Consider the following 125,861-nt stretch of genomic DNA (forward strand, 5'->3'; position numbering starts at 1 on the left):
GCAGCCTGGACACTGTCCCCTCGTGGGTTAGCAGGCCACTCTGGCCAGGGCGAGCCTGGCTGAGTCTCAGAGAAGAGCTAAAACCCCAGAGAGTTTCTCTGAGGCCAAGAAGAGATAGGTTAAGGGGCATGGTCAATACCTTCCAGGGCTTCCAGAATGATTCTGAGGGCCCACCTCTAACAAGCAGATACCACCAGGCTTCAGTTTCATGGTGGAGCCTTGGAAATCCCTCCTTGATTTTTCCTTCCCAAAAGGCTTGGAGCCAGGCCATTGTGGGCTCAAATCCTGACCCTGCCCTCACGAGCTATGTGATGTTGGGAAGAGACTTGACACCTCTGAGCCTCAGCTTTCTCATCTGCAGAGTGGGGGTGATGACAGGATTGTATAAAGCTGCTGGATATGGAAAAAAGTGCACAGTGCAGTGCCTGGAATGTGGCACTTCAACTTGCTTATTGAACAGCAACTCAAAATACATTCACCACCACAAAAGTCTTCCTGTTGGAGTCCTTGTCCTGGATCCAGGAAGGGGCTCATGTCCTCCCACCTGGTGTCAGCTCAGTGAGCCAGGAGGTCCACCCATCACATCTTCCCTGCCCAGCGGATTCTGTCTGCTCTCTTTGGCCTCTGCTCTTGTTCCAGGACTGGGATACATTGGTCCCTCCTTCCACCTCCACACCACCGCCATGGGGGTCAGTCCCAAAACTAGTTGAGACCAAGGCTTCTGGGGTTAGGTCCTTGACCTGGGCTTGAGTCCTGTGTTTCTGTGAGCCGTCACCAAAAGGATGGGTGTAGAGCTTAGCATAATGTCTGCTGCAGAATAGCCGCTCACTAAATAGATGTGCTTGTTTTTATTGCCCTCCCCTGCAAGATGCAAATCCCCAGAAGGCAAGACTCATGTCTTATTTATCTCTGTATCCCCAGCAACTGGCATGGGATCTGGCCCATAGCTGAAGTTCAAGAGTTTTGTTTTTTGTTTTTTGTGTTTTTTTATGGAAGAATGATGAGTGGATGTGACTGAAAGAGAAGGAAAAAATATGTAAGAGCTGCCATTTAAGGGGTAATTAGGCAGTGACAGAGACAGGCAAAGTCCTGGGCAAAGAGATATCATTTAATCTTCACCCCAACCATGGAGACAGATTCTGTCTCCCTAGTTCATTGGCAAGGAAACTGGCTCAGAGCGGTGAAGACACCTGCCGGAATCCCACAGTGACAGCGCCAATATTGAGAGTTACTTCTCTCTGGTTACAAACCCCAGGCAATTTCCACTTACTACCCTACTTCCTAAAGGGGGGCAAGTCGGAATAAGAGCCAGCACTGGAAGGAAATAGTAACTGCATTTATTTAGAGTTTGCGAAAGTTGTCACATGCTTCATTTATCTCATTTAATCCTCACAAATGCTATATGTTCATTATATAGATGAGGAAACTGAGGCACAGGGAGTTTGGATAACTGCCAGCAGATACCCATCTCTTTATCACTGCATCAGCTGTTCTGCCCCCCAGATGCTGGTGGTACCTTATACAGCACAGAAGGACGACACTGGGTCTGAAAGTCAACAGCAATAGAAGCCAGGAGACACAAATGTCTCTCGGCATTTACAACTAGGGTATTAGGTGCCCAGGAAATGTTGCTGGATTCCTGTTATTAATAACATATTCTATTCTTGTAGATGCTATTTAAGAATATACTACAAACTCACATTGTCCCATCACTTTACAGTTTTCAGAGCACTTTTGCATGCACAACCAAGGTTTCCTTACTAAAGTCCTTCCAGATATGCAAGGCAGGGATTAGTATCACAACCTAACAAAGCAAATAGCTTCCAAGGCACTAGGCACATGTCCCCAAGGTCATGTAGCTCGGAAGTACGTTCTCTGGGTCCCGACCTGAAGTTTGCTGATTCCTGATCCGTGCTGTTTCTCATGCACTGGCAGCCTCCCTGAGGCCCTCTGTGGTGCAGCACAAGTGTCATTAAATAGGTTGATAGGAGTGCCAGCCCAGGGGGACAGGAAGAGAGGGGGACACTTAGGGAACTAAGAAGGGAGGCTCTGTTCTGCATTGTGGCAACAGGACGGGCCCAGACAGGACAGGACAGAACAGGACAAGACAGTCCAGGCCTCTCTGGGCCCCTCCTCCTGTCCCACAGCCACATGCCAGGCTGGCAGCCCAGAGGCTGGCACAAGATGGCGCCCTTGGCTAGGGAGCTGACGGGAGTGAGCCGGGCCAGGTGGGGCACTGTCAGGGCCCTGGACCAGGCAGCTTGCAGATTCTGCCCAGCCTCTGGGGAGGAGGGGCTGTGTTTCAGAAAGGCTCTTCCCAGCCTCCTCCACTGACATCCTGGGTCAGTCCACTCAAGCCCACAGACAATCAAGCCACATGGTTAATCAGGTGTTCATAGTTACAACCAGTCCCGTGTGTCCAAACACGAGTGAATACAGCTCTTAACCACTGTCCAGACCCCCAAATGAGGCCCCAGAAATGCAAAGCAGGGGGGTTTCAGCAGAGACCTTTCCAAAGTTTATTGAGCACTTCCAATGGGATAGGCACTCTGCTAAGTGCTTCCTCTGCAGGTAAGGTTGTCAGATTAAAAATACAGCACACCCAGCTAAATTTGAATTCCAGAGAAACAAGGAATTATTTGTTAGGGTAAGTATCTCCTACTTATCACATGGGGCATACTTATCCTCAAAAAGCATTCCTTGGCAATCCGGAATTCAGACAGAACTGAGCATCCTATATTTCTATTTGCCAACCCTATTATTTCATCCTTACAGTCACTGAGGAAAGAGATTCTGGAAGCATCTCCATGTTAACCTACCTGGTAATTGAGGTTCCAGGAGGCGAGGGAACTTGCTCACATGGCACAGCAGGAGAGCCGTGGGGCTGCAATTCCATTCTGGCTCAGCCCAGCGCCTGAATCTGCACCCCTACCCGTAGTTTCCTCTCTAATCAACATGAGGGGCAGTGGGAAAGGGGCCAAATTCCTCTGTTGTCTCCGGGACAGTTAAAATGGTCGCGGAAAGCATCAGATGTAAATACTGTCAATGTGAGAAAATAGAGATTCCGCAGTAAAATGAGAAAGGGTCTTATAAACCATCCAGAGGAGGCAATTCAGCCTCAGGGCTAAAAGGTGGTCTCTGGAAACAGGCTGTGGGGTAAAAGTGCAGCTCCGTCTGTCACTAGCTGGGAGATGTGGGGCAAATTATTGAACTTCTCTGTGCTTCAGTTTCCCCATTAAGAATAGGAGGAGGGAATTCCCATTGTGGCTCAGCGGATTAAGGACCCGACATAGTTTTTGTGAAGATGCAGGTTCCATCACTGGTCTCACTCAGTGGGTTAAGGATCCAGCGTTGCCATGGGCTGTGGTGCAGGTTGCAGATGCTCACATCTGGCGTTGCTGTGGCTGTGGCATAGGCTGGCAGCTACAGCTCCGATTCAACCCCTCTCCCAGGAACTTCCATATGCCACAGGTGCGGCCATAAAAAGAAAAAAAAAAAAGAAGAATATTAGGAAAATACTACCCACATGGAAGGGTTGTCATGAGGGTTAAATGAGGTGAACCACGTACAGCACTTAGAACAGTGCTGGGCACCTGCAAGCACCCAGAAATAGATTAGTTCTACTTCATGCAGAAAACCACCAAAGCCCAGAGAGGGAACAGCCTTGCTCAGGCCACACAGCAGGTGAGTGGCTAAGAGGTTTCTCAATCCCGAGTCTCCACACGGAAGGTTGTGTGGTCCATCTCAAAAGACAAAGAGAGAAAAATCAGCATCCCGGGCAGGCAAGAGCTCAGTTCTTAATCTTCTGGTCCCTGTTTTTCCCACAAGAGTTTGCACAAAGGAATCCTACTGCTTCTGGTCATTCACACAATTTAAATCTTCTGTTTCTTTGGGTTTTTCCCCTCCAGTGTAAATTCATTTGACTCCCTCCACAAAACATTTACTGGAGGGGGGCGGTGGGGGGCTGCCACACGCCAGACACTGTGTTTGGCACACAGGATTGAAAAGCAAGTAGAGGAGTTCCTGTTGTGGCTCAGCGGGTTAAGAATCTGACTAGGATCCACGAGGACGTGGGTTCGATCCGTGACCTTATTCAGTGCGTTGAGGATCTGGTGTTGCCATGAGCTGCAGCATAGGTCAAAGATGCCGCTTGGATCTGGCATTGCTGTGGCTGTGCTACAGACCGGCAGCTACGGCTCTCACTTGACTCAAGTAGATACCAAGAGACACTGGTGTGATCAGCACCAGGAGTGGGGAGCCCAGGACCTGTGGAAACCAGAGAAGGGACACCTGGCAAGCAGGTAGGAGGGACAGAGAGGCAAGTGGTAGTTGATTCAAGCCCCTGAAGAGATAGCTGGCTCATAAGAAGGGGGAGGAAAGGCCTACCAGGCTGAAGGAACAGCATGTACCAAAGCCTGGAGGCCAGACCCCAAAACATGCCATCCTCTGCAGAGCCCAAGAAACTGGGATTACATCCAGGTGAACCAAATGCTTTCCACAGTGCCCTGGCTAGGGCAGGGTCACAAGTACCTCCAGCTGGATGGCTGCCCTAAGATTAAGAAGCAGCCAAGTTAAAGATGTTCTCACGTCATCAAGAAACCACTGCTCACCCAAAACTGCCAAGCAGGATCCAAATCAATGGCCCTTAAGGTGAGACTCTGTCTTGGAGACAGGCTTGGATTTGCCCTTTGCGCTATTGTGAATATGAATTCATCCTCCACTGGGAAACCGAATCTGGAATGGAGGCCAGGTATCCCATTGCATCCCAGGAGTCACCAGAATAAAAGCTGGGTGCTGGCTGAAGGCAGGTCTTCAGCAAACCTCTACCTGTTTCATCTTGGCATGCTCAGTGCAGAAGAAGAAATCTAATTGCTACCTTTGAAGTCAGTGTGGCTACAGCCCCTGGGCTGGAGAGCTTCCTCCAGCTGGCTTTGTGCTCGCTTGGACCTTCCTCTGAATGCCATTACCACCAAGGTCATTGGCAGCACTGCATCTCTGGAGGGCCAGGGGTATTTGCTGGTTATTGGATGATATTTCTTCCAGGGTCCTAAGAGACCTCAATGGTGTGAATGCCAGGAAGTCTGAAATGCCTGCATTGCTAAAACCATTGACGTCATCTATGCTCAACAGCTCCTTCAGCTGCTGGTGCCTGCCCCTCTGCTACTGAGAGGCACCCCTGCCTCCACTCCCTTGGTGGATTTGAAGGCACCACAAGTGTGTAGTCAGGGTCTTCTAGAATCACCAGGGCCACCCCAACATCATTCCTGTGGGCTTGAGGTTTCATCTCTGGCAGCAAGCAGGCTACAGCCACGAGTCGAAAATGGCACAACCACCCAGTTGTCCAAGTCAAAACTATGGAGGTCATCTTTGGCTCCTGCCTGTCCCTCAGCACCCTCTCTCCACCCCTCTACCACCACCATAAGTCCTGGAACTATTTCCCTTCCAAGCCTCTCCCTGCCCACTTTCTCCACCACTCCTCACTACCACGCTGATCAAAGCCACCATTGTCCCAAGCCTGGGCACCATATTAGCTGCCTAACAGCCTTCCCAACAGCCTACAGTCTTATCCCTTAGTGATGTGTTTGCAGTTTTACCACTTGAGTGACCATTCTTCTTTTTTTTTTTTTCAGGGACTCACCTGCAGCATATGGAAGTTTCCAGGCTAAGGTTCAAATTGGAGCTACAGCCACAGGAACACCAGATCCAAGCTGTGTCCATTGCTCACAGCAAGGCTGGCTCCTTAACCCACTGAGTGGGGCCAGGGATCGAACCTGCCTCCTCATGGATACTAGTCGGGTTCATTACCACTGAGCCACAACGGGAACTTCCTGGGTGGTCTTTCTAGAATTAGAATGCTAGCTCCCTGTTTAACAGTGCCCCCATTCATTCATTCATTCATTCTGTCAGTCAGTTATTCACTTTTTCAATAAATACCATTTGGACTGCCACGGGCCAAACATTATCTATTATATCACTAGGGTTACATCGAGACAGACAAAGGCCCTGCCTGCACAGCATTTACCTTCTAATGTATGTGTACCGAGAACTATACAACTAAACATGTGAGAGATGTCAAGTTATAGGAAGTGTTGGGAAGAAAAATAAAGCAGAAAAGGAGATAAAGCGTGATGGAGGGAATGGCCGTTTTCTCTAGGGTGGTCAGGGAAGGCCCCCTCAGGGACGTTTGAGTGGAGACCCGAGGGAAGCAGGGGCTCAGGGCTATATAAGATGTGCCCTGGGAAAAGCCTGGTAAGAAAGTGTGACAACTTGAGGGCGAACTATCATAGTTACTGAAAAACAATATCCCACAGGAAACGGTACAACATTTTCTGAGTGTATAAAACTTAGGAGATGCTTGGAAAAGCATTGATGAGCTATATAACCTTCAGCAACGGACTCGCCCACTCTGTTACTGTTTTTTCATCTATGAAGTGGAGGTTCCATCATTAATACCTACTCACCAGGTTGCTGTAAAGATGAAATGAGTTAACGCATATAACGCGTTTTGGCCTGGCTCCTGGTGCGTGTCAGCTACACGCGGGATTGTCATCCTGATCACTTTTCAGTGGGCAGCAGCATCCCTTTGACATGGATGAAAAACATGCACATGCGCACACACAATTCAGCCCACGATGTTAGATGCTCACCGATTCCCCGGAGCCCGTCCAGGATGTGCCCTAGTGGTGGGGGAGGACCACATAGACTGAGCCCAGACCCACCCCCCCGACTCCAGATTCAACTAGAGAAGCTCCATGTTCACCCGTTTGACATATTTGCATATCGTATTTCTACATACGATTTCATTTGAAGAAAAGGCCTATTTTTTTTTTGTCTTTTGTCTTTTTGTTGTTGTTGTTGTTGTTGCTATTTCTTGGGCTGCTCCCGCGGCATACGGAGGTTCCCAGGCTAGGGGTCCAATCGGAGCTGTAGCCACCGGCCTAACGCCAGAGCCACAGCAAGGCGGAATCCAAGCCGCGTCTGCAACCTACACCACAGCTCACGGCAACGCCGGATCGTTAACCCACTGAGCAAGGGCAGGGACCGAACCCGCAACCTCATGGTTCCTAGTCGGATTCGTTAACCACTGCGCCACGACGGGAACTCCGAAAAGGCCTATTTTTAAAATATGAGAAATGCTCATTTTCCTCTCTCATTTTTCTAGATGAGGAAACTGAAGGTCAGAGAGGGGAAGACACACAGATAAATTAGGGGCAGAGTCAGGACTAGAATCCAGGTCTCTTGTCTCCTAGGTTAGTGGAAATATGAAAAGGAAACCGGCAGAGGCCACATTAGGTAAAAATGATCACACTGGATCAGGCTTAGCTCAGGGGATGAGAACATGTTTGGGAGACAGGCCTGGGTATGAATCCTGAATCGGCTACTTACTCACCTTGAGTAAGTTTCTTAACCTCTCCGACCATCAATTTCCTTGTCTCCAAAATGATGTAAAAAATACTGAGGTGTCTCAAAAGTCCTTTCTCATGAAAGGGCAGTGCTGAGTGTGGGATGGAAAAGGCAATTTATAGAAACATGTTTGACATCATGTTCAAATATGTCTTAAAGCCCTCCTGACCATGCATGTCTGTGTTTCTTCTGGATAAAAGCCTAAAGTGATAAGATAGTGAGCAAATCTCTAAGTCGAAGGCAATGAGTGCTTGATGTGCAAAGAGCATCAAGGGCCCTTGGGGAACAGGTAGGGGGAGAAGGGGGGTGTCTACAGGGCCTCTGCACCTGTTCCACTGTTACGGCAGCTGCCAGCAGCCCCGAGACCACAGTGTATCAGCTCCGGCGGCAGCCCTATGGCTGCAGTGTACCAGCTCCAGCAGCTCTTTTACAAGTGAGAAGCCAAGCGAGCACTCGGAGAGTTGGAGAACTCGGGTTTATTAGGTCAGCAGGCTCAGAGGAGATCACTCTCCAGAGTCTGAGCCCCAAAGTAGGGCTTCACAAGGCTTTTATGGGCTAGCTATTCTGGGTCCGTGCTTGGCGGACCAGAGTGAGGACAGGCAAGGCAGTAGATGCAGAAGCAAGTTTACAGAAGCAGATGCGTGGGGGACGGGTGGTTAGGGGCCGTTGGCCAGACTTTGCTTAGTCATCATTGGCCGGGGTCTCTCCTTTCTACCTTTTTATCGGGACATTTTCTCCTACACCACACAGTTGTGTCCTGTATGTCTCTCTCTGGAAACCTCTATCTGGCTTTGACAAGGTAATTCTATTGTTTCATCTATCACTCATAAACTACCATGCTCATGGGAAAGAAATTTTAAAGCACACTAATAATATCAACTTCATAAAATTGTTGTGAAGTTTGGAGAAGATAAGTGGATGTAACCAATTTCATTTTGTGCTTGGCATGGAGTAAACTTTTAATAAGTATATGACAATTTTATTTTGTTTGTTCATTTGTTTGTTTGTTTTTGGCCATGCTCATAGCATGTGAAAGTTCCCAGGCCAGGGATCAAACCCGCACTGCAGCAGTGATAATGCTGAATCCCTAACAACTAGGCCACCAGGGAACTCCGAAATATGCCAGTTTTAGAAATGTGAGAACACTGTCACCGTTGAAAGCAAAACCCCAAAATTATAAGGCACAATCTGTGTCATTTGCCATAGAATCTGCCAGCACTTGGCACAATACCTGGCATATAGTAGGAGCTCAATAAATTCTGGAAGAATGAATATACAGACAGGGTAGAAAGATGAACAGCAAAAGGTAGAAATGCTTACGGGGTTCATTATATAAAATCTACTGGACTCAACAGGACCATCATGGAGAAGTTTTTACAAAATGCTTGAGGAATTCCTCATTCATGCAGCCAATGCACATTCAATGAGCACTTTCTCTGTTCCAGGCACTGTTCCCAACATGAGGATAGAGCACAGAACAAAGGAGACAGGGTCTCCATTGTCATGGAGCTCACATTCTAGTGTAGGGTGACAGATAACAGACGAATAAACATAGAATATGATGTAATAATAGGAGCCGTGAAGAAAAATAAAGCAGAAGAAAGGATTTAGGGAGTAATGGAGATGCTGTTATAAACAGCGAAAGCCTCTCCAGAAAATGACATTTGAGCAGACATGTGAGTGAAGCCATGTGGATATCTGAGGGAAGAGCTTTCCACACTTGGAAACAGTTGAAAAGAGAACAAATGCATTTCATCCAGTACCTAGGCCTCATTTTCAATCGACTGAAACAAAATACTCTTTGTAGTGCATTGCCTGAAAGGTGGACAGCAATCTATTCCACATGAAAGGCAAACCTTTAGTTAATCTGTTTTTGTTGTTATTGAAATCTTAAGTACCTCCTTTATCACAGATGGCTCAAAACCTGCAGGGAAAGGGGTGCTTTAGAAGCACAGTTCCAAATGAAAAACAAAAAACCCCAGCAATGATAATGGCCTCACAAGAAATAACTTGAAATTGTGAGTGCGCTGCTTGATGAGATTAAACAGTTGGAGGCAAATGATGTAAACCCCAAAAAGGAAAATAGTCCTATGAATCATTACGCAAATCCCATGGTGAAGCACATCATACTCAGCAATTCTCTGTTTGGGGAATAGTTATCCATTCACTCAAGAAACATTATGGACCCCCCGATTATTTGTCAAACTGAGTGTTTCATGGTTTGAAAGATTACTTGAGCTCAGATCTAGCTTAAGGAGCTTCGATCTTGCCCCAGGTTGGTACATATTTATTATCTATTTCTATTTTATTATTATTTTATTTTTCAATTTAATCTTTTCTTCTAGTTCCAGTCTGTTCCCCTTTTCCTGTAGGTACTGTTCCCAGGTTCTCTGTCCATTTTACTTATATACGCATTTAGATAAACGACGCATGGTGTTGCTATGTGTGCATATTTAATGTACATAAGTGATATACTGCCATGTCTCGTCCTGCTTCTTTGAGATCTGTTCATGCTAATTAATGTAGATCTAGGGCTCTTTTTTTTGACCGTTGCATTATATTCCATCATTTACACATATTTTATTTCATAATTCCTTACAAAGGACATTTATTTCCAATCTGTTATTATAAACTAATGCCACAATAAACATCTTTGAATATGAATGTGTATATGAACTTCATGTACTTAAGCAAGAATTTCTCTGGGGTTTATACACAAGACAAGATATGCAGTATAAAGTGATATGCATTTTGTCCACATCACTAAATACCCCCAAATGGCTTTCCTAAATGACTGCACCAATTTTCACTCCCCCAGCAGTGCATAAAGTTGTATTTTTCCCACAACTTCGGCACTTTGATATTATCTCATATTTTTTCTTTGGGTGTGAAGTAGTATTCATTTCTCACTTTATTTTGCATTTCTCTGATTATTAATAAGCTTAAACATCTCTTTATCTGCTTATTAGCCATTCCGGTCTCTGGTTTCTTCTTTTGTGAACTTCTTGCCATATCATCTCCTTTTTACATTTTTATATAAAATTCTCCTCCTTTTTTTTCCTGTGTCATATTTTCAGATATTAATGTCTGCTATATATATTAAAAACAGGAGTTCCCGTCATGGTGCAGTGGTTAATGAATCCGACTAGGAACCATGAAGTTGTGGGTTAGATCCCTGGCCTTGCTCATTGGGTTAAGGATCCTAAGGGTTAAGGTGTTGCCGTGAGCTGTGGTGTAGGTTGCAGACACGGCTTGGATCCCACATTGCTGTGGCTCTGGCATAGACCGGTGGCTACAGCTCCAATTAGACGCCTAGCCTGGGAACCTCCATATGCTGCAGGAGCAGCCCTAGAAAAGGCAAAAAGACAAAAAAAAAAAATTTCTCCCAGTCTGTTAATTGCTAGTTAACTCTGTCTCTAGTGCTCAATTTTATTTCTTAATTCAAATAAACTATGATTTTAACTGGACACAAGGCTTCCTGGCATAAAGACTACATTTCCCAGCATACCTTGCAGTGTGACCATATGACTAAGCTCTGGCCAATATGATATAAGAGAAAGCATTATGTGAAATTTGCAGGAAATATTCTTAAAGAGAAAGAGCGCCATTCTTTTCTTTTCTCCTTCTCATCACTTGGAGTATTGGAGCCATATGCTGAGGATGAGAAAACCATGATAGAGGGACTGGGTCCCTGATGTCAGCCCTGGACTGCTTACTTCTAGACTGCTAGCTTTTTTCAGAGTTAAACCTAAATCTAACTGACATAAGCAAAAGTCTCATTAGAAGTACTCAAATCTATTTTCCCCTTTAAGAAATTCTTACCCATCCTAAAGTCACAGTGACATTTGCCTACATTTTTCCTGTAATCATTTTTACAAGTTTGCTTTTTCAAGTTAAGTTTTTAATCCATGGAGGTATTTTGACTCGTTTTATTTTAGGAGGCTACCTTCACTTTCTTCATATCATGACCCAGTTCTCCCACCATGACTTATTAAGCAGTAATTCATTCTTTCTCACTGATTTGTGATATCTCTGTTGTATACTGGGGTCCAAGTACTCCACTGAACAGTAGTGGTATTGGGAGGTATACATGTGGTTTCCACTATAATTGGAAATTACGGATTTTTAAAAATTAAATATCATATCTGCTATAAGTTTTTAAGTTTTGTTTTGTTTTGTCTTGTTTGCGTTTTAGGGCCTCAGCCATGGCATATGGAAGTTCCCAGGTTAGGGGTCAAATCAGAGCTATAGCTGCCGGCCTATGCCACAGCCACAGCGATGCCAGATCCAAGCTGTGTTTGTGACCTACACCACAGCTCATGGTGATGCCAGATCCTTAACCCCCTGAGCATGGCCAGGGATCAAACGTGCATCCTCATGGATACTAGTCAGATTCATTTTTGCTGAGCTGGAATGGAAACTCCCTGCTATAAATTTTTGATAGAGAATTTTTATCAGGTTAAGAAAGCTAGGAGTTCCTGTTGTGGCTCAGCAGAAACAAATCTGACTGGTATCCATGAGGATGCAGGTTCAATCCCTGGCCTCGCTCAGCGGGTTAAGGATCCAGCGTTGCTGTAAGCTGTGGTGTAGGTCACAGAAGCGGCTCAGATCCTGTGTTGCTGTGGTTGTGGCAGAGGCTGACAGCTGTAGCTCTGATTCAACCCCTAGCCTGGGAACCTCCATATGCTGAGGGTGTGGCCCTAAAAAGAAAAAGAAAGCTACTTTAATCACAAATAGATGTTTTCCTCTATCTATTGAAATACTGCATTTTTTTTCCTTTAATCTGAAACACCTTGACAGACTTATGTCATGCTAAATCATCTGTACATTCCTAAATTGAATCCTACCTGGGGTATTTTGAATCAGGGATTTTGCATCTATAATTGTAAGTAAAACTAGCCAGTAATTATTTTTTTCTCAGACAGTTCATATCTGTATATAATATCAGGGTTTAACTAGATTCATTATTTGGTTGGGCAGTTTTCCCTCCCCTCTTCTCTGGCAAAACTTATATAATGTATCTTAATATAGAAACAAGCTGTTCTTTAAAAGTTTGGTAGCATTTACCTATAAAACCATCCTGGTCTGCTGATTTTTTTATTGGAGGTGGGATTTGGGGTGGGGAAGGAATATGGCAGTGCTGCTTACTATAATGTTTTTCAACAGTGCACTTAATAGGCACTCCATAATTATTTATTGATGAATGAATATTGTACTTAAATATTTTTCTTCTGGTACCATTCTGGGCCTTTATTTTTCTAAGATCTTACACATTTTGCTTAGGTTTTCCATTTTCGGCATAAAGTTTTTCATAACAATAGCAGACACTGTTGACTGCCTCCCCAGCAGTCATTTCCCTATTTCTCCATTTTTCTCCACTCAGTCATGTACTTCAGGAAAACACCCTCCATCCCAGGCTTAGAGAGTGATTTGGACAGTGACTCAGATTTGGCCTATGCTAAGCATTACGGTTCCCTTTTCTTTGTTGGCTTAGGTATCAGTCTACAATGCAATGGGGCAGAAGAGTGTACAGTAGGGGATGAGGGGATTTGGGGAGAGATTTTTTTTTCTCTGACAAAATGGGAAACAAAGAAAGAAACATTCTGCCTATGAATGTAGTCGTGACAGTGGGAAGCCTGTAGCAGCTGCAGCTATCTGGTACCCAGGAGGGGAGTTAGTCTGTGGATGAGTCCGATGCACTGAGAATGGAAAAGTAGAAAGATGGGAAGAAACTTGACTTGTGAAAACTTAACTAAGGTGCAGTTAACCAGTCTGGGGCATCTTGTTATGTAAGATAATACATTTCTTATTTTAAAACCAGTTTAGATAGGTTTCTTTTTTATTCTTAGCAGCTCAAATGATCCTAATACAGCAAATATAATCAACAGGTTTTTTGAGTAGGTTTTTTAAAAAAAAATTAAATAATTAAAATAAAATTTCTATTTCAGCTGTGGCTCTGCTTATTTATTCCTTTTCATTATATATATTAGTTATTTTATTTTTGCCAAAGTTTGTCTATCTTAGTTATAGGGGGTTTTTTCCTTCAAAAACCAACTTTTAGTTCTGTTAATTGCCCCCTTCCCTCTCATTTCATTGATATTTGCCCTTCTATGTATTATTTCTTTTCTTCTTTGAGATTTACTCGTTTTTTTTAGACTCTTTAATATTTACCTTATTTTATTTGCACTTTCTCATTTTCTAAGAAATGTATTCAAAGCTATAATTTTCCTGCAAGAAATGCTTTAGCAACAGCTCACTGATTTTTATATATCTTTGTCTCTAATATTAATTTCCCTTGTTATATCATCTTAACTCCATGGGTTATAGGAGATATTATTTTAAATTGTCAGACATAGTTCACTTCTCCCTTTTGTTATTGGTTTCTGCTTCTATTGCATTTGATTTTGCTAACTGTACAATATGATATCAATTCTTAGGAATTTATTAATCATTCCTTTGTAGCTTAGTATGTGATCCATTTTTCCACGTTTCATGTGATTTTGAGAATAATTTGCCTTCTGGCTTTGTGGATACATTTATATATATTAGCTTAAGCTCATTAATTATTCAAAAGCTCTACATTTTTGCTTTTATTCTCTGCTGTATCAGTTTCTGAGAAGTATGTGTTAATACCTCCAACTACTGTTATAAATTCACAAGGCTTTGCTTTGAAGTACATCAGCTTAAAATATTTCCAAGTTATATTATGAGTGTATACATAGTTGTAATTGTTATGTCTCCTGAATATAAAGTTCTTTTTGAAAAAAAATTTTTAGGGCCACACCTGGGGCATATGGAAGTTCCCAGGGTGAATCAGAGCTGCAGTTACCAGCCTACACAGCCACAGCAATGCCAGATCCGACCCACATCTGTGACCTACACTGCAGCTTGCAGCAACACCAGATCCTTAACCCACTGAGTGAGGCCAGAGACTGAACCCACATCCTCATGGATACTAGTTGGGTTCTTAATCCACTAAGCCACAATGGGAACTCCTTCTATAAATTCTTTTTACTGATATCTTTGGCCCTTTTCATTTGTATTTGCTTGGTACGTATTTTTGTTGTTGTTGTTTGTTTGTTTTTAATTTGTTAAGTATATGCTTACATGACTCAAACTCAAAATGATGTTTAGTGTACAGTGAAGGAGTTCCCTGGCACAGCAGAAACAAATCCCACTAGGAACCATGAGGTGGTGGGTTCAATCCCTGGCCTCGCTCAGTGGGTTAAGAATCCAGCATTGCCATGAGCTGTGGTGTAGGTTGCAGACATGGCTCAGGTCCTGCATTACTGTAGCTGTGGCTGTGGCTGACGGCTGTAGCTCCAATTCAACCCCTGGCCTGGGAATCTCCATATGCCCTGGGTGCCGCCCTGAAGAGTGGGGGCGGGGGATATACAGTGAAGAGTTTTGTTGCTACCCAGTTTCCACCCACCCTGTGTCATTCATCATTTTTATTGCCTTGCAGCTGTAAATTCACTCTTCTTTATGTTGCTTTGTAATACTGGAACTAGACCCTGTCAATATTTTTTTCTTTGGCAGACAGCATAATGCAAGAACTTGTCAAGCAGAGGGTACTGAGGGAAACTGCAAGAGGAAGGGGCTTTTTTTTTTTTTTTTTTTTGCCACACCCACAGCATGCAGAAGTTCCCTGGGCCAGGGATCGAACCCATGCCACAGCTATAACCAGAGCCAGAGAAGTGACCCCACCATTACCTTAACCTGCTGAGCCATGAAGGGAATCTAGGGGCTTATCTTTTCATTTTCATGCTTTCCTTCCTAGCTTCTCTGTGAAAGGTGTGCAGGAAACCCAGTGGTGCACACACTTTTGCACCCCACAGCCTATAGCCATACCTTCTCCAATAAAGTATGGGTCTCAGCTTTGGGGTAAGGGGCTCTTCCAAGTTTGTTCTTCCTTGAGGGTATATGCCCTCAGTCTCAGAGGTAGCAGCTACTCCTTTGTGGTAGCCACTAGCTGGATGTGTCTACCTAGATTTATATATAAATTAATTAAAATAAAATCAATTAAAAAATTCAGGTTCTCAGTCATGCTCGCTACATCTCACATGTGGCTGGTGCCTAGTGCACTGGGCATTGCAGATACTGAACGTGTCCATCCCTGCAAAACCTTCTATTGGACAGTGCTGCTTTAGCGGCTTAGTTCTCTTAGGAGTTAATCTCTTTTATCAGTTAATAATTCTTTACATTGTACAAATTAATATTATACTAGTCACATTACTAGTTAATAATTCTTCATGTTACTTCCTATCCCAGTATCCCTGGTTTCTGTCTTCTGATTGGCCTGTGAATGATACACCCTCCATTTTTCATATGTCTCTTTTTAATGTTTTCATGCAAATGTAAGCAAATAAGCAAAAACAAATACATATTCTTATCTCTACCCCCTCAAACACACACACTTACTTACACAAAAATAACAAACTATGTATACAGAGCAGAAGTCTGACAAACTACTGCTCACAGGCCAAATCTCGCTCAATCTGTCCACACCCATATGTACTGTCTGACTGCTTTCATGCTACTATGGCAAGTTGAAAGCCAAGCAGTTGCAACAGAGATTTGCTTGGCCTGCAAAATCAAAAATATTTACTGTCTGGTCCTTTGAAAAAGGTTTGTTGATTCCTGTTCTACATCTTGCTTCTTTAATTTAGCAGCATATATTGGAGTTCTTTTCCTAAAAGGATATTAGCACTTCCTCACTCTCTTTTTTTTTTTTTTTTGGAAGCTGTGTAATATTCCATTGAATGGACATATCCCCAAATACTTTTTTTCCTTTGGTTTAAATTCCATTTTTTTCCTATCTCAAGGATTATTTCAGTGCATAACCTTGTATATGTATCACTTTGTACACAAGCAGGTATATATACAAAATAAATACCTGGAGGAAAACTCATTGTTAAATTTTGATAAAAATTGTTAATCTACATAGGGATTTACTAGTCTACATTCCAACTGGCAAAGGAGGCTGCCTGTTTACCATCTCATTGTCAGACTTTCAGAATTTTTCAAAATTTGGTAAGTTAAAAAAAGATATATCAGGGTAGTTTTAATTTTCATATTCATATGGTGAATGAACATATTTTTGAGGGTTTACACGTCATCTTTATGTCTTTTTATGTGTGTATGAACTGCCTCTTCATGTCTTTGCTCATTTTTCTTTGATTTTTACAAGACTTTTGGTCTTTTTTAAATGAATGTCTAGAAGCTCTTCATGTATTTGGGAAATTAGCCCTTTGCCTACAATATGTGTGGCAAATATATCCTTCCAGGTTGCCAAGTGTATTTAAACTTTATTTATTTTTTTAATTGGTTAAATTGATCAATCTTTTCTTTTTTGGTTTTTGAATTTTGAGTCAATGAGAAAGTCCTTCACCACCTCAAGGTTATAAAGAAATGTGCTCATTTTTCCCTAGCACTTTAATATCTACAGTTTTTTCGCTTTAGATCTTTGATCTATTTTTAGTTTAGCCTAGAATAACATGTGAGGTAAAGATAAAACTCCTTTTTCAAATGATTACCCAGTTATCCCCAAACCATTAACTATAAAATTTATCTTTACTCTCACACCTTTAGAATATATTAAATTTCTGTATGTATTTTGGTCTACTCTTGGACTTTCTATTTCATTCCATTGGTTTGTCTGTTTATGTGCTAATTATTCACTATTTTAACTGCTGAGGCTTTAGAATATAAATTAATATCTGGTAAGGCTGGTTCTCCTATGTTCTCTGTTGTTTACTTTTCCATTTGAACTTTATAACCAACTTCTCTAGTTGCAGGAAAAAAATGTTACTGTGTTTGCTGAGGATAACATTTTTATGATGTCCAGTCTTCTTGATATTTAAGAAATGATATATCTTTCCACTGAAGTTTTCTGTTGTGTTCTTCACCAATATTTTGTTTATATTTAAAATTTATTGATAATTTCTTTTTTGTTGCTATTACATACACAGTCTTTTTTTCTATTATCTTCTCTAACTGGTTTCTGTATAAAGTTTATACATTGGTGTATTAGAATTCTCCAGAGATTCAAATGATGCAATTGACAAGGGCTTAATCTCTAGCATATGCAAGCAACTTATACAACTCAACAGCAAAAAAGCCAACAACCCAATTGAAAAATGGGCAAAAGACCTGAATAGACATTTTTCCAAGGAAAATGTACAGATGGCCAACAAGCACATGAAAAAAATGCTCAACAGCACTGATTATTAGAGAAATGCAAATCAAAACTACCACAAGATACCACCTCACACCAGTCAGAATGGCCATCATTAATAAATCCACAAATAACAAATGCTGGAGGGGATGTGGAGAAAAGGGAACCCTCCTGCACTGTTGGTGGGAATGTAAGCTGGTATAACCAATATGGAGATACCTTAGAAATCTATACATAGAACTATCATATGACCCAGCAATCCCACTCTTGGGCATATATCCGGACAAAACTTTCCTTAAAAAAGACACATGCACCCACATGTTCATTGCAGTTCTATTCACAATAGCCAAGACGTGGAAACAATCCAAATGTCCATCGATGGACAATTGGATGAGGAAGATGTGGTATATATATACAATGGAATACTACTCAGCCATAAAAAGAACAAAATAATGCCATTTGCAGCAACATGTATGGAACTAGAGACTCTCATACTGAGTGAAGTAAGTCAGAAAGAGAAAGACAAATACCATATGGTATCACTTATATCTGGCATCGAATATTTGGCACAAATGAACCTTTTCACAGAAAAGAAAATCATGGACTTGGAGAATAGACTTGTGGTTGCCAAGGGGGAGGGAGTGGGGTAGTTGGGAAGCTTGGGGTTAATAGATACAAACTATTGCCTTTGGATTGGATTAGCAGTGAGATCCTGCTGTGTGGCACTGGGAACTATGTCCAGTCACTTATGATGGAGCATGATAATGTGAGAAAATAGAATGTGTACATGTATGCGTAACTGGGTCACCATGCTGTACAGTAGAAAAAAAATTATATTAAGGAAATAACTATTACAAATAATAACTACAAAAGAAAAAAAAGAAAAAAACAGGGAAAGAAAAAGAAAAGAATTCTCCAGAGAAACCAACTGGATACATACAGCTACAAAAGAGAAGATTTATTATGAGAATTGGCTCTTGCAATTACAAAGACTGAGATCTGCCATGACATGCCATCTGTAAGCTGAAAACCACGAAAGCAGATTGTATGATTCGGTTTGCATCCAGAGGGCTGAAAACCGGGGGAGCTGAGTTGGATCTCTCAGCCCAAGGCCTGGGGGCTTTCTCTTTTTACTGGTTTCTGTATAGTCATTTAATTCCAGCACCACCTTACCGTACCACCTTCTACTCCCTCTCCCTACCCCCACCATCTTTTTCTCTCTTCCTCTCATAATAGGTTATTCAGTTAATTCTTTAGGATTTTTTTTTTGCTTTTTTTTTTTTTTTTTTTTTTTGCTTTTTAGGGCCGCACCCACAGCATATGGAGATTCCCAGGCTAGGAGCCTAATCAAAGCTACAGCTGCTGGCCTACACCACAAATCACAGCAACACCGGATCCTGAACCTACTGAGTAAGGCCAGGGATTGAACTCACAACCTCATGGTTCCTAGTCAGATTCATTTCCACTGAGCCATGTCGAGAACTCTGAGGATTTTCTAGGCATTTAGTTCTATTATCTCTTTTTTCTCTTACCTGATTGTATTGAGTAATAGGTCCAACTTAATGTTAAAAAATAGTGGTGATAGTGGCCAGGCTTGCATTATTCCTAACTTTTAGAAGGAATGCACCAGACTTTCTCCATTAAGGAGATGCACCATGCTAATAGTTTTCCTCTTAAAAACCAATAAATTAGATTTTATGAAATTCAAAACTTCTTTTTTTTTTTTTTTTGTCTTTTTGACTTTTTCTATAGCTGCTCCCATGGCATATGGAGATTCCCAGGCTAGGGGTCGAATTGGAGCTGTAGCCACCGGCCTACACCAGAACCACAGCAACGCTGGATCCGAGCCACGTCTGCAACCTACACCACAGCTCACAGCAACACCAGATCCTTAACCCACTGAGCAAGGCCAGGGAATGAACCCGCAACCTCATGGTTCCTAGTCGGATTCGTTAACCACTGCGCCACGACGGGAACTCCAAAACTTCTGTTCTTTGAATGACTCCATCAAGAAAATGAAAAGGCAATGCTACGAACTGAAATATTCATGATACACATATCTGTAAAGGATTTATATCCAAAATATGTTTTAAAATTTTTACAACTCTAATATTAGGAAAAACAACCCATCCAAAAACAATGGTAAAATACTTCTCCCTCTCCCAAAATATTAATGGTCAATAAGCATGCAAAAGGAAATGCAAAAGAAAACCAAAATAAGACACTACATTACACCCATTAAAACTACTCCATTTAAAATAACTGACATTGCCAAATTTAATGAGGATGTAGAGTAACTAGAACTCTCATACACTGATGTCGGGACTGTAAATAATTCAACCTCTTTGGAGAACTGTTTGGTGGTTTCTTTCTTTCTTTAAGGGCTGCAATTGTGGTATATGGAAGTTCCCAGGCTAGGGGTCAAATTGGAGCTTCAGCTGCCAGCCTACACCACAGCCACAGCAACACCATATCCAAGCAGCATCTGTGACCTATGCCATAGCTCACGGCAACACAGAATCCTTAAGCCACTGAGTGAGGCCAGGGATCGAACCTGAATCCTCATGAATACTAGTCAGGTTCATAACTTGCTGAGTCACAAGGGGAACTCCCTGGTTTCTTATAGGGGTAAACAAATAGCTCCTGTATGACTCAGCCATCGCATTCCTAGGTGTTTACCCAACAGAAATGAAAACATATGTCCACACAAAGACTTTCACACAAATATTCATAGCAGGATTATTCATAATACCCCAAAGTTAGAAATACCCAAATTAAGAGGTAAATGAATACACAAATTGTGGTATGTCTATAACCATGGGCCCAGCAATGAAAAGGAATAAAGTACTGATAGATACAACTACATGAATGAAACTCAACCACATTATGCTGAGTAAAAGAAGCTGAACACAAAATACTATGTATTAGATAATTCCAATATGTGAAATTTGGAGTTCCTTGGTGGTTTAGCAGTTAAGAAGCTGGTATTGTCACTGCTGTGGCACAGGTTTGATCCCTGGCCCCAGAACTTCCACATGCTGTGGGTGTGGCCAAAAAAAATTTTAAGTCAATATATGAAACTCTGGAACAGACAAAATTTATCTATACTGACAGAAAGTAGATCAGTGGTTGCGGAGGGACTGAGAGGGAAAAGAGAAGTTGAGCTGGGGAGGGGCACAAGGGAACTTTTTCAGGGGATGAACATGTTCTAGAACTGGTTTATAGCCTGGAAGTCACCACTCCATTCCAACAATAAGTAAAAAGCTGAACAAATGGAAAACTTAATAACTCTGCTCAGATCGATCAGGAAAGTGAGGTCACAGGGCAAACTGCTATTCCCCAAACTGAAGCAATAGATAGGCTCATACAGAGACTCATACCTTACCTGAGTAGAAACCCACTAACAGAAAGCCCCATGGGAACAAGCATCAGGACAGGAAAACTAAACTGAAATTGATGGGTTGGTAGAGGCTAAGTGTGGACAATTCTGAGAATTAAAAACTCCAGAGGGACCCAGTTATGGGTGGGCAAGGGGCAGCAAAGGGAGAAACAACACACTTTTATGGGTTTTTTTCTCTTGGTGCTCTACTGGGTTCTTACAGTGAATATCAGAGAAAAATTCCCTGGTGCTTCTGGCAGGAGGAAGAGGAAAGGAACCATTTTGAAATATGCCAGAGCATTCAATTCTTCTTAAGAATAAAATCTTCCCTCATAGGAAACCGTTTAACCAGAGTCTAAGCTGCTGGGGATTTATCAGAGCCTAATAGACACAGGGGAAGGTAAATACCCAAATCTAGGCCACTCTAGTCATCCTGTCCCACCTAAGGGAGTTAGGAGGATGAAAAGCATAGGTGAAGTTCAAATTCCAGAGCCAAAGTCCTGCCAAAAAACTGAGACCTAATCATAGGACTACAAAACACCTTTCCCTCCTCCTCTACCTCATCACCCCATCACTAAAGGCCCATTTGCAGCAGTTCCCTTCCCTTCATAAACAAGGTCCACCTTTCAACAAAAAAATCACAAGGCATAACAAAAAGCAAAAAACACAATTAGAAGAGAAAACCTAGTATTAAAAACAGTTATAAATGACAGAGACATGGAAATTATCAGACTGAGAATTTGAAACAACTATGACTAATTTGCTAAGGGCTCATCGAATAAAGTAGGCAGCATTCAAGAACGGATGAGCAATGCAAACATAGAGATGGAAATTATAAGAAAGAACCCCCCAAATGCTAGAGATCAAAAGCAATGTAACAGAAAAGAGTGCCTTTGATATGGGTGTACTAGTTGACTGAACATGGCTGAGGAAAGAATTTCTGAGCTTGAGGTTATCTCAATAGAAACCTCCAAAACTGAAAAACAAAGAGAAAAAAATTGAAAAAAAAAATACTCAGAATAGCTAAGAACTGTTGGACAACCACAAAAGGAATAGCAGATATATAATGGACATGACAGAGGGAGAAGAAACAAAGAAAATAACAAAAGCAGAGTTCCCATCATGGCTCAGCAGTAACTAATTTGACTAGTATCCAGGAGGATACAGGCTCGATCCCTGGCCTCACTCAGTGGGTTAAGGATCCAGCATTGCTGTGAGCTGTGGTGTAGGTTGCAGATGCACCTCGGATCCTATGTTGCTGTGGCTGTGGCCGGCAGCTGTAGCTCTGATTTGACCCCTAGCCTGGGAATTTCCACATGCCATGGGTGCAGACCTAAAAAGACCAAAAAAAAAAAAAAAGTAACAAAAGCAATATTTGAAGCTATAACAAGATAATTTTCCTCTAGTTAATGGCAGACACCAAACCACAGACCCAGGAATATAAAAGAATGCCAAACATGATAAATACTTAAAAAAAAAAAAAACCTCACCTAGATATATTATACTCAAATTTCAGAAAATTAAAGATAAAGAAAAAAAATCTTGAAAATAAAAGGGAAAAAAAAATCCACCTTACTTACAGAGGAGCAAAGATAAGAAGTTCATCCGATTTCTCAGAAATCATGCAAGCAAGAAGAGAATGGAGCAAAATATTTAAAGTGTTAACAAAAGAAACTCACCAAGCTACAATTATATACTCTGCAAACTTATCCTTTGATAGTGAAGAAGAAATAAAGACTTTCTCAGACAAGTAAAAATTTTAAAAATTGGTTGTCAATAGACCTGCCTTGAAAGAAATGTTAAAATTTCTTTAGAGAGGAGGAAAATTACATAGGTTAAAAAAAATGGATGTAAATAAGAAAGAATGGGCATCAAAGAAGAAATAAGTAAAGATAAAATATAACAGATTCACTTTGCTGTACATCTGAAATTAACACAACATTGTAAGTCAACTATACACCAAAAAAAATTTTTTCTTGTCTTTTTAGGGCCACACCCACAGCATGTGGAGGTTCCCAGGCCAGGGGTCCAATCAGAGCTGATGCTGCCGGCCTACACCACAGCTCACTGCAATGCCGGATCCTTAACCCACTGAGCGAGGCCAGGGATCAAGCCTGCAACTTCATGGTTCCTAGTTGGATTCATTCCCGTTGCACCAAGATGGGAACTCCTATGCCAATAAAATTTTTTAAAACTTTCATTTTTCTTATTCATATTCAGCTAACAGGTAAGTTTATTCAAAATAATAATATTAAAAATGTGTTTGATTATATAAGTATACATAAATATATAGGTATACATGTATTTATGTATGCTTATATATAAATTAAATGAATGACAGTAATGATACAAGGAATAGGAAGGAATAAGTAAGATTATTTTGTTATTATAAGGTACTCACACTACCTGTTATTATAAGGTGAAGTGATATAGTATTATTTGAAAATGGACTTAGGTTAGTTATAAATGTATTTTGCAAAACTAAGGCAACCACTAAAAAGTAGAATAAGAAGTATAACTGATATGCTAAGAAAGATGAGAAAATAGAATAATATAAAACATTTGATTAAAACAACAAAAGAATGAAAAAGTGTAGAAGACAACATTAGAAACAAAGGAAAAGGACAACAAACAGAAAATAGTAACAAATATGAAAAATATTAATTCGACCACATAATAATCACTTTGACTATCAATGGTCTAAACGTGCCAATTAAAAGAAATCATAACTACATACCAAAGTCAGTTGTGTTTCTAAATACTAACAAGAAACTCTTCAAAAAGGAAATTAAGGAGTTTCTGTCATGGCGCAGCAGAAACGAATCTGACTAGGAACCATGAAGTTGTGGGTTCAATCCCTGGCCTTGCTCAGTGGGAGCTGTGAGCTGTGGTGTAGGTCGCAGATGTGGCTTGGATCTGGCGTTGCTGTGGCTCTGGTGTAGGCTGGCAGCTATAGCTCAGATTAGACCCCTAGCCTGGGAACCTCCATATGCCATGGGTGTGGCCCTAAAAGGACAAAAGACAAAAAAAAAGGAAAAAAAAAGGAAATTAAGAAAACAATCCCCCCCAAAAAGAAAACAATCCTATTTATAATAGCATCAAAAAGAATAAAATGCTCACATATAGAAGACACAAACAGCACGATCCTACTGTATAGCATAGGGAACTATATTCAACATCATGAGATAAACCATAATGGAAAGGAATGTTTTTAAAAAGAATGTTGGGTGTATATATATGTATATACATACATATATATATACATATATATATATACATGTATATATACATGTTATATATATATAACATTGATGTACAGCATAAATTAACGTAACATAATAAATCAACTTAAAAATTTTACAAAATAATAAAATAATAAAATATTTAAGAATGAATTTAATGAAGGGGATAAAAGACTTGTATACTAAAACCTATAAAACGTTGATGAAAGAAATTATAGCAAACACAAATAAATGGAACATCTTGTGTTCATGGATTAGAAGAACTAATACTGTTAAATTATCCATACTATTCAAGACAATCTGCAGATTCAATGCAATCCCTATGAAAACCCCAAAGGTGTCTTTTTTTTTTTCTCCAGAAATAGAAAAACCATCCTACAATTCATATGGAACCACAAAAGTACCCAAAAATTCAAAGTGATTTTGCACAAGAAGAACAAAACTGAAGGTATTACACTTCCCTATTTCAAAATACATTACAAAGCTATAGTAATCAAACAGTATGGTACTGGCATTTTTCAAAAGATATGCAGACAAATGAAGCAGAATTGAAAGCCCAGAAATGATAGCCTCTTCAATAAATGGCATTGGACAAATTGGATATTCACATGGAAAAGAATGAAATTGAATCCCATCTTATACCACATACAAAGAATTCTAAATGGATTCAAGACTTAAATATAAACCTGAAACCATAAACACCTAGGGAAAAAAAGCAAAACATAGGAAAGAAATCTTCTTGAAATCAGTCTCAGCAGTGATTTCTCAAATAGGACACCAAAAGCACAGACAACAAAAATGAAAGTACACATGTGGGAGTGCAGCTCTGCAGAGCTACAGAAAAAAACTAACAGAGTGAAAGCCTACCGAATAGGAAAACAGGGGCAGGGGAACACCGATTTTAAAATGAGGAAATATTTGCAAGCTGTGTATCTGATAAGGGATTAATATTTAAAATACATAAGGAACTCCTACTGTTTAACAGTAAAATAACAACAACAATAATAATAGTGGTAGTATAGCAGTCATCGTCATCATCTGATTTTAAAATGGGCAGAGGATATGAACAGGTATTTCTCTAAAGAAGATATAAAAATGGCCAACTGATACATGAAAAAGGTGCTCAACTTCACAAATCACAAGGGAAATGCAAATCTAAACCACAATGAAATATCACCTCACACCTCTTAGAATGGCTATTATAGAACAAAACCAAGAGATAACAAGTGTTGGCCAGGATGTGGAGAAAATGGAACCCCTGCGCATTCTTGGGAGGAATATAAATTGGTGAAGCCACAGAGGAAAAGAGTAGGGAAAAGGCACAAACTATGAGACAGTTGGAAGGTTAGTGATTTCCAGGGATTTGGGGACAGGGAGGCTGAATAAGCAGGACACAGGATTTTTAGAGCAGTGCAGCTACACTGCGTAATACTGTAATGGCGGATCTGTGTTACACCTTCGACCAAACCCAGAAAATGTACACCACCAAGAGTGAACCCTAATATAAACTAAGGACATTGGATGATAATGATCCGTTAGTGTAGGTACATCCATTGTAACAAATGCACCATTTTGGTGGGGGATGTTGATGGCAAGGGAGGCTATGCAGGAGCAGGGGCAGGGGAACACTGGGACTCTATGTACCTTCCTCTTAGTTTTGCTGTGAACCTAAATTTGCTCTAAAAAATAAAAATTCTTTATCTTGATGTACATGGTGGTTACACAGGTGTAAGCATTTCCCAAAATGCCACCCTAAATGAGTACATTCTCTTGGAGTGTTTTTGTTTTTGTTTTGTTTTGTTTTGTCTTTTTGCCTTTTCTTGGGCTGCTCCCGTGGCATATGGAGGTTCCCAGGCTAGGGGTCTAATCAGAGCTGTAGCCACCGGCCTAGGCCAGAGCCACAGCAACGCGGGATCCGAGCCGAGTCTGCAACCTACACCACAGCTCACAGCAACGCCAGATCCTTAACCCACTGAGCAAGGCCAGGGATCGAACCCGCAACCTCATGGTTCCTAGTCAGATTCCTTAACCACTGTGCCACGACAGGAACTCCAATGGAGTACATTTTCTTGTATGTAAATCTTATTTTAAAAAGTTGATTTGCAATGAAATGAAAGATTACACTGGCTTGCTGTCTGTAAAACAAAACAGAGGAAATTAAAAGAGGCTGCAGGCGGAGGATGTAATGCATAGGTGAGAGGTAAAAGTCATTTGGACTTTGGCCATGGAAATAGAGTATATTTAGAGGTAAAGTCAACAAGATTTGGTGACCAGTTGAGAGTAAGTGACAGAAGTGTCAAGGACAAGCCCCAGCTGTCTAACCTGAGCAATTTGGGAGACACTGGCAGGTGGGCTATTCTCTGTGAGCTGGGGAGCTGGAAGGGAGAAGCCGGCTTGTTGTTTTAGATTAGATGAATACAATGGACCTCTAAGCCATCTCCAAAGATGTCGAGTCTGGCCTTCTGAACACAACAGTTTTTTGTCCTGGGGGAAACTGAGGCAAGGGACTTATTCACCATATAAGATATTGGTAGGACCAGACCCCATAGAAGTCCTCTAGACTTTCACTGTCTGGAAGCCCCTATGGAGAGAAGCAGTCTCTCCCTTCTCCTGGTCTCTTGTCATCTCGCATGGATGAACAAGCTGACCTTTCTGAGTCATTCAGCAAATTCCAACAGCATCCTCATCTGAGATTCTTTGGTCTCCACTGGACAAGATCTGAAGACCAAGCTTCATTTGGATTGGAGAAAAGGGTAGTGAAATTCTAACACTTAGAAAGCTGGGAAAAAAGAATGCTAAGGCCCAGATACCTATTCTAGCAGATAAAAAGCATATGCTGAGCCTCTAGCAAACTTCACTTCTACAAATAACACCACCGCTTTGGGGAATGGCAGAGACATTTGACCAGGCAGCAGCTGTGCAGAGAGTGCTATTTAAAGACTCAGCTTTTGCAGCCCATGCGATTGGAAGGTGGAAAGAAGACAGCAAAGACTGAGGACAGAACCAGATTTGGGGAAAAACATCACCAGGTGTTTGGCTGCTGATATGAACCCTGAATATGTTAAATGAGCTCATTTTAATAAAATTATGTCTATCCATCTCTCTGAGTAAATTAAATGTGTTAATTCGTGGAAAGGACTTGGAACACTGTCCAGCTCATAGGGCTTATTGAAGGGAAACTGTCGTTATTACCATTATTATCTCTCCATCTACTCACCTACGTATATTTGCCCAGAGATGGAGAAATGCTCATCTATAATGATACGTTTCCACTAAGCTGTAGGATTCATAGTGTTTCTGTTTTTAACTCTCTTCTTTGTATTTTTCTGTAATCTTTGAATTCTTTATAATGAATGCATATATTCTGTAAAAACCGCCCATTATCATTCTAGGGGAGAAAAGTGAAGGCCCCAGAGTCAGACTTTCTAGGTTCAACTCCAGTGCCACTGATTAATAACTGTGTGACCTTAAGCAAACTATTTTTTCTCCTGTATAGAAGGAGGTAATAGTGTTACCCACCTCATTCAGTGGTTACAGGGATAAATGAGATAATCTAGGTAGCGCTTGGCATGGTCCCTGGCAGAGAGTAAGAGTGAGATAAGTAATGACTTATTACTAGCAGCAGAAATGGTCCTGGCTGTGTTATTTCCTAGTAGGGCAAGGAACATATTCTATTTACCTCAGTGCTCTTGGCATGTAGTAGTCACTCTGGAAACAGCTGGTAGTTTAGCTGAAGTCACCACAGACATCGACCTGGGAACATTCTCTGTCAAGGTAGAAAAAAGAGTGAGAAGACCTCAAGCACCTTCCCCTTCAGGATCAAGGATGAGGTCCTTCTGGTGACTGGAAAGAATAAGCTATTTCTCCAAAATTCTTGAGATTCTCCTAAGAAATGAGGTCCTTAGAGGGTCCACCATTGGTTCCTCTTTCCCTACATATTGGCCAGCCAGAAGTCAAGGTCACTGCTCTTCATCACCTTATGCTGTTCTTCGTGGACTGCAGGCAAGTTATTTACACAAGAGTTTCTAATAATGCAAAACCTCAAGTGAGCAACTACAGGGAAAGTGCAGCTATTTTCTACTGACTGTGTGTGAGTGTGTTGGGGAATGGCATTCTTTGTTACATCAAAAACAATCCTTCAGAAGGAAAGAGTCTCCTGTATTTTCTAAATACTCTACAAAAAAACACACATTCCTTTTAAAATATGAAATAAAAACTTAGAAAAACCATCTTTTTTTTTTCTTTTTCTTTTTCTTTTTGCCACACCCAGGGCATGCAGAAGTTCCTGGGCCAGGGATAGAACCCACGCCACAGCAGTGATAACACCAGACCCTTAACCTGATTAGCAACCAGGTAACTCCCAATTCTTTACAACCATAATCCCAGGCATTCAGTGTAGCCACATTTTTCCTGCTTTCTCCTTCTTGTACCAATAGGATGCTGTGTCTCATTACCTTAAAGAAGGAGGAGAGGAGTTCCCATCGTGGCTCAGTGGTTAACGAATCCCACTAGGAACCATGAGGTTGCGGGTTCAAGCCATGGCCTTGCTCAGTGGGTAAAGGATCCTGCTTTGCCATGAGCTGTGATGTAGGTCGCAGATGCGGCTCAGATTCCGTGTTGCTGTGGCTCTGGCGTAGGCGGGCAGCTACAGCTCTGATTAGACCCCTAGCCTGGGAACCTCCATACGCGTGGGAAGCAGCCCTAGAAAAGGCAAAAAGACAAAAAGACAAAAAAAAAAAAGAAGGAGGAGGAGAGATTGTGTCTGCACTTATTTCTGCTGTTTGAGAATGATAAGTCTCAAGCTGTCCACAATCACATATAGTACATTAGCAATAATAGTGCTCTTTTAAAATCCGCTGATTGGACAAATAGTTCTTGAGCACCTACTATACACCTACCAAGCACCATTCTATGTGTCTGTTTGTTAATTCTGGCAACCCTGTGTGGAGGGCTCCCACTAAAGGAGAACGCAGAGATGGCAGAAATGAGTGATTAGAGGACACAATAGCTATGGGTGTAACTCTAGTGACTACAAAAATGACTATCCCTTACAGCAAATCGGACTCTGAATGTGACAGTGTCATGTGAGTACAATAGTGAAAGTGACTAATTGGGCAGTAATAAGGACAGCTGTGTACCAATAGGGGCCTACCAATAGGGGCTTGACTATGTGGCAGTGGCAGTAGCTGAGTGACAATGATGGTGAAAGCAACTGAAAGAGTGACAGCTGGGCACACATTACAATTGCTATATTGTACAGAACTGTTTGAAGTTTGTCGGTCACGGAAAGGGGTCCCATACTGGACGGTGACAGTCAAGAATGATGAAATGGATGTCAGCGACAATGCAAATGGCAGTTTGCCCAGGAGATTGAATTTGTGATTAAAATGGTGGTAGAAGTCAGTCCGACAAGGAACATCTTTCAGAACGAATGAATACTGACACACTGGGGATGTAACCAAAGAGGGAACTCGGTCTAGTACTGACACAACTGGATTTGGGCGGCATAAATGACAGTGATAGAAAAGCTGGCTGCGCGACAGTGACAGAGTGACACCGAGAGGTCAGTGGGCCCGCAGATGTGAATTAATTTGTCCCATACTCTCTGGATATGACTTCATCTGTTTGTGTGAAGGTGGCAAGAGGAGCTACAAAGTGGAACTCACTGTGTGCCACATTGTGTGTGACAGGAATGCCCAGCAAAAGGAAAGTTATGAACGTTTTCACTCCCAACGTGCTAAATGCTAAAATTGCGAGAACGAGAGGCGGGATCAATATGCCTTCAAGACGCCACGATTGGTTCGCACCGATCTCTTAGCCAATTACGTCGGAGCCAAGCCTCTCCACCAATAAGAAGGCGTCTGGGGACGCGGCTCGGGTCGCGTCTCCGCCTTGCACGTGAACTTGTTTTGGAAAAACGGAAAGAAATCGTTTGTGCCTAATTCTCTGCCACTGTTTGAAATAAGATCTAATCTTTAGAGTTCTTCTGGCGAGGGATTGGTGGAAATCTACTAGAACTTTTCGAACAGAGTGTGGGGAGGGGAAGGCGTGGCTAAAGGTCAAAGGTCAGAGAAGGGGCTCGCAACCAGCTTACCCCAGCGTCCTAGCATTGGTGGACAGCGAGTGCGTGACGTAGGCCCCGCCCTGTAGACCTGCCCCCCAGCACGTGACCGTTGCTCGCGGGGCAGGCCGGGCCGTCCCCTCCCCGTTTATACCCGTTCTGCGCCGGCCTCAAAATGGCCGCCTTCTGGCGTATCTGGCGCTGTTGAATGGAAAAAGCTTTATTGTTCCCTTCGGGCAGGAGTGTTCGTGTCCTCTATGGCGCTGTCAATAAAGAACGGCAGTTTGAATCGGTGCTGAACAGGTAACCATAGAAACGGGGATGGGTCTCAGCACAGAGACCCCTTTTGCTGCTGAGCCCTGAGAGGCATGCCGAAAGAGGGGCGCGCCGAGACCCTTCCGCGAGGCAAACTTCGCTGTACTCTGCCGAGTCCCAGCCGTCTTACCCAGTCCCGGGACGTGGACCCCCGGGGCGGCCCCATCCCCGAGCGCAGGCTCCCGCAGGGAGAGGCCACGGGGTCCCGGCTGAGGTGCTCTGCGGGCCTGGTTCCCGCTTGGGGCCTGCTCTCTGCCAGGGACCTGTCCACGCCCCCCCATCGCCTTCTCCTTGGCGCGTTTAGAGGCCTTTCCTCGCAGCTGTTTCTTGCAATCTCACCCCCTTACGTCGCCGCCAAGTCCCTGCGCCCGGCCTTGGCAAATTATGGCCATGAGCCAAAATTGCCCCCCTCACTCCCCTCCCGTTTTTGTATGCTTGGAGCTAGGAAGGTTTTTACTTTCAACTTTTTTTTTTTCTTAATGGTTGGGGGAGAAGAATATTTCGCATAATTTGTGATTTACTTGAAATCAAATCCCGGTGTCCATAAATGAAGCTTTCTTGGAACCCAGCCGTGTTCATTGTTGATGTTTTGCCTGTGGCCGCTTTCCTGCTACAAGAGCGAAGTTGATTAGCTGTAACAGTATCGAATGGCTTTGACACCTTGATCCAGACAGCCGAAAATAGTTTTATCTGGCCTTTCTTGTATATGGAGGCTCCAGCTATAGGCACAAGTAGCCTGGGTCAGTGTTGTCCTCTGGTCCCTTCTCACTGTGTGGCAAACTCAAGTTAACAGTTGCCCTGTAAACCCAGAGCTTTTTAGTTGACAAAACATTGGCTTCCCTTATCTTTTCTAGTCTTGCTGATTTATTATTCAAAGTGGAATTGTTTCTCCTACGTTGAATAACGATAATACCATCCAACCAGCGACTACAGTAAGCCAGATGCTTATTTACATTCACACGCGGCCTTTTTTGTACCAGCAACTCTTTGTAAGTGCCCATGTGTCTATTTTGCTAAAGGGGAGGAAGGCCGGATTCGGAGAGACTTAAGCTATTTACTAGATTATAGGCCTGGCAAGTTGAGCTCTTCCCTGGGAGCCCGCTACCTGGGGACCCACATCATATAGCGGGAACTTCTTTCAGATCTCTCAACCTGGGGCTTTTGGTTCTTCTTTGGAATCGAATCCAAATCTTTGTATGCATTGTGGAGATTTAATTACAACCTCAAAATGAAAATTTTCTCTGCTTGGCTAAATCATCAAACTTCTGCCATATCCCACTGTCTAATTTAGAGGTTGTTCTTTTATAGCAGTTGTTCCCAAATCTAACTATTCATCACTAGTTTAACATATTTTCAGAGCACTCCATGATTTTGCATTTTGTTAATCATTGCATGCATTTGGTTAATCATTCAGTATTCATCAAGCACCTATGGATATACTTGCAATGACTCAAATCCCTGGAAATACAGTGGTGAACAAAATCAACATGATCTCTGCCCTTCCGTGGGATTTAGATTTTATAGGGGCTTGGACAGGTAAACAATTTCGTATAGAGCTATCATAGCATCATAATAATATAATTAGTAGTTAATATTTATTGAGTGATTGCCAAGGACTGCCCTGTGTGCTTCATTTCCATGACCTATCATTTAATCCTCACACCAATGCTGCGACCTAAGTAGTAGTAATATTCCCATTTTAAAGATGAGGAAACAGATGTCCAGGGTTACATAGCTAATGCATAAAGGAGCTGGGATCCAATCCTAAACTGATCACGCTCACCATCCTGTATTATTCCATCTGTTTGTTATCTTTCCTGCTTTCCTCAAGAGCAGAGACCACGCCTTAACTGTTCTTGTATCAGCTGCTAGCCAGTGCCCACAACCTGGCATTTGGTAGATAGTAAATAAATGCAGGCTATTCATTGAGCAAATATTTGAGGGCCAGCTGTGTACCGGGAACCCACACCTGTGCTAGGCCCCGTGTTTACCAGGGTGAAATGTGGCCTTAAAACCTAGGGTCTGGAGTTCCCATCATGACGCAGTGGTTAACGAATCCAACTAGGAACCATGAGGTTGCGGGTTCGGTCCCTGCCCTTGCTCAGTGGGTTAAGGATCCGGCGTTGCCATGAGCTGTGGTGTAGGTTGCAGACGCGGCTCGGATCGCGCGTTGCTGTGGCTCTGGCATAGGCCGGAGGCTACAGCTCTGATTAGACCCCTAGCCTGGGAACCTCCATATGCCGTGGGAGCGGCCCAAGAAATAGCAAAAAAAAAAACAAAAAACAAAAAAAAACCCTAGGGTCTAACACAGTAAGGATGTAACAGAATTATTCTAAATAGTGGCAACTGGATGAAGGAAAAAAAACAAACAAATAAATAAACAGTGCTGACCTGGGAGACCACCTTTTACCAGGATAGTCCCCAAAGGCCCCTCTGCTGGGTAGTTCAAGCTGAAACTTGTTAAGTGACTAGAATCCAGTCCAGCAGGAAGGGCAGAGGAAGAGAAGTGGGGAGGAAGAATTTTTCAGCGGGTTCAGAGTCTGTGAGATGTCAAGACCTTGGGGGGTGATGGAACTGAACGAAGCTGGTAATTGTACTGTGGTTCACAGTCCTGGTCCTGTAACCAACTGTACCACTGATAGGGCTGCTGCTCTCAGGTCAGTTACAGATTATTGTCTAATCTGTCAAGTATGGAAAATAGTACCTTGTCAAAGGATTGGCATGTGTTTTCTTGTTGTTACACATATTGCTGAATTCCAGTTGGAGAAAATGACACCAAATTTGGCCCTAAATGGAAACTTAGTAAGTGTTAAATAACAAAAATTCAGAAGTATGTTACAGATGAGTTTGATGGTGTGTGTATGTGTGTGTGTTTCTATCTTTAGGGGGAGGAGAACAGATCTTATTTTTTCCTTAAATGTTTTTCTTAAGGGAGGAACTTTTTCAAAGGCGATTTAATTTTTTAAACAAAATTATACAATTGCCTATGCAGAGCATTTGTTGTTGTCATAGTGTTTTAAGCTTGAAACTGTTTGTGTTCCTTCATTCTAAGAAAATGATAGGCTTGGGAGTTCCCGTCGTGGCTCAGTGGTTAACGAATCGACTAGGAACCATGAGGTTGCGGGTTCGATCCCTGGCCTCGCTCAGTGGGTTAAGGATCTGGCGTTGCCGTGAGCTGTGGTGTAGGTCGCAGACGCCGCTCGGATCCCACGTTGCTGTGGCTGTGGTGTAGGCTGGCAGCTACAGCTCTGAGTAGACCCCTAGCCTGGGAACCTCCATATGCTGCAGGAAGACAAAAAATAAAAAAAAAAAAAAGAAAATGATAGGCTTTTTTCTAAGTGGTAGTGCTTTTAGAATTTGTTTGCAAACAGTTTGGGGTTTCCTTGAAAAGTTTTCAAAGTAATGTCGCATACTTTAAGCAGAACATTGAATGCTTTTAAGGCAGGCGGCAGGCTTTTTGATTAGGTAAACATAAGATAATGTCTGGGCTTGTGACCATGAAAAATTACAGAGGCAGCAATAAAGCGAGTGAACTGTATGGGAAGATCAGCAGTGTCAGGTTTTGCTTTAAACTGTATCCGATAACCATACTGCCCGTGTCATTGGAAGATGTCATCCAGCTGAGCAAATGGAGCGAGGCACCAGGCAGAGAGTGGCATGTTAATGCAGTGTAAACCAACACACCCGGAATTAAATTGCTATTTTAGGGTTGGGTGGGACCTTCACATTTAAAATATTGCTGTTTTACTCTGTGATTTGGGTCTTTTCGGTTCCAGTAAAGAGTAGGTGGTAACACTAGCTTTGAAGGATAATATAAAACTGCAGGAAGAGCCAGGGCATACCAATTTGTTTTTCAATCTATTTTATTTCAGCTCAAAGCATCGTTGCCGCTAGGCAGTGCAAGGAAACAAGCCACATGTTGGCAATACTCACCTGCTTTTGGAAATTGAGAAAGACTGAGTCTGACCAAAATATGGCTTGTTTCTTGGACTATCTGTCTGCAAAGATGTGTTGAACTGAAATAAAATAGATTGGAAAACAAATTGGTATGCCCTGTTGCCTCATACTGAGTATTTACATTCCCCTTCTGGAGTACTGCCGGTACCCACACCCTGGGGGAGGCGGTGACCCTTGAGCCTCTTTCAGCTCTTCAAGAGAGTGAGCTCTTTGATTTTCTCAAGGAAATTGAATTGGGATATATGGTTTTCTGGATCTCCAATAGCCTGCCTTCTAAAGCCATCATCTTGATAATGTGGAGAAAGCAAGCTGTAACCACAGAGGAAAGAATTAAATATTAAGGGCATTTAGATTCAGAGATGAGATTGTCACTTTCTTTAAGTCACGCAGAGGATGCAGTATTTCATTTACAAAAAGCATGCAGTCTTAAGACTCCCACAGTAAGGAAAGAAAGCTCTCTTTCCTTACATTTCTCTAATGTTGTTATTTAACTCCATATCCTCAAAATCATGACATCACGTATTTCATTTCCATAGACAGAATGAATATCACTATCGCTGATCCACATCAGTTTGTTAGTCTGGGTAAATGGTCAGGTTTCAAGGGATCCATGAATCCTTTGACTTTGCCAGCAGATTTTTGTGAATGCCATTTTTTCTGGGAAGAGAGCCTATTACAGGCATACCTCAGAGATACTGCGGGTCAGTTCCAGACTGCTGCAATAAGCTGAATATCGCCAAACAGTTTGGCTTCCCCATGCATGTAAAAGTTATTTTCACACTATATGCATTTATTAAGTGTGCAGTGGCGTTATGTCTAAAAAAACCCCCAATGTACATATATTAATTAGAAAATACTTTATTGCTAAAAAATGCTAACCATCATCTGACAACGCAAGGTTTTGTCAACTCTTCATTATGTAAAAACAGCACTGTCTTTGAAGCACAACAAAATGAGATGTGCTTGTACTTTATTCAGATCTCAGAGGAGTTCTTGACCCCTCAAAAGGTACATAGCCAAAAATGATCTTAGAACACTGCTGAACCAAAGTAGTAAGACGAGTCCCCCTAAAACTAGTACCTTCTCTTGCTCTGGGACCTTGACCTCAAAGATGTAAAAGTATCTTTTCCAGCTTTGTTTTCTGTCTAAACTGGTCAAACGTAGTTGACTGTGTATGATATATAATATAGGCGTTTACCCAGTGAGGTGCCTTAGAGATCATTGTCATTATTTTACATGAGACTGGAGAATGGAGATGTGTTGTCTTGACAACCTTGTTAGCAGATAACATGTTTGTTTCTTCCTACAGGTGAAAGGGAGAGTAGTAGAAGCCAGTACTTGGGCTCTAGGCATCAGCTTTTTGCAGATGGAGTCAGTTCCTCAGAGTTAGGAAAGTAGGGCTAAAAGGGAGCGAGGAGAAAAGGGGTAGATTCAGGGGGACAAAGGCAGGAGGAGAGGATGCCCACCCCCCCATAAAACAACCTCCTTATCTGCAACAGTAGAGCTGCTATTTTGGGAAACCAAACTTATCTCAGAATGTATCTAATATCAGGAACTTTGAAAAAGTCAATTCTTAGATGTAATGTCTGGTTTATTAGTACCTGAAGCGGGGGGTGGGGAGGACGGTGGAGATGGAAATATCTCTTAAATCTTTGTTAGATATTTTGTAAAAATGGGACCTCAGGAGAAAACTGCTCAGGCCAGCGTTTGGCCCCTGTAGCATTTACCAATTGGTTGTTTATATTTAAACATCAGAGATTTCACTCCTCTTTGACCGCTGAATGTGTTTCCGTGAGTGACCTCTGTTAGAAGCTCTAGAATCTGGTTCTGGGACGTACAGTAGAGGATGTTTTAGGAAGGAAAGGGCCAGGGAAGGTTGAGGGAGATTAGAAACAAAGGCTTACATGTATAAATTATAGCTTTAGAGGTTCCAAATACTGGTTACTTGACTTTAAAAAAAAGTGAACAGTATATGATTCTATTTCTGAGACAAAGTTTTACAAGTAATCTAACCCTCCGTTTTCATCTGTTTCTCAGCTTTCTAGGACTGTGGCCTGACGGCTGGGTCTTCCTTCTTGACTCCCTTAGCCCCTTGCCCCCACAAGGGGTTCTGGCAGCAGTGAACTTGCCGATTTTCTTACATCTGGTACTCTTCTTGGGTTCCTGTCTCAGTGGATGGCACCACAGTGTTGCCAGAGGCTGAAACCTGGGGGTCAGCCAATGTCCGTCCCCTTCTCTGAACTCTCCACCCCTTTCCACCTCCCACCCGTAGATGGTACACATCTGTTTAGACTGCAAACCTGTGATGTCCTCTTTCTCTTTTGGTTAAAGCTGCTATGATCTCTTATCTTGGATTACTGCAGCAGTCTAGATGGCCAGCCAGCTTTCCAGCTTTGTTGCTGTGCAATCTCTTTTGTACACTGTTGCCAGTGATCTTCATAAAGCACAGATCTGAATATGTCACTCTCCATGCTAAAACTCCGGGATGGCTTGCCTGCCCTCAGGATAGTGCAGTTCCCTGGCATGGCTGAGGCTGCGCTCAAGCCCTGACTGTGCCTGTCTCCATCTTCAACTCTAAGCACTCGCTCAACTCCCCTCTCACCCTTCTGCTTGAGCACCAGTCATTAATACTCAGGGCGCCACAAGAAACTTCACCCTTCCTGGACCGGGGAGGGGGCACGCTCTGGGGCTTTCAGGATGATCTTTTTCTCTGGATTTTTTTTTTTTTGTCTTTTTGCCATTTCTTGGGCTGCTCCCGCGGCATATGGAGGTTCCCAGGCTAGGGGTTTAATCGGAGCTGTAGCCACCGGCCTACGCCAGAGCCACAGCAATGCGGGATCCTTAACCCACTGAGCAAGGGCAGGGATTGAACCCACAACCTCATAGTTCCTAGTTGGATTCGTTAACCACTGTGCCGCGATGGGAACTCCTGGATTTTTCTGGTTGTACTTTTAACCAGACGAGTAGAAATGCTGTTACCTGTACTGACAGTTAGGTTACTGAATGCTGTTTTAGTTTTCTATGTGGTTCCTTTTGTCCTTAGACCATACGCTGTTTGAATATAGTCAAACACTGTCCTAAAGTCATTTGATGTAATTATTTTCTCTATGTGGTTATGCCACCAACTTGATACATAGACTCATTTGTTTTAAAATTTAAGAATTGCTTTTAAAAATCTAATTTTGGGAGATCCTGTCGTGGCTCAGCAGAAACGAATCTGACTGGCATCCATCAGGATGCAGGTTCCATCCCTGGCCTTGCTCAGTGGGTTAAGGATCCAGCATTGCTGTGAGTTGTAGTGTAGTTTGCAGATGCAGCTTGGATCCTGTGTTGCTGTGGCTGTGGCGTAGCTCCAATTTGACCCTAGCCTGGAACCTCCATATGCCATGGGTGTGGCCCTAAAATGACCCCAAAAATTTTTTTTAAATTTTGTTTTTTAACTATGAAAAGCATTTGCTTGGTTCCAGAATCAAAACTCTATAACAGGAACATTCACATTGTATTTTATGCCTTGCCCCTCTTTATTTCTCTTCAGTCTTGCCGCCAGGAGTTCTGGGGGATTGTCAGTCTTTAGGTAAGAAATAATATTTCAGTGTAATTTAAATTTGTTTTCTCCTTTTATGAGATACAGAATATCTGCCCAATGTCTGTGGTATAAGTTACAAAAATATTTTTTCCAATTTGTCACAAGCCTTGCTTTACATATGTTGTGTTATTGCTGTACAGAAGTTTTGCATCTTTATATAGTCATACTTAACAGTTTCACAGTGTATTACTTGATATTCTGAGTCAGAGTTGGGAAGTTTGCCTAACTCTTCATTTGTGAGGAATTCATTAATGTTTTTTCTAGTACATATATGGTTTCCCTTTTTTTTTAACATCTAAAACTCCAGTCCATTTGCAGTTTATCTTGGCATTTCATTTGAGGAAGGATCCAATTTTATCTTTTTTCCAATGGCCAGCCAGGTATCCCAACACTATTTATTAAAAGCTCTTAGCTTTTCTTCACTAATTTCAGATGTTGTCTTTAGCAGATACTAAACTCCTTTGTGTATTTGGGTCTTGTACTGAATTTTCTGTTTTGTTCTCTTGGTTTGATTGTCAATTCATTTGCCATTACAAAACTATTTTAATTCTAGAGGCTTTGTAATTTGTTTTAATATCTGGAAGAGCTATTTTTTTCATATTGCTCCTTTTCAGAGTTTTCCTGGTGGGTTTGCTAGTTTATTCTGCCATAGGAGCTTTATAACAAATTTGTCTAATTTCTGGATGAAACAACTTGATGATATTTTTATTGAGATTATGTTAAATTTGTAAATTAGCTTAGGGAGAACTGACATCTTTATTATATTTACTCTTTCTATCCATGATCAAAGATCACAGTATCTTTCCAATTGCTCAAGGCTTCTTTTGTGATATTTTTTAGGAGTATTTTATGTTTTCTTTATATAAATTTTGTTTGCTTCTTGCTCAGTGTGTTAGACTTTCATTCTTTTTGTAAAACAAACAAACAAAAAAAAAGAATAATTCCTTTAAGAAGCCCTCTGGACCTTCTCAGAAAAGTTATATATACCCACATACTCAAAAATTGTTGTGGATCATTTCTGATGGTTCATAGATACCCTCTTCCAAAAGCCCATCCCATTATGTTATCTCCTCAGTATCTCCCATTCTCAGTACCTAGCTCTGTGTCCTACGTATGTAGGCAGTCAGTACATCTTTGTTGAATGAGTAAAGGACTAAGCAGAAGGAGAGTGAGTGAGAGTGAGAAGCCCGTAAGACTTATATTGAGGAAGGTTTTCCTTGTACAGGTGTCCGATATTCCTAAATCTGCAGGCTGTGGCCTTATTCACTGGCTCATAGCATTTTGTTCTCCTCCTTATTCCTATCCCAGAACTTAAAAAGTACCACATTGATAATGATAGTTACCATTTATGGAACACCTAAAAAGGGCCAGGCACTGTACAAGGTGTTTCACATAATTATTTCTTGTAATCTTCACAGCAGCTAAGCAATAGGTACTGTTATCCCCACTTAAAAATTATTATGGAAATTTCAAACGTAAAAATGAGAATAGCTCCTATATACCTGTTCAGTCCATTTTTAAACTCCACCTGGCCAGGGAAAAGCAGAGGCAGGGGAGACGGCCCGGAGCTACTCATCTAAACTCCACCTGCTAGTGGTATTATATTGGTCTTCCCTCCTAATTCACATTGCGTATATATCCTTCACTTCTACTGTTTGCAAATCGTAAGCCCTCCTATCTCGCCCTCTTCACTCCTCTTATGTTCTCTGCTTTGGCTTTGCTTTCTCTTTGTCTAGTTTTATTCATACAGTCTGATGTTAGTTCATTTTTAAAGGCCTGTCACTGTTTTGAGTACCCAGATCCTAGCATGATGTTGGGGACATAGTAAGAACTTAAAAATTTAAATAACTGTGAAACTTGCTGCTCTTATTCATTTAACTCCTAGGTTTGGTGAGGTACTCCAACTTTTGAAAGATGCTCAGGAGCCCTGGCAGTCATTAAATTTGACCACCTAGACGCAAGCTGCTCTTCCAGCTGACACTCTGCTGTCAACTGCCCTCAGTTCCAGTCAGTTTCAAACCAGAAGGAGACTCTCTAAGGTCAAGGTCCTAGACAGCAGAATAATTGGCCCCTAGAGTTCTGGATTTTTTTTTTTTCCTGGGCAGCAAAATGTGGAGGATGAAATTTTCCATGTCTTCCTTTGAACATTTTTGAGCAAATGCTATGGAATCCCATAGGCTCTTTCCAAAAATTAAAGGCAATAGAGAAGTTATCCTTGTTTGCATTTTTGTGTGTGTTAGCTCCTTGAGTTAACCCTCTTGTCACACTCCCTGGTGATGAACAAGAGAAAGATAGAGATGAAAATAATTCCCACTTCTCCGAAGACAGGAGAAAAAGCTCACAGCACTGAGAGGCGAGGAGAATGGAGTTCATCTAGCAAGTGTACACAGAGGTGTCCTGAAGGCTGGCGATCCAGGTAGAGTAATCCGACAGTCTTGCAGGAAGTTGGGGCTCTATGTCTCTTCAGCGCTTCTGTTGCTTAACCACAAAAGGTAGAAGATAAGAAGGATTTTTAGGTTGAACGTGGTCTCTTCTTCCCAGCTCTGCCATAAATTCCTTGAGTGCAGAGAGTAAGCTGAATTTCTTCTCTGTGTAGTTCCCAGCCAATTAAGGGCATTTGGCTGAGCTCAGTAAAGATCTGCTGGACAGACAGACAAGCAGACATTTTCCACGGACTAGGTCGGGAATGGGTCTTAGTGCTGCAGGTGGGCGGCATGGGCTCCACATCCCCCAGTGGCACTGTTACCAGCTGCATGGCCTTGGACAAGTCAGGGGGCCAGAGTAATGTGTGAACACTCTCGCGGAGCAGGAATAAGGCTTTAAATAAGGGTCATCTGTTCTTCCTTAAAATCCGCTTCATTTCCTGCATATCTTTGGACTGCCTCTGAACAGAGAAGTTTCCAGCAAAGTAGGAGAGACTCAAGGATCAAGAGCTTCACTGCTTTATAAATTCTCAAGCTTGGGCAGTCTCCAGTGGTAAAGGTTCCAGCTCCGGAGTCAGACAGCGTGGGTTCATTTACCGACTCTGTCGCTCACTGGCTTTGTGATTTGGGGCAAGTCATTTAATCTCTCTAGGTTTCCACTTTTCTCAGTTAAAAGTGGAGTTAATAATAGTAACTGCCTCACAGGTTTTGCAAAAATTATATAAGGCCACCCGTGCAAAATGCTTGTCACAGTGCCTGGGATATAAAAAATCTTCATAAAACGTTAGCTCCCATTGTTAGGTCACTGCCTTAACCCTTCCAAACTACATCTTTCTTTCTCCCTTTCCATACCATGTTCCTCATTGCTTTCCACTTAAAAAAATATACATCTGAGTCACAGGTAACAGAAGAGTCTGATTTCTGTCATTAGTGAGCTGGAAAATCTTAAAAGACTTTTCAGAGCCCCCGTTTCCTCATCTACAAATGAGGGAAGGGGAACAGGTAATTTCAAAAGTTTGTTGTAGCTCCTATTAATTTTCAGTGAGTTAAGGCTTTGTGTGAACTCTCTCAGATTATAGTTCAGCACGCTGTTACAAGAGGTCTAACCCTCTCCCTGTCCTAGGTGACTCAGCTGTGAAACTAACAGTGAGATTTCTATACATTCTTTTTTTAAAATCATGTAGTATTTGACATGTATAGAAGGTACGTATGTAGCTTATATAAGTGATGAGGCAGAGTGATTAAAAACATGTGCACCTGTGAATTGGCCACACAACCAAAGACTGTAAAAACAAATATTTTGGCAGGTGTATTTTTATGTTTCCTTTTAATATTTATTGAATGTTAACAGTGTTATAGGAAAAACCCTTTATGTATATTGACTCATTAACACTTAATAGCTACCCCATGAGGTAAGACTCATATTATCTCCCATTTTATATACGAGGAAACTGAGGCCCAGAGAGTTATTAAGCAACATGCCTGAAGTCATGTAGCTGGTAAGAGGGGCAGAGCTGCGAGTCACTCCTTGGGCACGACGTCTGTCTCTTCAGCCTGCGCCCCAGACCTTTCCTGCTAAGCACACAGCCTCTGGAGTCACAGGGCCTGTCTTGATATTCTTAGTTGCCCGAGCTCTTTGCTTTTACATAAGATGGGTACCTTTGCATTTGAAATTTGCTACTCTGTGGTCCAGATTTGTTCCCTCTTGAAGAAAAGTATATTCTCATAATCAGATTGGCGAAAACTCAGAGTTCATCCACATCTTCAGGTCATGGCAAAAGTGCAGTGACAAAGCCAGAGGGTCTTTTGTCACACCCAAGAGGTTGGATGTGAAAGCCTTGAAGTGGTGATTGCTTGTTGAGACTCTTGACTGCAGGGTGGAAGAAGAGTCGGCGTTATTTGTAATGCAGTCATGATCCCCAGTCACTCGTTAGATGAGTGTGTTGCTCAGATTTTGCAGTTTGGCTGGTGAAGAGTCATCTTGGATGAACTACTGGATCAGAGCAGCGTGGCCCAGAAAGGCAGGGGAAGGGCAGATAAGTCTCTCAAAGTCTCCTTCCATTATAACAGCCTTGGAAAATCACTTGTTTCAATGAATTAGTCAAAAGATAAGAGGACACAAGCAGTTTGTTACACAGAACATTTTGATGTTTTGCTGCATTGTATTTTATAGAGCGCCTCAAAAGAAGTTTCCTTAGAGATCGAGAGAGTCTGGAAAAAGAAATTTGTTGCATGTAATGGTTGTTATAGGCTTATAAAGAATTAGCTGCCGGTTTTTTGGTTTTTTTTTTTTTTTTTTTTGCTTTTTAGGGCCGCACCCGTGGCATATGGAAGTTCCCAGGCTAAGGGTTGAATTGGAGCCACAGCTGCCAGCCTACACCACAGCCACAGCAATGCCAGATCCAAGCCATATCTTCAACCTACGCCACAGCTCATGGCAATGCTGGATCTTTAACCCATTGAGCGAGGCCAAGGATCAAACTTGCATTCTCATGGATCCTCCTTGGGTTCGTTAACCACGGAGCCATGAAGGGCGCTCCTGCTAGCTACCAATTTTGAGATGTGAAAAACGACCTTACTTTCCAGTGGTCCTTGATCCGCTGTGTCTCTGCCTCCTTGGGCGTATGGTGGTGAGGCGGTGGTAGTGATGATGCTGATGCAGGTGCTGGCAGCTAATTAATTTACTGAGCCCTTGCTGTGTCCCCAGCATACAGGGCTGGTGCTCCTTTAATCTTCCAACAACCCAGTGAGAGAGGGAATATTATTACCCCTATTTTGTGGATGAGGAAACCATGCCCCATGGAGTTTAGGTGATTTTCCAAAGATCACACAGTTTGTAATCGGGCATTCATCCTTTATACCCAGTTAGTCTGGCTCCAGCTCCAGCCTTTAACCACTGAGCTACACTGCTGCTCCTGACCTCTCTCCCAGAAAGTGTGCCGTTGAACAGCACTGTGTAATTTAAAGAGCATATGGATAGCTCTTCCTTTTCCCAGTCCATAGACTTGGGTTCAGACCCCACCCTAGACTTACGTAAATTCCTTGTGGGCAGTGATTAATTATATCTTACTCAATTTTGCTTGGTGCACAGTAGGAGCTCAATTGTCTAATGATTGTATAGTATGTTGGAAATGATACTAGCTTTTAAGCCGGACAAACCTACTTGGGTTTTTTTAATCTGCAGCTTATGAAAATAATATGTTTACTATAGAAAAATTTGAAATGTGTGAAGAAAGTAAATCCCCCTTAGTGACACTATCTAGGGATAACCTCTGTTAGCATTTTAATGTATTTTCTGTCTTAATGCAAATGTATATATACATGTACATATGTTTTTAAACCAAGTTGGAATTGTATCTACAGTTGCATGTTGTTTTTTTCCACTTAGCGTATTGAGAGCATTTCACTGTTATTAAAAATCTTCAAGAGCCTAATTTACAAAATTTATTTAGATATAATTCACATACCATACATAAAATTTACTGCTTTCAAGTATACAATTCAAAGTCTGTGTAACTATCACCACTTTCTAATTCTAGATCATTTTCATAAAAAAAAAAAAAAACAAGCCCATACCTGTTAACATTCACTTCCCAGTCCCTTCTCCTCTCAGCCTCCAGCAGTCACTAATCTACTTTCTGTCCCTATGGGTTTGCCTATTCTGGACATTTTACATAAAATGGAGACATACCCTATGTGGCCTTTTGTGTCTGCCTTCTTTGCATAATGGTTTTTTTTTTTTTTTGCATAATGTTTTTAAGGTTCATCCATGTCGTAGCATTGTCAGTATTCCATTCCTTTTTATGGCTGAATAATATTCCATTGTAGGGATGTGAACTATTTTGTTTGTCCATTTATCAGCTGGTGGATACTTGAGTTGTTTCCACCTTTTGGCTATCATGTGTAATGCTGCAGTGAATATTAGTATACACGTTTTTGTGTAGACATAGGTTTTCATTTCTCTTGGGTATGTACTAGGAGTGGAATTCCTGGGTCATATGGTAACTCTGTTTTTAAATTTTTTTTTCGAAGAATTGCCAAACTGTTTTTCGCATTGGTAGCACCATTTTAGATTCCTACCAACAATATAGAAGCTTTTCAGTTTCTCCACATCCTCAGCAACGCTTGTATTTTCTGTTTGTTTTATTATAGCATCCTATGAGATAGGGAGTGATACCTCATTGTGGTTTTGATCTGTGGTTCCTTGATGACTGCTGAAGCTGAACATCTTTTTATGTGCTTATTTGCCATTTTGTGTATCTTCTTTGGAGAGATCTCTATACAAATCAAAGACAAAACTGAGTTCAACTGTATCAAAACCAAGGCTGGAGCCACAGAAGGCTTCGTGAACTCAATGTTGGAAAGGACAAAACAGAGTGTTAGTTGGCATGCCTATGAAGTGTACATTGGCCCTCAGACTCCCCTGCCTAGTCTGGGGCCAGGCATTTACTTCCATGTCAAAAACCAATGCACCAACCTACGAGTGAATGTTGAGAAATGCATTCTGTGGTTCCTAAAAGGCTTTGTGATTGTACTTGAATTTGCTGCTTGAATTTTTTCACAGATGACTGCAAAGAGTAGTCTTATTTCACTGATAAATGACTGAATAAATTGACTTTCTGGGAGTTCCCGTGGTGGCTTAGCAGTAACAAACCCAACTAGTATCCATGTGAACGCAGGTTTGATCCCTGGCTTCGCTCAGTGGGTTAAGGATCCAGTGTTGCTGTGAGCTGTGGTGTGGGTCGCAGACAAGGCTTGGATTCAGTGTTGCTGCAGCTGTGGTGTAGGCCTGCAGTTGCAGCTCCTGATTCAACCCCCAGCCTGGGAATTTCCATTTGCTGCAGGTGCAACCCTAAAAACACACCAAAAAAATTGACTTTTTATTTATATTTCTTCTCTTATAAGTTTAGACAGTGTTATCCAAATTCCCCAAGTCTGATTAACTCTGAAATTTTTACAGGATAGGGTGTTTGTATCTGAAAGGTTGATAACCACACTAAACCTTTGGTAAATTAAGTTCAAGCCATCAAGGGAAATCTCTTGCCAGCCAGCCAGCTGGCCTGTTCCAACAGCACTTTTCCCAGGAACACCTTTCCATCTATCTTTTAGCAGAGACCGGCAAAAGATAAGGCACCTCAAATGCAGGTGGTCCTGCCAGGCCATCCAGCCACAGATCTCTGTCTGTGAGAGGGGTTGAGGGGTAACAGCATTGAGCCCGGAAATCCTCTCGAGACTAAAGTAGTAATTAAGAACAGGGAGCCAGGTAGATTTGTATTTGAGCTCTGCTCAAACCTAGAGCTGTGTGGTCCTGGGCAAGTTGCATAACCTTGTTGGATATCTTGTTTCCTCATCTGTGTATTAGGGATAATAATAGCATCTACCTCATCGGGATGTTAGGGAATTAAATGGGAAAGAGTCTGGACGTCATTGTCATCGTAGAACAGTTGATGACCTTGCCAAAGGCTTTCAAGAGTTTCAAGGATAGGGAAAAGAGTGGAGACAAGTGGATTAGGCAAAAAAGATGTTTTAATCACCTCCTCTTTACCCCATTAGGAGGGAGGGATTCTTACCTTGGGATTGTGGGGATGGCTGAGCACACAACAGCAGGCACTGGCAGATGAGACTGACAGCAGTTTATAAGTCACGTACATTCAAGAACCTCAGAGGAGGACACCACACACGTACTCAGGAGCAGAGGGAGCAGGCTCATAGTATCGAGAAGGTGGGTGCCTTCTGGTTTATGCCAGAGGAGGTGATTGACTTGTTTGGGTAGTGTGGGGGCTGGCAGAGAACTGAAACCCACTACATAGGAATGAACAGGAGTAGTACCTGGCCCCTCTGGTAAGGAGGATTATTTTGCTAGGGGACCTCATCCATGAGAGCAGAGTAGGTGGAGGAATTTGTGGTTAGGCCATTTGAAGCCCTCCTGATTTCATCAGTGTCAAGGCAGCACATGCTCTAATCTTTAGACTCTGTACCGCAAAGGAAAATAGAGGTCTTGGAATGCTGTTTAAAACACCTTTCAGGGAACCTGGGTAGAAGGCTGGAGAAGGCAAGCAGAGTTGTCTGATTCTGTGGGGGGAAGACAGACGGGCATGGTGGTTCGAATGGAAATGACACAGTAGGTCATATATAGGGTCATGAGCTCAGATCTCTTCCCTCTGTCCAGTTCAGCATACATTTATTGATTGGCTGTACCATCCTAGGACCTGCCGAGGCTTAACCAGGTTCGGTTGACCATTTCACTCTAGATCAGGAGCAATCTGACCTCCATTTACTTTGGCAGCAGCCAGGGAGGCTTGTCCAGCCCTGGAAGACCATGTCATTCTAAAGGAGTTTGGGTTGGTACCAGGTCACAGAGCTTTTCACCGAAGGCCTGTTTATTAGAATCCTCCTTATTTTTTAGGTTTTATTCCCAGAGCTATGCTGGAGTTGATTTTTCTGATGGGAGCAAGGACAGGTGTAAAAGGGAAGGTTTTGAGGATGACTTGAGACTTTTTTTAGAGGTGAAGCATTGCTTAAAATGTATTTGATAATAATTAGCTGTGAAGAAAATGTGATTTGAGAACAGACAACGTTGTACCGTGCTTTTCTATTTAGAGAGAGGGTTCCTTGGATCAATAGCATCTGAACCAAGAGCTTAATAGAAATGCAGAATTCAGCTTTTACCTCAGACCTTCTGGATCACAGTCTTCTTTGACAAGATCCCTTATGCAGGTTAAAGTCTGAGAAACTGTTCTAGCGGATAGAAGGACATGAGCTTTAAAAGGCTCAGCCAGACTGGATTAAAATCTCAGTTCCTCGACTGATTTGCTCTGTGATCTTGGACCTGTTCCTGACCTTCTCCACTATGTGGATTTATTTGTAAATCCGGTTTAACTATCTTGCTGGGTTATTAGTCTTAAAAGACGTAACATATAAAAAGTGCTTAGAAACATAGTAAGGTACTTTATTAGTAGCGCTTATTTATGTTAGATGATAAATATTGTTCTTCTATAACTTGATATAATATGAAAAGCCGAGAGCAGGATGTCATTAGGACTAGCTCTATTCATGAGATATGAATTGGTAATTGAAAAAAATATGGTCTCCTGAGCCAATGGGCCAGTGGATGTAGTTGGTTCACTAACCAGTTTCCCTCGGGGAGAGACTGTAAGTGTCCTTGTAGAGCAAGAGCTGGCAGCTCTCCTTCTTAATGTCCACTGAGTTCTTGGAAGGGAGAAGTATCTGCAGAAGTGGTAGCTAAGTCTTGGCATTCAGTGGGGCCTTCATGTTATAGAGAAAAGAACCATGGCTTGAGAATTAAGACCTGGGCTCAGTTATTAGCTCTGTGGCTTTTACCAAGCCATTTAACATCTCTGAGAATTAGTCTTGCTCTGTAAAACAAAGGTAAATGGAATGCCAGGGTGTAAATCCCAATACATAGCAAGGCAGTAGCATCCCTACATGATATGTTGCTTAGAGCTCACTAGACAGCCTCCCAAATCCCCAGAGGTGCATCTTAGGCCTGATTCAGCTGCTTTGGCATCTTCAGTGCTGGAATTCTTCAGAGCTGTTCTGGCTACCTGGATTTCCCAATGACCAGAAGGTACCTTAAGAAAGCATACAAGCCGTCCACGTTTTGCTGCACATCTCAAAGACTGGAACAGTAGTAGACTAGCGTCTGGGATGGAACGATGATGATCGTGATGATAACAACATTAGAAAAAACAGTGACAATACGTATAAAAAGATAGTACTATGAACCCGGGGGTATCAAATACAAAAATCTCCATCCCTTACAGTATACACTGCTGCCTTTCAGGCCCTCAGTGTAAGAAAAGACACCAAATGACAGCTGCTTTTGAACTTGAGAAATGTGGGCCCGCTAAAAGCTGCAGTCACCCTTTTCTAACCTCACCAATCCTCCTTGTGTTCTCAGAAATAATTGCTAGTGGTTCTCTTTTAACTTAGCTGATTCCTTAGATACCTTACATTTTAAATCATCTTTTTGTGTGTAGCAAACGCCCGATTTCTTGTCTCAAAATGTGTGATCTTTGCACTAATTATGTTGAGAGTGCCTGTTATTTCACCTGACTGGTTGTTTGTGAGATACTAAATAGCCATGGGGTTAAAGCCGACTCAGATCAAAGAGCAACTCAGCCTCTCGGGACCTCAGTTTCTTCCATTAAAAAGGGAGAGATTGGACTAAGGTCATTTGGTCATACGACAAGAGTACATGATAGATAAAGTAATGAACTTAGGTTTGCTGAAAGCAATGAATAGGGCTCTCCAAAGTCCCTTCCAGCTCTCTGGTTCCAGCAGAGCCCAGAAATCATGATAGAAGTAAAGATTTTTTTCTGGAAGTAGGGATTATCAGCAGCAACAGTTAAAAAACAAAACAAAACAAAACAAACAAAAAACTTTAAGCAGATATGATTGCATGAAGCCAGAACATAAGAGTGATGTCTCAGACCATGAGATAGATGTGCCCAAAGGAGAGTGCACAATTGTTAGGAGAAGCAGAATAGAGGACCCTTGATTGAGTATTCGAATGGCTTTTCTTTCTTATATTGGGATACAGAAACCCAACCAGAGGAGGGTCCGCCCAGCTTCTGCTCCAGGGAACTTTGGTTATTTACTATTAGACAGTATACATAGGATGCTTGTTCTTCCTTCCCATTGCTAGTCACTTCTCCCTATCAGACCGTGCTGTCTGTCGTCGGAAAAGCTCTGCTTTCATTGTGCTATTTCTGTTTCAGAAGCTCCTCTCTCAAAGCGGGTTAAGTTCCTCTGCTCAGTTTCTGCCCTCCTCCCCCACCCTAGGCAGCCTAGTGCTCTGCATGTCCTCTGCAGGGGTGTTTTCAGAGACCCACCCTGGTCAACCCAGTGTCCATAATAATTAATGATGGCGACAGCTCACTGGCGGCCTTGCCAGTGGGTGCAGTGCCAGCCACCTGTGCACATACATTATTCCAGAGTACTCTCCCTCCCTTTTCACCCTTGCCTGTTGAAATTGTACCTAACTTGGCATTTACCAACAACAGCCTTCCCCCTTTTCTTTCCACTCACTGAGATCAATCTGTTTTTTCCCTTGCCTGTTTTTCCTTTCCCTCTTCTCCCTCTTCTTCTTTTTCTTTCTTTCTTTCTTTTTCTTTCTTCCTTCCTTCCTTCCTTTCCTTCTTTTTTTCGTCTTTTTAGGGCCATACCCAAGGCATATGGAAGTTCCCACGGTAGAGGTCCAGTTGGAGCTGCAGCTGCCCAAGCCTATGGCCACAGCCACAGCAACACAGGATCCAAGCTGCATCTGCGACCTATACCACAGCTCGCAGCAATGCCAGATCCTTAACCCACTGAGCGAGGCCAGGGATGGAACCCACAAACTCATGGTTACAAGTCGGGTTTGTTGCTGCTGAACCACAATGGGAACTCCTTCCTTTCCCTCTTCTTGTCTCTTGTGGATTGAGTCCTTTTAAGTGTTCTGTTTTCAATCATTCCAGTTTGCCCACAACCGTATTGACAAGGACCTTGTTTTATATTTCGCTTGGCTCCCACAAGAGCACCTAACAGTATGCTGAGTGAATGGTAGGCAGTTGACTTATAAATAGTTGCTGGTTGACATGTATGTATTGCTGGCTGAAGACTTAATGGGAAAGTAAGTACAGTCAATTGGAGAGTGGCAGGTCCAGTTCCTGAAACCTGGAAAAGTCTCTTATCCTCCAGCAGTGGCAGCAAAGACCTTTGTTTGACTATCTTGCTAAGGACATTGCCAGCAGTTGTGGATTTCAGAACATCTACTTTATTAATTAGGCAGTGTGTATCAAGACTGTAAGTCTTTACTGTCATAGTCCTTCTGGTCCATCAAAGAGATTCCATGTTTCTTACCAACTCTTACGTAGTTCTTGCTTGTGCTTTTCCTGGGTTTAGGTTTGTTTTTTTTTTCCTGTGCGTGACTGTTGTTTCTTTGTACCTTAAGGAATCCTCAAACTTTCAAACCCTCTTTGGAAGTAGACAGAAAAAAAATTTAAAGAAAGAAGGAAGTCTTCTTTGTGCTCTTTTTAGAAGCCAGCCTAGTTTCCACTTTGTGTTGAATTCCCATTTGTGTTTTGGGTCATTATGCAGCATTTGGTTCAGCCAATTAAGTTTTTTCTTTCTAGGTATCTTTATTCTGTATCAGCAGAGTCTTTTCTTAAGGCTTTAATATTGTTCCTTTGAGGAACATCCATCTTTCTGGTGCTCTTTTGTTGCTTAAATGTTCTTCCCTTGGGACCTTTGACAATTTTCCCAAGCCCGGCAATTTCAGTAAGTGCTTAATAACATAATTTCGGTTGTCTCTGTACAGGAACTTCGGGACTTCACGTAAAGATTCCAACATGCCGTGTTCCGCTATAGTGTCTAACTCTGAAAAGCCTGCTTTCGTGACGTTATATTTAGTACTGTGTTCTCTCTCCTCCCTTTAACTTCCTTGCAAAGGAAGTTAGGGGGAAACAGCAAAATGTGTTAGAGGCTTTTACACTTTAGTTATGCGATTGGCAACGTATAGTTTAGTCTCGCTCTGTTAGTGTATTCCCGTAGCCCCTGGATCACTACTATATCCCCTCATGATTATATATTAGATTCATTTAATGACAGTATACCTAAGAATGGTCTACAAAGATTATATAGTTTATTTACAGATAGATACTTTAGCTGTCATGCCAGATGACTAGTTTCAAAACTATTTAATGAGGAAAATTCACAGTCTCTTGGTAATACAACTAACGTGTAGTATTTACTATGAGCTAGGCACTCTTAAGGGTAAACGTACCCACACATTAATTTTCTTATAAGGAACATGTGTCTCGTTCTTTAAGAATCCAATCAGAGAATCTCTCTGCCATTTAATAAGAAAGTTTAATCTGTTTCTTTATTGTGATCACTAATGCGTTTAGACTTTTTTCTGCTATCTTAAGTTCTCTGTTTACCACATTTTCTTTGCCTTTTTTAAAAAAATTTTAACCATTTATTAAAAGGAAGTTGATTTATGGCTTCACGTTAGCTTCAGATATACAGCAAAGTAGTTCATTCTTATATAGATATATGTATTTCATATATTCTTTTTTTTTTTTGCTTTTGCTTCCTAAGGCCACACCCACAGCATAGGGAGGTTCCCAGGGTAGGGGTTGAATCCGAGCTACAGCTGCCTGCCTACACCACACCACAGCAACACAGGATCTGAGCTGGGCCTGCAACCTGCATCACAGCTCATGGCAACACCAGATCCTTAACCCACTGAGCAAGGCCAGGGATTGAACCTGCAACCTCATGGTTATTAGTCGAATTTGTTTCTACCGTGCCGTAGCAGAAACTCTGACATATATTCTTTATATATATCTTTATATATAAATTTATTCTTTCTCAGATTCTTTACCATTATATGTTATTACAGTACACTGAATATAGTTCCCTATGCTATAGAGTAGGTCCTTGTTTATACAGCAAAAGAGTTCTAACAGGGAAGTTTATGGTGATACAAGCTTACCTCAGGAGACAAGAAAAATCTCAAGCAGCCTAACCTTATACCTAAAGCAACTAGAGAAAGAAGAACAAACAAAACCCAAAGATAGTAGAAGGAAAGAAATCATAAAGATCAGAGCAGAAATAAATGAAATGGAGACTAAAGCAAACAGTAGAAAAAATCATTGAAACTAAAACCTGGTTCTTTGGAAAGATAAACAAAATTGAGGAACCTTTAGCTAGACTCATCAAAGAAAAAAGGAAGAGGGCCCAAATCAATAGAATCAGAAATGAAAAAAAAAAAATTAGAGCTAATACCATAGAAGTACAAAAGAGCATAAGAAACTACTATGAGTAACCATACATTAATAAAATGGACAACTTAGGACAAATTCTTAGAAAGGTACAGTTTCCCAAGAATGAACAGAAAGAAATAGAAAATATGAATAGATGAATTACCAGTACTGAAATTGAATCAGTAACTTAAGAACTCCCAATAAACAAAAGTCCAGAACCAGGTGGCAAGTGAATTCTACCAAACATTTAGAGAAGAATTAACACTTCTGAAACTATTCCAAAAAATTTCAGAGGAAGGAATACTTCCAAATTCACTCTGTGAGGCCACCATCATCCTAATACAAAAACTGGATAAAGATACCACAAAAAAAGAAAATTACAGGCCAGTATCACTGATGAACATAGATGCAAAAATCCTCAATGAAATACTAGTAGACTGAATTCAACAATACATTAAAAGGATCATAAGCCATGATCAAGTGGGATAAACATCCCAGAGAGGCAAGGATTTTTTCATATCTGCAAATCAATCAGGGTGATATGCCACATTAACAGATTAAAGAATTAAAAACCATATGATCATCTCAATAGATGCAGAAAAGGGTTTTGATAAAATTCAGCATCTGTTTATGATAAACACTCTTTGGAATGTGGGCACAGAGGGAACATACCTCAATATGATAAAAGCCATATACAACAAACCCACAGCTAACATTATACTCAACAGTAAAAAGCTGAAAGCATTTCCTCTAAGATCAGGAACAAGACAAGGATGCCCATTCATGCCACTTGTATTCAGCATAGTTTTGGAAGTACTTGCCATGACAGTCAGAGAAGAAAACGAAATCCAAATTGGAAAAGAAGGAGTAAAACTATTACTGTTTGCAGATGACCTGATGTTATATGTAGAAAATCCTAAAGATGCTACCAGAAAATTAACAGAGTGCATCAATGAATTCAGTAAAATTGCTGGATACAAAATTAGTATACAGAAATCCTTTGCATTTTTATACAATAACAATGAAAGATCAGTAAGAGAAATTAAGGAAATAATCCTATTTACCATGGCATCAAAAAGAATAAAATACATACATAAAATAAACCTACCTGTGGAGGCAAAAGACCTGTACCACAATAACAATTAAGACTCTAATGAAAAAAATTGAAGACAACAAAACAGATGGAAAGACATACTGTGTTCTTGGATTGGAAGAAATCAATATTGTTAAAATGAACACACTACACAAGGCAATCTACATATTCAGTGCAATTCCTATCATGTTAGCAATGGCATTTTTACAGACCTAGAACAAGAAAAATTGTATGGAAAAACAAAAGACCCTGAAACAACCTTGAGAAAGAAGAATGGAGTTGGAAGAAGCATGCCTCCTGACTTCAGGCTATACTACAAAGCTACAGTAATCAAAACAGTATGGTACTGGCACAAAAACAGACATATAGATCAATGGAACAGGATAGAAAGCCCAGAAATAAACCCACGCACTTATGGTCGGTTTATCTATGATGAGGCAAGAATATACAATGGGGAAAAGACAGTCTCTTCAATAAGCGGTGCTGGGAAAATTAAACAGCTATATGTAAAAGAATGAAATTAGAACATTCTGTAATACCATATACAAAAAATAAACTCAAGATGGATTCAAGACTTAAATGTAAGACTGGATACTATAAACCTTCCTAGAGGAAAATATAGGCAGAACACTTTTGACATAAATCTTTGTCTTTCTTTTCCCCTTTTTCACATGCTATCAGATTAATCACATTTTCTTTATTGCTTTTATACTTATTGTTTGCAAATATTTGTTTCACTTCTATTCCCGTATGTCCTTACTTGTTAACACACATACTTCATGGCTAATGGCTAAAGTTAATCATTATTTTTGTCATCCCCTTGACTCTTGGAACACCCTAACTCATTTCCCTTATGTCATATTCCATGTTCTTGTTGATTTTTAATTTCAGAGAGGCAGTGGATTTTCAAGAACACAGACCTCAGAGCCAGACTGCCTGAGTTTGGACCCCAGGTCTGCCACACACCTGTTGCATGACCCTAGGTAAGTTTTATAACCTCCCTGTGCCACAACTTTCTTATAAAATGGGATGATAAGAGTACCTGCTTCATAGGGTTGTTGAAAAGATTAAATGAATTAGTGGATACAAAGCATTTAGAACAGTTCCTGGCACATAGGTAAGCATTCAGTAATGTGGCTGTCGTTATTTTACTTCGTTTTTAACTTCTCCTTCCTATATCCATTTTAAAATAGTCAGTGCATTTTAGGTATTCCAACACATTTCTTAATTTCCTTTTTATTATATAATTAACATACAGTAAGGTAAATTCTATTTGAAGAGTTTTGACAAATAGCTACTCTTTAACCCCTACTCAAGATAAGATATAGACTACTTCGATTCCCCAAGAAGGTTTCTTTATGTCTCTTTCCATTTAATTCCCTTCCCCACACCACCCCCACAACCTCCACAATACTGTCTGGTTTCTATCACTGTAGATTAGTTTTGCCTGTATTCCTGTTTCCTTAGATTGAGTCATATATCAGTATCCTTTTGTGTCTGGCTTCTTTGACCTAATATTTTTAGAGTTTATCCATGTTATATATATCAATGGTTAAACCTTTCTTATAAGAAACCTCCACACAGTTCTTCAAAGTAGTTGTACCATTTTGCACTTTCATCAGCAATGTATGAAAGTTCTAATCATTCTACATCCTCACTAACATTTGGTGTTATCAGTCTTTCTGATTTTAAGTTTTCTCATGGATATGCTTAGCAATTTCTTTGTTTGCTACTTACTTTTTTTTTCTTTTACATTCTATCCTTTCTGGTTCAGTTTCCTTCTTACAGTAATTCTTTCAGCGACAGTCTCTCAGTCTCCTAACTTTGTTTAAAAGTGATTTTGTTTCAGCCTGGATATAGATACTTGGTTGTTATTTTCCTTAATATTTGAAAACTCTTATCCTATTTTCTTCTGATATCTGTTGTTATTAATAAGTCTACATCAGTCCAATTGTCATTCTCTTATTAAGAAATAATCTTTGCTTTTGGTTTGCTTAACAATTATTTTTCTCAGTGTTGTTGATATTTTGAAGTTTTTGTTCTGAAGACTCATGTCTGACTTTGATTCTGGAGGATTCCTAGAAATTATATCTTCAAACAACCTTGAGAAAGAAGAACGGAACTGGAGGAAGCATGCTCCCTGACTTTAGGCTATACTACAAAGCTACAAAACATTTCCCATATGTTTTTCATAATTTCTCTCTGGAACACCTATTTTGATGCATGTGAAACCTTTGTATTCTGTTTTCCATGTCCTTTAACCTTGCTTTTCATATTTTTGTTTGTTTTTTTAACTCTGCTGTCTTCTGAGCAATTTTCTCAGACTTCCCTTCCTAATCACTAATTTTCTCTTTTGCTGTATCTAATCTGTTTATTTTGTCTGTGGATGAATTTTAGGGATTAACTTTTATTCCCAGAAATTCTTTTGGTTCTTTTTCACATCTGCCTGCTGTTTTGTTTTGTTTTTTCCATATTACCTTTTTCTTTCATTGTGGCTTCCCTTCATTTTGCCTGTTTATTAAAATGAAACAATTAATTTGTGGCATTTTTTTCATAGTATTCTTTGATTTTTATAGTTTTCAGTTCTCAGAGAGACTGTACTGTTTCCTGCATTTAGTGACTTTATGTTGATTCATTTCCTCATGTGACTTTTTATTATTTGCCTTTTGGAGGTGCCACAGGAGTCCTCATCTGTAACACTGGAGCATCTATCTTGGCAAGGTCCTTTTTTTTTATTTTTATTTTTTCCATCACAGTTGGTTTACAGTGTTCTGTCAGTTTTCTACTGTATAGCCAAGTGACCCATGTATATACATATGTACATTCTTTTTCTCATACTGTCCTCCATCATATTCCATCATAAGTGACTAGACATAGTTCCCAGTGCTATACAGCAGGATCTCATTGCTTATCCATTCCAAATGCAATAATTTGCATCTATTAACCCCAGATTCCCAGTCCATCCCAGTCCCGCCCCCTCCACCTTGGCAATCACAAGTCTGTTCATTGGCAAGGCCCTTTTTGTTAGACTTATTTTTTTTCCTCCCTCACCTCCAACTTTTATTCCCATTTCCCTCCCCTTTATAGCACCCACTCTAATGTATTTAACAAAATGTCTTTGGCTACAATATAGCTTTTTAAAAAATTATACTTGGTCTGTAATGTTGTTAGTTTCAGGCGTACAGCAAAGTGATTCAGTTTTATATATATACATATATATATCTTTTTTCAGATACTTTTCCCTTATAGGTTATTACAAAATATTAGGTATAGTTCCCTCTCTATACAATAAGTCCTTGTTAGTTATCTATTTTTTATATATATATATATATATATATATATATATATATATATATATATATATAGTGGTATGTGTATGTTAATTCCAAATCCCTAATTTATCCCTAATGTAGCTTTATCTTACTATTATTTATTATTTTGATTATATGTTTTTAACTTACATAAATGGTATTATGCTCTAGATCTCATTCTGGTTGTTTTTCACTCAATTGGGTATTTAAGATCTATCCATGTATCTGTCTGAATAACTAGTTGTTGCTTCTTTCTCTTGCACTACATTCCATAGTATACATTCTGCATATTTGCTTAAATTCTTTTAGTAATAGGAGTTCCCATTTTGGCTTAGTGGGTTAAGAATCAGATATTGTATCCATGAAGATGCAGGCTTGATCCCTGGCCTCGCTCAGTGGGTTAAGAATCTGGCATTGCCACAAGCTGCAGCATAGGTCACAGATATGGCTCAGATCCAGTGTTGCTATGGCTGTGGTGTAGGTCTGCAGCTGCACCTCTAGTTTCATGCCTAGCCTGGGAACTTCCATATGCTGCAGGTGTGGCCTTAAAAAGAAAAAATATTTTTTTTTTTTAGTAATAGACATCTAAATTGCCTCTTATTTCCTTGCTAGCAAAAACAATGCCCCAGTAATCTTTCTGGCCATGTTTCCTTATGAACCTATGTGAGAATTTTTTCAGGAAATGTACCCAGGAATATGTTTCTTGAGCCACAAGGCATATATACACAAAATTTCACTGAGTATTACCAGAATGTTTTTCCAAGATAGCTATATCAATTTATATACCACCAATTTTACTCTAGATTCAAATTCATGTTCTAACGCATGTTACTCTAAGACCTTGGAGAAATTACTTAACCTCTCTGGGTCTCAGTCACCTCATCAGTAAAAGGGAATAACAGCAGCATCTGCCTTGTCAGGTTGTTACAAGGATAAAATGAGTTAATATATATAAAGCATATTCCTGAATATAATAGACACAAAATATATGTTAGCTGCTTTTACTATTATAATAACTATTGTTACTTGTTAGCCAATTATGTAAGCTTGTCCTTCTCTGAATTGCCTAGTTATATCATTTGCCCATTTTTCTCCCCCTTGGGTTTTTTCCCCCTAAGGTTTCCAGAAATTTCTTATACATTCTAGGTATTAATTCCTTGTTGTCTTTAAACTGCAAAATTTATCTCCTAGTTCTGCTATTTGTCTGTCATCTATTAATCATGTCTATAGACTATAGAGTTCTTTGACAGAAACCTTTTATATCAATATAGTGAAATTCATCATTTTTTGGCTTTGGGGGCAATGTTTAAGAAGTTTCCCTACCCCTGCTTCAAAGATACCCTCTGACATTTTCTACTGGTAGCTTTTATAAATTTGCTTTTCACATTCAGGTCTTCCTCATGTGGTTTGTAATAGTGGGCTCTTTTCTTTCTATGCTCTTCTTTTTCCCTGTGTGAGTCTCTGTGCCTTTGGTTATGAAAGTATTCTAGTTTTTTCCTTCTGCATGTCAAAGACCAGTTTTTATGTTAATTCCTCAGCTCGGAATTCTTGTATGAGATCCTTCTCCTCTGTATGTCATAGGCATACATTTTAGATTTCTTGTGGGTGCCTTTCCCCCTCCTCAAGGCCCAGATAATTAGCAACTATTATTGCTGTATCCCTGAGCCACTGAGCAGAGATTTTTCAGACTGCATATCAAGGAGGTATTTGAGGCTCTGGGCTACGTGCAAGGGTCTCAGTTCCAGCTCCCCCACCTTCTCTACCTGCCTGAAGCTATATCCCCAGTCTCCATGTGAGCAGTAATGCTTTCTCCTCCCAGCCTCAGGCCTGTATTGGAGTTTGAAACCCCTCTGAGCCACCATGGTCTCAACTCCCACTTACTATTCCAGCTTTGATTTTGATGTCACTTTCATTTCAGGTACCTGGGGATTTCCTTTTTTTTTTAAGCTTGGCTATATATTTTTAAAGCATTTTTGTTATGTTTTATACAGCATCTCTGTGTGTGTGAAGTTGGAGGAAAAGGTCTATTTACATCAGCTCAGTGTACCATTTTGCCAAAAGTTTTTTCTTTAATTAGTATTCCTGCTAATCCCAGTAAAATTTCAAGTTTACCAGCTTACCTTCATTAAGTAACCTTTGATCACTCTTGCATTTATTCTGCTTTAACTATCCTAATTCTTCCTTTATTGTTCAAGTTTATAACTATGTTTTAGTATCTATTTATGGGTAACCCACATAATTTGGTCCAGGTTTGTTGTTGTTGTTTTTTGTTTGTTTGTTTTTTCTTTTTTAACCTTGCTCAGTTGCTTATTCTGTTACAGTTATTCTATTATTTTCTTATCTAATTTAGCTGTTAACAAAAATATGAAATATCTCTGACCACAAAACCCTGTAGTTAATGTTTAAAATACCTTCCTCTGGATCATGGGTGGACCTTTGTATTTTTCAGTCTGATGAAAGACTGACCAAAAATGACCAGAAAAATGACCCCAAAGTGACATTGTAAATAAATATTAGTTTGTCCTAAAAATATAATCCCAATAACTTGTTCCTTATTAGTAGGATTATTTTAAAAGATGTCTATCCAGATAAGTCTTTTGATTTACTGTAATCTATAAGGCTTGTGTCTTGTCTTAGGAGGAAAATCACATTCTCCTGACGTCATTTGTTCTTCAGAAAAACCACACCAGTACCAGTTTAGTAGTTTATGCTTTGTGTTATTTGCAAATTGACTTCTTTTTCTGATTTTTTTCTCAGATATTAAAATAAGTTAATATGCAGATTTTCAGAATTCTCTCCTTTTTCCCCTAAAGATAGCTACAACTTTGGCCTGTTTTAAATCTTACAGATTTTCTTCCCCTTCCCCCACAAAAACCAGGAGATAGTCCAGACCTGCTCCTGTAGCTACTACTGTTTCAGCAAGTCAGTTAGCTCCCAGGCCACATTTTATCTTGTTTGTTAGTTTGTTTGTTTTGCTTTTTAGGGCCGCTCCTGTGACATGGACGTTCCCAGGCGAGGGGTCAAATCAGAGCGGCAGCTGCTGGCCTGTGCACATTGTATCTATTTTTTAAGAGTATGCATGATGAGAACATTGTGTTGCAGATCTCTGTTTATATGTATTTGTCTCCTTCAGTTGGCCAAGAACTTGGGAGCAGGAACGCAGTCATTGCAGTTACAGCCTTGAAATCAGAGGGATGTGGGCATGCCGTTTAATGGCTGCTTTTCTTCTGGCTGCTTCTCTCAGTCCCTTTAGCTTCAGTCTCATCTGTAATGGTGAGGCTGTGGTATCTTTTCCACTGAGTCATTGTGAGGATCACATGAGACCATCCAGATAAAACACTAGGCATAGTCCCATTCATGAGTAATTGACTGTTCTTATATCGTCATAAGTAATTCAGTGTACCTGGCTCAGAGTCCCTTCCTATTCAGCAGCATTTGTTGAATGAACCAATGAATCGCCTGTTCACTTGACTGTTTCATTCAGGGTATTTCCCTGTGTGCTTGTGAGGTGTTTAACATGGTGTTTTTGGGGTTTCTCTAGGATCTAGTACTGATCCCCACAAAGTTATTCTGGAAGAAGCGAGGGAGAGAGCTCTTGGACAGAGCTGATGCAATGGAGCTCCCCAACTATAGCCGGCAGCTGCTGCAGCAGCTCTACACTCTGTGCAAGGAACAGCAGTTCTGTGACTGCACGATTTCCATCGGTACTATTTACTTCAGGGCCCACAAGCTTGTCCTGGCTGCCGCCAGCCTCTTGTTCAAAACCCTGCTGGACAACACAGACACCATCTCCATCGATGCATCCGTGGTCAGCCCCGAAGAGTTTGCCCTCTTGTTAGAAATGATGTACACTGGCAAACTACCTGTGGGCAAGCACAACTTCTCCAAAATCATCTCTTTAGCCGACAGCCTACAGATGTTTGATGTGGCCGTTAGTTGTAAAAATCTTCTGACCAGCCTCGTAAGCTGCTCTGTTCAGGGTCAGGTGGTGAGGGATGTCTCCAGCCCATCCTCAGAGTCATCCAAGAAGGAGTCAGAGAACCCTGAAGTAGAAATCCTTTCCTCTGAGGGGGCTGGAGAACTTCATTCCTCCAGGGAGGCTTCCAGCCCACAAGGGGGCCCTGTAAAAGGTGAGACGGAGGAAGCAATCCACACGGTTGTGCAGGAGATGAGTGTGGATCCTTCCGCTGCCCAGGAGATCCCGGGGAATGCGGAGAGCCCAGCGGAGCCCCCCTGTACAGCTGAAGTCTGTTCCTCCTCCCCTGTCGTACAAATGGTTAGCAAGGCAAAAGAAGCATGCGCGGAACCAGGTAATACTCATTTAGTAGTTGTTTTGTCATCTCTCCTTCTGTTGCTAATTACTAGATTCATTGATCTTTAGGAGTTTCTTTGTTTCAATGATAAATTCACCAAAGACCACTGTTAGATGGGAAACCAAAACCCAATGCAGTATTCCTACTAGGGCATTCTTTTTTTCTTCTTTTTTAAATGATCTTTTTTTTCATTATAGCTGGTTTACAGTATTCTTCAATTTTTACTGCACAGCAAAGTAACCCAGTCACGCATATATATACATTCTTTTTCTCAACATTATCCTCCATCATGTTCCATCATAAGTGACGAGATATAGTTCCCTGTGCCATAGCGCAGGAACTCATTCTTATCCACTCCAAATGCAGCAGTTTGCATCTTTTAACCCCAGACTCCCAGTCCATCCCTCTCCCTCCTCCTCCCCCTTGGCAACCACAAGTCTGTGCTCCAAGTCCATGAGTTTCTTTTCTGTGGAAAGGTTCATTTGTGCTCCATCAAGAGATTCATTTGTGGAAAGAGTCCATCAAGAGATGAATGGATTAAGATGTGGAACACACATCTTAAAAAAAAAAAAAAGAACAAAATAATGCCATTTGCAGCATGATTTCTTTTTAAAATGTCTCTGGTTTCTAGTGTTAGAAGCCTGAAGATGAACCACAGAGCAGAAAAGTATTGAATTAATCATGTACCATTTTTGATACATAGCCATTATTTTAACCAGGATGAGGATGGCCCAGAGGAGGAAACTGATTTCTGTTACTTGTATTTTCTTATAATTGATATGTTAGATGTCCGTTATAAGTTGCAGTATTTGACCTAAAAGTTCTCAGACAGCTTAAACTTTTATAAATCAAGTAATCAATCACTGATTTTTGAAATTTTGTTTTTTATTCAGAGCATGAGGGGAAGCATTACCAGCTAAATTTTCTTCTAGAAAATGAAAATATTTTCTCAGATGCACTGTTGATTACCCAGGATGTTTTAAAAAGGCTAGAAGAATGTTCAGAAATTAAAGGTGCGCAGAAGGAGGTAGGTACCATGAGTTTTGTTTGTTTGCTGGTTTAGTGTTCTCAGGATAGCAGATCAGATTTTCCCATAAGGGAGAGAAATACAAAAATGCAAAATATCCCAGGGTCTCAATTTTTTGAAACCTAAAAAAAATTTTTTTTGGTCATTTTTTTTTTCCCTAAAGGTTGGTCTTGCAAAAGTGCTAGGCAAGATACTTTCAAAATAAAGCTCTCTTTTGATTGCTAGGCGAATCCCAGTTTACAGTCAGTTTTGATCCTGGAACTTAACTAAGCATATACCATTTCTTCCTGATCAACTGTGGATAAAATGAGGCAGAAGGTAGTCATGGATAACCCCCAAACAGAGATTAAATAATAAAAACAAAACCAAAACAACAATAAATGCTCAAAACATGGTACAAAAAGGATTTAATATAAACTTACGTAGTAAATGCATTCAGTGTTTAGGAATGTGGTGGCCGTTTTCAGACATGAAAACAACGCCGAAGATCCATTGACTTCTTACTGTGCTACACTCGGTACCTGTTATCTTATTTAATCCTCACAAAAATTATTGAGGTGGATACCATGTTATTATTTTTTTTAACCCAGTTTTATGGATGAGAAGAACTGTCTCAAAGTGGTGATATAATTTGGCCCAGGTTGCAGAGCTCATAAAACTAAATTCTGAGCAAGAATTCAGATCTAAGTGTTGTGACTTTAGAGCTCTTCTCTTACACGTTGAGTTACTGCCTCCCTCCAGGGTAGAAATGATACGTGTGTGTCAGGTATGTGTAAACCTTTAGGTACCACCTGACGGGAAACTGCCAAATGGTTATCGTGCTCCATTTCTTAGTGGACTTTTTCATTATCTCAGTGAGATGCATCCCCACCTGTGGGCTCCCTGCCTGCCTGATTCCTCGTGCCTGGTGCTGCAGGAGTGCTTGCGTGGCCTCTTTACAGCTCCCCCTGCTTCCCCTTTCTCCCGGCCTTGCCTCCTGTTCGGAGAGGTGCTGGCAGAGTGAGCGGGTGCTGTCCCTGCAGGCTTGCTCCTCTGATGGCTGGGACAGTGTGGGGAGGTCGCCCATGTTGCTGGAGACAATTTAGTGTCTGTGCATTGCAAGCAATAAATGCCTTCTACTCCTTAAGTATTTCTCTGATTTCCCCTGGAAAAACAAATGTAAGGCCGAGTATTTAACCATGGTTAATTGACAGTTGGCTATAAATTGTTTTCTAGCCAATGGCTTGTGAGAAGCCGTTCACAAGACTGGGCTAACTAACTCTGCTAACTCTCTTAGGGGAAGTTTCTAGTTGTAAATCCTTGATACTCTTTGTACTGATGATGCTGAAGGACGTTTTGGTTTTATCTTTTTGCACTTGGATGTTCTCTTAACTATTCAATTCATCATTTTTGTCACTAGTTTGTTGCCTTGATAGCTTATAGACACACCTCTTCATGTTCTCTCTCCAGACAGCCTCTCCACTTAACTTGGATTACAGAGGCGCAACCTCATTCCTTAGATCAGCAATACTCCAGTTATTGGTATCTCATCTGTATTTCCTTAAACTGTGTCTTACACATTTTTTTTCCTAACACCGTTTCCTGAAAGTATATGGCACATAACAGGTTCTCAGGAAATGTTTGCTGTGCATGAAGTGATTCAACATTTTCCCCCAATTCTTGTCCTAATCTTTGTGGGTTTTTTTTTTAAAAAAAAAAGCCAAACCTGAGGCATATGGAAATTCCTGAGCCAGGGATTGAATCCAAGCTGCAGCTGTGGAAACACAGGATCCTTTAACCCGCTGGGCCAGGACGGGGATCGAAACCATGCCTCTCCAGTGACCCGAGCTGATGCAATCGGATTCTTAACCCACTGTGCCACAGCAGGAACTCCTTGTCCTAATCTTTTGATGGCAATAACATTAATAGTACTTTCCAATAACATTGATTCACTGTTGGTGATCATTATAGGCTTATGTTATTTCTTCCTCAATTTTACAGGTCAGAGTAGGAGCTCTACAAATCACTTGCTGGCTGTATTTAAAAACCGATTCTGTTTTATTCCATAATAAATCATTCAGCTAAAGAAAGACACAGGAAAAAAAAGTCTTTAAGAACATGAGATTAAATGAAGTAAAATATAGAGTTGGGGGAGGTAGTGCTTTGTACTTAGGCTCTATACGTCTCTTTCTCTGTGTGCCTTTCACTTTCTTTTAGACAGTTTTATTGAGGTATGACTAACATACAGTAAACTGTACATATTTAAAGTGTACAGCTTGCCAAGTTTTGAAACCTGAAATCGTCATCACCATAAAATCAAGAGAGTAAGCCTGTCCATCACCCCTAAAAGTTCCCTCACATCCCTTTGTAATCCCTCCATCCTGCCCCTTTCCACTCGTCCTTCCCCAGGTAACACTAGTCTGCTTTTTGTCTCTGTAGATTAATGTGCATTTTTTAGAGTATTATGTAAATGGAGTCATATAATCAGCATTCTTTTTGGTCTGGCTTCTTGCATTCAGCTTAAATATTTTGCGGTTTACCCATGTTGTTGCAAGTTCATTTCGTTACGCCAGTTATTTATTTAGCCCTAACCATTTACTAGTATTGTGACCTGCAGTGGCTTAATCTCTGTAAGTCTTACTTTTCTAATTTGTAAAATTTGGGAATGTTGTCACCTCCATCATAGGGTCATTATGAAATTAATTAAGATTTATGCAAAACTCATACTAAAATGGCAGGCACATAGAAGGAGCTCAGTAGGTGATGACTGCTAGCGTTTGCTTACACATTAACTCAGTAATTTTAGCCTCAGTCAGATTTGAAACCTTTTTTTCACTTAGCATCTTACAATATCTTAGGGCCATGGTCACTTTCTCTGATATGAGATGGTTTGCTGTTAATGTTTAAGGTTATTTGCAAGTAATACTTTCACATAGAAACCGTTACCCTTGGGTACCTATTTGAAATGCGGGTTTAGTGTCCCCTACAAAGTCATCAGTCTCTAGAACAGTGGTTAGTATATAAAAATGATCTGGTGCACCTGTTAATACGTACACCTCCAGACCGCGTCTCCAGAGAGTCTGATTCTTAAGCTGTGGTCGAGATTGGAAATCTCCATCTTTAACGAGTTTCCCATGAAATGCTGTTTTGGTATCTCTAGACTGTCTTTTGAGAAGCATTTTGCTAGAGAAGTTAATGGCTTACAGAATTCTTAAAGTGTGATGGCAGATGTCACGGGGTCTACATTGACAGCTCTCAGGGTTTTGAGTTGCTGCTAAATACCCATTTTTCACCCAAGTGTTACTCTTTGCTTTCTTCTCGATTCAGCAGATAATTACTGAGCAACTAGCATGTGCCAGGCATTGAGCGTGTTGCTAGGAAAATAAATAAGACTGGATCCCTATCCTTATAGAATGTCCGGACAGCAAAGAAATCCAGCCACACATGTAATTTTTGGGGAAGTGTGTATAGTGTCACCGAACTACAGGAATCCCCAAGACTTGTGTGTCAAGTATGCCTATGAACTGCTCACAGGGAACGTCATTCTGCAGCTCCGCTACAATTGTCCGCTACAATTGTAAAAGTTGTTGCTGTGGGGGGGGGGTTGTTTGCTTGTTGTTGTTGTTGTTCTGTTGATACATTTTTAACTCCCAGAAGACTCTGAACGTTTTTTGTTGGTGGTGATGGTTGTTATTTGGTTAATCATCATAGCATTAAAAAGACAGCTCAACATGAAGAATAATCTACACTTGGATGTGGAATGTTGAGGCCTGTTAAGGCTTGTGAGTGATGTTCTGATTGAGATGGACCCGCCTGTTCCTTTTCTGAAAACCAGATATGAGGTATGCAGCTGGCCTGGATTGAGTTTAAGGAGGACACCAAGAACCAGTGTCCTGATTATTTTATTTCCTGAGATGAATGATGAAAGGTGGCAAAGCCATTCCTGAGCAGTGATTGCAGCCACATGAGAAGAGGCTGGGCTGCTTGCGTTGTGTGAAACCAAAGCCAAAACTGATTAAGGAGAAATCTCTAGGGTCTTGTGTGTTGGGGGGGGCGGGGAGGTGTCTTCCGCCTCTCTTTATCTCAGTGCAATATCCCTTACTCGTTAGAAAAAGCAGGTACTGACCTAAGAGGCTTTCTTGCTGAGCTGGGTAAAGCCTATATTTGAAGGCAGACTTCGACTTTTTTTTAGCTTTTATGCTAGAACTTTTAATTGTTTTCTTTATTCCTAGCCATGTTCCCCCTTTTAATTAATTGTGTATATATAGCAAAGTGAGTCTTTGGCTAGAATAAGGAGATAATTTTTTCTGCTATCGATTTCCTTGTGTTTTGATCCACTTTTCACCTAAAGTTTCAGAAAGACTCCCAAAACTGAAGACCTGGTAGCATCTTTTTTTTCCTTCAACTTTCTTTCAAAGGCAGACAGAGTTGAAGGCTCTTATGTGAATCTGATATTTTCAGCTGTGTCACTGCTTTGGAGGTTTGTCAAGAAGTCTAGGTCTATGTTTTGTGGACCGCGTTCACTGACAGTATAGGGTGGCCTTCTTGAGAAATTAGTTGATTCATTTTATAAGTCTATGAGAGATGAAAATACAGTGTTGTTTATTTCAGATTTCCTCTCTGCTCCCCCCACCACCACCCCCCGCGCTTTTTAGGGCTGCTCCTGCAGCATATGGAAGTTCCCAGGCTAGGAGTCAACCTGGAGCTATAGCTGCCAGCCACAGCCACAGCCACAGCCACAGCCATGCCAGATCCAAGCTGCAGTCTGTGACCTACACCGCAGCTCACAGCAATGCCAGATCCTTAACCCTCTGTGCAGGGCCAGGGATCAAACCCACATCCTCATGGATCCTAGTCTGGTTGTTAACCTGCGAAACCACGACAGGACCTCCTCTCTGCTGAATATTAAGTCTAAGATATGCAGCTATAGATAGAAGGGCTAGAGGTCTCATGGGAAGAGAATTTCATTCAGTTAAACAAATGTTTATTAAGCTCCTATTGTATACCATTGAGACCAAGAGGAATGGTGCAGGTTGTACAGATACTACCCATTGTTCAGGTTGTCTAGATACTACCCAGTAAGTCAGCCCACTAGAATCCAGTGCAAATGGACTTGGTCACACTCAAAATTTGGGAGGTGGAGCTTGGTGAAAGGGGTACCAGGGCAATGGCATGAGCTCAGTGTTTCATCAGGGTATGCAAGCACTCACTAGCCCTGCAACCTTGGGCCAGTTACTTCACCTCTCTGATTCTCCTTTACGTAGTTGCAGTAATGCCTCCAAGATCTGACGTGTGCACAGTGTGTGGAATGGTGTTGAGCTCTTAGGGTCTGTCTCCTCATTGCCAGTGTCTGCAATATTGTCTGCACATTGCCAGTGCTGGCATCCAGGGAAGGTGTGAGCAAACAAGAATACACTGAAATCCAGACAGAGTTGAAGGGTAACCCAGACAGAGTTGAAGGCAGTAGGCAGGTTGTTGGGAGAATAAGTAAATTCAATGAAAAGACCTGAGTGTAAGAGAAAGGTTAAATGGTTTTTCACATACAATAGAGGAAAAGAAAACTGTCCCATCTTTAAATATATTGACCTATATTTCACTCATAGATAAAAGTACTTTGAGTCCTTATGTGATCACAAACTGATGGGACTTTATTGAAGTAGCTTTAACTCTAAGAATCAAAGGAGTTGCCAATGTATGGTTAAAGAACAAAACTCTGTTTTGGTCCATTTCTTAGAGGTCTGTTATGTGATAGCTATCAGTGAGTTCCAGCCTGTTGCAATATGTGATACCCTTCTGTTTAGGCAAATACACTGTTTCAGAAAAGGGCTCACTCGACTGTGGAGCCCCAGGCACCTTAGGGGGCTGATGGAGTAACAGTTACAAACGCTGGCTCTGGCGCAGGTCCCCAGTAGGTTCTGGAAGAAAGAGCAGAGAGCAGGGCTGTCCAGGCAGCTGACTGCTCCCTCCTGGCCCTTTCATCAGCCCACCCCTGCTTCTCTTCCCAGATGGTCACCCTGGTGTCACTGCTGAGCAATGAAGTTAACAAATGTTTTAATTTCACTGCTGAGCAGTTCTGCAGAGGAGGAGACAGCAGAGAGGATAATGAGAAGCGCATCAGATGCCACCATTGATGAAAGCTTCTCTTCCCCACTGGCTCAAACGATAATGCCAGACAAATTGGATACTGAGAGAGGTGGATCTGGGGTATTCGGAGAGCTCCTGGTGAATGAAAACTGGCCCAGGATAGAATGAGATAGCGGTGCGCCGTATCAATTAAGATGCGCAAAGGAAAGGGAAAGGAAAGGGGATGAAACCGATATAAAACTAAGGGCATTAGCAATAGTGGATCTTTATAAGATACCTATCACTGAGTTGAACAAATTACTCTTAAAATTCAGCAGCTTAGAAGAACAAACCATTATGACCTCATGGTTTCCATGGGTCAGAAATCCAGGCATAGCCTAGCTGAGTGCCTGCCTCAGGGTCCCTCACAGAGTGGCAGCCTGGGCTGCAGACATGTGGAGGCTCAGCTGGGAAGTGTCTCTTTCTAAGCTCACTCACTGTTGGCCGGGACCCGAGTTCCATGCCACAACAGCCTCTCTGGAGGGCCCCTCACAACAAAGCAACTTGCATCCCCCACCCCGAACAAAGACACTTGAGAGAGTTCCCATGTGGGCCAGATGGAAGTCACAGAAACCTACCTTGCAAGTGGTAGCCCATCACTGTTGCCATATTCTCTGCATTAGAAGCAGGTCATTAGGTTCAGTTCAAGGGCATGAAAACCTGGAGGCAGGCATCCTGGGAAGCAGCTTAGGGCTTTGTCTGGGAAGAGGCATTCTAAAGAGATTTTAGGCCAACTAACAAAAGCATGAAAGGTTGAATGAATGTGACCAGAGGGCATTAAGGATGCAACTGATAGTTTTATCCCACTTGTTTACTATTTTTAAAATGGAAATGAGTCGTGTTTAAGGAAGTTACCAGCCTATGTCAATGCCATAGCAACACCAGATCTGAACTGCGCCTGCAACCTACACAACAGCTCTTGGCAACGCCAGATCCTTAACCCACTGAGCGAGGCCAGGGATTGAACCTGCATCCTCATGGATGCTAGTCAGATTCATTTTTGCTGAGCCAATGATGGGAACTCCTATTCCAGTAAAATCTTAATGTGGATTATTAAACTATGTTTTATCTATGTTTTACTTTTGGAGATGACCAAAAAATATAGGAGGCTTTTTTTTTTTAATTTAACTTAGCTTTATGTAGTCCTCTCTGATCAGGAAACAAGCTAGAGCAAACTCAGGAAACACAAATCCTAACTCATTTATGATCCTGTTTATTTGAGAGGAGAGGAAAAGATAAAGTCTCTCTAAACAACAATTTTAAACATATAATTACTGTCAGAAAATATTATAATAACCGTCTCAGTGAACTTGGCTAAGGTACATATTCATGAGACCCTTTCGTGTTGTGTCACGTGGCTGTGTGTGTGTGTGTGTGTGTGTGTGTGTCTAGAAAACCTTCACTTTTTTGCTCTCTAAAGACTCTCATGAGAAAACTATTTTCTTTTATAATATTGACACTAAAATACATCAAAGGTGGGTTGTAGTTTTGCCAAGTAGAAATATCAAGATTATACACAAGACTGTAACCATGAAATTAAGTTTTGATTACCAGCTTTTTTTCAGATACATTCATTACCGCTGAAATACATTATTTCTGCCTTCCAGTTGGCCTTCCTCCCATCTGTGTGAGAGATGCTCTCTCAGACCAAAGAAAGGAATGCTAATTTTGTTTATTTTACCCCTGGAGTTGTTGATATTTCAGTGCTCTGGGTTTCCAAGAGTCACGATGGTGAGTTTGGTTTTAGACGTGTGGTGCTGAGACCCCTGGAGGATAAGGCATATCTAGCAGAAGCTGCGTTGGCTCTAGGTTTAGACAGAGGACCAGGATTAGAGAGCTCGTTTTTCAGGGTTATCTTCATATAAGTGAAAGTTAAAGCTACGTATGTCAGAGATTTTCAAAAGAAAGCGTATATAAAGGGAGAAAAAAATAAAGAGTTGAAGTCAGTCTTAGGTACTGCTTTTTGGTTATGGATTTGGAAGAAGAACCAGTGAGGAAAGCAGAAAAAGAGTGGTCAGAAAGGCCGGTTCTCATGCAGAGGACCTCAGTGTCAGGAAGTCAGAGGAGACTGGGACGCAAAGGCGACGGTGACGTCAAATGCCATGGAGCTCAAACTGCCAAGAGCCTACTTGCCGAATCCAAGCGTGTGGGCTTCCTGTGGCTGGCTGCCTGATTTCTCTTTCTGGGCACTTGTGTTCCACAGACCATAAAGGGATGTCTTGAGGGTGAAGAAGGACAATCAGTATTCCAGAGAATCCTGGATAAAGTAAAAAATGAGAGCCTGGAGGTTCAGACTGTTGTGTCCCTGTTGAGGCTGTACCAAGATTCTAATCCTACAGTAAAGACAGCTCTGCTAGACAGAAAGCCAGAAGACGTCGAAGCAGTGCAGCCAAAAGGTAGGAGAAACCATATCCCCCTGAGCGAACAGTTTTATTCTGGGAAGATGCTGTAACATTTGTTCCAGTGATACATTTCTTCAGTGGCTTAGTTATTGTTAAGTGATTTTCAGGTAAATTCTGCCTGTGGTTCCAGAGGCTGCATGTTAAATAGATACAAATAAAACCTGAGTCTTTGTTGCCGTCCCCTAGTTAACTAATCTGACACCTTGAAGTTGAAGAATACCGTCAGTGTTCTCCTGCCCTTCAAAAAGCCACACACCCAAATCAATGTGCCGAGTACCCAGGGTGAACTGGTTTGCTGACAGCACTTAAAGGCTGAAGTTTCTCTCATTTGGGTTAGGTACAAAGAAGTGGCCTTGCCAACCAGAAGTTAACCTCTGGCTGGCTCTACAGCTTTGTGTTTCGACAGATAAATGAAACATTTTTCCTTTCATAGAGTTTAAACAGAATAATAAAGTATTTTCCTCTCCAAAAAGAGATTCTGCATTCGGGTGCTCAGAATAGGCTGAGAATCACTTTACTATTCTGTTAGATCTCTCTTGACAAACCATGCTGTCATTTTCTTCAAATTGACTAGCTTCTCTTGTTCATCTCTAACTCTCTCACCCCCAGGGAGCATAGAGGAGGGAAAGACCTTGTCTATTCTGTTACTAGAACACAAAGAAGATCTGATCCAGTGTGTAACACAGCTGAGACCTATCATGGAGTTCCTGGAAACAGCCAAGGAGGAATTCCTGACCGGCTCTGAGAAAAGGGTAACTGTGTCTGTCGGGGGTCTCTTCCTCCCTTCTGAATTTGTATGGCACTTTAAAAAAAAAAAAAAAAAAAGCACCTCTTTTGGGGCACACCACACTTTTTACCTTGCAGTGTTTTTTCACATACTACATAGTAAGCACCTGGAAGCTCAGATTCCGCTTCGTGCCTCCCTGTGTCCCCTGCAGCAGCTTGCTGGGCGCCACGCACACTGCAGTCAGAGCTCACATTACACAGGCGGATGGACTGGCTTCTCCTGCTCTGACTCTGGGAGGTTTCCATATGAAACATTTGCCCCAAGAGTGAAAGTGTTTAGGCGCATTTGTAATTATGATGACACTTCTTTTCTTCACAGAAGTGATACACTGTTCATTTTTAGAACTTTTGGAAACCAAGGAGAAAGAAAAAATCAAAATCTCCCACCATCTCTCCCTTCAGAGATGATCACCGCTAACGTTTTGGGGCATGTGCTCCCACTTCCTCTCACTCGAATCATCTTGAGATGGGCTTATCATATAGTTGTGTAACTTTATTATTTAATCTAATCTATTTCCACACCTACCATGTGGATTTTGGTAGCTGTTTTGTGCTCTGTGTAACGGATATATTATAATTCAGTAATTCTTTATTGTTGAGCCTTTGTCATTTTTTGCTATTCTAGTATTTTGCTATTATAAGTCATGTTACAGGGGGCCTTTTGCACACAAATCTTTGCACCCTTCTCAGATTATTTCCTCAGAATAATTTCTAAGAAGCGAGATTTTGGAGTAGAGAGTATATAGTCTTTCAAGTGTTTCATATATATTGCCAAATTGCCCTTCAGGAAGGTTGTACCAATTTACTCTCCCACCAGCCAGCTGCTAAAATCCTCATAAAACTGCTGGCATGACTTCTCAAGTCAACTAGATAACTGTATTTGTTGGTGTTATTGATTTCAACTTTGTGCTAAAAATATTTTTATATCTGGAAGGAAGAAATAGGGACAGAGAACTTTTGTGGCATCAAACTGTGGGAAGTGGCTTAAATGTTCAGGAGAGAAAATGTTTAGAACCACTGGTGTGTGGGCTGAATGTGGGGCTGAAGGTGAGGACTGGAGCTAGGTTTTCTTTTTCTCAGTGATCTTGTATTACTATTTTTCGTGTAAAATGAGAATAGCCTTTAATCTAAAAATTGTATTTCGCAAATTATGTTTTTGAAAGTTTAACGCCTTTGTACTTCTTAGAGGAAGATAATATACACACAGAATAAGATTAAACCCTGTTTTCCCCTTAGACTCCAGATTAAGTGTGATTTCAGGCACTCAGTTTAAGTAAGTTGTTTAGAGCTCTAGAAGTACCTAATTCTCTGTTTAGTGATTTCATTCAATTACTCATTCAAACTTTTTCCTTATTAGCTAGATTGAATGTGTCCTTTGAACTGTTTCATTATCTTGGTAAAGCAGCATTTATAGGTAGAGCCGAAACTCAGCCTCATTCTCTGCAGCAAGATAGACCACACTGTCATTTTCTCCTGTCACTTTCAGTTTACTTGACAGAAAGGGCTGAAGCAGAAGAACTTAAATTAGTTATAAATTACAAAAACACTTCTTAGGATTGGGGTTCCACCAGAGCTTCATTAAGCTACTCTTTCTCACGAAAATTGAAGCAAAATAATAAAGCTGGAGTGTAGAGGTGAATGTTGATCAAATAGCCACAGTGTTTTGACACCATGTGGAACCGAACCGGCCCTCAGGCCTTTTGGGACTTTCTCTCTTACGGAATGATGCTGATCATAGGTACCCCGGCCCGCATGTTTACATACCTTGGGTTCTATGAGAAGTGGGCAACAGGAAGTTCTTCAGGATTGGAAAAACCTCTACAGAAATAGTAATTACTATATCTGCCGCTTATTTATTGTTGACTCTGTGCTCAGCAGTGTGCTCAGGACCTTTTAAGTGTTATTAAATTCTACCCTTGTAGCAACTTTATAAAGTCATGGATGTTACTCTGATTTTAAAGACGAAGAAACAGAAGCTTAAGAAGGGGTAGGCAGCTCACCCACAGGCGCAGCTGCTTGAGGCCAGCAGTGGAACCCAGACTTCTAGACAAAGCACATTCTCTTAACCACTGTGTATCCTGCTTCCTAATAATATCAGTAACCACTGTGGTTTCTTAACAATCCTGTGTGTCCTAGGAGTGATGTTTGGCTCTACAAATAGCAACTTCATTCTAGAGAATCCTCAGCACTAAGAGTTGGTATCGTTTATCTTCTTTTTTTTTTTTTCTTTGTCTTTTAGGGCTGTACCTGCAGCTTATGAAGGTTCCTAGGCTAGGAGTCCAATCAGAACTGTAGACGCCGGCCTACACCACAGCCACAGCAACATGGGATCCGAGCCACGTCTGCAACCTACACCACAGCTCACGGCAGCACCGGACCTTAACCCACGGAGAGAGGCCAGGGATCCAACCCGCGTATCCATGGATGCTAGTCGGGTTTGCTACCACTAAGCCATGATAGGAACTCCATGGTATCATTATCTTCTTTTGCAGATGAGGAAAATAAGGTTTAAAGAACTAAAATAACTTGCCCAAGGTCACACAGGCCCTACATTTTAGAACTGGGTTTCAAATTAGGCCTGTCTGGCTTTAATGTCCATACCCACTCTTAACAGCATCTGACTGCCTCGTTTTATATCAGGTTACTATTTAGGAACTAAAAAATAGCACAGAAATCAGTGTGGTTTTTAGATACAAGCACTTAAGTTTTAATTTATGACTCATTTAGTAGAAATAGATATGAGACCTTAAAGAGAATGACAATAGTCTGTAATGACAGGGAATATGACAGCTTAATTTATAATATACACATTTCTTTCATATATATATAACATACTCCTTTCACATATATAAAGCTAATTTGGTTTTATAGCTACATGTATTGCTTTTCAGTGGGAGTTAATTTGATGGTGGCATCCTCTGACATGCTATTGTGACTGATCTGCTGGACTCCTTCTCCTGAGAGCTGGCATTTTTCCCAAAGGAAAGCTCAAAATTCAGCTGCCATGAATCTGTAGGTTACACGTATTGAAATAATCCCCTGCATTATCCATAAGAGCCCAGTTATATGTAGTGAGTTATAGTTCATTAAGAAATGGTTCTGTTGTAATAGGAAAATATCTATAAACTAACTGTCATGTGTTTTATTTTTCAACCTTCTGCTGGAGCTCTGTGCCCTTTTGGACTCAGAAAACCCTCTAGCACACCAGGAAAGAATGAGGGGGTAGAACTGTGGGATGATAACTGGAGCTGATGCCTGTGGCCATTGAGGAGAGAGATAATAAGGAATCTGTAGGAAAAATAGCCAGCAGTGCACTTTAAATCTGGTATTTTGGAGGCCACAGAAGAATATGTAACGTACCTGGGTATTCAAACTGCTATGTAGTAAATCAAGAAAAAGGAAGGGAAAGAATAGACTTGCTCAGAGCTTGCACCCTCTGCCACCATCATGTACTTTATTGAACAAAAATCGAAAAACACTGCAACTGGAGTTCCCGTTGTAGCTCAGCAGTAATGAACCCAACTAGTATCCATGAGGACTCGGGTTCGATCCCTGGCCTCGCTCAGTGGGGTAAAGATCCAGCATTGCTGTGAGCTATGGTGTAGGTCGCACATGTGGCTCGGATCCCATGTTGCTAGGGCTGGCAGCTGCAGCTCCAATTCGACCTTTAGCCTGGGAACTTCCATATGCTGTGGGTGCCGCCCTAAAAAGCAAAAAGAAAAGAAAAGAAAAAAGAAAATCACTGTAACTATATTAATTAATCACCAGTGTATTTTTCAATCTTAGTATCTGAACAAACTCAGTCTAAAGAAACAGGTGAAAGAAAGATTTTCATAGAGCTATTTGTTTGGAGAATGTTTTGGATTTTTATTGAAATAATACAAGGAAGAGGCTATGACAAAATTAGTGCTAGAGACCAGCAGAAGAAGACCTAGAGACAGGGCGTCTTGTAATGCTGTCTTGCTGGATTTCCAGTGGTGTGTCAGATACATTTAGAATTGCCAGTAACTGGTGTCGGGTTGATTGCTTTGCCACTGCAGGTGATTCTGAATTGCTGTGAGGGTAGAACACCCAAGGAGACAATAGAAAATTTGTTGCAGAGAGTGTCTGAAGAGAAGACCCTGAGTGCTGAGAGTTTGATAAAACTCCTTCAGGCCGTGAAGATGGCGTTTCCGAACTTGGGCCTTCTGCTGGAGAATTTGCAGAAATTAGCCACTTTGCCAAGCGCTGCAGGTATGAGTTAATTATTGACTCTCCAGACTGGCTCCTACAGAAAATTATAGCCTGAAACACCCTTTGGCTCCAAGTTGGGGCGATCACACAGCGTTAAGGAACGCCACTGCCAAAGAGGAACTAGCCATCACAGATCAGCTAAGAGTTAAGATCGGAAATCTGAGAATCGCTCTTCTCCATTAGGCTCCTTTATGATGTTCCGCTGGTTCAGGGTTAATGAAAGTGTGGCTTTCCCAGGGCTGTCACGTGTCACCTGTGAATGCCTGTACAGCAGATGGGCTCACACTACTCACACATAGGAGCGGCAGAAACTCAACATCTTGAGGTCCCCACTCCCACTTGAGGGCTGTTTGGTTCCAGCCGTCCCCAGAATTAAACACCCCTCATATCCATCCAGTTGGGGGAAATGAGTCCATACCCCATTCCTTAGAAAAACAACACAACTCCAGCCAGTCCTCCCCTGTCCAAGAGTGTTTGACACTGAGCTGGTTTTCAGAAAAAGGATATTTGAGAAATGAATTTTTTTACTAACTTATAAAAATAATGTATACTTATACAAACTTGAGCAATTTAAAAAATGAAGAAACCGCAACACATTTCATTAACACATTGACATATTTTCTCTATCATAGTTTTACATTGTTGAGATACTATACTATATTTTATAGTTAAAACATAAACCTTCTCCTCCACTTTTCAAAACACTCCCTAGAATTCTAGTGTGTGTGTGTGTGTGTGTGTGTGTTTTTTTAAGGCTGTGTAGTTTTTCATCATAAAGATATACAATATATTACTCATGCTTGCTTGTTTAGGGGCACATGAAGCATAATGGTTAAGATTATCAAGACTACCTGGGTTTGGAGTTCCCACTGTGGCAAGTAGATTAAGGACCTGGCATTGTCTCTGTGGTGCTTTGGGTTCAATCCCTGGCCTAGTGCAGTGGGTTAAGGATCAGCATTGCAGTAGCTATGGTATAGGTTAGGGCTGAGCCATGGATTCACTCTCTGGCCCAGGAACTTCCATATGACCTTGGGATGGCCAAAAAAGTAGGGGGGGAGGCTCCTTGGATTTTCATCGTGACTCCTTTGGTAGTTATGTGACCCTGAGTAAGTGACAACCTTTCTGAACCCCATTGTCTCTGTGAGATGGGGATAAGAATGGTACCTATCACATTCATTTCTGTGGCTATTCTATGAGATCGTATAGGTGAACGTTTGGCACAATGCTCAGCACATAATAGGCACTCAGTAAATATTAGTTGTCATTTTCATCATCATCGCAAATCACACAGTTGCAAATATCTTCGTACCCAGATTTTTTTGCCGTCAGATGATTTCTTAAGGATAGATTCCCAGAAGTGGAGTTCCTAGGCCAAAGAGGAGAATAAATTGCTTCGTATCTGCAGAGTGAGAGGGAATGCCCGGTGGTTTTGATTTCTCTTGACTTTCGAATAAATATGACCTCTTAAAAGGGAGTAGCTAACAGATTGGCTCGGAGGGCGTGTAAACAGAACGGTGGGTCAGCTTCGCTGCACAGTCCTGACGCGCGCCTTCTGTATTTTGGATCGCCGCGTGCATCCTTTACCTCAGGCCCGACAGATAACATCCCTTGACTCTGTGCCTCTGAATCCCTTCCAAGTACAGCCTTCTAATTACCCCCCTGTCGAGAAGTCACTAGCTTCTACCACCAGACGCGAACTTTGAGAGCGTGAGTGGGCCTGTGACCCTGAAGCACTGAGTGATAGAGTGTAGACCAAAGGAGACGGGAACACGTGTGTGAGCCCCGAGCCAGGAGCTGCGCTGGTGCTCCAGAGGAGGCTGCACTCCAGCTGATCTCGCTCTTCTGCCCTCATTTGTAACTCCCCTCGAGGCCTGTAGGAGAAGCCCGGAAGGAGCTGCTTCTGTTGTATCCGACGTTGTTGTTTTGCTAATATCTTTACAGTCCAAGCAAGCCCTGATGATTATGGGATTGAGCTGTTGAGACGGTATCACGAAAACCTGTCTGAGATTTTCACAGACAACCAGATGCTACTAAAAATAATCCCGCATGTGAAGAGTTTAGCCCCTGGAGAAAGAGAGGTAAGCGCGGGAGACAGGGAAGGAGGGTGGGTAAACTGAGAGAGAAGTCAAAAGACAGAGATATATATACATACATACATTGAAAAATATATGTTTATATAAACAAACACACAGCCACGTTGAGAAATACTAAGGAGTCAGCCGTAAAGGAGAAAGAAAAGGTGATCCAGTTTTCTAAGGCCCAATAACAGGCAGGATAGTTGTAATTTCTGCAGTGATAACGAAAGACATTCAAAAGGAGGAATGAAGAACTCTGTCGTGTATAGAAATCTCTCAGGTTGAAAGTGAAGGACCCCGCCACCCAGCGCTCACACTTACAGCTCTGCGGCTGGGCTAGTGCCTAACGCATGTTTGTGCTGCATCTTGAAGGTCATGGAGAAGCTTGTGAAACGTGACTCTGGTTCGGGTGGTTTCAGTGCTCTGATGTCAGCCGTTCTAGAAAAGCAGACTCTCTCTGCAACAGCCATTTGGCAACTGCTGCTGGTAGCTCAGGAGACAAAGACCTGCCCCTTGAACCTGCTCATGGAGGAAATACGAAGGGAGCCTGGTGCCGACACTTTCTTCCGGGCAGGTGGGTCACCTGGTTCTGGGCTGGCTTTGCCCCCAACCAGAGTTTATTGTCAGTCTTTGCAGAAAACAGAGGGAGCTCTCTTAGGGTAGCCTTCCACGTCTGGCTGTTCAAAGTCAGACTGGCAGTTTTGTTCAAGGCCATGGGAGTTTGTAAACCTTTCAAAGTAAAATATGCCACAGTTATTCTGAGCCTGCATTAGTAGTTGTATTCCGATTACAGTGCTCCTTGCCGTTTTCCTCACTCCCAGCCCCAGGCGGGAGCTAGAGGAATGTCCTCTCATTATGCAGAATGGAGTTGAGAAAAGGGGAGAGGAGAAGCGGTGCTCGGAGTTTTACTAGTGAGTTTTCCAATCCTTCTTGTTTCAGTGACCGCCCCAGAAAGTGCTGCCTTTGAAACCATCCTGAGGCATCACAGGTTGATCCTCGAGGCCATCCAACAAAGGACTGAGCCCACGTGCTCGGCCTCTGAGGAAGAGCACCTGGCAGAGACGGTGAAGGAGGTGCGGTGGGAACGAGAAACAGCGTTTGGGGAGTTTCGCAGCGTTGATGCCCGGGACCGTCTTCCCTCTGGTGGGAGGAGCTCCAGGCCAAGCCACTCTGTGTGATGCTTTTGCTCTTTTAATCCTCCCAACTCCAGGTGGCAGGTGATGTCGCCACCCACACTTTACAGATAAGGGTGCTCAGCACCCAGGGTTCAGTAATACATGTAGGCTGTGCCAGCTGGTCAGAGAAGCAGCCAGGATTTGAACTCAGGTCCAGGTGACTCAGATGGTCGCATTTGTCTCATCCTCATTGAACTCCAAGGGAATCATGTCACCGTCCTCTTACATCTTCTAAGGAGCAACTTTTTTCAGAGGAAGGAAAGTAAAATTGGTCTTATTACATGCTCTATTCTGGCTTCTAGAAAGAGCAAAAATAAACATAGGAAGAACAAAGCTTTTGCCCATATGGGGTAGCAAATAGTGCCAACTCATTTTCTGTAAGGCATCTCGCCGTGTGGCCAGCATCCCAGAAAAGCCAGGTGGGGATTGCAGGGGGAGTTCACGGATGTTCATCCCAGGATCATGCGGCGTCCTGAGTGGGGAAGAATTACAAAGGAACATAAAATTAAACTCCAGACTCACCTGTCATGCCTTTTGATCCAGGTAGGCGTGGGTGGTATGTAGAATGATGGGTTTCTGACTCGAGCCACACAGGGGACAGCCCCACCTTGGTCTGACTCTCAGATGGGAAGAAGACGGCACACATGTCTCTGTGGCTTCAGAGGAAAGATTCATCTGCTAGACTCTCCCTCATGCCTCGCACTTCAGAGACGGGGCTTCTGCAGTTGATCAGTTTTAGCCTCACTAATTAGTCTCATGCCTGCCTCCAGGGACATCAGGTTTATTTAGATAGACTTGAAAAGAGCAGAAATAAAATAGCCTCCAAAATGAAAATTCCATTTGGCCATCTGCGGATGGTTGAGCTTTATTTTCTCAGTGCACCGACTCTTTCTGCTGATGGCTCTCACATTCTGAGAGGAGAGCTTTGAAATCATATTCTTGGCCTCTTTAAAGCCCCTATTTGAACCTTCTTTAAAAAGCTGAGTTTCTTTATGAAAGAAAATGATGTTTAAAAGGGTACATCTAAGTATCTAAAAATGTGAAGCCACTGATCATGCAGAATTACTTCCCGACATTGAGGCAGTTACATATTATGAAAAACTGTCTTGATCTTCAAGACAGAAATGCCAACAACCAGGTCCTGTAGCTTTCCAAGCTCTTAATATTAGGATCTAGAAAATGTCTTTGGGATCTGAGACGATACTTCCCATAGAAAATCCTCCGTGCTTCCTTGTCTGCACTGTCTTTGTATTTGCACATTGGTCTTCTCCACTTGTGTCTCCCTGCTTAAATTTTGTTAATCTCCCTCTTGGAGAAAGAGGGCTCTCCACTGTGTCACCAGCAGTGTCCTTGTTAGAAATGGAGCAGTGCCTCCCTAAAATTAGCTTCGTTGTCTGAGTTGAAACTGTGGAGAAAATCTGCTGATATTAACTGCAGACCCTCATCTCATGGTATTCATTTAGATTCTGAGCATTTCCTCCGAGACAGCCAGCCCTGAAGCTTCCCTGAGAGCATTGCTGAGCAGAGCCATGGAAAAATCCATCTCGGCCTTTGAAATATGTCAGCTCCTGTGCAGCGTCCACAGAACCTTCCCAGGCCTGCAGCCTGTCATGCAGGAGTTGGCCCACACGGGTAAGAAACAGGGTGGGCGGGGTCCCCTCAGGCCCCCCGGTTTGTTTCTTTATTGGCAAAAAGAGACGGCAGTTCATATAAGAAGTCATCCTTCGCGCTCTTATTTATTTATTTTCTGTGCTGTCAATACTTAGAAAAGCCATAGACACAATGTAAAATGACACTGCTTGTGTTTATCAGAGAGTAAAGATGACAGTGATGTTACTTCAAAATTTTATAAGGTCCCCACCTTGTCTCCATTCTCCTCTAAGAAGAGAAGTTAGCAGAGTAGAAACAGAGAGAATTCTCAGGGCTGTGAGATCTCTTTCCTGTGCAGGTTTCCTTACTCGGGAAAAGGGGGAAAAGGAAAGATGGACGACGAACAACAAATTTCACCTTGAAGCCAAGGACAAAGCAGACGAAAAGGCAGCCGAGCCAGCCGAGGAAGACTGCCAGCCTGGGAAGCAGGACAGTCAAGGAGAGACTGGTTCATTGCCAGAACAACAAGAAAAAGACACGTCTGCCTCCCCAGAGTCTGCCAAGAAGAGCTTCATCTGTAAGGCCTGTGACAAAAGCTTCCATTTCTACTGCCGTCTCAAGGTGCACATGAAGCGCTGTCGTGCGGCCAAGAGCAAACAGGTGCAATGTAAGGAGTGTAACGAGACCAAGGACTCGAAGAAAGAGCTGGAGAAACATCAGCTGGAGGCCCATGGTGCAGGTGGAGAGGGTGACGTCCCCAAGAAGAAGAAGAAGAGGCTTCCAGTGACGTGTGACCTCTGTGGGAGAGAATTTGCTCATGCCTCAGGTACGTTCAAGAAGGCGCAGAGTAGAGGATGATAATTCTGATGTCGTTTGGATGGCCTTGCCTCCAGTGCAGTGAGGACTGTGCAAGGGCATAGAAAATAGAGCAGAGGCGGGTAGTGTTTTGGGAAGAGTGTGAACTTTAGGATCAGCTCTCGGAGCACTTATTTTCCTCTTGGTTAAATAGGCACCCTGAGAGCACCTGCTCTTTTGGATTGTTACGAAGACTGAAGATAACGTGGCTAAAACACCTAATGCAGGGCCTTCAGTAGAGTTAGTACTTGGTAAATTGTGGCTATTTTTATTCCTGAGAATAACGAGCTGTTTAACACCAAAGTCTTGGGTTTTCCATGTGTCCTTTGTTTCTTGATAGTAAACAAGTCATAGAAACCAGGGGATGTAGAGTCAGAATTGTTTTACCCTTGCCCTAGATGCTGGATAAACCTAATGAAACAGAAAAGTGAGTTTGGTTTCACTTTTTCTGGGTGCCTGGGTCCTATTTAAAAGAGAGAAGGGATAGAAGAGAGAAATCCAGAGCGCTTTGTGCCTGACCCAGCCGGGAGCAGGACCAGGGGGCTTGGCGTCCTGGGCTTGTGCTCTGCTTCCTCTTGAGGCCCGGCCTGTGGCAGCGCTCTCGCGCTTCCTTCTGCTGGATTCACACTGATGGCTAGTATCTCTGGTCCCCGGCACGGCTTCCCTAGGCATGCAGTACCACAAACTGACGGAGCATTTTGATGAGAAGCCGTTCTCCTGTGAAGAGTGTGGGGCAAAGTTTGCCGCCAATTCTACACTGAAGAACCACCTTCGCCTTCACACCGGGGACCGTCCGTTCATGTGCAAGCACTGCCTCATGACCTTCACCCAGGCCTCTGCGCTGGCCTACCACACCAAGAAGAAGCACTCGGAAGGTAGGGCATGGAGGATTTCTTCATTGTTCCTGCGGAGGTTACCCATGTGAACTGCCTAAAAACCCATTTGGAATTGGGCGTGATATGTGGGTTCAGCTCAAAAACCGAAACAGAGCACAGGCTGTCCAGACACACAGATGCTGGGCACAGACACCTAAAGTGCCTATGGGGAAAGGTGCTGAAGAGCGGCTGGCTGGCATAATGTCATGACTTACAGGTACAGAATTTACATAGAGCCAGGAATTAATTCCTTGGGCTTTGGGGTGGAGTTCAGACATGAGGAAACCCTTGGTTGAGCACCTGCTGTGGATCAGGCGGTGGCAGGTGCAGAGGGACTGAGCTGGAAGGCAGTGCTCACAGAGTCAGTGGTCCGGGGTGTCTCTAGGATAGAGACGGCTGTGGCACAGTCATCAGTGCAGTAGGGAGCGGTACCATTACAGGGAGTTTGTCCCTTGTCCTGCCCAGTGTCCAGAGGCTGTTTTGTTCCTTGGATGGTTGTGGCCCTGCTCCAGTCTCTGCTTCATCCTCGTCCCTCCCCCTTCGACTCGCCCTCGTCCCTCTTAGGACCCTTGTGATTCTGTTGGGCTACTTGTGTAACCCGGGACAGTCTTCCCATCTCGGGACCCTTAGTCACATCAACTAAGTCCCTTTTGCCACATAAGGTAACATTTTCACAAGTCTTGGGGACCCGGGTATGGACGTCTTTGGGCCCATTTTTCTGTCTACCACAGAAAGCCACAGGAGAGTTTGGAGCAGAGGAGTGGATCTGATTTATGTTTTTTAAAGTTCATTCTGGCCACTCTGGACAATAAACCTGACTAAGGCGAGAGGAGAGTATAAACAAGGAGATGGGGGCATTGCCGTGGTCTAGTGTGGAAGTGACGGACTTTTCAACTAGAGTTGTGTTGCAGGTTGTAAAAATGTTCAAGTTGGGAGATATGTTGTTGACAGTGGAAGTGACAGGACCAGTAATGGATTAGATGTGAGATGTGAGGGAAAGAGAGGCATTAAGGATGGCTTTGGGCTTTGGGCTTGAGCAGTCGGGTCAGTGATGCCACCATTCACTGAAACGGGGGAAATTGGGGCGGGTGCGTACACGGGGGTGATGGGGATAGCGAATCGGGGACCTTCTTTGGTATGATACATTTGAGAGCCCTCTTAGACCTCCAGGTGGAGAAGTTGAGTGATGGGCGGTGGGATGTCAGCCTGGAGCTTCTGGGGAAGCCGGGAGCCAGAGCCGTAAATGTGGGGGCACTCAGTGTACAGATGGGATGTAAGGCTCTGAGGTCAGATCATTCGGAAAGTGGAGACAGAGAAGGCCAGGGGCTGAGTCTTGGGCTTCTCAGTCATTCCAGCTCTTGATTCAAGAAACACTTTTTATTCTAACAAAATCTGACTCCAAGGCACAACATATAAAAAATGAAAAAAATAAAATAAAAAATGAAAATGAGGCTGATTGCTATAGTCGAGGTCAGCCCTAGGATTTGGAGGGTCTGGACCCTCACCTCACCAATTCCTCCGCTTCTCTACTGGCCCACGAGGAAGATCAGACGCACAGTTGGTCCAGCTCTTTTCTTTTACAGATGTCTCTTTTCCAGACTTGCTCTTTACCTGTGTTTTCCAACAGTCTCTGGTCATTGTATTTTCATATGTACATGACAACATAGAGGAGCCCGGGGAATCTTTAGAGCAGGTCACTGGCAGAAACCTTTCATTCTTCTCTGAATCCATGTCTGTCCTTTTGATGGACGGTTGCATTTCTGCACTGCATGTTTTTCAAGGGAACCAGATTCGGGTTTTGGGCACAAGGATCCATCGTTTTCTGGGCGGGATGAGCTCTTCCGTACTTGGAGGGGCCGGGTTAACTGATGGCTAGTCTTGTGTGATGAGAACCGTCTTATCCCTCAGGTAGGGAGACCACACCGATAGCACGCTCTCTGTGTGATCAGCCGCATTTGTGAGGTGCCCTCTGACAGCATGGCTCAGGCCTCTCACCCAGTGTATTACAAATTGCCTGATGGCTTTAATGTCATCTCCCAGATAGATTTTCCTGAACGTGCCTGAGAATGTTACTTTGTTTTTAGGAATGTCCCCCAGTGTTTTGCAGTGGCTCTAATAAACTCATGTGTGTTTCCAGGAAAAATGTATGCATGCCAGTACTGCGACGCTGTGTTTGCCCAGTCCATTGAGCTGTCCCGCCACGTGAGGACCCACACTGGGGATAAGCCATATGTCTGCAGGGATTGTGGCAAGGGCTTCCGGCAAGCCAACGGCCTCTCTATCCACCTGCACACCTTTCATAGTAAGTACTGAGAGTGTGGGTGTCAGGCACTGGGCGCCAGGCCCAGCCCTGGGAGCAGCCGCTGCAGTCATAACAGAAGCTGTCCCTCCACCAGGCCTGAGCCCCATTCAGTGCCCTCCCCTCTTCTCTGCTGCTGAGAAAGCCAGAGGCCCTCATTCCTATTTCAAGAAGAATCTCCATTTAACGTGTCACAATGTGATGCCTTTTCTCTGTCCAGACCGCTTCCTTGTCTTCCTTTTTAGCCCACCTCGCTCTTTTTGGCTGACAAAGGCCAATTATGTTTGAAGGAAAGAGCTTCTGTAACAGACAGGCTAGCAGAGCACCCGAATATTTCCATTTATCCACTGAGCTTCTTTTTTCTACCCCCACCCCGCCTCTGCCACTCTCATCTTCTGGTTGTAACCTGCCTTTCCCCGTAGGAGCAGCCCAGACACGTTGTGAGCCCGTGTGTCCTGTCGTGAGTGGTGCCTCGTCTTGTTCCCTTAAGAGCCTTCAGCCCAGCGTTCTCTTCCACATGCCCTTGTATTCAGTCTGTTAGCAGCATCCTCCCTGGTCCTGATCCCCTTCTTCTGCAACTGATACAGACAAAAACTCTTCCGTTCAGCACACAAAGGGAAGGAAGAGGAGGTTTTATGCTTCCTCATTACATCATCAGGAAATTAGGATGGCATCTGCCTGGTCCCGTCACTTCGTCTTGAGCTGCTCTGGTTGCAGCGGGCATGTGATCAGCACAGCACAGCGCTGCAGGGGGGGTAAGAGCTCAGACTCTGAAGTCACACAGTCCCGGACTTGAATCTTGACTCTGCCATTTCCTTCCTTGAGGCCTTCAGCAAATTTCTTTACCTTTCTAAGCCTCTTATGCCCCTCTGTAAACTAGAGAGAATGGTAATGCTGCCACACTGAATTGTTGTGAGAGTAAAAGCGATGCCACGCGTAAAGCTTGAAGCTCCACGCCTGGCACATAGAAAATGCTCCGTAAATGCCGGACAGTGTTGGTGACGAGAGCAGCCCTCTCCAATGCCATCTGTCGCCATCAGAGCCTGCCTTTTTTTCCTGCCATGCACCTTGCTTCCCCTTCTTTCCCTTGTGCCCTCCCTACCTCTGTTCCCCACACACCAGTTTCTAGCTATTGGCAAATGCTGTTTCTCACACACATGTGCTTTCTGTCAACACATTCAAGCCTGTTGTCAGCCAGCCAACAAGGGACTTGGCCAGGGCTCCTGTGTGCCCAGCATGTGCCTGGACACTGGGCAATACAGAGGGAACAGAAAGTGCTGCCCCCCCCCCATGCCCCCGCCCAGGGAGTTTACAAGGTTGTCCAAAAACTCCAGCTTCAGTAGACTTCCAGACGAGTGAGTTTCACTTCGACCCAATGCCACAGCTCGATGTCCTCTCAACCTCTTTAAATGACATTTTGCTCTGGTCTCCTTTTCCCAGTAGCATCTCATGGTGTCGGGAAGGGGAAGACAGTATCTGTTTTCAGGATGGAGATGGTTTTCAGACCCAGATACTTTGCTCTGCCGTGGTGCATATCATCCAAAGCAGGCCCAGCATCCAGGCCCCCTTCTCATTGGCTCTTCCTTGCCTGCTTGAGAGGATCGCATCATTGCTTGTGGAGAACTGCTTCAGTGTATCTTAAAAGACAGTGTAAAACTGAGATTTCCAGAGCTCCCGTCCACAGGGAAACGAGTTAATGATACCGAGTGCTGCTGTACATCAGAATTCCTGAATTAATCTGAACCAGTGCACATATAAGATGGGCTTGTAGGCTGGGCCTTTCTTGTGGGCAAAGGATTTTATCATTAAAACATTTTACTTCCTGTCGCTTTCAGAAGACGACTGAAGTTTCCTGCCACGGGGATGGCAGATGTATTCTTCATCAGGGCTGGTTCTTATTTTTGAGGTCGCCCTGAAGAGTTGCCTTGTCCAATTAAGCGTGCAGCTCAGAGCGTGGCTTGAGAATGAAAGCTGGGATTGTTACCCAGCTCAGCCCTCTTACTCTTGTGCCATCGGGCCCTCTCTCAACCCTGATTTTCCTGATCTAGAAGATAGGACCAATGATAGCACCTCCGCATGGCATTCCCGGAAGGGTTAAGGGAGTTAATATATGTAGGGCACTGAGAACACACCTGTCATGTAGCACTTATTAAACGTTGCTTAGGAAGACGTTTTGGTTGTTGACTCGAAAGCAGGAATCAAGGAAGCGTTCCTCCCTGGGTCGCCCTGCTGACAGCAGAGGAAACGGTGATGCTCTGGGGAGAATGTGGGAAAGCTCTGCAGAGAATTAGAAACCTCCAGAACACCCACTGCCAGCAGGGGAAGAACAGGGTGATACTCCCCAGAACGTGGTAAAATAGAAGGTGTAAGATGTCAAACCGAGAACTCAGGTAAACCCTTTGATGCCACGGAGGTGGTTAATCCAGAATCCTCCTGGGATGAAGGCAGAGGGCATTTGGGCGATGGGTTCGGTGACTTCCGATCCTCAGAGTCTGTGGCCCCGATGCAGCAAACCGCTTTCCTCTGACGGGTGCCTGTGGTGTCTCCCCCGCCTGCTATCCTGCAACCAGACATAGAAGATCCCTACGACTGCAAGAAGTGCAGGATGAGCTTCCCCACGCTGCAGGACCACCGCAAGCACATCCACGAGGTGCACTCCAAGGAGTACCACCCCTGCCCCACGTGCGGGAAGATCTTCAGCGCCCCATCCATGCTGGAGCGGCACCTGGTGACCCACGTCGGAGGGAAGCCCTTCAGCTGCGGCATCTGCAACAAGGCCTACCAGGTGAGCCCCAGTCTTCCTGCTCCCCGTGTCTGGCACTTGCCGAACACCTCTCGTCTCCACGATGTGACCGTTTGGCTGGTTCTCATGAAGAATGCAGCTGCTAAGTTGCTCAGACCCGAGGTGGCAAGCTGGTCAGAGGCCCATGGTGGGGGCTCGTTGGGGCAGAGAGCTCTCACCCTGCTTCTCTTAGATTTCAGCCTGTCCTGATCCGAACGCTGCCCTGCCCCAGGTGCCCATGTTCCTTAGAACCTGTTGATCCCATGTGTCAAGGGATGTGCGAATGACAGTGGGGTGTGTAACACTGCCTGGAATTAGCTCATTTAGCACAATTATTGCTGCTTTTCTGTGGTTTATTATTATTATTTTTTTGTATTCTGCTGTTTATTCTGACAATATTGTAATTAATTTTTTTTCATTTTTTTTATTACTCAAATGAATTTATCACATCTATAGTTGTATAATGATCATAACAATCTGATTTCACAGGATTTCCATCCCACTGTGGTTTTTTAACTCTTGGGGAAGAACTCTGCTTTTTTACCTTAGAGTTTGGTGTATAATTAAACTGAAACCCAATATAGATCTAAAAAGAAGCCACTTCTGTGAGCCACTCTAAAACCACAGAGAAAAGAGTGGCCCTTGCTGGCATCTGTGACACCTGGGCAAAGAGAGAGAAGCCCAGCAGCACTTTCAGCTCACCAGAAGCTGAGGGTTAACTCTGTGCCAAGCTTTGTGCTGTGATATCAGGGTTACAGAGCTGAGCAGGACCTGGGCTTGGTCTCCAGGTGTCCCAGTGCTGCTCTGGAAGCCAGGAAGGGGGAACACTTGCTTATGGACTGGGGATAGCACTTGCCCTTCTCCTGCAGGTTCCCTGCTGCACCCTGGGCCTCAGAGGCAGATAGCTCCGAGGCAAAGAACAGATTCTCTAGTCATAGGGCCAGGGTTTGGGAAGTTCCCACTGTGGCTCAGTGGTAATGAACCTGACTAGTATCCATGAGGATGAGGGTTCCATCCCTGGCCTCGCTCAGTGGGTTGAGGATCCAGTGTTGCCATGAGCTTGTGTTGCCATGACCTGCAGCGCAGGTCACAGATGTGGCTTGGATGTGGCATTGCAGTGGCTGTGGTGTAGGCTGGCAGCTGCAGCTCCGATTGGACCCCCAGCCTGCTTGATCTGCTGCACCTTCAGCCCTAAAAAAAATAAAGATAAAATAAAAATAAGAAGACCAGGGTGTGAATCCTAGTCGTCCTGCTGTCCCCTAGCCATGTGACCTGGGGCACATCCTTTTACCCCTTGGTCCTTGGCACCCCCCTCACTGGAATGAGCCCAACACCTCCCTCTAGGCTTGCTGTGAGGAGCAGGTTTCTGAAGGACCCAGCCCTGCCCTGCAGTGGCCTCAGTAAATGCGCCAGTGGCTTGTTGCCAGGAGCCAGCCTCCCTGCTCGTGGCAGTGCTGACTGTGATGCGTCAGAGGGTGATTCTAGATCCATGGCCTTGCCTGGGCACGCTTTTCTCTCATGAGGCCTCGTGAACTCTGCGACTTGCTCGAGCATCCAAGCCCTGACCTTTGCCACATTCCTTTCAGCAATTGTCTGGTTTGTGGTACCACAACCGGACCCACCATCCTGACGTGTTTGCTGCTCAGAACCATCGATCTTCCAAGTTCTCATCACTCCAGTGCAGCTCCTGTGACAAAACTTTTTCCAACACTATTGAGCACAAGAAGCACATCAAAGCAGAGCACGCAGGTGAACTTGGGGTGCCACGAACAAGGAGTGCGGTGGGCTTGGTGACATAGCCTCCTGGGGTATATCCCCAAATTCCAACTTCTGGTGCTAGTGTGCGGCATGCCGTGGTAGTTACCTGTTCTGCCCCAGTGCACCTGAGGCTCCACCTTGGTCCATCAGTAACCCTAGCTTGAGTGGCAGTGGTTCTCGAACCTGGAGACCTAGAGCAGTGTGACCCCTGTGTCAGCCCTGGGGGGATGATTGGACGTGGCATGGGGAAGGATGGCACACGGGCAGGGGTGGAAATCCTGACAAGGCCTCTTCTCTGAGCCTGGTCCCTTCTCTTCAGAAAGTCAGTTATTCATACCTCTGTTGTAGGTAAATTGGGAATAATCAGAATAGCTCACCGTTCTGAAATGTATCCCGAGTGCAGGGCGGTGTCCTAAGCACCCCGTGTGTTTTCTCATTTGGTTCTCCCAACAGTCCTCTCGGCATGTGGGCATTCTGGAGCCAGATCCAGTGCTCTTGACCGCATAGTGCGCTGTTATGGCACAGGTTCGAGGTTCCCGGCACTTGGTGGATGCTTGCAGGGTGTTACCATCATCCCAAGCCCAGTCTTGTTATTCCCCAGCCTCAGGGAGCCTTCCTTTTGTTCTTTCCCACCACTTCTTTCCTCGTGTGCTCCGCAGATATGAAGTTCCACGAGTGTGACCAGTGCAAGGAGCTCTTCCCCACGCCAGCTTTGCTGCAGGTTCACATCAAGTGCCAGCATTCAGGTCAGTGCCCCGGCCGAGATGCTCCTGGGCTGGACTACCCAGGGGTGACTTTCTTTTCCGCACTTACAGCTGCGCCACCCAGACCAAGCAACAACTAACATGTGCCTCAGTTTCCTCATCTACACAATGGGGGCAAGTGTAGTACTTACTTCATAGGGTAACTGAGAATTGATCGTGTCAGCACACAGAAAACACTTAAGTAAGTATCTCTTAAGCATTACGTGTGGTTATCCTTGTTATCGCTATAGCTCATCAAATCTAAAATGCCAGTTACATATAGAGGCACTATTTTTAATGAACTATTAAGAAAAACTGGAGGTTCCAGTTGTGGTTCTGTGGGTTCAGAACCAACCTGACTATCGTCCATGAGGGTGCAGGTTCGGTCCCTAGCCTGGCTCAGTGGGTTAAGAATCCAGTGTTGCTGCAAGCTGCAGCATCAGTCATAGGTTGCAGATGCAGCTCAGATCTGGTGTTGCTGTGGCTGTGATTGTAGGCCAGCAGCCACAGTTCCAGTTCGTCCTCTCTCCCAGGAACTTCCATATGCAGCAGATACAGCTCTTAAAAGAAAAAAATGAGAAGAAAAACTGCTGCTAATTAAACTGTGCTTTCTTATCACTCAGAATTTGCAGGTTATCCTAAGTGCCGTTTTGGACTTCAGTTGATGTAGATTTTATGCACTCTTGTATGCATACATAAAAAGGAACCATAAGAAGTAAATGGTAAACCATAAGAATCCAGCTTCCCAGCGTAGCTCTCAATTCAGATTGTTGGCATGAGTATTATTCCACATGCCGGGGTACTCTGCCCTCCAGAGCGCTGGCGATGGCATCGTAAGGCCAGTGGTTGTGGTCACTTGAGCGTTAGGTAGCGCCAGTCTGCTTCTGATTCCTGCTCTGGGAGTACAGCCGAACAGCCAACATCCGCACGCCTCCCACCTAAACCATTTGGTTCTCGTGTGTTAAGAACACACACCACTCCCGTCTTAGGGCGTTTCCTTTTGAGCCATGGACGTGCATTCTGCAGGCCTTGATGCTGCCCCTTGGTGTTTGTGCATGTGTGGTTGTTGTTGACAGTTACCCCCAGCCTCCACCTGGCCCGGAGCAGTCGGAAGGTGCCAGTGATCCCGTTTCAGAGATGTTAAGATGGGCATCTTAGGGAGTTCCTGCTGTGGTGCAACAGGATCAGCAGCATCTTGGGAGCGCTGGGGTGCGGGTTCAATTCCCGGCCCTGTGTGGTGCGTTAAGGATCCACATTGCTGCTGGTGCAGCTTAGGTCATGACTGTGGCTCAGATCTGATCCCGGGCCTGAGAATGCCATATGCTATGGGGCGGCCAAAAATCGGGGATGGGGGGATGCGCTTCTTAGAATTGACATAATCTGGCACTGTTGGTATCATTATCTATAGTTAACTGAATAACAGGTGCCAGCAGAGGCAGATTTAGGCTGAGTCTGATGCTGATGAAGCTGTAGCTCTGGAGCCTCTCACCTGATGGGACCCTCCCAAGCTCCGCCCCCAGTCCTATTTGTGTAATTTTATATTATTTTTCCTAAAGAGGCCTCCCCACATTGTCCGAGCTGCAGGGCCCACAGAAGCTGAAGAGCTGCCTCTGGCCCTGCCTGCCCGCTTCGGTCCTCGTGGCTCCGTCCTCTGCCCTCCCTGCCTTGTTTCTCTTCATCACTCCCTCTTCTCCCTCCTCCAGGGTCACAGCCATTCCGGTGTCTGTACTGCGCGGCCACCTTCCGCTTCCCCGGAGCACTGCAGCACCACGTCACCACCGAGCACTTCAAGCAGTCGGAGAGCACCTTCCCCTGCGAGCTCTGTGGGGAGCTCTTCACCTCCCAGCCCCAGCGGGACTGTCACTTGGAATCTGAACACCCAAAGGTGCCAGGCGCCGAAAGCCAGGCAGCAGCCTCACAGGTGGTGCAGGTGATTCTGGGGCCATCAGACATGAGGGTGCTGGTGCGGGGCATCCGGGGCTTCCCTGCAGGCAGCTCCCCACAGCACCTCACCTTCTCTCCCGAGGCACTCAGAGCCCCCAAGTCATACCCATGTAACCAAGAGGACCTTGTGGAAGTCTTGCTGGTCCTCTTACCAAATAGAACAGAATATTCTAGCCTCCTGGGGGCCACCTGAGACGTGGCCCCTGGAGAGAGAGAGGCTGGAGTGAGAATTTCCTGAAGCAGGGTGACCTTTGCCTCTGTCCACTCACACACTTCCCCACCCTCTGCAGAACAGCGCAGGAGGTGGTGAGAGCTGCGGGAGGCCTCGGGGATGGGGGGATGTGCTCTTTGCTGGGACCCGCTTCGGCTGAAATGCTGTGGTAGCCCCTCCAGGCTGGGCACAGGGCATGCTGAATGCCTGGGCCTCTCACCACTCCCCGCCCAGTGAGAAGCCCGTCTCTTCTGCTGCAGCAAAGCTGTGCTCGCTCCAGCCCCTCTTTGTGTCTCTGGTTCCCTTACTGCTCTTCCCTCTTCTCCAGAGGGCGGGAAAGGAAAAGGCACTCCCTGCCATCAGTTGACAGTAATGTGGGGATGGACTGGAGAGGAGCTGTGAGCAGCTGGGCTGCCCCCGGCCCGTCCGGTAGAGCCGTCCCTCACAGCCGTGTTCCTGCAGGCCTCTGGGGAGCAGAGGGCAGGGCAGGTGGGCAGGCCTTAGGGCGCTATTCCTGCTGCTGTGTCGACGAACACTGCCTTTCGTCTTTGTTATGTGCTAGGATTCTTGGTAAGACATGCTCGGCTGGCGGGTTAGGGGGAGATGCCGCTGCTGAAAGAAAAAGAAAAGCTGTTCGAAAACTGCTGTCCTAGAGGGTCTCTGGCTGAACATCACAGCTGGTCTCTTCCCCGCCCCGCACAGACGTGGCTGGGCCGGGCGTCCCCCGTTCCGCCCATGCGGGCCCAGTGGACAGCACTTCGTGCTCTTGGGCGGCCCTTGAGAGCCAGGGTGGCTGTGCCCTCTGGGCCCTCCAGATCGACAGCGTGAAGCTGTCCTGAGCTCCATGGCTCAGAAGCATCCACTTGGAGGTTCAGGCAGGAGCTAGGTGCCTCAGTTAAGTACACTTAACCACAGACTCGTTCTCCTTGAGGTGCCAAAGTCATCTTTAACAGATGATGCTGATTTGGAAGGGCTGTATGTGGCCATTGAGCCTCATGAGCGGGTTGATATAAGCCACATTTCGTTCCCCTGTTCTTCCTCCTGTAGCCATTAGCCCCAAAGCCATGTGGCCTCCGAGTAAGGCTCTTAGCCTGACTGAGGTCCAGACATGCTACCTTTGCCAGGCCGAGACTTCTGGTAAACCATCCCCGTTTCCATGGCCCAGACCTTCTGTAGCATTCCGTTCACACAGCACTTAGCTCTGCAGTGTAATCCTCGAGACAGGAAAAGCCGGTGCGAGAAACTGAGCCCGTGGTCACTGGTGTGTAATCATAGAGTCTGGGCACCCTGAGATGGCGTACTGAGCTAAATTATAGCAATTTAGCACACGGAGTTATTTAAATTGTTTGCCTGCCTTCTCTTTTGCATCACTGGTGTGTTAGACTTGCCTTTTCCCATTAGGCACGTGTAATTGCTCTCCTCGGGTGGAAACATAACTATCATCATTACAGTGTGAGAGGAAACCATGTAAGTTCTGGGGAGCCAGCTTTGGACACTGCCCAGAGCAGCCTCCCTGTCTTTCCCTTTCAGGTGATCCAAACCCCAGAACCGGTGGCCGCGACAGAGCAGGTGATCACTCTGGAGGAGACCCAGCTCGCTGGTTCGCAGGTGTTTGTGACATTGCCAGATTCACAGACATCTCAGAGCAGCTCTGAGCTTGTGGCGGTGACCGTGGAGGACTTGCTGGACGGTACCGTGACCCTGATCTGTGGTGAGGCCAAGTGAGTGGCTCTCCTCACGAGAGAGGTCCTGCATTGGCAGCAGAAAGTACATGTCTCAGCTCGCCCCTGACCCTTCCTCCCTGGCTGTCCTGAGTACTGAGCATCTGATCTTGGCACCAACAGAGATGGTCTCACTTGGGAAATGGACAGAAGCCTCACTGTCTCATAAAACCATCATCAGAGCCATCGACACCAGCACGACCACCCTCCGTAGCAGGCAGACCTGTTCCCCACAGGCCTGCTGCCACGGGCTCTGTGACACTGGCAGAAATCGAGTCTGAAAGAGCAGTGGCATAGGAACTGGTGCCCAGAATGACTAGAGAGGTGGGACTCGGTGTACAGACTGGCAGTTCCATGCCTGACCGTGGCTCACAGAGGAGGGCTGCAGACACTGCCAGCGCCTTCTGGCCATTTGAAAAAGAGAAAAGCGGAGTTCCCGTTGTGGCGCAGTGGTTAACGAATCCGCCTAGGAACCATGGGGTTGCGGGTTTGGTCCCTGCCCTTGCTCAGTGGGTTAACGATCCGGCGTTGCCGTGAGCTGTGGTGTAGGTTGCAGACGCGGCTCGGATCCTGCGTTGCTATGGCTCTGGCGTAGGCCGGTGGCTACAGCTCCGATTCGACCCCTAGCCTGAGAACCTCCATATGCCGCGGGAGCGGCCCAAGAAATAGCTAAAAAGACAAAAAAAAAGAAAAAGAAAAAGAGAAAAGCATCACAGACCCCCAGGCTTGAGTGCGCTTGGCCCCTTCTCTCATCCTTCCAACACCCCTCACGGTGACAGTAGGACAGGTAGCAGCATGTTAACACAGGGAGACCTCATTTCCATGCTGAGTCCCACCTCGTGAGTCCCACCTCATTGGTACGGTCAGCCTTCCCCACAAGGAAGCCTTTGGAACGTGCTGCTGGAAGGGCTTCGTGGGAGGCATCTCGCTGCAGGGACCTCTCTGCCCTGCCACGACACTCTTTGTGGTGTTCTGCCTCCCACAGCTTCTCCATGGTGTCCCCACCCCTTTCCCTAATCGAAGCCTGAAACTTGTACCCAGCCTAGAGCCTCGCCCCTTCCCTCTGGAGCGCATAAGTCATGTAACGTAGCCAGTGACCCAGCGTAAAGTGGCATAGCCCCCGCGGTGGCCCCCGGCCCATCCTCCTGCCACGGTCTTCCATGCCTTGTCGGTAGCCTGCTGCCTGCGCTCTTCCCGGCTGCCACTGTTACTGCAGGCCAGTGAGCCTTCAGAGTCGGAATTTCACAAAGCTTTTTTATCTTTGTCCCTAAAATATAATCCGATAATTAATGGCTTATGGAATCCATTATGAAGTGCAATTAGATGGATGTAGGTTCCCGCTGATTGGAGGGAATGACTAACATTTATCTTCCTTTCCTTGATGCCAGAAGGTTGAAGTCTGCTGCTCGCCGTGTTTACACCCCAGGCGGCTCCTGGCCTTTGTGTGGCTGGCCCCCTGCCGAGGGGGTTCGACCACGCACCCTCAAAATACAGGCTGGCCGAAGACAGGCCCACCCTTCTTTCTAAGCACATGTCACATCACCAGGTACAGGCAGGGGAAGGGGGTCGACGTGGGTCACGGTTGGTACTTTTATTGCTGCCACACACTGCTGGAAGGACAGGAGGTGGACCCCCACACTGGCCCGTGTGTCCGCTGGCTGCCCTCCTGCTCTGTGCCCGTCCTGCCTCCGGTTGCGGGCACATTTGGTATGCAAGTCACTTGAGCTTGGCAGCTCAGGTATCTTCTCATTCAGAAGTAAATGAAGTTTTCAGAGGCACAGTGGCCTCAAAAGCCAGTAACTGACCAGAAGATGGTGCTCAAACCTTTAAGACTTTGCCTCCCCGTGAGGCCCGCACTGCCTCTGCCAAGGCTGTCTCTGTCTTCTTGAGGTTTGTCAGTCCCGTGAGCTGTCAGACCAGCATTGCTCTTGATCTGTGAGTGATGAGATGGTCTGACTGCCCCCTCGGCACCAGGTAACACCCCCCGAAGGAGCGGAGTGGCTGCGCTTCCAGCGCACTGTGTGGAGGCCAGGCCCCGCACGGGCACGTGGCTGGTGGCAGTTGCAACGTCATCAACACTTCCTCCAGGCAAAAACTAAAGTAAACTTAAAAATAATTGCTGGAGACTTGTAGAGAAAAGTGATTTTTAAAAAGATAAAGACAGCTGTAAGCTCTAAACCCAACTTTCAGATCCTTTCAAGTTCTGAGAAGCCCCTTCTCAGGTTTCTGACGGCGACGCAGATTGTGGCAGGACACTCATTTTCCTCAGAATCACCAGACTCGCAACGTCTCTTCCCAGGAGCAGACAGAGAAGTGGGACTTGCCGCTCGCTGCCCTCCTGCCCCACGGCCCAGCCAGCAGGAGGCACGAGCCGCGCTGCTCTCGCCTCCAGTGAGGGGAGGGACTGTCTGGAGTTGTGTAGTCTGCTCCAAGTGGCCCTCTGCCGGGGGCCGTGTCGGCAGTGAGTCTCCAGCGCCGCCTTCCAGAGACGCCCAAGTGTGGGTTTCGTTGGGGGAAGATTGTCCTCCAGCTCTCCTTGGCCATTTTATTGTCTTCTTCCACTTCTGAGCAAGAGGCCCCCTGAATTGCAGCCACAGAGGACGTTATCGAGGTCCCCTGGGCACATCACCTGCTTTCACATGGCGGTGATGTTCTCTCTGTCTGTCAGCGCCCTTCTGGCTTCACAGCTGAACCCTGGGACCTTTGCAGTGACGTGGAGGGGTCTGTGGGCTCCTTGGAACAGCTGGATTTGTTCAGTGGGCTCCAACCCTCCTCTGCTCCCAGAGCTCATGAAACATCTGGTGGGGAGGGAAAGGCGGACAGATTCCAAGCTGGAGCCTGCGTCTGTGGGAATAACAGGGGTGACTTAGGAATGGCGTGTGCCCGTCCCAGGTGAGTGAGAGGCAGCGAACAGATGGCTCAAGAGCAAGGATTGCCACAGAAAGGGGGCTGTGCGGGTGTGTGAGCAGAAGACAAAGGTCTCGTTTATTCTAGGAAGCTTGACACTTCTGCCTCAGAAGCTTTGTGCTTGGAAAGCTTTGAGCCCAGCAAGTGCCACGTTCTGCGGTGCGAGTGCCAGGTTCCCCTGGTCATTTAGGTCCTCTCTGAGGACACAGTCTGCCTCTCCCCTCCCACCAGCATGGCCCGTGCTTCGGCTCCTCCCCCAGGGAAGAGCCCTGATAGTCGGGGCTGAGGATGAACTAGATCCAGTCAAACAGGTCAATGCGGAGACAAGGGCCCTGTTCTCTGCTCGTGGGCAAAATCAGGGAGAAAGCTCAGATGGGCCCAGAGAGCTTCCATACGTTGCTCATGGTGCGGCCCCCATGGGCTGATGACATAGTGATACGTGTGTTGGGTCGGGGTGCCTTTAAATCTCATGTGCCCAAGATCCGCGAATTGACTGAAGGATAGAGGAACTGCCAGCCTTACGTAGACTGGTTCTAGGGGGCAAGCAGCATTTCTGTTAAGTTGGGACTAGGAAGTTGGACAGCAATGGAAAGAATCCTGGGCCCTTTCATCAGTCCTCCCAAGGGAATTCAGCAGCCGCAGCCCCGCTTCACTTGCCCCTGTGTGTTGCCCTGGGAGGTAGGGAGGAAATGGGAGTGAGGAAAGCTTTGGGGTTGAAGGGAGTGTTTTGATGCCATGGAGAACCCTGGGGCTGGTAGGACCTGGGCCAAAAGCTCAGAAGCACAGCCAGAACTCAGAAACTTGCTACACATATGGCTGGGGACTACATTATTTAAAAAAAAAAAAAAAATTATCCCTTGGGCTAATTTAGATTGCTTCCAGATCATGGAAATGTTTCGTCATCTCCCTTAACAAAGACCAGCCACACCTGACCAGCAATGGTCGGGACAACTAGCCAGCACGTGATGCTGTATAAATGGGATTACAGACCTTTGTTCCTGTTCAACTTGCACTACTCTGTATAAATAAAATATGTACTTTGAAAAAAAATTCTGCTGCATGAGTTTCAAAAGGACTGTGACAATATAGACCCACTTCCTCTTTGGTTCTGGGCAACTGTCAAATGGGACCAGGCTTGATCAGCCTGGTTTCCTAGGGGCTAGTGTGTACCTTTGGGCTGTGTTAGCACAGCCTCAGAGAACAAAAAGCTCTCCTGTCATGTGGAGTCTCATTTTTTAAACCCTCATTCCCAGGGAGCAAGGGTGGTGCAGCATTTCAGAGACGGGCTTTGGCGTCCCTTCCATGCCAGCTATGCCACTTTGTGACTATGGGACCTCAGGATGCCTCTCTGAGCTCCCTCCTCCCGTCCACAAGTGGAAGGAGATTGTGTTTACTCCCACAGAATTGGAATACTAAGTAAAAGCCTGGCTTTCATGAATTTGGAATTGAGGGTGCTCTTCAGCACAGCTCAGCCGAGTTCTCCGGCCTTTTGAGCTCCAGGGAGAATGCACCTTCATGTCTGAACCTTGGCGTGTCTCCCTTCTTCCTCTCTTTCTCTTTCTCTGAATCCTTAGAGGTCCGCTTAACACCCACTTTTCATTTATCTCTTGAATCTCAGCTGCCCCCAGAGCACAAAGTGCTGAACCGATAACTATAAAATAAGCAGAAACCGCTCGTGGTGAACAGCTGAAAATGTCACATTGCTGGCAGCCAACAAGGAAACCAGAGAGGCAGATGCCCAGATAGGATGTACATAATTTGCACAGTGAGAGTCCTGGGGGTAAGGCAAGGGGGCATGTCAGATCCCGGAGCCCCCTAAGCTCAGAAGCTCCCTGAGGCTGGGAAAGCAGGGGTGGGGGTGCCGCTGTGCTCGCCTCCACGGGGCCGTCCTGGAGTAGCACGGGCTGACCCTTGCCCAGAGCCCATAGGACCTTTAGGAAAGAATGCCTTGCTGCCTAAGCAGCGTCTTTGGAGAGCGAAGCTGGAGCTGTCTGTCATACCTGGACCCACAGTCCTGAGAGCATCCCTGCAGCCGGGCTCCAGCCATGAAGGTGAGTGTGTGCACAGGTGAAGGGAGGGTCACGAGGGAGGGAGCAGAAGTAGGAAACGGGCAATTCCCTTAGGCCTGGATGGAGCGCTGGCCGCAGGGGGCAAAGCAGCAGAGCGGAAAGGGAGGCGTCTGAATAGACCTTGGGCTCATCACTCCTAACAATGAGTGTGAGAAGGAAAGCCAATGTTGGAGTTCCCATCGCGGCTCAACGGTTAACAAACCCGACTAGCCTCCACGAGGACATGGGCTCCATCCCTGGCCTCACTCATTGGGTTAAGGATCCAGGCTTGACGTGAGCTGTGGTTGCAGATGCAGCTTGAATCCAGTGTTGCTGTGGCTGTGACATAGGCCAACAGCTACGGCTCCCGTTCGACCCCTAGCCTGGGATCCTCCAGATGCCATGGGTATGGCCCTAAAAAAGGCCAAAAATAAATAAATAAAAGATCCTGGGGAAAGAGGGCCCAGGAAGGCAGGAGGCCTGCTGTGTCTGAGGTGGGGGCTTGGCCGGAGGGCAGGGGGGCCCCAGGCCAAGGTTAGATGGGGCTCTGGAGGCGGCACCATAGTAAACCAGAGCCTCTGTCCCAGACCGGGGTGACTGGTGGTAAGAGGGGGACTGGGCCTCCCAGGTCGGAGTGGGACTCAGCTCCTTGGCACCACAGCCAAGCCGTCAGGTCAGGAGAGGCACAAGCTGGATGTCAGTTGGGAGCACCGCCAGCAAGAGCGAGGGAGATGGGAGGACTGGGTATGTGAGGACTTCCGCCTTTCCCACCTCGCGCGGGAGCACCTCGGGGCACTGTCTATCTTACTCTCCTCAAGCTACTGCCAGGCTTGTGTTTGGGTGAAAAAGGAGAAGTAGCCTGTGGCTCCACTTGTCTAGACCAAGGTCTTCACCTTTTGTTGGGAAACACTCAGGCTCAGGATTGTGCTGCGAAGAGAGGCGCTAGGAAACAGGCATGGAAGCCAAGTCCACCTCGTGACCCTTCTTCAGGCTCTCCCTCCTGCGTCTGTCCCATCTTCGGCTCTGCCTCGCTGTGCTACCGGAGCGCAGGTCCCACATCCACCAGGACACTTGTGGCCCCCACGCCGGCACCAGAGAGCTTGGGGTGCCCGGTAGGTGTTGCTGCTACTCAGCCAGGAACCTGCAATGCTCCTCTCCCTTGTCCTCATGCTCTCAGGCAGAACCCAGCTCCCGCCTCTCAGCCCTGCCAGCCCACCTGTCCCCCTCGTGCCCGTGGGCTGGTCCATCAGACCATCCTCCTTTCTTTGTCCTCCGAGGAGAGCTGGGCAGAAGGCTGACAGCAGCCAGCCCAGCCCGGAGCTCCCCAGCTGCTCTGATCAAACACCACTCCTGCCGGCTCGTCTTGCACCGGTTCCCTCAGCGCAGGCCAGAAACAGCTGATCAAACACATCAGGACAAGGTCAGTCCAGGGACCCACAGTCCCCTCCAGGGGAGACTTCGTAGCCCTGCCGTCAGGAGGGTCTGATGAAAATGGGCAGGGGGTGGGGAAGGGGACCCATGGGGCTGGCACAGGACCAAACGGCTTTTCACTCGGTTTAAGGCTGAAACCTCTGAGCTCCACACAGGGTCCAGACCAAAGCCAGCTTTTCCAGAGAGGCCAGGGCTGGAGCTGCCTGTGAGCCCAGGGAACCAGAGTGAAATGTGCGTGCACGCATGACTGTGGGGGTGAGAGATGTCAGGTAAGAGCGTGTGTGGGTTTGGGAGCCTGGGATTATTAGATTGTCACTGGATGACTTAAGATCCTCCCTCGCTAAACTGTGACCCTTTCAAGGGCAAGAGCTGTGCATTATCCTTTCTGTTAACACACACACACACACACACACACAGCCTGGCACATCCTTCAGACCTGAATTTCTAGAGTCTATGAGTCCCATTTTGTACTTGGTCCCATGCCAGATGCTATAAAGGTCAGGGCAATATGAGGCTAAAACAGTGTGTGATGCCTGCTCCTGGGGGATGCTGGCCAGGCAAGTGGTATATGAGAAACAGGTACCAGAAACCTGGTGCCCATCCAAACACAAGACCTAAGGTGCCTTTAAATCCTGTGTTTCTTTTCTTTTTTTTTTTCTTGTCTTCTTCATGAGGGAGATTTAATGTGTTTGAGAAATATTCTCATAGTAACTACTGTTACTAGTAATTACTGTTATGAAGTGCTTCCCATGAATTGAACACTGGATTCAACCAAAAGGGATTCAGAGCCTGACTTTCAGATCTGAGTTCAAATCCCTGCTTTGTCCCTCATTAGAAGTGTGTTTTGAGCATGCTCACTTTTCTGTACCTTGATTTTTTTTTTTTAATCTATGAATTACAGGTAATGAAAACTCTTAGGATAATCGTGAAGATTAGTAGTAATGCATGGGAGATGGTCATGGCATGTAGGAAATGCTCAGTAAAAGCAGCACATGTATTATCAAGGGTCCCAAAGCTAGGGTGGTCCCTAACCTAGTGCAGAGATCCCACTGAGTTCTTCTGAAGCGTGGGCTTCTGTGGGGGCTGGAAGATGGAAAAGAGGGAGTCCCTGGAGGGCCAGGTCCTGTATTAGCCATCTCTCCATTCCCCAATTCCTTGGTGTCTGGCACCTGTCTGGTATCCAGGGAACACTTGCTGTATGACGGGATGAACAGCAAAACCAGGAGCAGAGCTGGAGCCTGCATGCCTGGCACATGCTGTTTATGCTGCTCCCTGCTGCACGGAGGAGCCACCTGGAGCAAGATCCTACATCCCAAGGGACATGTCACAGATACAGGCAAATGTCCCGGATGTGACCGTGCCCCAAGGTCCTGGCCGTGTGGCCGCGGTGGACTTGGTGCCTTGTTCTGGCATCAGCAGAACAGGCTGTCTTGGCCCATTCGGTGCCCCCGTTTCTGTCCTAACCTGGTCCCTTGCTTGGAGCAGGAGAGGCCTCCCCCGCTGGGAGCAGGGCTCTCAGGCAGGTGGGGCACAGACAGGGGAGGAGGCGCCAGATGCTTGGCTCCACTTGGCCTCCCTCGTTTTGTACGGAGCAGGGGTCCCCCAATGCCTTACTCCTGAGTGGCACCCTGCTGCCTTCAGATCCCGTTCACGTCCGTCCCAGACCCTCCCAGGAACGTGCGAGTGTAGAGTGAGGACCTTCCTTGTCAATTTTACAGTGAGCGAACGCAGACGCGGCCTCCCGAGGACTTAAGGGTCCTCCGCTAGTGGGAGGTGGGATTGCAGTCTAGTTTTTAACACTGGATAGAGGCTTTCCTTCCCCACCGTATGTCCCTGTGACTCCATGGTCCCCATACTTCAGAGCACTTGCAGTCATTTCCTTGCTTGGTTCTGGCAGCATTGCTCTGAGCCCGAAGGAACACGAATTATTATGTTGCAAATGAAGAAACTGAGGTTCCAAGGAGCTTCCATCCTGGCCCAGCAGTGTTGAACTGGACTAGTATCCATGAGGACTCGGGTTCGATCCCTGGCCTCGCTCAGTGGGTTAAGGATCTGGTGTTGCCATGAGCTGTGATGTAGGTCACAGATGCAGCTCGGATCCTGCGTTGCTGTGGCTGTGGCTATGGCTGTGGCTGGCAGGTGCAGCTCTGATTTGACCCTTAGCCTGGGAACTTCCATATGCCACGGGTACAGCCCTAAAAAGACCAAAAAAAAGAAGAAAGAAAGAAATCGAGGTTCCAGGAGGTGACATCACTCAGTCACAGGGTAAGTCAATAGCCCAGAACTGCAGTCACAGCATCTGGGCCCAGCATTACATCTGCCTTGTAAGGAAGAGCACAGCTTAGACCAGGTGAGGAAGGGACTCAGGGCTCAGCCGGAGTCCTCCCAGCAGGACTCCCCCATCGCCCTCTGCTCCGGCCAGACCGCGTATGTGCGCGGCATCCCACGTACAGACAGCACAGCCACACTCAGGTCACAGGTGAGCCACACTAACCCGTCTCTGTGAGGAGGGATCTGTTCTGCTGTGTCCACTCGGGAGCCACTAGTCAGATGTGACTTTGAGCCCTTCAGGCATGGCCAGCTGTGACTGAGAAGCCAAAATGTAATTTTTAATTTCAATAGTTGCCTGTGCCTAGTGGCCATCATTTGGGGGGCAGGGGACTAAAGGGAGGCTCAGGGCTAAGCGTCATACAGGAAGTGGCTGAGCCTAAATTCAAACCCCGGTCTGGCGGACTCCAAAACCCTTGACCTCCCCTTGTGCTGTGTCGGGGGGGGGGGGGGGGGCGGGATGCATGCATGCGTGGCATGCGTCAGCTCCCAGGCTCAGAGGACCTTGTTTCATGCAGTCGGGCTGGCCCCCGTTTATGCCCGTACAGCCAGTGCCATCCCTGCTCAGAACCCCTCCATCTTCGTCTTCATCGTCAGTGTGGTTTATTGTACCCCAGGCTCTACCTCCATCACGACTGATCCTGATGAAGACTCTACAATGATATCACCGTTATCTCATTCTACAGATGAGCACACTGATGCTCAAAAGAGCTGGGAAACTTGTCTGAGCTGGTAATCACTTTCTGGAAGAGTCGTGCTGGTATACCTACAGAGGGCTCAGTTCCTGCTCCTGTTTCTCTCCAGCTCTAGACCCGAGCTACCCTGGAAGAGAGGGTGCCACCGAGGCAGCCTAGAAGCCCTCTCCCTTTTCTGTCCTTGAGAAGACACACTGAATGCGCCGCCTGGGCACCAGCCACTGTGCACAGAGAAGGGACAGCAGGGGCCAGGCGTGCTTTGGCGGGGGCGGCCAGGCTCACCTTGTGTGTCTGTGGCTTTCTGACAACTATTCTAGTGGACCACACTAACCTCAAACACATTTTTTTAAAAAGTCTACTACAATGTTCAACACAAGTTTTATTTATCTTGGAACTAACCAGATTTGTGGCAATATGCCAGCACATACATAATGGGAGTTGTGGAAAACTACTTTCATTGTCACTCAGGAGCTGTGTGACCTTGGACAGGTGTCTTCAGCCCCACCCCAGCGAGTGGATTGCATAACCTCTAAGGGCCCTTCTCCGGGAGTCTGTGATTCCTTATATAGCTCAGGTAGTAGAGAAATCAGGATTCTGGTCCTGACCTGCTACTTTCATGTCATGTGACTTATCTCTGAGCCTCTGGCTCCTCATCTGTGATGGTGCCACCCCACAGAGTGTCGTGAGACCTGAGCCGGGCATAGGGCTGCCACATGGCGCATGCGTAGGCAAGGCTCTGAAGGGCTTCTGCACACACACACAAGGCCCCGCAGCGCCTCGCTGCCTGGCTCTCAAGGAAGGGAGGTTGGATGAACTCCCTGTTCCCGGGGGCGAGGGGAACATGTCCTCTTTGGGCCAAGATGCAAGCACAGGTGCTGAGTGCTGTACCAAAGCTAGCCTCCTGTGGCAGCTTCCATCTGGCACAGCCCTGCCTCTTTTTACCTAGTGGGGGCCCTGACCACCACTGGCACAGCTGGGAGGGGCTGGCAGGGACAGGTGACAAAAACATCTAGGCCTGGAAGAAGGAAGCTTCTGGAGCCGTGGGGAGAAGCTGCCTTGGAGAAAAGAGGGGCATGAGGACAGTGGTTCTGCCATCCCTGGAGCCCTGGTCTGAAGCAAGCCGAGAGCCGGGGTAACTGGGAGGTGGGCTGTGGATTCACGTGATCTGGCGTCAGCCCTGCCACTGCCCAGCACTCTGGGTCTGGGCAAACCACTTAACCTCTCTGAGCCTAATTTTCGTTATCTGTGAAATGGGGAGGATAATATTCCTCGCCTGCTTCTTAGGGTTATAGCATGATACCTACGCAGGCAGGGCCTTCTGTGTGCAGTGAGTGGTTATTCTCAGCTTCCCTGACCTGAGCCTGGAAGCGCCAGCTGCTGCAAGAGGAGGCCATGCTTTGTGGTCTGGACTCTGATGCCCACAGGGTAGCAGGAGGAGGGAGTCCGTTGCTAAGAGCCCCACTCCTGACCTTGGTTATGCTGTGGCCTTAGCATCAACCAGGAGAGGCAAGGCTGCAGCCTGCTGCTTCTGTGCCTGTGTCGTCCAGGCCTGGCTGGCTGGGCAGGTGAGACCTGAACCCCAGGTTCTGATGGGCTTCCTCAACCCACCACTCGGGAGGCCTTGGCAGATAGGATCCCCTGAGTTCCACAGGCTGCCCCATCTCCTGGTCAGAAGCTTCCCCCAAGCCTTCCTGGGGGCACATAACAGGCTGCCAGGGAAGGGAGCCGTGACAGGGGTTCACGGTTCCCCACAGGGACCCCTGTGTACCCCAGCCAAGCACACGTGCCCAGAGCCAGACTTACCTCCAGGCCCTGGCCCACGCTCTCCCCGTTGCCCCACCACCATGCCCTCTGCCGGTCCTTTCTGCCTGGCTTCTCCCCATCCTTCGAGGCCCAGCCCAGATGTCTCCCACTCAAGGAAGTGACCTTGCGTCACCCCAGCCAAAAGCATCCTCCCCTGGGCTTCTCTGACCCTTGTGTGACTGCACATTAGCACGCAGTAATAATCTGTGTCCATGTCTCTGTGTGTCTGTGACAAAATATATATAACATAAAATTTACCGTTTTTCCCTAGCCATTTTTCAGTATAAATTTCAGTGACATCAACTACATCCACATTGTTGTGCAACCATCGCCACTGTCCATCTCCAGAACTTTCTCATCATTTCATAGTGTAACTGCCCTCATGGAACATTTTCATCACCCCGAGAAAGGAACCCCATTCCCGTTAGCGTCACTCCCCATCCGCCCCCCCAGAAACCTGTTCCGTGTCTCTGACGGGGGCTAATCTAGCTTTCTCACGGAAGTGGAATTACACGATGTCTCTCTGTGTTAGTTTCCGAACCCTCCTGAGAGCGCCGGGCCCCCACTGAGTGGCTGAGTTAACGGGGCGAATGAAGGAGCAGAAGACAACGTCAATGCCTAAGGCTTCCTGAGACAGGCCTGGTCCCCTGCCGCAACCCTCCCAGCACCAACCTTCTGGAATTCATTCATTCGACCAGCATATCCATAGAGCACTCACTGTGGCCAAGACACTGCAGTGAACAGAACAGAGAAAAATCCCTGCGCTGGTGGAGCTCGTATTTCAGTAGGAGAGACAGAGGCATGAGTACACCAGACCCTGGGTGATGCTGAGCGTCAAAGAGAAATTAAATGGGGAGGGGGCAGGGGGCAGTGGGCAGCGTGTGTGCTGGAGCTTTAGATGGGGACTGGGGAAGGCCTTACTTACCAAGGGCTGCAGCAAAGACCTGATGGCTTTGGGGGCCTGGCCATGTCAATGTCTAGGGGAGAGCATCCCCAGCAGTGGGAACAGCCCATGCAAGGGCCCCGAGGCGAGAACACATGACCAGCATGAGGAGGACCTCGGTGGCCAGTGCGGCTGGAGCAGGGTGGGTGCGGGAGGGAGCACAGGAGGTAAAGTCAGAGAAATAGTCAGGCCCAGATAACTAGGACCTTCCAGGGCCTCGTAAGGATTTGGCCAGTGGAGGGTTTTGAGCGAGTGCTGCAGCCACTGTGTAGAGAATAAATACAGGGAGAAAGGGTGGATGCTGGGAGATTACTTAGGGGTTATTGCAATATTTCATCACAGAAGAATTTCATAAAGATTAAAAATTAAAATGAGGCTGCAACCTAAATAAGTTTCTGAGTGGCTCATTTGTTAGCCCAGCAAGGAAAACGGTGATGGCTTGGACCAGGGTGCTGGTGGAGTGGTCAGATGCCGAAAGTAGAGCAGACAGGGTTTGCTGATGGATTAGACAGGGAATCTGATGGGAGGTGGGAGCCGGGGGAATAGAGAGAGGACTTAGGGATGATTCCAGAGACTTTTGGTCAGAAAGCGGGAGCATGAAGTTGCCACCTGCTGGGGTGGGGAGAAGAGCGAGGGGCAAGTTCGGGAGGAAAGGTAAGGAGTTCAGCTGGGAGCACATTAAATGTGAGAGTTTAGTTAAATACCCAGGAGATGTAGCGTAGGCCACTGGAGCGTGAACCTGGAGTCAGGAATGGTAACGAGCACCTGGTCCAGCATTTCCTATTTTGTTTTCTGAGGCCCAGCTGGCACCTGGCATCGCCAAAGCTTTCCAGAAACCCAGGTGTCCCAATCTGCCCTTCCTTTGTCCATCTGTCCATCTGTTCATCCACCCACCCATTCATTCCTCTGTCCATCCATTCATTCACCAGTCTGTCCATCCATTCGTCCATCCATCTATTTATCCACCATGTCACCATCTGACCTGTGTCAGACAAGGCGTCAGGTGCTGGGGATACAGGGATTAGCAAGACACGTCGCCCTGCCCCCCACTACCACACACACTCCTCAACAGGCACACAGTTTAGTTACAAATTCTCTAGGCCTTCCCCTCCTCTATGCCTCCGCTGGCCTCCATCTCTTCATTGGTAAAGTGAGTTTGAATCAGATAGTCTGGAAGGGTTCCCCCACCTCAGACCTCCCATAGGCTCATGAGGTCAACCTGTCCTCTCAGCTGGGGTGGATGGAGCTAGAGTTGGTCCATGTTGGCTTCCTGCTCCCATAATACCCATCTGACCAGCCAATGTGCCCTAACCTAAATTTTGCTGTCTTCACCTTCCACCAAGAAGGGATCAACTGTGGTGAAGCAACAAAGTCAACCTAGCAAACGGGGTTTGCAATCCATAGCACTCACGTGTGACTTTGGGTTAAGGTTAAGGAGAATGACCATTGGCAACTGGAAGGTGAAAAAATCCTTCTCTTCTTATGTATACAGGTTGTATAGAGTACATGCACAAATGTACAGTATACTTACAGTATTAAAATTCAGTGAGCATGGAGGTTAGAGGAGAAAATATCTTAAAAGGCTCCTTGGGGAGCAATTCTGAAAAAAAGCGATGGAGCCACTGAATTAAGGGGAGGCAGGGCAGGGCTTGGGGCACACACTCATTTGGCCTCACAATGACAGGGCTCAGTCCTGAGACTGGGGACAGAGGTGACGTAGCTGAGAGAACTGTCCTTAAACTACAATCTAGTGAGGGACAGGCAAGAAACAAGGCAGTCGTCATATCCAATGACAAGAGCTGGGCTGGGACCAGGGGCAGGAGTGAGGGTGGGGCCCTAGCATCAGGAGTTCCTGCTGTGGCTCAGCAGAAATGAACCGACTAGTATCCATGAGGATGCAGGTTCGATCCCTGGCTCTGCTTAGTGGGTTGGGGATCCAGTGTTGCCGTGAGCTTCGATGTAGGTCTCAGACTCGGCTCTGATCCCATCTTTCTGTGGCTGTGATACAGGCCAGCAGCTGCAGCTCCTATTCGACCCCTGGCCTGGGAACGTCCATATGCCACAGGTGCGGCCCTAATAAGCAAAAAAAAAAAAAAAAAAGTCTCCAGGGGCTGGGTTGGACAGGTGACTAGGTAGCTCTGGGCAAGGACAGACTACTGGTTCCCAGCTCCCTGTCTAGGGGCAGAGTGAGCAAATGCCCGTAGAGTGAGTCCTTTGGGTAAATGTGTGCAGAATAGGTTGAGGGGAGGCTGTGATTTTCCTCCTTCCATAGCCTCAGCTCAAAAATAGCATCACCACTGGAAGATGCCTGAAATCCTCCCATCAGCACTCCATCCCTCAACTTGAAATATTACTCTTGATGGCCACCAGATATAGCGGAAAGAATGCCAGACCAGGTGCCGAAACACCCGCATCCTGGTCCCAGAGGTGTCCCTGGTGTACTGAGTCAGTTCTCTTGAACGGGCCACCTCCCCCTCGGTCTTGACCTTGCTGTCTCTAAAATGGGAGATAAGAACCATCTCTTCCCCCACCTGCTGCATCTGGGCATGGGATGGGGGAGGCACGTCAGAGCCCACGGTCATGATCTACAGACCCATGGGCTCACATACTCACAATCATACCTCTGTGAAGAGGAGATTCCTCCCCCTTTCCTAGGTGAGGGCACCGAGGCACAGAGGAGCTAGTCGCTTGCCCAAGGTCACACAGGTACTAAGTGGGGGAGGCAGGCTTTGAACCCACTGCTGAAGGCAGGCATCAGTAGGGTGAGAAGACAGGCGGGGAGGGGAGGGAGGTTTAGGGAGGCAATCCATGCACTGGGTGCTCAGTCAGGGTGGTCCAGGGCTGTCCATCTGAGAGCTGTGACCCCTCACTCCTCTGGGCACCATTTACAAAGCAGAGTACACACTGACAAGTTGGGCTCAGGAGCAGCTGGAGGCCCGGGAGATCCCAGGCCGGCAAAGCGAAGGCCCACGGGGCCTGAGAGCTGTCTTCACAGACCGTCAACTGTCAGACGGATCTGCATAGGACATAGATGGGGTCACATCGTGCCCTGGCTCCAACCCCCAGAGCACTGCCGATGAAGTCCTGGCAGCTCAGCCAGCCAGCCGGGCTCTCCGCCATCTGACCTGGGCCAGCCCTGCCGGCCGCGTCACTCAGGATTCCCAGCCCCAAACCTCACTCTCCAGATTATCAAACTGCCACTAGCCCCACTTTCATTGCACACTGTGCCTGGCCCCAATTCCCCGCTCCCTGAGCCTCTGCTGGTGCGGTCCCACAGGCCAGAATGCCAGTCCTCCTGCTTCGGCTCCACGTTCCGAGCTGTGACTCAGTGTCAGCTTTTTCAGGGAGCCCCCATTTGTGCCTCTGTCACACCCTAGCCTTTCCCTGACACCAGCTATCCCCGCGTCTGCTTTGCTGGCCCAGGGCCAGGACAGAATCCGCATCAGTGGGTGGCCCGGCACCTCCTTGGCCCTTGCAGGTGGCCAGCACAGGCTGGTTCTGTGTTATTCCCACCCCACCCCCATTGCACAGGTGAAGAAACAGAGTCTTGGAGAAGCAAAGGAACTTAGCTAAGGTCACACAGCTACTAGGAGTTGGAACTGGGGTTGAAACCCAGAAGTCCAGTGTCAGAGCTGCCGTCTCAGCTCTGCAGGAAGAGCGCTCCTGGTGGGGGCGCAGGGAGGGGGCGGGCCCGAGATCCGTGGCCTTTGTAGACCCTCCCAACACCAGGATTCTCAGAGTCTGATGATATGAATAGTAGCTCAGTGTCACCTTCTCATAGCGCCTCCCCGTCCACACCACCTAAAACGGTCCCATATCACTCTGTGCTTTCACCCTCCTCTCGTTGTTTTCATAGCACTTGTCACCATTTAAATTGTTATAAATGTCTCTCCTCATCAGTCTGCCTCCTCCCCTTCACTGAGGCACCGCAGGGCCGGGGACCTGGCTGGTCGGGCTCACTGTTGGCTTCCCAGTGCCTTGAACAATGCAGGTGCCCAGAAAACCTTTGCTGAACCAATGAAGATTTCCTGCGCCAGGCACATCCGTCATCCCCTGTCCTCCCAGCAGCCCTCGGAGGTGGGAGTTAGGCACATTTTCTTCAGGTGAGGAAGTGGGGCCCCAGGGAGATTCTGGAATTTGCTCAGGGCCATGGATAGGTGGCCAGATTCGTCTGATTCCCAAACCTGTGCGCTCAGACGCTTGGCCACACACGAGGATGCTGGGGCAGAAGAAGCTAACAGACTGGCCCCACGGCCCCCAGCCAGCTCTGCCTCATGATGCTGGCTTTGGGGAATTTCCATCATGGCACAGCAGAAACAAATCCGACTAGAAACCATGAGGTTGCGGGTTCCATCCCTGGCCTCGCTCAGTGGGTTAAGGATCCGGCATTGCTGTGAGCTGTGGTGGTGTAGGTTGCAGACGCGGCTCAGATCGCATGTTACTGTGGCTGTGGTATGGGCCAGCGGCCACAGCTCAAATCAGACCCCTAGCCTGGGAACCTCCATATACAGTGGGTGTGACCCTAAAAAGACAAAAAAAAAAAAGATGCTGGCTTTGTTTTCTGCACAGCCCTCTGAGGTCCTATTCAAGGTTCTCCCGTTCTGCCTTTTATTAAGTGTGTGAGGACTACAGCCTTCACAATTGTCCACACTTCGGTTTGGCTTTCTTTTTTTTTTTTTTTTTTAATGTGACCACACCCACGGCATATGGAAGTTCCCAGGCCAGGCATTGAATCCGAGTCATAGCTGCAACCCACATCACAGCAATACCACATCCTTTAACCCACTGCCCCAAGCTGGGGATCAAACTCACGCCTCCACACCAGTCTAAACCCTGCAGTCAGATTCTTAACCCACTGCACCACAGTGGGAACTCCTCTTTCTCCTTTTTAAATGAACACATTCCTTCGGTGGCTGTGGCATCATTTCATTCTCTGGCCTCTGTCCTTGGTCAGGGCCTCAGGCCTGAGGTCAGGATCTTCTGGTGGCCTTTTCAAGCACCTAATTCATCTCGCAGTTGTTAGAACTCTCAGAAATTATGCCTTCTCATCCTGTCCTAATGAGCTAGTGGCCCTAGTAACGCCAGAAGACACTAGTATTTGTCTTCCCAAAGCACAGGCTTTGGAATCAGATGAATCTGGCCACCTAGCTGTGGCCCTGAGACCTAAGTTCCATCTTCTGGAACTCCTTTCTGGCTGTGTGACCTGGAGCAAGTCCCTTCCCCGGGCCTGCGGCCTCCACCCCCACGCCCCCCGCCCTGGCCCATACCACGAGTGATTCTTCCAGCTCAGATGTTCTGAGCCCAACAGAAATAGAATATGAGCCATGCGTGGCTTTTTTTTTTTTTTTATATCGTTTCATCTTTTTAGAGCTACACCTGCTGCACATGGAGGCTCCCAGGCTAGGGATCAAATCAGAGCTATAGCTGCTGGCCTCCACAGTAGTCACAACAACGTGGGATTCCAGACATGTCTGTGACCTACACCACAGCTCACGGCAATACTGGTTCCTTAACCCACTGAGCAAGGCCAGGAATCGAACCTGCATCCTCATGGATCCTAGGCAGATTCACTTCCTCTGAGCCACATCAGGAACTCCACATGTGTCATTTTAAATTTTCTAATAGCCAGATTAAAAGGGTAAGAATAAACAGGTGACATTGATTTAACAATACATGTTTATTTAATCCAATACTGCCAAACTATTTTCATTTCAACATGTAATCAATAAAAATACTAATGAGACATTTGACCTTTTTGTCTTATTAAATGATCTCAATTCAGACCACCTATGCACATTTCGAGTGCTCAATAGCCACGTGTGGCTAGTGGCTACTGAACTAGATCTTGCCGTGTGAGAGATCTCACCTCGTCCTGCCTCCAGCCTTTGCTCTCACGCCTCCAGGAGAGCTGTGGCCCCTGCCTGGGCCTGTGGGCCAAGCATTCTCTCCCCACCCCAGCCCCCCTGGCTGAGAGCCAGCCTGGTTGGCCACTACAGCGCCTGTGACACCAAGAGCTCCGCTCCGAGGCTGGGGAATCGCTTCGTGGCCTGGAAGGTATAGTGTACCCCCTGCGCGGTTTGGGAGGAGACAACGGCAGGCAGAAGGGCCCTGCCTTCCTCTTCCCCAGGGAGAGCGATGTCATGGGGAAGACAGATCTCAGAACTGGGGGCCACTTCTTGGGTGGGGGGGGGCGGTGGTATCCCTTCAGCTCAGATTCAGTTGGGCCAGGTGCTGGGTTACTCCCTCTGCAGGAATCACACATTTCACCCCCCAGGAGCCCATGGAGACGTTTGACAGTGTGATCCTGACTTTTTGACAGAGGAAGAAATAGGCTCAGAGCAAAAGAGTGATTCTTTTCCTTGCTCCTGGATCCCTCTTTCATCCTACCTCTCTCTTTCTCCTTTCCAGCCATCATGAGAGAGAGAGAGAGAGAGAGAGAGAGAGAGAGAGAGAGTGTGTGTGTGTGTGTGTGTGTGTGCGCGTAGTGGAGGGCTACATGCCACGTGGAGCACACGCACAGCCTTAGGAATGGGCATTATTGTCCCTGCTAGTGAGCTGTGCCATTGCTGGGAGTTGGGGCAGCAGGTGGGGGAAAGGTTGAGAGCAGGAGTCTGGGGTTCAGGAGGCACAGGACTTCACCTCCTCTTCCCAGCTAAGGCAGAGGGGAGGGGAGGCTGGGAGAAAGAACTTTCTTCTCCAGCCCCACCCAGTGCCCTGAGCCAGGGCCCTCCCCACCCATGGATCTGGCCTGTCTGGTTCGCTGGGCCCCCGGGGGTGGGCAGGCCTGGCCACGAATGTGCTTAGAGAAGGAGCGTCTTCCTGGGGCGTCTCTCCCTCCCCCACGTCCTCCCCTCCCTGTCCCTGTCCGGTCCCTGCCCTCCCAGTGTCTCTGTCTCCACTCCGTCCTCTTTATGAGTCTCTCACTCGCTCCCTCAGCCTGTCAGCCTGCTCGCCATCCCTTTCCGTCTGTCTCTCTCTCTCCCCTTCTCTCATCCTTTCCCCTCTGGGTCTTCTTATCTCTCCCCTCATTTCTGGATTGTTCTCTGGGGCTCTGTCTCTCCCGAGGTCTCTGACCTCCCCCTCCCGTCCCCGCTGCCTCACTCGCCTCTCTCCTCATCGCTTGTTTATTCCTCCCCTCCCTGAGCATCCATGGAGCCCTGGCGCCTCTCAGCCTCCCGTTTCTCCTCTCAGAGAAGGTGGGCGGCAGCGACAGCCAGTGAGAGGCCCCACTGGATGACAGCTGAGCCCAAGCCTCCCTCGGAGCTGTCACCGAGGAAATCACACACCAGCGCCTGAAATTCAAATTAGAGTTTTGCTGAAGCTGCTAAAACTCATCAAATACTATCTTTGAAGTCCCCGAACACGCTGGTCATTGCTCTTAAACGAATCTCTGCTGGAAATGAGGGACCGGCAGAGGGTCTGGGCAGGGCCACCATCCCCCTGGCCCCAGGGCACCCCCAGACGTGGCCTGTCACATGGTCCCCACGGGGGGCTCCCTGGGTCAGGCACCAGCCTTACTGGGCTAAGATCCCGCTGCCACCTCTCCCAGGGCTCACCCCTCCATGGACTTGTGGGGAAGCAGCCAGAAACAGAGGAAGGGGCCCTGGATAGAGAGCCTGAAGCCCTGGGAGGAGGTCTGACTGCAGGCTCGGCACAGACTCTGCCTCCAGGTCCCCGTCCCTCTGCTGCTCCCTAGCATCCCCCAGCATGTCCCTAGCTGCACACGGTGTGGTGAAGATTAAGCGCCCTGCGCCATAAACAACCACCATCCCTACGACAGCGAGAGCAAACACGTGGGTAGTCAACCGGCATCTTCATCACAGCAAATACTCACACACCAGGCGTGATTCTAAGAGCTGTGTCTTCATCAGCTCATCCCATCCTCAGAAAGGCCGTGTGAGGAAGGAGCCAGAGCCATCTCCATTTGACAGAGGAGTTAAGCTGCTCGCTCAGGCTCTGTGCCCCCCACCCCACCCCCACTCTGCCTCACCCCCTGCTGGCACTCCAGGGTCCCCAACCCAGGGGGATCTGAGGTGTCTGGTGGGAAGAGGGCCCATCGCCATTCCGCCATTCCTGCCACCTGCTTGGAGTCACCCCCCTTCCTGCCAGGCCTGCCCACTTTTCTGCCACTCCTGTCCCCCCCCACCAGTCTGACCTTTTCCACAGCAGATAATCCTTTGAGTTTGGTCTTGTCACAAGCTACCTCCGACAAGGACAGGCAGTTTTCTGCTCAGGAACTTTAAAATATAAGTCCTTGGACTCTGCTTCCTGTTATCTCTGAAAGATGACCCCTGAAAAGGGGGCGATGGAGCCCAGAAGCCCTTGGGAAGGTGAGCGAGGGGCCCGCTGTGTTTGGAAAAGGCCCAGAAGGGAAGGGCTGGCATGTGGGCACCAGCCCTGTGCCTAGAGATATGGAAGGACCGTCCCCAGCTGAGCGAGACTGTGAGGCAGGGGTGGAGCCCACTAGGCATGCAGCTCAATGGAGGGGACTTCGCCCAAAAATGGCCACAGGTGGCAGGTCCTCAGGTGCCTGGAGAGCCAGGTGGGCACTAAAATCATGAGATGGGAACCAGCGGGACCACAGGAGTTTCCCTTGGAGATGACAGCACCCCAGCTCTTTCAAGGTCAAGGTGCCAGCAGAAGCCACGCCCAGTCTGGACGTCTCACCATGAGAAGTTCGGAGATGGCAGAGGTTCAGGAGGCTGAGCAGCCTGTGGACACACCCAACCCAGACATGGGGAACCAGGGAAGGTTTGGGGACACCTGAAGTTTGAGTTTGAAGTTGAGTTTACTGCACAAAAGGACAGGGCAAAGGGAAGAGCAGTGTGCCAGCTGAGGGACTGGGACTGGCAGAAGGGAGCCAGGGGGACCACAGTAGGCTGAGGAAAGTGAAAGTTCAGAGTGGTTATTGCTTAGCATGAGCTAATAGGGGTGGTGAGACCCATGGCTGAAGAGGCAAGCAAGAGCCAGGACACCGAACTCTCTGGGTGCAGAATTGACACAGAAGAAGGGCTTTCCGAATGCTTCCTGGAAATTCACACTTACAGGATTTGGTTCTGAGTTCAGACTAACCAAACTTCCCTGAGCATCTACCATGTGCAGTTAGTGCTACATGAACAAAAATGACTCTCAACAGAGGAATCACCCTGCACAGAGCCTCCTCAGCCCCTCGGGCCCAGCAGACTCTGAGCTCCCATAGCTGCCAGGCCATCATCCCTGGCCAGGCTGCAGGGACCATAAGCCAGCCAGCGTTCACCATGTGCCTCAGACAACCATCATGACCAGGGCAGGGCAAGGACTTTTCAGATAAGGAAACTGATGCCACAGAGGGGGACACCTTGGTCACTCAGGAGGCCAAGGTCACACGGGAGTTCGTGCCAAAGCCAGAGCTCAGAGCTCAGACTCCCCATCCAGGGCTTTCAGTTCAACCAAGGGAGCCTCAGACAAAGCGTGAGGGTTTGGGTTAGGCATTTCCTTGATGGCGGCTGCAACTGAACGCATTCAGCTGACGCATATCTCCCGGTGCCTGCTGCGTGCCAGGCATCGTGCTGCACGTTTGGCGGCTGTGCTGCGGGACACGGGGAGCGGTGGATGTTACATAGCGTCTGACCCACATCAGAGCCGTTTCAGAAGGATGCAGTGGGTGAGTGACTGCTATGCAAATATAAAGAGCAATCTGAAAAAAGAGGTCCCGTGGGATGCAGACCGTGGAGGGATGCCCGGGCCCCTACCCTGGACCCCATTCTCTCCATCCTGAGGCTGAGGAGACCAAGGGAACATCTGCCGGGGGTCCCTCTCCTACACTCCTGTACTGCTCACGGAGCCTGTGTGCGCGTGCACGCGTCGGCACGCGTGTGCGCGGCTCGCATGTGCACGTGCGATGAGCAGGAGCTGCTGACAAGTGCCCCAGGTGTATTTCGGGGCCGTTAAAGCTCCGTGTTTAATGGCTGGAGCCACAGTGGTCACGGCTGTCATCGGGGATTTCACGGGCTCCTTTACATCTTTAGCTTCTTCCTTCGGAGGCGTCTTCATCACCCCCAGCACCCCCCCCCCCCCGCCCCCCCGGCAGCAGCGGTGTGGAGAGGAGGTGGGGCCAGAGCGCTGAGCTCCCACCTCAGGGTTCAAAGCGCTAGTGGGGGGAACAGGCTGAGGGAACAGGCTGAGAGAACAATCCCAAAGCCCAGACTGAGGGTGGGCCAGGGAGGGCCTCGGGTGGGGCCCGGCTTGGGTTTGTCCCCAGCTGCCTGCACAAAGCCAGCAGGCTGGAGGCAGGGTGGGGCCAGAGGCTGATCTGAATGCAGATAGTGGATATGGGTATTGGGCACAAGGCAGAGGTGAGATCCGAGAGCCAGGAGGTCACAACCGGGTGAGGTCAGGAGCTGGAGTCCACAGAGGGGCTGCAGAAATGGAGCCGAGAGATCAGAGGAGGGGAGCTGTGAATTCCTGGCCTGGCCATGCTGGGAGGAGCAGCCCCCCATGCCCCCAGCTAGTAGCTGCTTAGAACGGTCAGGGCCCTGGAGGCCCAGGGCTCCTGGGAGGAGAGGTCCTGGCTAAAGTCTGACTTACCAGGGCTGCTTCCAGCCAGAGCTCAGGACCAGCCCCCAGAAGCTGAGATATCAAGGGTAGGATGTGGGCTAGGATGCAGGTAGTCAGGATCCTTGAATTCTTGGCTACCTCAGCCACTACCTGCTGGTGCCTCTGAGCATATCAGTCCCTCTGGGGAGCCCCCATTTCCTCCTTTATAATGTAGGCAATCAGAAAGCCCTTGAGATAATTATAAGGCGGGTGAGACAGACAAACAGGACTTTACAACACTCTGGTCGGTCCAGGATGGAACAAATGTGGACACACATTTAGCGCAAGCCCTGCACACCTCAAGACTCTTCCCCAGGGAGCTCTTAGGATAATGAGGCTGATCAAGTGGTAAGTGCCAGGCACACTGCGGGGCACCCAGCCCAGACTTCCTCAGGGAAGGCTTCAAGGTGGAGGTGATGTCCCAGCTGAGACCTTAGGGAGAAGTAGAATTTAGGCCCTGTGGGGAAGTGGCAGGGCGAAGGGGTGGGGGGTACCAGGAGGGAAAGGCCTGTGCAAAGGCCCAGAGCAGCTAGAAGAGGGCAGGGTGTGGCCACCAAGAGCCAAAGCCAGATCCTTATTGGCTTGGCTCTCAGGCCAAGGAGCCAGGGCTTTCCCCTGGGACAGTGGGGTGGATGCAGGGGCCAAACAGGGGAGTGACATGCTTTAGAAAGATGACCCTGGAGTTCCCGTTGTGGTGCAGTGGTTAACGAATCCGACTAGGAACCATGAGGTTGCGGGTTCAATCCCTGCCCTTGCTCAGTGGGTTAACGATCCGGCGTTGCCGTGAGCTGTGGTGTAGGTTGCAGACGCGGCTCAGATCCTGCGTTGCTGTGGCTCTGGCGTAGGCTGGCAGCTACAGCTCCGATTAGACTCCTAGCCTGAGAACCTCCATATGCCGAAGGAGGGGCCCAAGAAATAGCAAAAAGACAAAAAAAAAAACAGAAAGAAAGAAAGAAAAAGAAAGATGACCCTGCCTGCAAATGGAAGCAGGATCGGAGGAAGCAGGAGAGAGACTTACCCACTGGGAGGCCGTGGCAAGGAGAGAGGGAAGCTTTGGAGTTACAGCAGGGACGGATTCACTGGGTGGCCACAAAGCAGAGCAGGGCTAGTGCCCAGGTGACAACTTGGGCTTCTTGGGAGGATGCATCAGAGAAGCAGAGCCCCTTCCCGTCGCTGTCTCCAGGCGAGGGGCTGGCTTGTCTCCACCTCATCTGCACTCCCTCCACAGCCTGGGCTTGTCACCAGCAGCCCCAGGAAATGTCCCCTCCGAGAGGTGAGGCGCGGCACCTGATGGACCTGTCACCACAGTGCCATCCGCCCAGCCGCCCAGCCGGCCCCTCACCGGGTAATCTGCTTTCACCAGGAACGTTGTCCTTCAGCCTCCCCCAGCTCCCAGCTCAGAGCAGGGAGGGCGGGGCACACGGGGCTTAGACGCTGCCTTTCTTTCCGGAACAAATGACCTTGGGCCAGGGCCGGGGACAGCTTGGCTAGAATTCAAACAGCCTGGGCCATCGGTAGCCCTGGGCTCTCACCTCTTCTTCCAATCACATCCCAAAGAGTAAATCTGCATTTGGGACAATTCCAAATTAAACTGGACTCTTGGGAGTGCCTTCCAGGTGACCCCAGCCACTGATGAGTCTCCAGTTTCTGTCTCCTTCCCAAGAGCCCCACCCCAGGGAGTTGTCCAGCCGAGGGGGACACACATGGGTTTGAGGGTCAGATATCCTTGGGTTCACATGCCAGCTCAGCTACTTCCTGGCTGGGTGACCTTGGACAGCTTGCTCTCCCTGTCTGAACTTTCAGGGACCCTAATGTAAATGGCATGGTATTTTTGCACCCTTGTCGTGGGAAACTGCAAAGCATCCACCCTGCAGTGGGCACCTCATAAATGACGACCCCTTCCTGCTACTTATTTCCCCTGCCCCACTGGGAAGCAGCATCGAGACCCACCCCACCTCTCCCTGAGGCTGACATGTGAACGAAGCCATGGTTAGGCCCCTTCTCCATGCCTTGGCTGCTCTGTGATGAGATGGCCTCGTGTAGGGGCCACGGCACTAGACAAAGAGCCAGGACATTGAGCTCTGGTCCCAGATGTGCTGCTGGCTGTGTGTCCTTGGGGAAATCACCTGCCGTCTCTGGCTACTCCCCTCCTCCTCCTCCTCACGGGCACACCATCATCACCCTATTTAACTCTCCCTCCTCTGGGCCCCTCAGTAGCTTGTTGGTGTTCCCACGCCCCTACCACAAAATGATCTATCCTAAGGCTCTCTGTACCTTTGGATAAGCAGTTTCCAGGGGGCGATTGACGCATCCCGCTGTACCCAGCTTGTAGCCCAGCCCCCCATCCTAACACTTTGGGGGCCTCAGAAAATGTGGGTGGATAGAATGGGGTGGAAATGGAACTAGGTTCTTTGCCAGTGGGACAGAGGAGCAAATGGGCCCGGGAGGCAGGCGGTGGCAGGGGGCTTGGAGCAGGGGAAACATCCCTCCATTTGTAGCAGCAGCAACTGAGGCTTCCCAGTGAGCAAGTAACATAGGGCCAGGGCTTCCCCTGTGCTGCGGTGACTGTGGTGATGGCATTGGCTGTGGCGGCTGGGAAGGTGGGCAGCCATGGTGTATGTGGGAGTGGCCACCCTGGCTCCGGGCTCGCTTGGGTAATCAGAGCTTCCCAGGCAGGGAGGGAGCCACTGGCCCTCCCATCACACCCTCTGCCTCAGCGGCTTTAATGAAAATCAGACACAGATCTTCGGAGCTGCTTAGCATTTCAATACATTCAATATCGGGTCTCACCAAGTCACCCTCCTCAAGCTACTGCTGCTCTGAAGAGGGGCTGTCACCCCCAGCCACCTACCCACACACACTCACGCCCACCCCCAGCAAGTCCTGCCATCCAGGCACCCTCTCTGACACACACACACACACACACACACACACAGAGTCTCTCTCTGTCTCTCCGTGTCTCTGCATCTCTCTCCCGTCCTCCTTCTCTGACTCTCCCGCAAACAGAGAGCTGCTCCCATCTGTCAGAATGCTGATGTGGGCTCATCTCCCGACAAGACAGAATGATGATAAGGTTATTTTTTAATATCAGGGATATTAATGCTCCTCTTTCTGATAACAAGCCACAGCCCGATCCCTCCTGCTCCCTACGGAAGGTCTAGGGGCCAGATGGGGACCAGTGGGCAAAGGGCAGTGATACACAAAGGCCCTACTGTGTGCCAGGCACCCTTTAAATAGCACACGCCCTCAAGAGCAGGTGGTGGTGTCTCATTCTCCAGACCGGGACTTGGGGCTCAGAGAGGTGAAGTAACCTCCCAAAGACACACAGCTCAACGGGTGGTGGGGGGCAGCACGCCCACCCCTTAGGTGGCCCATGAATCATCTGCTCTCCCTCGCCACCAACCAACCTGAGTCTGGACACCCATCTGGGTCCTCCCTGCTCTCCCTTCTCCCAGGGTCAAGGGCTGGGCTCTGGAGCCACAGATCTGGATTTGAATACCGGGTCTGCCACTTCTTAGCCATGGCATCTTGGACAAATCATGTCGCCCCACCCCCCACCTGATTCTCAGCATTTATGAAGTGTAGATAATAATAGAACTTCCTGCAAAGGGCTGTTATTAAGATTAATAAAAATAGTGACTATTCTGCCACATCATCGCGATGTGGAGAGCCCTTGGAGGCCTCCTCCACCCTGAGCGACGCCCCAGAGAGGTAATGTCATTTGCCTGGAGTCGCACAGGCAGAGAGTGGCAAAGAGAATCTATTCCCCTTTCCAAGCCTGGGCCAGGCCTCAAAAGGGTGCCAGGGCCGAAGCAAAAAATTCCTTGTGGAGGCTGCGCACATCGCGGGTATGGAGGATTTGGCGTCCAGCAAGCAAGGAGCTGGTCCCCACTCTCATAGGGAAATGCAGGAGGGACTCCAGCCTGAGCCCGGGGTGGTGAAGGCCCTGCAGGAGAGCTGTCGTAGGCCAGGCGGTGCTGGAGGGCTTCCCTGAGGATGAGTGGGGCTGGGGGCTGGAGGGAAGGGGGAGGAGTCCCAAAGAAGGAGCTGCCAAGGCAAAAGCTGTGGATGGCAGGGGACACCGTGCATTCAAGAAAGTGCAGAGAGGGAGGAGGCAGCAGCTGGAGAGGCAGCACAGCCCAGACCACCAGGACAAGGCCTTGCAGGCACGGTAAGGATGTGGGTTCTTCAGAGAGCGCATTGGGGAGTTCCTGTTGTGGCTCCGTGGTAACGAACCTGACTAGGATCTATGAGGTTGAGGGTTTGATACCCGGCCTGGCTCAGTGGGTTAAGGATCTGCCTTGCCACAAGCAATGGCTCAGATCTGGCGTTCCTGTGGCTGTGATGTAGGCCAGCAGCTGCAGCTCTGATTTGACCTCTAGCCTGGGAACTTCCATGTGTCCGCAGGTGCAGCTGTGAAAAAGAAAAAAAGGAGAGAGAGAGCCTTGGAAGGCTCTGGAAAGGTCCTAAGCATGGGAGGGCATGGCGTGATATTTTGCACTGAGTGGTCTTTCTGGCTGCTGTGTGGTGCATGACTGAAGGAGCCCAGAGTGTGTCCCAGAGGCCAGTGATGCAGCCATCGCAATTGTCCTGGTTGGAGTTTGTGGGGGCTCAGGCCCGGCTGCTGGCAGCAGTGAGGGGCAGATGGAGTCAAGACACATTTTGGTGGTCAAATCAAAGGACTTGGGAGGTCCTGGGCACACAGCAGGTGGAGAAGGAGGAACGGGGATAAAGTTGCAGTTCCTGATTCATACAACTGGGTGGATGGTGGGGTCAGAAAAGGACCAGGCGTGGGACAGAGAATCACAGAGCGGAGTCCAGGGGACTGCGGAGGTAGGTGATAATGGACAAGGAGGGACCAAAAGAGGAAAAAAATGGAATCCGTGAGAACAGATGATTCCTTCAAGTAGTGTTCTGGGAAGGGGAGGAGAGAGGGATGGGCAAGGGCGATGAGGGCTTACGGGATGGTTGGTCCTGTTTTTTCAGGACAGGAAAGACTTGAGCATTGAAGGATGGAGCAGCCCAGACCTTTGAGGCCCATCTCAATCTAGTCATCTTTCCACTCCATTCTGCTGCTTGCCAGTTGGTTCCAAACTGTGGAAGTGATTGATTATATGTAAACAGGAGGAAGCAATTAGTCTGTGCATGCCTGGTCATTAATAAGCCTCTTACGTATTTATAACAACACCTCATTTACCCTCCAACCTGAGAACAAATATCCTGAGACCAGCCAGGAATAAGCAGAAGAGACCTCTGAACAGCCATGACCGCTGACACTAAACTCATATTCTTTACTCATGGGACAGCCCCTCACTCAGAGCCCATGGACTCTTACTTTACATACAATGCTAATAAGCACTCATTTTTCAAGTCCACAACAGATTGGAAGCAGCAATGTAGGAGGCAGCTGGGAACAGTCAGAAGCAGGAGCCCTCAGCAGAGAAAAGAGGCAGCCTGAGAGTGAGGGAAGATATAAGACTATCAAGCAGAGAAGCCGGGGATCATTTAACAGACAAGGGAAAACTGGTCCACCCATCTCTGTGGCCCTGAAGGCACCTCTGTCTCCTACTGTCCTACAAGCAGTGGCTTGACTAACTCATCTCTAGGTCATTTTCCACTTCAAGAGTCAATGATTCTTTGTTCACAGCGATGACTCTGAGCCACCAAGAAAAGGCTGAATCACATTCAGTGTTTTCTGCTTAAAGGGGACTTTTTTTTTAAAATATTTTAAGTTGTAAATTTTATTTTAAGTTGTGGTGCCTACAGTTCCTGAAATATTCCCTTCTGTGGAAGGGGGTTTTGTAATTGCCTATTTAATGATGCGCTTCCCTGTTAGACAGAAGCTCTGTGACCATCTCCCCCCATTCCCAGTACCCTGCACAGCCCCAGAGGAGGGTCTCCATACATGGTTGTGGAATTAGTGAACTGATTAATAAATTAATATTATATACCAGGCCACAGTCACTCAACAAATATATTATCACACTTAATTCCACCTATTTTTACTTTTTTAATGTGACCACATGAACAAAATTAAATTACCTTTGTGCCACACACTCTACATTTATCTCACAGGGCTGTCTCAGGCAGGCCGGCCCTGCCTCTAGAAACACAAAGCTGTGGTGGGCCTGAGTCTCTCCTGTGTAATGTTAAGCTACTCCCTCGCTCATTTCCTGGGGGGCTGCCTCCTCTGAGCCTGGGAGCACCTCAAGGGCAGGGTTGTATCTGACCTGGGAACCGCAGCACCAGCCCAGTGGAGCGCCAGCACCACGCTCCCTCCATGCCCATTGCAACTGGGAAAAACGGAGGCCAGGTCTCAGAGGGGAAAGCCGAGGCCCTTCCAGCTTGTCCCATCTCCAAGGCGCCACCCCAGAGGGGGAGGGGAGAGATGGAAAGCTTTTGGTGCAAATATGAGGACTGCCCGCCCCCTCTAGTCCCCTCTGCGTGCGCAGGCGCAGCGGGAGCTTGGAGGGTAAATGGGGGCTGTGGGGCGTTTCTGGGCTGGAGTCCAGGCCCTGAGGGATACAGCTTGGGGCAATGAGGGTGGCTCAAGAAAGAGGCGGGGTTAGCCACTAGACACTGCCCTCCACCCACCCACACACACACACCCATCTCCTGCCAGAAGCCTCTTCCACCTGTGCCCCAAGGGGCGCCCAGCAGAGCTCACCCCTGGGGTGGGGGCCAGCCCAGCCCCAGTTCCTCCTTCCCAGTGCAGTATTACCTTCCCATCTTAGCTCTCATTCTAGGCATCCAAGCATGTGTGCACTTAACTCACACGGGCCTCACGGCCACTCTCTGAGTTGGTGGCCTATCCTCATTGTGCATTATCTTATTATTCTCACAGAGCCGGGAAACAGACTCAGAAAGGTGAAGTGAGAAGAAATACTCTTGGGAGGGCATTTCGCCCAGGAAATAGAGAAGGTAATGGGGGCTTGTTTGAGGTTCCTTCAGCTCCCCTTCCCACTCTTGGAAGAAGACGGGGGTTGGGCACCCTCAGGTGGGAGGGGCTGGCTCAGAGGTTGTGCTGCTTGGTCAGGTCCAGCCCTGCTCACCCCAGCCCCACCTTGTTCTGTGCTGCAAGGTCCCAAGATGCCAGTGAGCCGATGGGAGGGGGCGAGCGCTGCTCTGCTTCACCGTCCCCTGCCTTCCAGGAAGTGGAGGTCAGGCCCCCTTAGCAGGTCTGGCTAGCACAGCTGTGCAGCAATCCAGAAATGAAGCTGTCCAGTAACCCAGAAATGGCCTTCCAGCAATGATGGCCTCTAGCACTGGGCCAATGGGGTGTGGGCCTGTGGGCGTCTGCTCATCCTTTGCTTGATCATTCAGCAAACATTCCCAGAGCACCAACTGTGCACCGGGAGGCCCCAACGGGACCTAGCCGGGACCTGCCATGGGCTTTCAGATTCCAGCTAGGAGAAGAAACAAACTCCACAACCATCATAGATCCCACTAGTGCACCTCACAGTTTGCCACTCTATCAATCAGCCCTCACAAACCTCCCTCTCCTTGTTTTTAAAATGCGGGTGAAAGCCCGGAGTTGCAGGGCTTCCACGACAGAGGGATGCTGTGTCCAGCCTGGGAGGTGTACCCTGAGTGACAGCTGCAGGTGAAGTGAGTCCAGCCCATCCAAGGCCTTCCCCAGCTTCACCACTTTGCCACTTGACCACTCCAGGCAGGAGGGAAGGCACCCTCTCCCCAGACTCCTGGAGACACCCATTTCTCTAGGAGCAGGAGGCTCATGGCTTCATCCTCCCGTTAGCAGATGGGCAGCCTGCTGCTTGGAAACAGGACAGGCAGAAGGAAGGGTGTGGGAGGAGTGATCCCGGGCCTGGGTGTCCTGGGACTTTCTGGGTCGCAGGGAGACAACTGAGAGCAAGCGGCTCTTAGCCACAGAAGGTTTGGTGAGTAAATTTCTTATTTTGCTAAAGAGGATTCGGAATGTGAAGCAGGCCCCTGACAGAGACCCAGCCCTCATGCTCTCCAAGTCCTTCAAGGATTCCCCAGCTTCCTCACCTGCAAAATGGAAAAAGCCCAGGTTGGGTTGGTGTCACCTCGGCCTAGGGGTACAGAACCCCAGCTACCGAGCAAAGCCTCCTCCACCACCATATATCTCTGGGAGCGCTGACGGGGCAAGGGGTGCCCCCCAAGTGCTGTGACTGCAGCTTGCACTGTCTCATCTTTCTGCCTTACCCATTCCCCCAAGGGCCCAGGCCTGAGGAGCCAGCCAGGGACTCTTCTGTCTGAAGGAAGTCCTGCCAGCAGGTCTAGGGTCCTGTGGGCTGTGCACCTGAGTTTGCACACATTTGCACACATTTGTAATTGAAAAGCTTGCATGAGCTGCCACATTTAAATATTAAGAACCACCACAAAAATTCCAGATACACAGCTTCTTTTGAAAAGGCAGATAATTGGGCTCACAGCGCCAGGGCAATGTTGACTTGAGCTGGGGACAAATACTTTCTCTGGCAGGTTTCATCAGCGTTCCTGCCTGTCTCATGTGGGCATTTGCATTTGCCTCTCCGGGTCTAGTCCAATCTGCAACCCTGACACCCAGGCCCCTTCACAGCATCCCTGAGCAGTCTCTAGCTAGTGTCTGTTTGAATGCCTCTGGTAACAGGGGGCTTACTACAGCTTTGAGGCAGTTGGTCTGAGCTCTTAGAAAAGGGCTCCTAATCTGAGCCGTCTTCCCCTTCCTGCAACAAAGAAAGATAGATGCATGGGAAAGAAGCGGGCTTTCGAGTCCAGCGGATCTGGATCTCAGCACCTCTCCAGCATTTAACCAGCTGTATGATCTAAGGCCAATGATGGCCTTTCTGCACTTCAATTTCCTTAGCACCTCCCCTGTAGGGCTGTGAGAGGCTTAGCGTTTATAAAGCGCCTGAGCAGGGTGAAGTATGTGGCTCCCATTCCTCAAATGGTCTTTATCATCCTACGTAACCACCAGCCATGGGTCCAACTCAGCGCAGGAGCGGCGGTGTAGTCAGAGGGAGCTGAGCAGTGGTCTGTACTAGCTGGAAGACGGGAGCAGAGGCAGGACTTGCCGGATGGGGCATCCACTTGCTGACCAGCCCCCAGGAGATGCAGTCAGGTCCACCAGGTGTTCACCCAGCTAGAGAGTCGGGGCCCCAGGAGAGAGCCCCCCATCCTCCCTGTCCTCTCTCACAGCCTGCAGGGATCTTCTCCTGGAAATGGAACGGGAGAGGGAAATGTCAGGAGAGGGGAAATAATCACCCCCAACCACACTGGCCACCGGCCGTGTGCTTGGCAGAGCGCTGGGGTCTTTACCTGGATCTCCAATATCATTCCCACGACCCCCTAGGGCACAGATACTCTTATCCGTTTCCCAGACACGGAAGTTTGAGGCTCAGGGAGGTGAAGAAACTTGCCCAAGACCACATGGCCAGCAGGGAAACCTTTGAGTGGTCCCTGAGCCCGAGCTCACGGCCACTGCCCTCTAAGGCCTCCCTAAACTCGGGGTGCCCAACCATTGGGGTGGGGGAGGGGATAGAATTTTTTAATTTTAA

At 46.0% G+C, this 125,861-nt stretch overlaps 1 protein-coding gene across 4 annotated transcripts; it reads left to right on the top strand.

The window, feature by feature from the left end:
- The first annotated feature begins 30,412 nt into the window (after window positions 1-30,412).
- Window positions 30,413-97,403, top strand: ZBTB40 (zinc finger and BTB domain containing 40). 4 transcript variants are annotated; one of them, XM_047792373.1, is made up of 20 exons: window positions 30,413-30,566; window positions 54,300-54,391; window positions 60,261-61,029; window positions 61,926-62,059; window positions 70,365-70,557; window positions 71,173-71,315; window positions 75,390-75,582; window positions 77,524-77,660; window positions 78,030-78,231; window positions 78,597-78,730; window positions 80,296-80,464; window positions 80,781-81,248; window positions 81,946-82,152; window positions 84,290-84,454; window positions 87,022-87,236; window positions 88,820-88,982; window positions 89,651-89,737; window positions 91,438-91,664; window positions 93,420-93,610; window positions 94,999-97,403. In XM_047792373.1, exons 3-20 carry the CDS (start codon window positions 60,333-60,335, stop codon window positions 95,135-95,137), a joined length of 3,864 nt encoding a protein of 1,287 aa, XP_047648329.1. In that variant the 5' UTR covers window positions 30,413-30,566; window positions 54,300-54,391; window positions 60,261-60,332; the 3' UTR covers window positions 95,138-97,403. The 4 variants fall into 4 exon arrangements, with proteins under 4 accessions (XP_047648329.1, XP_047648330.1, XP_047648331.1 ...); XM_047792374.1 differs by having other exon boundaries at window positions 30,422-30,566; window positions 91,438-91,655; XM_047792375.1 differs by lacking the exon at window positions 94,999-97,403 and having other exon boundaries at window positions 30,422-30,566; window positions 93,420-94,085.
- Window positions 97,404-125,861: the final 28,458 nt, after the last annotated feature.

The sequence above is a fragment of the Phacochoerus africanus genome, chromosome 8 (genome assembly GCF_016906955.1).
Source record: "Phacochoerus africanus isolate WHEZ1 chromosome 8, ROS_Pafr_v1, whole genome shotgun sequence".
Classification (NCBI taxonomy): Eukaryota; Metazoa; Chordata; class Mammalia; order Artiodactyla; family Suidae; genus Phacochoerus; species Phacochoerus africanus.

Bases quoted from the DNA above. Each gene is read 5' to 3' on its own strand.
- ZBTB40 (XM_047792373.1), top strand. From the start codon at position 60,333: ATGGAGCTCCCCAACTATAGCCGGCAGCTGCTGCAGCAGCTCTACACT. The intron at 70,558-71,172 runs GTAGGAGAAACC...TCTCACCCCCAG, and splicing joins CGAAGCAGTGCAGCCAAAAG to GGAGCATAGAGGAGGGAAAG. The intron at 78,731-80,295 runs GTGCGGTGGGAA...GTATTCATTTAG, and splicing joins TGGCAGAGACGGTGAAGGAG to ATTCTGAGCATTTCCTCCGA.